The sequence below is a fragment of the Colossoma macropomum genome, unplaced genomic scaffold, assembly GCF_904425465.1.
Source record: "Colossoma macropomum unplaced genomic scaffold, Colossoma_macropomum, whole genome shotgun sequence".
In the NCBI taxonomy this organism is placed as follows: Eukaryota; Metazoa; Chordata; class Actinopteri; order Characiformes; family Serrasalmidae; genus Colossoma; species Colossoma macropomum.
This window is the reverse complement of record NW_023494791.1, coordinates 46407600-46524308: the sequence shown is the minus strand read 5'-3', so window position 1 is coordinate 46524308 and position 116709 is coordinate 46407600. Positions and strand designations below refer to the sequence as shown.

The following is a 116709-nucleotide window of genomic DNA, read 5'->3' as shown; positions in this document are numbered from 1 at the left end:
AAGAACCAAGTTCAAAATAGTGTACCTGAATTTGTAATTGTACTTTAAAAGTACAACCTACTTCCTTTCTTTGCAATGCCAAGTCTCATGGCGTTCAGCTCACTTTCATTCTCCTTTTTAATCTGTTTACTCTTTTAAGTAATGTTTCCATTTTGTTGTCCTGTTTGAAAAAAACTATTTATGTTGTAATAAACTGTTAAACTCATGCTGGCCTTGATTCAGTACCTGACGGCACATGCACCTCCTGCGACTATTAAGGCAGTAAAACACTGCTCACACAAAATCAACCAGTTTACATTCTCATTTTCCACCAGTGAGCTCTGAAACAGCCTAATGGACACTACCATTCATGAAGCCAACAGGCTGAAATCTGTAGTCCAGCTTCACTGTAACAGTGAGTGTGTTTACATGCACTTATTAATCCAATAACTGTGGAAAAGCAGATTTTGTCAGTAATCCGATCAACGCATTTACATGCTCTTCAGTAATCAGATAATGGGAAACTCCAGGCCTACATGAATCAGGCAGTGATCAGATTTCTGCTTTGCAACCAGCCAATAAACGTACAGAAGAAGACGTGACATAAACGTAATGTAAAACTCAAAATCCATGCTGTGGTTTTTAAAAAACATCACGCCACTTTACCTGAAAATATGAACATACATCATCTAGAAGATGAGGAATATTTAAATCCTTCATTTTGTCAAGCATGTAGTCGGTTTCAGCGTCGCTCCAAAAGTGTTTTACTGCGTCTAGTGGCGACACTGCTGGCTTATTTCTGGTACCACAGTCTGTTTTCACACATGCTCAGACTGAGAAATCCAAAAGAAATCAGAGTAAGAGTTTACATGCACTGAGAAATCTGATCACTGAGCTAAAATCCAGCCTCTTTATCAGATTTCTTCATCAGATTTCTAGACCTTACTCCGATCTAAGAAATCAGAGCATGCTGTTTACATAACCATTTGACTAATCAGATTACTGCAGAAATCCGATTATGATTGGATTACTGAGTGCATGTAAACGCACTCACTCACTGTAGTTACAGTCCCCAAACAACAGGGAAGCACCGATCCCACCTTTTCTCTCCCGACTCCGATACCTGGAGATAGCAGATAACTTGGTATCGGCCGATACGATACCAGTGCACTTTTTCATTCAAGCCAAAATCTGTATACCCCACTGCAGAGAACTGTTTAGGATCCTACTTCTATATACAGTTGTGTGCAAAAGTTTTGGCACCCAGCCAAGCTATATAATGTGTTGATGTTAGAAGTGAAAAGAAGTGAACATAAGCAGCTATTTTTATGTTTTCTGTAAATGTTAATCCACATTTACTTTATATTTGATTAAAAATACATGAATAAAATGGGATTTGTGGCATGTGCAAAAGTTTGGAAACCCCCTTTGGTATATACTGCAGCTTGAAAGTGCTTTTTGCCAGCTAGAAGTCTTTCTGGTCTTGTTTTAGGAATTCTCACCCACACAGAATACTTCACAGAATACTTCCAGTGCTGCAGCATTCCTGGGCAGTCTTGCATGCACGGCATGTTTAGGATCGACCTACAGATTTTTAATGATGTTTAAGTCATGGGACTGTAGCGGCATTCCAGAAGCTTCAGCTTCTGTTTCATAAGGTAATTCATGGTGCATTTTGAGGTGCTTTGGATCGCTCTCTTGTCGTGCAAGCTTTTCAGCTTCAGTTTCTTGACTGGCTTTGTCACATTTGCCTCCAGAATTTGCTGATATTTATGTGTAATCCATTCTTCTATCTACCTGTGCAATGTTTCCTGCCACTGGCTGCCACACAACCTCAAAGCTTTAAAGATTCAGCCCCATGCTTAACAGTTGGCAAGGTGTTCCTTTCTTCAAATGATTTTCATTTTTTTCCCTCCAAACGTACCTTTGGTCACTGTGGCATCGGTATTTTTACCTTCCTGCAGGTCCTTTGCTGTCATATGGGGGTTTTGCTTTGCCTTTCTAGCCAACTTACGAGCAGTTATATTAGGGAAGTTGTTATTCCAGATCTTACCTTGACTTCCACAGATCCCCTTCACTGCCATTTCAATTAATTTTACATAATTTGCTGTGGTTGTGTTTACTTCTTTTCACTCCAATAATGAACAAAATGTGAAATTTGACCAGGGGTACTCAAACATTAGCATTAGCATACAACTGTATAAGGTAACTCGTAGCTTTAACACATCGTTTCATTACAAAAGAGGAAAGTAGTCTTTAATATTAGCATATATATTTCGCTGTTGTCAGAAGACAGAAGAAAACCTTGCATCTCCAAAATGATGACTTTACGGGAGAAGGAAAAAAACTACTTTTCTTTTAATGTAAGTCAATAAAACCAGACATTTTTCCAAGGCTTTTTGGGACTTTTTTTTTGGTCCATTAATCATGAAATTTACACACAATGTTAAGGGCAACAGGCCTTTTCAAAATATGTCAAAAATACTTTTTTGTTTTCCTTTTATTTTTTTTTATTATTGAGTTTCACTGCTGGTCCCTGTTCTCTACTGCTTTTATTGTTGTTATTATTATTATAACCAATTTATTCTGTTGCTTTCTACTGTTATTTAGGGTGTTGGGTATACTTGGGGTGCACTGTTATGAGAACTGTGGGCTGATGCAGATATTTGGCATTTTACATATACATATCTGCTGATATATAAATATTCATAAAATGTACAAACTGGGACTAAATACACCTGGACTAGCAAAAACGTATTTGTAGAGGGTTACAAATGGAGTACAATGACTAAAATGCAGATACTTTTGTGCAGTAACACAGCACAGCACACCACCTAAACATTCTGTTCTTCTCGACTTCAATAAATACAAATCTAAACATCTGCTCATATTTTATAAGCAATAATCTGATTAGCTGACACTGATATATTTCTAATACCATCATACATCCCTGTTCGATACTGTGTAAACTGGTCTTGAGCTTCATGCTATGTAAAAGCATTCTTTTTATTATTTGCTACTATTTTTATTTATTTTTTATTGTTTTTTGGAAGGAGGGGTGGTGAAGAGATTCAGATTTTAGTACAACTAGTTCATTGGCTTCTACACCATCAGTCTAGGCTTGCTGACCTGCCGTTTCATTTCTTTCCATGGTAGCACAGCGCTGAGCTCCAGCTGTGATTTTGACCGCAAATGGCAGCGCATGGAAGTCGGTGGGTCAGTGGGTTACTGTAGGTCAGGATCAAATGTTATAGATGGCCGGCTAATTCCACAACAACAGGTGTTCCTCAGACTCTGCTCCTAGCCATGTCCGAGTGTGACCAGTCAAAACATACACATACATATACAAACACATTCATGCTCCACCCACCAACCCAGGCTTTACATAACTAACTGCATGTGTTGTTCTGCTCCTCTTTGATAACCCTGGGTGACGCACTTGTCTGAACACACAAACACCATCCTAACTAAACAGGACCTGCATCATGGAAACTCACATTCTCCTTGCTTTGTTATACGTTTACCTGTAATACGTAAAAGTTATTGAAGTCATCTTAAGTTCACATATACACTGATCAGGCATGACATTATGACCACCTCCTTGTTTCTACGCTCATTGTCCATTTTATCAGCTCCACTTACTATATAGGTGCACTTTGTAGTTCTACAGTTACAGACTGTAGTCCATCTGTTTCTCTGCATACTGTGTTAGCCCCCTTTTACCCTGTTCTCCAGTGGTCAGGACCCCGATGGACCCTCACGGAACAGGTACTGTTTGCGTGGTGGATCATTCTCAGCACTGCAGTAACACTGACTCACTGTCCACTCCATTAAACGCACCTGCGTTGTTGGTCCACCCTGCAGATGTAAAGCCAGAGAAGATAGCTTATCTCTTGCTGTACAGTATGAGCTAATCATCCTCTATTGGTGGTCACAGGACAAGTGGATTGGACACAGCAGTGCTGCTGGAGTTATTAAACACCTCAGTATCACTGCTGGACTGAGAATAGTCCACCAACCAAAAATATCCAGTCAACAGCGTCCTGTGGGCAGCGTCCTGTGACCACTGAGGAAGGACTAGACAATGATTAGCTCATACTGTACAGCAAGAAATGAGTCTCTGGCTTTACATTTACAGGGTGGACCAACAACGCAGGTGCGTCTAATAGAGTGGACAGTGAGTGGACACAGTGTTTAAAAACTCCAGCAGCACTGCTGTGTCTGATCCACTCAGACCAGCACAACACACACTATCACACCACCACCACGTCAGTGTTACTGCAGTGCTGAGAATGATCCACCACCCAAACAGTACCTGTTCTGTGAGGGTCCATGGGGGTCCTGACCACTGAAGAACAGGGTAAAAGGGGGCTAACAAAGTATACAGAGAAACAGATGGACTACAGTCTGTAACTGTAGAACTACAAAGTGCACCTATATAGTAAGTGGAGCTGATAAAATGGACAATGAGCGTAGAAACAAGGAGGTGGTCATAATATCATGCCTGATCGGTGTATATCCGTTTACTGAGCCTACAGCAGTTTGGCACCGCCCATTACTCTGAAGTTACAAGGACAAAAATTAAAATACAACAAGGATGTAGAATCTGGCCCCTTTAATACTATATTCACATTGCCTTGAGATGAATACAAAGAGCTTCTGTTAAATAATTCAGGTTAAAAATCACTTCTTAAAGGTCAGTTCTATTGGCACATTAGCTAAGCTATTAAATTAGTCAGGTACAAATATCAAGACAAGTCCATTTACCCCCCGTCCATTCCTTCACTATTGCTGTCTGTCCATCCATCTGAAATGAAGCGAGCGTGCAAATGTTCATGCATTGGCACGGCAAATGCATCTTCTTCCAAATGAATGATAACACTCTGGTAGACTGGACAGATCACAGTAGATGCTTAAGCTCATCCAGAGTCTGTAGAGATCAGTGCACCAAAGATAAAGAAACGCCCCCACCAGAGCCATCCTCGTACCAACGGAGGCAGGAAAAGGCTTAAAATAGTTGTACAGTCCTTCACACCTCCATGTGGTCCAGCATCATGGGGCTTTATACTGCCCAATCACAGAGCACAAGCCCAGGCCACAGAGGGGCCAACTATACTGTAGGAGACAGAGGCTGGATGATCTGCCTCACCGCTCATCATCCAGCATCTTCAGAGAGAGAGAGAGAGAGAGAGAGAGAGAGAGAGAGAGAGAGAAGAGAGAGAGAGAGAGAGAGAGAGAGAGAGAGAGAGAGAGAGAGGGAAGAGATTTATATAGAGAGATAGAGAGATGGATAGAGAGACAGAGAGAGTGAGACAGAGAGAAGAGAGAGCGTTTATCTTTCTGATGCCGTCTAGTGTCTGAAGAATTTGAGGTAGACCACAGCTCCCAGTATGGCTAACTCCATGATGATGATGACGCCCAGCAGCAGCTTATTAGTCATCAATCTGTCGTGACAGAGAAACAGTAAGTCACGTACACACAAGCGTAATACAGGATACCCTGGAATTGAGGTGTTGCTCAAAATAGTACATTTTACAATAAACATTAAAAACATACTGTCGCCATTGGAAACAAAACCTCCTAACTCCAACAAGTTAACTTCACAGAAGAAGGAAAAAGTTCTTTTAGGGGAAGTTAATGGTCATTTTGGAGCATTTCTATTGGTGCATTCACCATAAAATTTTAACAGTGTAAAGGGCAGTGGGTGATTTCAAATGATGACAAAAATGAAAAGTGACGGGCTCCCAAGTGGCCCAACTACCTAAGTGTTGGCCCTGTCAATCAGGAGATCACAAGTTCAATGCTTGGTGATGCTACAGCCATCCGTGGCCGGGAGTCCAAGATAGCACAACTGGCCTCGCTCTCTGGTAGGGTGGCCCCCCGTCTCCCCCAATCAATATCGATTCTAAATAAATACGAATGATTTCTTGTATAACTATGTTTTATCACCTGTCTGTAAAGCACTTTGAGCGGCATGAAAAATGCTATATAAATAAAAAATATTAGCATTATTATTATTATTATTAATCACTCAGCACGATGCTAGTCAGCGCAGGCGTCTGTTAGCTGACGTAGCAGATCTGGCGGTTGGCGCTTTCCTCTGAGCGCGCTCAGATGCGGTGGCGCCTCACAGCTCTCAGAGGAAGCCTGTGTTTGCCTTCGTCCTCCTAGCGCTGGTGTTACTGTGTGATTGGGGGAGTCCTAATTAGTGGGTGTAGCTGGATACAACGAAATTAGGGAGAAAATGGAAGGAAAACAAAGAAAAATGACAAAAAAGGAGACCCGAGGTTTTGTACCAAGACCAACGATATGTATGGTACAGTGCAAAAGTCATTTTTTAAAACTTTCCATGCATATTTATCAATATTTATCCTCAACAACTACATATGATACCATTTATTTTTTAATTCGGCATTTAGTTATTCTGCTCTTTGCCTTTATTACAGCTTCCAATTTTAGCAGTACATATTAGTAATGAAACACAGATTCGTGACTGCACTGAGGAAATGAGAACTGGGTTAAAACAAAAATGTTTAAATAGAAAAAATTATAACGTCATCTCACTATCATACAGCACTCAAATTATATGAATATTATATGAATATTTTTATTGCGTGATGATTGCGTTTATCTGCGTGATGATTATGACATCCAAATATTTGTGGACAAGGTCTGAGGTGATTCCCTGAGAATGACCGAGGTATACGCTATAATTTCATCCAATACAATTAAAGCACCGTTTTATGATACTCAGCCTGACAGAGGACACAAAATGAGCAGACTGGTGTTTTTCCACACGCGCAGCGGTTGACGTGTTAGTGATTATTGAGCGTCTCACCGTCGGGACATGGCTCTCAGGATCTTCCTGCTGCGGCTCAGGTTCTCTCCTGTGTTTACCAGCTGAGAGAGCAGAGAGAGAAAGCAGATTAATGATGCCTCTTCCTGTCTGTCCCGGGACACGGTCAACACAAATCTCAGATTAACTCATGTCTCACACCCTCTGCTACTCCAACAGCTCTTTCTTCTGCTTTACAGCTACGTCTACCCACCTGTCTGTCAATCAAATACTACCTCCAAAATAATAAATAAGCAATTATTTATGTCCCAAAAAATGTAACTAATCCTTCTTATCAGAAGCCCCCCTCTCATCTCTGCAGCTGTACCACCTGCTAGCTAACATTAGTTACGCTGAAATGTGGCCAGTTAAGTGCAGACCTAACATTTTTGTAATTGAACAACGCAAATACAGCCACATATAGCTACAAATGCATGAATGCCACAGTATATCCTTCGTATCACCCCTTCACTTAGCTTTAGTTATTACAACATATGTGGAACCATTTTCGTATAAATAATGATATTATAAGCCTGCTGCAGATGAACTACTGCTGCTACTGTCCTTCTTGTTACTTCATTCACTCTCACTTTCAATTTTGATTTTGAACCACGTATAATAATGTAATAATCAATGATCAGTTATTTCAGTCCATTAATGATGGTAATGTTGTTCAAGTCAACATGTGTGAGACTGTTCAAATATCCGCCAGCATTTGTGCTGCTCTCTAAAGTTTCCTAAAGTGTGCACTGATGATAAGGTACACACGCACACACACACACACACACACACACACACGCACACACACACACACTAAACAGCCACCTTTTTCTCACACACATTTACTCAGCTAAACTTGCCAACAGATCCATTTGATTGATGACATGACTGGACCTTTTTCATCTTGTTTTACAGTGAAAAGAATGAGTAAGAAAAGTGACAGCAACAAGTATGTGAACAGGCTAGCCTGCTAACCAGCTTTTCGTCTCACCTATGTCTAAAAAAAAAACGTTAAAATCACACTTTCAACAAACAAAAAAAATCACGTAATAGAATCTACAGAAAACACATAATCAAACTGCTGCAATAACATTTTATTTTTAGTTTTTTGTCTTTTCTCTAAAATAAAAGGCTTCTGTCAGGTTTCTGCACAACACAACACATGTTTGAAGCGAGGACACGTGTCTCTCCCACACTGCTTACTAGCAAATGCTAGCTAGTCTGAAATGTGGCAGGCTTCACTCAACAAAGTGGCCTCGGTCAGTCAGTCAGTCAGTCAGTCAGTGAGCAGAAATGTCTGTTCTAGTGGGTCAGCAAAACTATTATTATTATTATTAGTAGCAGCAGCAGTAGTCATCTCTCACCCTGTCCCTGGTTCGGTCCAGCTGCTCTCTCTGCTCGCCCAGCTCCTCGATGATGTCTGTGCCGATCTGGTCGGTTTCGGCTGCGATGCGGTGGCTGCGCTCGATGCTCTGTGAGGCGTTATTCAGAGACTCCGTGCCCTGGATCAGTAAAGCTCGCTGGGCCTGCAGCTGAGTCTGCACACACACAAAGGCAGCTGTGAGGGAGAGTCTCCACGCTGAAGACAACAGTGTTCAGTGAATTGTCTCCTCTCTCACACATTCTTGCCTTTCATCACTTCAGTTTGATCATATTCAGTTTCCAGCCACTGTTAAACCTCTTCACATTTGGTACTGCAGTCACACAGTGAAGGATACACCTGCCCTACAGGACTGTGTACACTACTAGTCAAAGGATTACAGGAGAAAACAACCTTGAAAGCAGGATTTGATGATTAGCTCTACTTTAAACCATTTGAACAGGTGTGTAACCACTTAATTTTACAGTATGATCTCATGATACAGCATGGTGTTGAACATCTGCCACTCAGACTGTTCAAAATATGCTTAGTTTTTAATAAAAACAGAAATTTTGTACATTTTAGTGAAATCACTACCCAAAGCAGGGGGACCCTAATGTGAAAAGGCTGCAGAAACACAGGCAGCGACTTTTAACCTATACCCACCGCTATACTGAAGAATCTCAGATTTCAAATTTTACTATTTCTTAAACATCACTTTGCAAATATATGATAATGAAAATGAAAATATACATGAAATTCCAGTAACTGTACAACACTCGTCTTACTGTAAATTACACCAGTTGTTGAATTATTGCGTCACTTCTACCAGTTAAAGTTTCCCAGTGTGAGTAACGGTGCTGTGGTGGTGCCACTGCACAATCTCTGGATGTCCTGTAATTAACTGTGAGTAACAGCACTGCGTCCACTGTTTTCTGAGTCACTGCAGAACCAAAACAAATCTATATGTCAGCATTTCCTTGTAAGAGGCCAAAAAACTGAAACTTAAGCTAAATGACCAGTAAACCTCACCCAACTGACCCACTGGAAATGAAGCAACATCTGAAACAGATGCACAACAACGAAAAATATCCTGTTCAACTTCATCATTTTTTAAAGCACTGCGGTCAGTAACAGGCGTAACTACACAGGATATGCTGAGGACAGGTCCTTACAACAAAATAGCCAGTTCTGCCCCCCCTTACATACACTTTTTAAAATGTCTGATTCTGTCCCCTCCACTTTTCAACAATGTCCAAGCTTGTCCCCATCACTTTTCCAAAAATGTCCAAGCTTGTCCCCACCACTTTCCAAAAATGTCCAAGCTTGTCCCCACCACTTTCCAAAAATGTCCAAGCTTGTCCCCACCACTTTCCAAAAATGTCCAAGCTTGTCCCCACCACTTTCCAAAAATGTCCAAGTTTGTCCCCACCACTTTCCAAAAAGTCCAGTGCCCCCCTTTCAAAAATGTCCAAGCTTGTCCCCACCACTTTTCAAAAATGTCCAAGCTTGTCCCCACCACTTTCCAAAAATGTCCAAGTTTGTCCCCACCACTTTCCAAAAATGTCCAAGCTTGTCCCCACCACTTTTCAAAAATGTCCAAGCTTGTCCCCACCACTTTTTAAATGCCCAGTTTTGTCCTCACTACTTTTAAAATGCCAGATTTTGTCCCAACCACATTTTTAAATCCCCAATTTTGTCCCCACTACCATTTCAAATGCTCAGTTTTGTACCCCCACTTTTTCAAAATGCCCAAGTTTGTCCCCCACCACTTTTAAAATGCCCAAGTTTGTCCCCACCACTTTTAAAATGCCCAGGTTTGTCCTCACTGCTTTTTAAAAATGTCTAAATTTGTCTCCACTTTTTAAAATGCCCAAGTTTGTCCGCCCCCAACTTTGTAAATGCTCAGTTCTGTCCCTATTACTTTTAAAAAAGCCAGATTTTGTCCCAACCATTTTTCAAAAAGCTTAATTATGTCCCCACCAATTTTTCAAACACCTGCTTTTGCCCCTACTACTATTTCATATGCCCAATTTTGTCCCCCCACACTTTTTAAACTACCAAAGTTTGTCCCCACCACTTTTTAGAATGCCCATTTGTGTCCCCATCACTATTAAAACGCCCAATTTTGTCCCCACCACATTTTGAAATCCCCAATTTTGTCCCCACCACTTTTTGAAATGCCCACTATTGCCCCAAAACAATTTTTGAAATGCCCAATCTATCTTCACCACTTAAAATAAGAAAAAATACTGCTGTCTGACACCAGTTTGCACTGTATTGTTAACAACTTATCTTGCACAACATTAAGCGCTATAGTGAGTAATAGTGCAGTAATATCCAATCTTGAAGCTGCATGGAACCAAACCTGATTTATCCAGCCAGACAGAAACAACATCTCTCTTCTCAGAAATGGCTCAGACATGCTGTGTGTTGTAACCTGACATGAGCTAATCCTGATAGCACCCATCATGCTGGTTAAAGCTTAAGATGGTTTCAATCAGCCAAGACATGTTTGGTGTCTGAAGTTTGCTTCTTTAGTTCTGTACTGGAGCTACAAGGCTCATGCACCTCACAAAAACTGGGAGATTTATGCCTCAACAATTAGCGCTGTGCTAACTGTGTGCTTAAAGGTGCAGTGTGTAAGATTTACTGGCATTTTGCAACCACCTGATTCCTCCTCCATCACTTGTCCCTTTCCAAGTGTGTAGTAGAACGTACGATGGCTGTCAGGTTTTCTGTCGCTGTCTGTCCTGATTTAGTTTTTCTTCTTGATGTTTTGCTTTTTTGGCGTCGAGGATTCACCCTCTCTTTCTTTCTCTCGTGCTAAATAATAAGTTTGATCCTTCATTTGTGAAAATCTGGGTTCTCAAACTTCCCACAACACAAAATAGCAACCAGTGATTCTTCTTCTTTCTATGTCTTGCAACCTGAGCTACAGAACCACCAAATTCGAGCTGCCACTTCAAGCGTAAAAACGTGAAAGCCGCCCCCTAGAGGCAGTGTTTGGTTTGTCCAATCTGGGCTACTGTAGAAACATGGCGGCCTCTATGTTGATATGAAGAGCTCATTCTAAGATAACAAGATCACAATGAGTCATAGTTATAGGTGATTATACACTAAAGAAAACATGGTTTTGTACGCTGTATTCAATTTCTGCTAATAGATCCCCCTAAATCTCACACACTGCTTTAACCTCTTATGCTCGTAGGTGTATTTCGGTTTTTCCATCTGAATTTACATGCCCGAATCGTAAGGCAAATTATTCAGTAACTGCATGAAACAAATGTAAATTTGGGGTTTTTTTGTAACTGTTCCCCTTAAATGAACAGAAAAAGTGTTTTATGATCATAAACATATGGCTATATGCTTCAAATTTACTGCTGAAAGCCAAAAATCTTAAAAAGTCTTTGTATTTTTTAATAAAAATAACTTTTACAGAGCAGATCACTGAAGAGACGCCATCTGAGATCCAGTTTGTAGCTCAGATTTGTGGAAAAATTGTTCAACTTTCAGTAGAAAAAAAAATTGTGAGCTCAGCTTTTATTATAAAGTTTTAAAATGACTGAATCTATTTGACTGGAAAGAAGACAGTTACAGCTCTCATATGACCCCCACATTTTGAATGAAGCTTATGAAATATGAAAGTTATTAAAATAAAGAATATGACGAAGTGCATTTTGAAACCACCGGATTCCCAAGGAGTTAAATCATTGCATAATTGGTGGCGCAGAAGCTTCCATTACGTCTTAGCTACATTAGCCTCGCAGATCCAGCGCAAAACTAAAGAAGCAGACTTCAAACACCAAACATGCCAAAGTATCACCTAAAACAGACAGAAAGCAAAGACACAGAATGTATTTGCCTGATAGGAATCGCGAGAATCCAGTCCAACACTGTTCATCTGACTTTTAAGGAGGCTTGAACAGACACCCAAGTTCAGTAATGTGTACTCTAGTCTCACAAGCTTGACTTCTGCCCTGTCATCAGAGGGTTGAGCAGGTTTCATCGCTCAGTGTGGCCAAGAACCGCCTACTTTGACAGGACGGGGCAATATGACTGACAAACAAAACAACCAACTGCTGTTCTGTTGCTGGACCAAAGTGGTTTTCCTGAAAATACCTTGTTTTCTTGCTATTAAATGCTTCAGAAAAAAACCTCCCGAAATTCAGAATTTTTTTTAATCCAGCGAATATATAAAGTTTGGGCGCCTCTGGTCAATTGACATACTTTGTTGATTTTCAACAAAGTTAACACATCCTCTACAGCAGAGGTGTCAAACTCAACCAGTAAAAGGACCATATTAAGTCCACTGGCCAGAGAACACCTACGTTTTTATTTCATGTTTTAATTAATGTTGTGCTGTAGAACGAACTGGCACTTGTAGTAGACCTTGAAATATTACATGAATATTTAAAATATTCAAAATGTAAACGTCCCCAGGAGCTCAGTCTTTTAAACCTGCCTATCTGCTTGAACTCGACACCTGGCGTCCTTTCTTTGCTGCAGGTTCATTAAGACTTGGGCTCAGTTTCTGAGCTGACGTTAGGTGTCTACAGTGATTGAACTGCAGCTGAAATGCACCTGGTGTTTTTGGTGATATGACTGATGTGGAACTGTGTAGAATTGTGGTGTAACTACTGTCCCACAGACTGCTGGGGTAGGAGAGTCACGTTGCAGTGCATGCTGGGGACTGTAGTGCAGCGCATTGTGAAACAGGCTAATATTAATAGAAAATTAACCCTCTATTGCATGAATTATTACTTAAACATCATAAAAATGTTTTAATGTGTGTATTATTTAAAATTGCTTAAATAATGAAAATATATATAAAAAAAAACTATATATATTTTTTTTAAGCGGGGTACTTGGTAAAATGCAATCGTAGCACAGCACCAAAAAATCTAAAAAAAACAGGACCATTAAATCTAATTTTTCTCTAAAAACATCCTCTTATTGAAAACAAGACCAAACAAATCCAACTTATACTTAGTAAAATGTATGACCCAATATTTACAAAAATTGGAAACTAATACAATTTCAATTGGAATTTGAAATGTATGGTAATAACAACATCATAAGAATTCCTGGTCATCTGATGTCAAAGTATTTGCCCTTTTTCCACAATTAAATAGGAAAGCACAGATGTAATATTACTGCCTTTTAGTAAACTTAAGATAAAGTCATTGTTGCTATAAGGCACCACCATGCAACAGAGGGTTAAAATAGTCTTTGTGGGCTGGATAGGATCGTGTCACAGGCCGGATCTGGCCCACATGTTTGACACATGGGCTCTACAGAGAACACATCCACGTTTTAATTCAGAATCACTGTTTATTTGCTGAGTTTAACATGTTGGAGAAAAAATAACACACAAAATGTAACCTGTGCAAAAATTATAGCCCTTCTTTTGTTTTTGTTTTTTCCCCCAATATATTAAGTCAACAAATAAAGAGAAATTATGAGCTAAACTTTGGCAGAAAAACGTCATATTCAAGCTTGTGTGTGATGCGTTCACTTAATTTCACTTAGAAAATCAACAAAGCACAATTTGACTGGGTGTTGAAACTTCTGCAGTTGTTGAACTGGTATAAACTGGTGTATGGACACGCAGATAGCCAACCCCAATGTCACTGACAAAATCCTCATCAGTAATTATCAGACGGTCTGTGTTCCTCTGTGGGCGGAGCCTCTGAGGCTGAGACTAGTTATACTCACACTGTGCTCATTCTGTGCCCCATAAACGCTGTGTCTGCCGTCTCCCGGCCGGCCGGAGAAGCCCAGGCCTGTGTCCGAGCGCAGGTCTCGCTGCAGTTTGGCCAGATCTCTGCGGTACAGCCTGATTTTAGTGGACATGGGGTTCCTAAAGGAGGCCGGAGCGCCGAACAGCTCCTGCTCCATCCCCTGCAGCTGAGAGAGGAGTCAACAAAACAGAGAGTCTGAAGAAGCACTCGATAGATACTCCCACCATCAGAACATCCAACTGATCCAACATGAGCTTATCATAAGCGGATGCGCTAATGCTTTGAGCATGTTTATCTTCAAAACTCAGCTTCATGTTCATCAAAGCACTTTTGGTATGAAGACCAGCTTTTGCCTGAACCATGTTTTGAACGTTTTCTTTTCCAAAACTACTGTTAAAGGATAACTCCACCAAACAATTCCTGCATAATTCAGTGTTTAAGATGTAAACAGAGTCATTCAGAGAGGTTTGGTGTGAAACGCTCTGTTCTAGAGAAACTTACTGAGCCAGTGATGTTCACAGTGGTGGTGATAGGAACCAGACATCCGAAGCGTTTAATGCTTCTAAACGTCTGAGACGCTGTTTTATGATAATTTTGAGAAGGTTTTGGCCTAAAATGTATTTTTAAAATCCAGTCATGTAACAGGGGTACATGTAGAACGTCAGTAAAATAGCCCCCAAATAAAACATTTTTTTTTAGATTTTCCACTTTTTTGCCATCATCAACAACATATATAATAAGTCAGAAGACGTGTAGATTCACTGGTGGTTTTGGATAATAAATAAAATGGCTATATTTGTGTTTGTGAGCTGGTAAGTTTCTCTATCATGACCCATTTCACATCAAACCACTCTGAATATCTTTGTCATCTTCATGGCTGAATTACTAAGATTTTTTTTTAAAAATTGGCATAATTTACTTTTGTTAAACGCCCAGGTGGTTAAAACAAGGAGATGTAAGTTGTGGCCTCTGGCTTTTCTCCCAAAGCCTTTCGTCAGTTCTTCCTTCATTTTTGCAATTTTAGATAAACAGCAAAATCTGAACTGTTGTCTATGTAATATGTGAAGTTATAGCAATTCAACATGATCAATTACTTTAAAATTTTGAAAAGCAAAGTGTTGCAGAAAACGTTTAATATACAATCAACTCTGGTTCAGTGTAGTTACTCTGAAAACCTCCACTATAACTGCGACTCTTCCTTCTAAATCATTTAAAACAGCAGTGGATTATATAACCGTCTAAAAACAGAGATAACAGGGCCATGTAGCTTTCAATTAAAGAGCTCTGAGTGCAGCTTAATGGGTTTATGAACCTTTAGTGCCCCCTGGTGGTTAGAGAGGGATTTTCACGGGATTTCAAAAAATTTCAAGAAGTTAGATCTTTTACAATAAACAATAAACTCAAACAACCACTAGAGGTTGTTACCAATCTGTTTTTACACTGCAATACAGAGATGCACTTATATATGAATTACCATGACGATATCTGTGGATATCAAAACATAAACATTCATAAAATGTAGAAACTAACAATTAACATTTATAGAAAAATAAAACTTTCAATCTTACAAATGCAGTAAAATAAATAAAATTAATAAAGTGTAGATATTTTAGTGGAGTCACCTAAATGCTCTGCTCTCCTCTGCTCTTCTGGAGAAATAAATATATGATTCTGATATCATTGTGCATCTTTACTGTAAGATTTAAATGCACTGCAATGGCAGAAATAAACCAGTGCAGTTCATTTCTGACCTAACTGAGTTTTCACTATGGGCTACACAGCTACTAGATAAATAAATTAAAAATTACATTTTGTATGCATAATGTCTAAATCTTAGGAGGCTGGAAATCAGTTAAAGGGTCTGTATGATGAACAAAAACAAATTTTCTTCACTTTTTTTTTTTTAAATAAAAGAGGTTAATTTAGTTGATGCAGTATGTTTAAGCAGTAGAACACAGAGGGAGTGTGTTATCATGAAATAACATCACAGCTGTGATTTGGTCACCGTAGATCATCACAGCCGTGATGTTATTGGCGATAACGCACTCCTCGAGTGTTCTATTGCTTTAATACAACAGTTAAATAAATAAAGTAATAAATTAATAAACTGGGCCGTGAACGCGGCGTTTAATATGTTTTAATGTTCGCAGTTCCTTCACCAAATTATAGTTCCTTAACAAGCAGCTTGTTGCTACGTCAGAGTAACGAGCTCCGCCCACTCGCTGCACAGTCTGCTGTAAGCCCCGCCTTTTGAAGTGCAGACTGAGTCATAAAACTGCCACAATATCAGGTTTAGCTCAGTTTTGTCAATTTTTGCCAGATCAGTATTAATGTTGTTTTGTTCCAGCCAGTCTGTAAAGCATCTCACAGCCCATTTAGTTTGGTGAATGGTATTGGGTTCATTTCTGGCTGATTCCAGATGTTTAGCTGTTCTCCTGTCACAGCTGCCGACTGAAAAGCTGCTCAGTGGTGATGACAGTTTGGGAATTTAGTGTAGTCTCATCTTCAGAGTCTGACCAAATCGGCTGTCGGTCAAATGTGATCTTAAAAGTGTCCGTTTTCTGTTTGTGGCAAAGTAAGAAGTAAAAACGTTCAAATGTCTTGAGCGTCTCCTACAGCTGTCAAAGTCGTCTCAGTGGAGCGATACAGTGTTTGTGAAAAACCTGTGATGTTGTGGCGGAATAACAGCACAGTTAGAAAGCTTCTCAACCCCTTTAGCTTGCGTGGCCGGAACTAACCGTTGTATAAAATGCAGTATAGTATGACCACTGGACAGAATGACCATTCACTCCCCATTACATACAGTCCATATCTGGAAACTATGCTGCAAAACAGACCACTATGTGATGTCATTAAAACCAGCTCAGCTTAAGGAGTGTTTCAGTCCAAACTGCTTTTAGAATGAAAGCTCAATTTAGTGCAGCCAATAAGAACAGAGGTCATTTACATGTAACAGCCTTAAAGGCACAGTCACAAACAAACTGTGTCATGCTAAGGGATAAAGAGAGGATGGAAATTGTCATGTAAAAATTCATTTTCACTGTTTTTGATACATTAAACCTGTGGGCAACACATAAAATGCAAGACGAATGTCCGATATGGCCTCTTTAACGTAATGGTATCATGACAAGCCAGTAAAATAACAAAACAATATAAATAACTACTCAATCTTCTGTAAATGTAGCTGACTTACTACTTCCTCTGCCTCTCCAAGCCGTTCATCAAACACTCTCACCAGCTTCTTCTTCTCCTCTAAGGAAAAAAACATTATATACTTTAATAATCCAAACAAACTCTGTTTTACACCATGAAAACATTACAATCTATAGAATAAAACATAAAAACAAACTACGGCTGTGAGTAAAATACAGATTGTTCTAGACTAAATTAAAAGCATGTTTGATGAAATAAATAAAACCTGTTCAGCAGACTAAAGGTTTAGAACGGCACTATGGTTCAGTCTCCTACATTACTGAGCTGAGGTGGTTAAAGTAGTCTAAATCCAAAGAGAGCTGCTACTTCAAAGAAAAAGGCTCAAACTGGTCTTCTCAGTACATCCAGCATCTACCAGCATTAAAACTGGAGTTTGTTAGACTCTGTTATTCTCTTTTTTGGATCCTTTTGGCCTAAAATAAAATGTTACATCCTGTAGGACACTGTAGCTGCTGTGTGAATTTACTACAGCATTCCTTAAAAAACAGTGCAGGAATTTCTGCAGCATCACTACAGATCTTTTTTTGTTTAATCAACAGAACAGACAGACATTCAACCCAACAAAGCAATTAGAAATTAAATTTGGACGAATATGAACATGAAGAAAACCTACACCGATCAGGCATGACATTCTGACCACCTCCTTGTTTCTACGCTCATTGTCCATTTTATCAGCTCCACTTACTATATAGGTGCACTTTGTAGTTCTACAGTTACAGACTGTAGTCCATCTGTTTCTCTGCATACTTTGTTAGCCCCCTTTTACCCTGTTCTTCAGTGGTCAGGACCCCCATGGACCCTCACAGAGCAGGTACTATTTGGGTGGTGGATCATTCTCAGCACTGCCGTAACACTGATGTGGTGGTGGTGTGTTAGTGTGTGTCGTGCTGGTCTGAGTGGATCAGACACAGCAGTGCTGCTGGAGTTTTTAAACACCTCAGTGTCACTGCTGGACTGAGAATAGTCCACCAACCAAAAATATCCAGCCAACACCGTCCAGTGGGCAGCGTCCTGTGACCACTGATGAAGGACTAGAGGATGACCAACACAAACTGTGCAGCAGCAGATGAGCTATCGTCTCTGACTTTACATCTACATGGTGGACTGACAAGGTAGGAGTGTCTGATAGAGTGGACAGTGAGTGGACACGGTGTTTAAAAACTCCAGCAACACTGCTGTGTCTGATCCACTCGTACCAGCATAACAAACACTAACATACTATACTATAGCAACAAAAAAGGTTGTTCTATAACCATTTTTGGTGCTATATAGAACCATTTTCTAACCAAGGTTCTATATAGAACCATATCAAAACATTTTTCGTCAATCTGAAGAACATTTCACCATGCAAAGAACTATTTAAGCATTTAAATTGTTCTATATGGAACCCAAGGCTTTAAACGGAATCACTGCCTTTACTAAAGAACTCTTGAAGAACCATCATTTTCAAGCATGTGGTCTTGAAGACGAGCTCAAACTCTTCTAAATGATTTTAAAGGAGCTGCTTCCCACACATCATCTATAGTGGTGGGATTCTTCTCCACACATTTTCCACCACAGCCTCACACGATGATCCCAACGGGTTTGGAACAGCGAAGGAATTTTATTTAATGAACTGTCTGGAATACTGTGATTGCGATTTTCCTCCTTTATGTAAACAGACAGGATAAACAGATCAAACACACTGATAAAGAAATGAACAAGAAATAAATGCATGTGAGCAAATCTTTGTGACTGCCAGGTGACATATTATTAGGCATGGTCACAAATTAATATATTGAGGCCACGAGTTACTATCCCGAGGCTACGAATTACTATACTGAGTACACAAATTACTATATTGTGACCATGAACTGACCTATTGAGTACACGAATTACGATTCACGCCACAATTTATTATATTGTGGCCACGAATTTATATACTGAGCACACGAATTACTATCTTGAGGCCACGAATTAATATACTGAAGTCAACTCGTGACCTCGCCCTATTAAAAATAATCACCATATCGCCTGAGGGGCTCTGTACACCCCTGTTAACCACCGTGCACTGTTTATGAGTGATTAAACGCTGATTAAGTGCGTATCTGATATCACCTCCATGACATCGAGTCACCCGATCAGGAATCAGTTTCAGTTCGTCGTATATTGATTTGAACATCTCGTGAAGTTTCTCAAACTCCTCCGACGACATTCTGTCGGTTTTCCTGATCGACAGTTACTTTCGCCGAGAAACGCGACCCAGAATGAAGATTTAAAACGGCCAGAAAGGATATTTTTCAGATAAAAACACAAAATAATGATCAGATTCCGATTCTGCTGCGACAGTAACGATAACAACAAAACCCTTCTTCCTTCATTGGACCTCGTGATTGTAGGTGGCCAAAATTCAAGCCATGAAAAATAAACATCTTGCATCATTCGCACGACGCGTTATACATCATTTTGGTATTTTAAAAAATATATATAATGCTTTACAACGCTTCTTTAAATTTGTAGATACGCTAAAGCACTCGATTTAAGCAGAGCCGTGCAGACATAAGCTCTCAGGCAACGCTCGGCGTCCTTTAGCACGCAATGCATTATGGTTTATGTAGTTTTACACGCGACAAAGTCAAACAGACGTTTGTGATGATTGCAAGTGTGGAAAAACTGCTTGCGTTCGGCTGGAAAGTTGTTGAAAATATGGCCACGTTGTTCTAATTAACTAATGCCCAAAATTAATACTTTCATTTCTGTACTAATTTGCCCTGTGGGCAAAAAAAAAAAAACTTGAACATGTATTTATTATTATTATTATATTTTTTTGTTACATTTCAAAATCAGTTTTCATTCCAAAATGTATTCCAGAATCTAAATTACAGAAAAAAATCCATACATTTTGCTAAACACATTTCGCATACATTAACTTTCCATATGGGTGAAAATGCAAGTAGGCAAGTTTATTTATACAGCACCTTTTCATACACCGCGGTCAGTCGAAGCGCTTTATGTATCAGAAAATACAAAGACAATTCAACATGATTAAAACGTGATAATAAACAACAGTTTATAAATCAAATGTACGGAGCCCCGCTGGTGACATCCTGTATAAATAAAAATAATGCGTGGCCACACCTTAGTAAGACGTGGGAATGAGATTAAGTCATGGCCACGACTTAGTAAAGCGTGGGAACGACATCCTAATGTGTGGCCTTACTAAGTCATGGCCACACATTAGGATCTCGTTCCCACGCGTTAATAAGGCGTGGCCACGCATTATTTTTATTTACACAGGATGTCATCATCAGGACTCCCTACGGAGCCCCGCTGGTGACATCCTGTATAAATAAAATTAATGCGTGGCCACGACTTAGTAAGACGTGGGAATGAGATGATTAAGTCGTGGCCACGACTTAGTAAAGCATGGGAACGAGATCCTAATGAATGGCCACGGCTTAGTAAGCCGTGATCTCCTTACTAAGTCGTGGCCACGACTTAATCATCTCATTCCCTCGCCTTACTAAGTCGTGGCCATGCGTTAGGATCTCGTTCCCACGCGTTAATAAGGCGTGGCCACGCATTATGTTTATTTACACAGGATGTCATCATCAGGGCTCCATACAAACGCATAAAACTGAATGGAGTTTTTTTTGTAGGCGCTAATTAAACAGCCACAGCACTGTGGATGAACAAAAACTACAATCCCATGATTCACAGCGTGTTGTCATGTAGCGAGAGAGAGAGTGGGAGTTACCAAAGCTAAAGCGCTCCATATATTCACCTCAGCAGCAGCCACACGGTTTCAGACAGCCTTGGTTTACATTGACCTGAAATATTTTCTGTTTTTTATTTTTTCTGATGATGATGACGATGCTCGCTGTGGTGGTGGCACTGTTTGGAGTCGTGGCTCTAATACTAAGACTGCTGTCCTCCCACATCAGGTAGGCACTGTGTGTGTAAGCTGAAGTCCGCTTCTTAGTCGAATTTTCCCGTTCCACCTTAAATTGTGCAGCAGTTACATTCTGGTGCCTCCATTTAAGGTGGAACGGGACATTTCGAACAAGAAGCTGGTGAATGGGAAGCCAACTTCAGCCTCGTCATGACTTCTGAGGTGGATAATGTTTTAAAGCAGGATTAATCATAGATTTGTGGTGTTTACGCCAGTAATGGTGAAACTAATGGCGAGAAAATAGCTTCTAATCACTGATGTGCAGTGCAGTCAGTGGAGCATAGACAGGCATATTGACATGGACCTCGATTAAACGTGGTTATTAGGCAGATTAATAAAACTATAACTATTAATCCAACAGATTACAGTACCTTATTGTGTTTTTACGTTTATTTCACGCTCTGCTTTGTGTTCAGTGAGGTGATTTAGATAAGCTCATACAGCTGAATGGTGCATGTCCACTATTAGTAACCGCCTCCGCTGAATATGATCAGTTTAGAGAAGCGACCAATAGGATCTACCCGAGGGCGGGGTTAATTACGCATGCACGGTGTAGGCGCAGCCTCATTGGTTGCAAGAGGTTGCGTATGGTAATTACACGCGGGTCGTACCATCTGGAGGCAGATGGTGTTCAGAGGCGGGAGGCAAAAGACTTTGGATCTTCGAAAATTTTGACTTAGTATCTCGAAATAATTACTTAATACATGTAATTATTGACTTACCTCAAAATCTCAAAATAATGACTGACTGTAGATTTTGAGTTATTAAGACAAAATTCTGACATATGTCAATATTTTTGTGTCCTCTACACTCAAAATTGTTCTTCTAGGGTTCTTTGATAAAGGAATGGTTCTATTTAGAACCATGAGATCTACACAGAACCATTTCATGCTTAGATGGTTCTTTGCATGGTGAAATTGTTCGTCAGACTGATGGAGAATGTGTTGTATTAAGGTTCTATATATGTAAAATTAATAATTTAGAATGAAATAAATGAATAATAAATGAATGAGTAGCAATAGCTTCACTGCTCAACAAAAGTCTGGGGCCACCAATAGGCCTGGGCAGCAGCTTAAAATAATGAGTTTGATATTTTCTTGTCAACAAATCAGAATTATTGATTATTGTACCCCACAGTCTGCTGCAGCCTTAATCTACTTTTCTATTCTATGTGCTTTTTTAAACTATTAGCTAAATTAATGGAAACATTTACTTTAACCGCATATTAAATAATATAACTCAACATCTTTTGATAAAAATAACTTTCACCTCAGTTTTGAAAGTGAGCTTGTGAGCTCCTGCTGGTGTGGGTTCATGACTGTTTCTTCTCTTTAAAATGAGCCACACCACAGAGAGTTGAGTGCTAATAACTCCCCCTTGTGGAGAAACTTCAGACTGCTAAACATGAGCAAGTGACTTCCATGAATGATTATGGTATGAATGAAATGAGGGGTCCAAGCACTGAAACTTGTTTGTTATTATGAGAGAATGCTTAATAAGAAAGGAATAATGAAACAATATTTTGTTCTAAATATCTGTGTGTATCTGTAGGAAATATGCGGCAGGAGGAGTGTGTCTTTGCACAGCGCGTTTGGATGGGAAGACAGCGCTGATCACAGGGGCGAACTGTGGGATTGGTAAAGAGACGGCCCTGGACCTGGCCTCGCGGGGTGAGAGAGAGCTTCAGACGAACACTCCACTCTAGATAAAGACTTTAGTTTAAGCAAAATAGTTCATTTATCTAAACGTAACGTGTCCATGTGTATATATTATTATTAGAAAGGGTTCTCACTGCAGTTTTCTGCCTTCAGAAGTGCACTGCACCGTCTTTTTTTACCTTGGTAGTTCAAATTGTGTTCTTAATGCTGCTATAGGTTCTGCATCACCCTGTTACCAAGCAACAGTACCGTCTTAACTGGTCAATAAGCTGTTCTAGCTAGCTAATGTTTTGATACATATAAGGAGAAAGTTCACTCACCCCACTATTAAGTTGGAACCTGCTTTTTGTTTATGTCGTGATTGTTTTTAACCCATGAAATCATGGGGTTGAAGGCCCACCTCCCTTTTGATCTGATGGGTCAGCACAGTTGAGGGAGCCTGGTGTGCTCCACACAAAAACACATCTCTCTATTGAAAACAACACATAAAAGGCACCATAGTTCTCAAAAAAAAGGCAGCAGAAAGAAGCTAATCTAAAAAAAAAGCTGCTTTTTGATTACATCATAAGTGAAAGGATTGCAATCACTAATCCTTCCTCTGTTACAGCTATCACTGAAAGCCCGCCTTACCTTTGATCTGATTGGTCAGCATAGAAAGATGCTCATGATCAACTCTGGGCGCCTGGAGCGCCGCACAAAATGCGTCTCTCCCATCAAAAAACAATACAAAAAAGTCGCCTCGGTCTACAAAAATAACACGTCTTGTGAACCCCGTCCCTAAACTGCGTATTCTATTAGCGTTCATCATAAAACTCTAGCTGGTGTAAACAGAGACAGAGATGAGTGCTGGAGACTGTTGAGGTGTAGATGCAGTGTGTGTGTTTCTGTGCAGGTGCGCGGGTCATCCTGGCCTGTCGGGACATAGAGAAAGGTGAGGAAACAGCAGCGGAGATACGCAGGCGGGTGGGCGGGGCACAGGTGGAGGTTCGGGAGCTGGACCTGGCCGACACCTGCTCCATCCGAGCCTTCGCTCAGAGATTCCTCAGAGGTACTCAGACATCAGCATTCACTGACCAGAAACCTGCTTAATCATTTAGAATTCATCCCTAATTGAAAAAAACAGCACTTCAGTGTAGAAGCACCTGTTCAACAGCAGTAGCTACACTGCCCAACAAAAGGCTGGGGACACCCAAAGGCCTGGGCGATAACTTAAGATAATTAACAAGATATTTACTTGTTAACAAATCCGAATTTGCCTGCTGTAGCTTAGACTTACTTTTCCATTCTATGTTCAGCTTATTTGTTTTTTAAATTACAAACTACATTGATGAAAACATTTAATGAAGTCACATATTAAATAATATAATTCAACATCTTTTGGTAAAAATAAGTTTCACCTCTCATTTGTATGAGTGCAGCTTGTGAGCTCCTGCTGGTGTGGGCTCATGACTGTTTCTTCTGTTTAAATGATACATATCAAAGAGATTTGATGCTGATAGCTCCCCCTTGTGGAAACACACACTCACACACACACACACACACACACGCAGTATATATATATTAGTCAGTTTGCTGTAACAGTTTGCTATAGAAGTTGGTTAGAGCCATTTGTCTTTGAGAATAAAGCCAAATTGCAGGTGTTTAAACCACCTTTGGGCCAAAAGAGTTTCAATATGAGCTTTTAACAACAGTTTGGAAAAGAAAACTGTCAAACTGTTACCTATAAACCTGCTCTTCATACCAGTGTTGATGTTCTAATTAATTGAACAGTAACAGTGGGAATATTCACATTTCAAAAGAAGGCAGTGGGTATAAGATGAGTGTATCCACTTCATTCTTCAGTACTGACTGCAGCTCTTTAACTGGTCTTTATTTCAGTCGGCCCCAGATCTCGCACTAATCTCTGGACTCATTTGTATTGGCCGTTTATAATCCCCTCTCTCACTATCTCTCTTTCACACAGAGGTCAATCACCTCCACATCCTGATTAATAACGCAGGAGTGATGATGTGTCCTTACATGAAAACAGCAGACGGCTTTGAGATGCATCTGGGCGTCAATCACCTTGGTAAGCTCAGGGTTGGCTTTGGCTGTGAAATTTCAGAGACTGTTTTTCAGTCTTTGGAAATTGTGCCTCTTTTTGCCTCTTTGTCCTTTAAAGTTGTTAGAGGAATTAAATTAAAAGGTTCATATAAAGGAAAACAAATCTTGCTTTTTTTTTAAATGAGTCTGAGTACTGTTTACAAAACATATTTAGAATAAAAAAAAATGAATAAAAATGGTCACGTAAAAATGAATTATATAAGCCCACACAAATGTTACTAGCATGCTTTAGGTTGGGGAAAAAATATTAGAAAAAATTACAGGAAATTTTTAAAAATATGAACCTTTACTTATCCTGTTTCTACTGAAATCTTCCATTTTCCAAACTCCCTGATTAAGTCCTAACTCATCATTGCAAACTTCCCTGCTCCATCTAAGGTCACTTCCTGCTGACCTACCTGCTGATTGGTCTGCTGAAGCGCAGCGCGCCGGCGCGGGTGGTGGTGGTTTCTTCTTTGGCGCATTACTTCGGCTGGATCCGCTTCCATGACCTGCACAGCCAGGGCAGCTACAACAGTGGGCTGGCCTACTGCCAGAGCAAACTAGCCAATGTCCTCTTCACCAGGGAACTGTCTCACAGGCTAACAGGTGCAGAAATGACCTCTAACTACAATCCAGCTCCACATGCCTAATAGGTCCACTGCATAGGTGTACAATCACTGTCTGTAGCCCATCTGCTGATGGATTTATCAGCTTCCCTTGACACCCTTCATCAGTGGTCAGTTTCTGATGTATCACCAGCACTGACACTTGTTGAAGGGCATGAGGATCGCTAACAAGGTGTACATCAACAGATGAGCTACAGTCTGTAACTGTACACCAGCAAGGTGGAGCTACAAGGGAGGAGTTTCTGATAATGAATATTAAATATTTAACAACGTGCATTTTGTTTGTATTGAACATTGCTGCACTTATGTAATAGATGAATGACCTCATATTGATTTATTTAAAATAGTAAAGAACCCAATGTGAGTAACCCCATCAAATCAGTTCTATGTAGCCTCAATGTTAAGCATCGCCGTGCTGTCTTCACTTTCTGTCACTAACCTCAATTACTGAGACCTTTTGATCCCTGTCAGGTTCGAATGTGACCGTGAACTCTCTGCACCCGGGGACAGTGAGGTCCGAGCTGGTTCGTCACTCCACAGTGATGTCCCTGCTGTTCACACTCTTCTCCATGTTCCTGAAAACGCCGCGGGAGGGAGCGCAGACCTCCATCTACTGCGCCGTGGCCGAGGAGCTGCACTCCATCTCAGGCAAACACTTCAGGTTGGACAGGCCTTTTTTTCCATTTTTATTACCAATTTAAATTGATTGTTATTGCACAAAAAGAAATTACCAAAATAAATAAAACTGAATTATTTCAAATATTAATCTCACTGCTGTACAATAAATATTTTTATCGTTATTGTGATATAAGGTTCTGCAGAAGTAACTTATATATGCAGTTAAACAGCCAATTACAAAACATACACACACAGATCAAAAATTTATCCAAGCCTGAAAAAATGTTCACTCGCTCATGTTTAGCAGAGTGTAGATTCTCCACAAGGGGGCACCATTAGCAGTCAACTAGCTTTTTATGCTTCCTAAGAGCAGGGCTTCACATTAGTGACAGTGTGTACTTATTTAGCAGCTACAAAAATGTGCTTGCAGTTCTGATCTAAATAGCTGAAATAGTGTTTCATTATTTTTATATTGCTCAATAGTGATGCTTTGCTATTTGCTTAAAGGCGAGGTTTCTGTTCACGCTTCCATCCAGTCAGAGGCTTCTCAAATAATGTTCATCACCATTTTATGTCCATAACTGCCCTAAGCAAAATAGTTTTTGTTTTCCCCGGTTACATAGATTAGATTTTTTTTTTACCAAACCATTTTTTGGTGGCGATTTTTTTCTCTCTCTTTTGCAAAATTCTCTTTCTCTCTCTCTCTCTCTCTCAGTGACTGTGCTCCAGCCTCCGTCGCTCCTCAGGGCCGCTGTGACGAAACTGCTCGGAAACTGTGGGACGTCAGCTGCGAACTGCTGGGCATTGAATGGGACTGAAATCGCCCCTCCCCCCCTCACACATCTTTCCCTTGCTCTGTCTGAGCCACATCAACACACATGTACCTCATTTTATCAGGCACATTTGTTAAAACTCCCACCTTCATAATCTCATCTAAAGCCCTGTTGGAGCTGGATTAGTTTCCCCAGAGGGGTTTATGTAATATAAACTGTCAGGATTTGACTGGCTGATTGGTTCGAGATTAAGTATCTGTGCTGTTTCCCCAAATTACCAGTGGGTGCACCTGAAAGGAGCAGGACTTATTTGAAGGGCTGTCTACATACTTTTGGATGGAAGCTAAACTGCAAAAAACAATATTCAGATGACATCACATCCATGAACACATTCACATATGACCACCTGTTTCCATAAAAGTGCTAAGGAGTGTCGTTACTGAAGACAGTCACTGGAATGAAAGATGTGGGAAAAACGATTAAGGCCCAGTCCCATTTCTTATTTTGAACCCTACCCCTTGTTTTCGAGTGTCACCTTGCCCCTTGGAACTGAGTTACAAGGGGTAGTGGTTGAAATCGTCCCTACGAAATGGGACAAACCTCAAATAAAGAGCATTACTTCATTAACAGCTACTAGCACTGCTCTGTAGGCGACCCTGCCAGTCTGCAGTGACAGCAGAGGAGGGTAAAGTTCAGCTCCTCACTGCTGGGCTTTAGTTACATTTAGGGCATCATATTCCTTCATAGAGGGAGGGATGAGAATTATTTATTATCACCCACCCCTAATTCTTCTGCTGCACCATTTAAGGTGGAACACGGGAATTTAGCTAGCTAGCTAGCTACCTAGATGTCAGCATACTACTAGTGATTTTTTAAGCTTGTTATAAATAAAAGGACTGTAATACACTGAAACGACATTAAACTAAGATAATACAATGGTTATCATGATTTTTTTAACGGAGAAAATTCTCACATTTGTGGGTTTCTTTGGTCGCTTGCGCAGCCATCTTGCCGGTTTTTCTTTTTTTTTATCATAACACTCCATTTGGAGTCTCTGAAAAGCCTCCCTTTGGAGGGCCATGGAGCCGTAACACTTCACCCTACCCCTCAACAAAAATCTGGACACCCCACGCCCAGTCGTGAAGGTGCAAAACGGAGGGGTCAGGGGTGAAATGGGATTGGGCCTAAATGTACTTCCCTAAGTGAGACTAATCCAGCTCGAATAGGACTTTAGACTACACTGTCACACTCACTCACCCATCCTGTTCTACCATTTGCCAAATGCCTCCTTGTGTCTGTGAACCTGCTGCCGAGCACTGCCCGCCACTTTGAGGCTGAACAGAGTTCAGAAACTACACTCAGGGCTCCTGGCTTTGTCCGGTTTGTGGACCACTGAATTTCGAGTTATATTTATTTCACACTATCATTTCGTTTGTCCATCTGGAGTTTGAATGTGGCTTTGAGTTGTTCCCATTTCATCACCTCCACACTGCAGCTGCCTAGAACTGTGCTGAGGTTTTTATACAGTGAACATGCCTTTTTACTCTTGTTACATTCATGACCAGAGAGACCAATATTTGAATATATATATATATTGTGCGAAAAATGTTGTGATTGCAGAGTTTTTATACTTCATTCATACAAAAAGGAGACACGGTGAAAACAGGTAAAGCTATGCTTGAGCAGACTTGCAGAACAGCAAAAACACTCTTTAGTTCTGCACTGTAAGGCTAACGTAGCTAACAAGTAATGGAAGCTTATATGTAGCAAAACTAAGCTAGCATGTAAACAGCATGGCTAAAAACAGTAGTGGCCGCCACCCTGAAGCCTTTGTCTGTAGTTTTTGTCCATTTTTATAGATAACTTTAGGTTACAGTATCAGAAACCACACAGTTTGAGCACCATGCATCAAGCTAACTGACGTACTGCTAACTGCTAACATGGCTATGGTCTGTAAGACTTACTGAACAACTCCACATGGTTTGAAGCAAGAGTGTGGAGATTTAGGCTAACTGGTGGGACATAAGCTTTCATTACTGTTCATTACATTAGCCTTGTAGCTCCAGGGCAGAACTATAGAAGGGTCATTCTACAGAAATGTAAACTTTTCTATCTGTCCATAGGAGTCACTGGTGTCACTGATCCTCATTGGTGTTACACATAATAAAGGTAACACCAGAGACATTTTTAATGAAAAATGTGTTTTACAAAGTGGCTGCTACAGAGCATCAAACCACATGTCAGTCATGGAATATCCACTAAAATATGGAATTTAATCCATTTGTATTCTATTTTTTCTCAATTACCTCAATAAAGTCGGTCACACCAGTGACTTCAGCTAAAAGCTTCATATGAAATCATGAGCTAAATGAGAAAATCTCTGATAACTGAAAGACTCAGTGGACTCACCATGTGCTTTTCTTCATAGATCCTCAGAAAACAGGTAAAATGAAGTCGAGTGATGTCATCAGTGTGACTTTTATTTCAAAATAAGAGATCTTTTGTTACGCAGTAACACGAGTGACACGACTCCTGGGGACCACAACTTTCATTATATATTTTATAATATTTATTTGGCATTTGTTTCCTTTATGTCATTTAATTATATATTCTATAGTCATGTATAGATTATTGTAGTTAAAATTGCAGAAAAAAATGTTTTTTTCTTCAAAATATGGCCTCAGCCTTCACACATGACTGTGGGGACGAGCTCTTCTGTGGTGCTCGGAATTCTAGATAATTGATTTAAAAACCAATATTGCTGAATTGAGGCTCAAGAAGGTGTAATTGTTGAATGTCTACTGTTTTATTTTACAATATAAATGAATTGTAACCCTAACGTTTTTTTTCAAGTATTACATATCTGTAAATGCTAGGGACACAAAAATGGACGTTTCTGTGGAATGACTCAGAAGCAAACTTCAGACCCCAAACATGTAATAGTTGATTGACTACATTTGGAGTAAGGTGGAGAAAATGGGTCTTTTTTTTAAATACTGTTGTAAAATGGACAACCTATCCCAGGGTTAATGGCAGAAGCAGAAACATAACTACAAAACCAAGGAAACGGTAAACTTAATAATGCATATTGTTTTTTTCCTGATGAAAAAAAACATGACTTTATTGATTGGTCAGATGCATTTAGTGAAACTGTGTAACAGTCTTATTAAATTTAATTTCATTCTGAGTGCATAGACAGTGTAAACAGGTTTACTGTAACGTAATTCTCTATTACCATCATCAGACGTCACAAATGATGTCCCTTTACGAGTTTATTTGTCCCATTCTCCAGTTGATTAAGTGATTAAAGGCAAGCTTGTGAATAGAAAACCCTCAAACATTAAGTGCCAGTTTTACAGATTAAGCTACGAGTGCAGGGTAAAGTCCAGCGTCTTTCAACTAATCTCTATCTGCAGCATCCGTAGTTGGTATATTCAAATAGTCAAGAACGTTTAAATGGTCACTCTTTTTAAATGTAAATTAGCTTCTCTCTAACGTTATACATTCTCATGGTTCATACATATGAGATGTCTGAACTCCACCAACAGCCTGTTTCTTTCCATTTTGGTCAAAATTTCTAATCTGTTTATCTCACAAAAAGAAACATAAAAAATTACCGCAGCGGGCTAAAGGCTACTGCACACCAGGAGAGAAGCTTCTGTTCGGGTGTGCAGTAGCCTTCAGCCAGATGCAGTATTCTTTATACATAACGCTGCTGTCGGAACAAAACCTTGTATTTTTGGCCTTTTTCAGTTTTTGACATAATTTGAAAATACCTGTTGCCTTTTATGTTGTTTGTAAATTTCATAATGAATGGACCAAAAGAAACGGTGCAAAATTACTTGGAAAAAAATATGGTTACACTGACTTACATTAAAAGTCAAGTATGTTTTTTCCTTTTCCTGTAAAGTTATCATTTTGGACGTACAAGGTTTTGTTTCGACAGCAGCGATAAGCAGGTTTATAGTGAATTAGTAAGCTGAGACAGAACATAATAAATCAAAAAGTTTTATTATATCAAATCTATATGAGTGAAGTTAAAAATCAGCTCGAGCTCAAGTGCCATAGCTGCGCTTTGTACTATCTGCAACCCGACGCCAAACCTTCTCTTCTGGTGTGCAGTAGCCCTTAGCCAGCTGCAGTAATCTTTTGTGCTTCTTACTTTATTGTTAGATATTCTCATATTTATGAACCATGAGATGTCAGAACTCCACCAAGAGCCTGTGTTTTCTATTTTGGTCAGAGTTTCTAATCTGTTTATCTCAAAGAAAGCAGCAAAGGATTACTGCAGCTGGCTAAAGGCTACTGCACATCAGAAGAGAAGCTCTGGCGCCAGGTTGCTGATAGTACAAAGCGCAGCTATAGCACATTAAAATCGAGCTCATTTTTAACTTTACTAATATAGTTTTGATGTAATAAAACTTTTTTTTTTTTTAATTATGTTTGATATCAGCTAAATAACTCATCATAAGCTTCCTTATGTAGAAAGATTACTGGAGCTGACTAAAGGCTACTGCACACTAAAAGAGAAGCTCTGGCGCCACCGCCGGGTTACAAAGCGCAGCTACAGCACATTAAAATCGAGTTCATTTTTAACTTCACTCATATAGATTTGATGTAATAGAACTTTTTCATTTGTTATGTTCGGTATCAGCTAATGAACCCTAGCTTTGCTGTTTTCCAGCTTAATCATATAGTGAAAAACAGTGTGGCTAATGGCGTCTGTTTATCTGAAAAACATGTTTCTTAGGGTAGATCTCAAACCACAGGTCATCTGCTGTGTACTTGTGGTCTGGGTTTAATTAATACAGCAATACTAAGTTGCTCAGTGATGTCACTGTCTCTGGTGGTGTTCGTCTGATGTGTGCGGTCACGGGTGGTATTATTCAAATATTTTGTGAATTATTCCCTACAAATTTGAATAGCAAAGTAGACTGAAATGCACATCTAGTCCACAGCCAACTGTCCATCTAACTTCCCTGTAGCCAGCAGACTTTCCGTCCTTATTGAAGTTCAGGGAAATGTGTTGAAATGATTACCATAGTAACCAGCCACTACTGACGCGACAAACAGAGATTAAGTTGAAAAATGCTGGAATACGCCTTTAATGTGGATTCTCTGCTGAACAAAGACTGGCCTAGGAGAATTACAGGAAAGAGTCAGACAGTAAACATCACATTACACACAAAAACACATTCATAACCACTATCTTTATACAAATAGAGCAGAGAAAATACATGAAATAAAGTGACATTTTCAGACACGTACACATACATACACATACACACCTGACAGAACTGGAATCTGACATCCAAAGGCAGTGCACATAATTTCAGAGAAGGTAAAGATTTAGGACTGTCAATATTGCTGAAAGAAATAATGAACATTACATAATTTTAATATATTAAAGGATGCTATAATATTAGTTCACTATTAGACCATCTTCAGGTGTGCTATTCAATATCCCTGTGACGTCCACAGGCTCCCTTATCACGTCTTATTTTGATCGCATTCATTCTTCTTACTAATGCCCTCATCCCCAAAGCGTCAAGTAGCATCCAGTTCCCTTTCATACTGTGGGGACTGTAGGTGAAGTGTTCACTGCCGACTGTCTAAAATAAGCGCATATCATCATTTCATAACAGTATTAAGGCTTTTGTCATTAGTTAAAGGATTACTTCACTGATTTTATCATTATTTCTGCATAATTAATAGCTATGATATGAACAGTCATTTAGAGTGGTTTGGTGTGAGATGCTCCATTCAAGAGAAACTTACTGAGTCAGATTTGTTCACAGTGGTGGTAATATGAACCAGACGTCTGAAGGATTTAATACGCTGCCTGATGCCTTGTTTTGCTATAGTTTTTGAGAGAAGTGATCACTTGTTAGCCCAAAATGTATTGTTTTAATCCATTCATAACAGACAGGTATATGTACCGTGAAATAGTAATAAAAGAAAACACAGGTTTTGGATTTATCATTATTTAACATGACCAGCATTACATATAAAAACTTCACTGATCCTTTTGGATAGTAAATAAAATGCCTATATTTGTGCTGTAGTCATGGTAACCCCTGGTTCTTATCACCACCACTGGAAAGAAATCTGAGTCTCTACAATCAACCATTTCACACCAAACCACTCTGAATGGCTTTGTTCACAACATCAACCATTGAAATAAGCAGAGATTTTGAAAAATTGGTGGAATTCCCCTTTTAAAAGAATGCCCCGATATATTTTAAACAGATCTCAATCTGCCATAACTGTAACGCAAAATGCACTCATAATAGAAGCTAATGGGCACCTGCTTCAGCATCTGCCCACTGGCGTCTATTCTCACCGTGTTTAAAGTCAGTTTTTTGTTCCTTTCAATGTAAAGAGTCAGAACTATCATCTGTGGTCACTTTGCTACAAAAGAAGCAGACAGAAATTAGGTTTTAAAAAATCTAGAGTATTCTTTTAAATAGAGGCATCTAATGTAATGATGCTGGAGCAGGATAATATTTATAATAATATAATCTTAATTAGGCTAATACATCATATTATAGATTGGGGGGATCTAATACTGAATCCTCTGTTCTGAGCCATTTGACACATATGGGCCAAAAATAGTGATAGGTCACTTACAGAGTCCTGCTGAAGCAAAGTGCTCTAAAGATCAGTGGGAATGCTAAAGAAGAACCCCCTTCACCTGAGGTAGGCTATTCAAATTGAGACTAATACTGGAAAAAGTGACATTTGTAAAACTTACAAAGGAATATTCCAGCATTCTTTCTACTTAATCTCTATCTACCACATCTGTAGCATGTGGTTGATTATCGTGTACAATGCACATGCAAAACTTATGCCAGTCTCATCTTGGCACGTATAATGTAACGTATTTTGGAATTTATGTTATGAAGCCTTCATTAAGTACTTCGAGCATTCATTCACAGGATGCAGCAACTGCCCAATGAGTGTGTTTACATGCACTCGATAATCTGATCATAATCAGATTTCTGCAGTTTTTATTATTCAATAAACAGCACACTCCGATTTTTTAGGTCGGAGTAAGGTCTAGAAATCCGCTAAAGGAATCTGATAAAGAGGCTGGATTTTAGCTCAGTACTCACATTTCTCAGTGCATGTAAACTCTTACTCTGATTTCTTTCTGAGTTCTCAGTCTGCACATGTGCAGTACTGGAAATAAGCAAGCAGCATTGCTGTGAGATTGCAGCAAAACACTTGTGGAGCGACGCTGAAACTGACTACATGCTTGAAATGAAGGATTTAAATATTCTTCATCTTCTAGGTGACGTATGTACATATTTTTAGGTAAAGTGGTGCAATGTATTTAAAAAAAAAAAGCTGCGGCATGAAGTTTACATCACGTCTTCTTCTGTAAGTTTACTGGCCGGCTGCAAAACAGAAATCCAATTGTCTGAGTCATATAGACCTGGAGTTTCCCATTATCTGATTACTCAACTGCATGTAAACACGATCAGATTACTGACAAAAAACTGATTTTCTGCAGTTATCAGATTTCTAAGTGCACGTAAACGCACTCATTGGCTTCTATTATATGTCAGCTTTCAGTTATTTTTTTAAGTATGTCTCTAAATGACTATCTGTGGTCATCAACGGTACAATACAAACACAGCAGACAGAGATTAGAAAAACGCTGGGATGTTCCTATTCTAGTCTTAGACCAGCAGTTTGAATGGGGATTCTTCAACACTGTTTATTCCAGGACTGAATGTAATAGAGTCCAATAAGGGTCCAAATTTAGCCCTCAAAAGCTTGTTTAACTGTTGCATGTGGATTTGAAATGAGTTGTTTCCTGCAAATTCCATCTGCATGACAGAGAGAATCTGACCACACATTCCAATTTGGCTAATGCAGAGTGAACACTGGTAGCCCTTGCTCTGAATTATGTAAAATACATCAAGGAGCCCCCAAATTTCACTTAGCATTAGCCAAACAAATTTGATCTTGGTTGGATTTAACTGTTAATGATGCCACTTTCGCTGTGATAGTGATCTGTTTTGTCTAGCACCCGCAGAGGCCACCTGCTCTCATAAAGTTCTGCAAGACTGGTTTGAGTAATGTAGCAGAAATCGCTGAATTAGCGACGTGCTGAGTCCCAGTTTGTACTTTCAGAAGTGCTAGTGATGGAAAGCTTGACCATGGATTTGGCCCTAAAGTCACGTGACCCGAACGCGTGACAGAGATGGCACATTGGTGATTCACTTTGAGTGAAATAAACGAGCAGCATCTATACAAACCCACACCAACCAAATCAGAGCAAAGCTCTGAACTCCAGTGGGCTTGTGTGAGTTCGAGTCTATTGGCAGTCGTCGCCTTTGGCTACCTGTTGTTGCTGTGACGTTGCCGTGAAGCCTGGTGTTCAGAGAGCCACTGACGGCAGATTTCCTGCATGACAGAGTCGCCAGAGCTTTCAGCAGCCCGAAGGACGTCCTGCACCAGCGGCCCCGCTTTGGCCACGTCCAGCTTCACGGCCAAGAGGTATGCCGCCCTCAGCTTACTGCACTGCAGATACGCCTTTATCTACACACACAAACACCCGCCATGTTGAATGGTATAAACTTTCACTATGACGTGACGAACATGATCAGAACGGACTTAAACTTTCCGATAGGGAATGTAATCAGATACAGGCGTTTACACGGATATTATGCTTCTGTTTAACAGATTATTTACAGGATTACCCACCTCGATCAGTCAGATAGAAACTATTCAGAATGGCCTCAATCAGACTGACTGAGGTGCTTACATGGACGTGTTCTATTCCGATTGAGCTGTTAGTTGGATTATTAATGGATCATTAGGCTGCATGTAAACGTGGCTAATGAGAGCAGTCATGAAGTAACAAAGCAGCAGATGAACAACTTACCTTATTCTCTGGTGTCTTACACTCTAAAATCAAAGACTCCAACTCTTTGGCCTGGACAGAGAACAGAGATCTGGTAAATTACATACAGCCTCAGGACACACAACACTTTTACTAAATGGCTACTCTTCATATGTGAGTAGACACTTCTGTGATGCTACAGCTTCCATAAGAACTAAGCATCACAAAAGAAGAGTCCTGGCCTGTAATTAGCTGCTCAAAATCCATAATCATATTCTGTGAGATACAGAAGATAAAAGGCATTTTCCTTCAAAACTATAATTCTAAACTGTATGACGCTCACGAACACGAATCGTAAGACATTTTGGCAATGCTTTAATTAAAGGCCTCGATTTCATAAAACACTTAGGTAAGAATATTTAATACTTTAAATATTACTTTAAGTAAGGGCTTTCTAGTCTTGCTGATGCCTATTATTTTTGGTTCATAGGACAAGCTGCCTATGGCTGTCAACATGCAAAAACTATAACCACTTATATCAGCTTTATAGAATATCAAAAGACAAACATTTACATTTCAAAATTATTTTTTTGTAAAATTATTATAAGTTTTCTTCTTAAATGATAGTTAAGCCAAAAAAATCTACTTTCAAAAAAATCAAACACCATTTTCCTATAAAATTGTCAGATGTACATACAAGAGTCAGCCTTCAAGGTGGCAGCTACAATAGTTTTTATCTACACACCTAAAAATGATGGTTCTTTAAGGGTTCTTTGGTAGAGAAAATGGTTCTTTGCATCATGAAATGGTTCTTCAGATTGATGGAGAATGTGTTGTATATGGTTCTATATAGAACTTTCTGAAAAGCGTTGTATACAGCACCAAAAAGGGTTCTTCTATTATTGCAAGCTTGACATGGTAACAATAAAAGAACCATTTTTGGTGCTATATATTCTATATAGAACCATCTACAACACATTCCCCATCAATCTGAAAAACTCTTTCATGATGCAGAGAACACTTAAATCATGGAAAGGGTTATCTGAGTGTACGTTTGGTTTTTTTGGCTGAACTACCACTGGCCTGAGGTCAGCATGACCTTGCTCTTTTTAGAGGAGATGGACTCACATCAGCTGGGTTTCTCTCTGCGACTGATACACAGCTGAGGACAATGGTGTCGCAGTCGCCTTTAGTGGCCGTGCCTGACTCGCCCACACACTTCAGCAGCTGCCGGACCGCCTGGTACTGCCGCTGCCTCACCAACCGCTGACCAACTCGCACATACACCGCTATCGCCTCCAACTGGAAATCCTGCCAAGAGAGAGACAGAGAGAAAAAATATGAATGAAAATATAGGCACAGAAAAGCACAGCAGAGGAGTGGAAAAATCTGACACATTAGTAAGAAATATACAGTTTTCTGCAAAAGTGCTAGGTACCTGAGAAAATCAACTGAACATAACTGAAATTAATTAAATTCAAAAATGTGAAAACGTCTAATTTTTAAGTTTGAGCTCATAGAATGGTATAATTGATGCCACAATAATGTAGGGTGAGAATTTTCCTAAAACACTGGCTGCTTTGGTTATATTATTGTGATACAAGAGACTTCTACACCAATAGATAAGCTGTTTTAGTATCATTTTAGTAGTTATTTGTGGTTAATAACTGGTATAAAGCAAATGTCATATATCTGTAAAAGCACTGTTAATAGTCTCTGTGTAAGCTCATATCAGGCTCAGTACTAGTGTCGAACTTGCATGCCTAAAGATAAAACATTTGTTGCACCCCCAAGTACAAAACTCAAACTCTGCCTATGCTTCTTCAGCACAGGCAATCAAATTTGATTATAATCTAATTCAGATGGAAAGTAGATCACTAGAATGCAGTATCTTCAGCATCATTTCCTCTTACCTGTATGACACGATAAGCAATGCCAAATCCCTCCTCAATGTTCTTGCCCCCCAGCATCACCTGCAGATAAAGAAAACAGACGCATTTATGTACGATTTAGGTCCAAAACTGGGCTTGCGTCCGCTCAGCTGTGTTATCTCCACTCTAGAGAAGGCAAAAGCTCATAATGTTATTTATGAAACGTGTAGTTCTGGTTCTAAGATCTGACTGGCTGAGCCACATTTGATGACACAACTGTTTAAAATCAGTTCATTTAATAATCTTTTACGATTAAGTGCTTAAGTTTCTGTAGTGTAGCAGCCCCCGGTTCTGCTTGCAGCCGCTCCCTGCGTGTCGCTTGTCCTGCTACTGTCGTGTCTTTTGGAGCAGTTGTGAGCTGGACGTTAGGGAACCAGCCTTGTGACCGAAGGTCGTCGGTTCAATCCCCTGAGCCGATGGTACATGACTGAAGCGCCCTTGAGCAAAGCACCTAACCCCCAGCTGCTCCCCGGGCGCCATAGATAGGGCCGCCCACTGCTCCGGGCAAGTGTGCTCACTGCCCCCTAGTGTGTGTGTTCACTAGTGTGTATGTGGTGTTTCACTGCACGGATGAGTTAGATTGCGGAGATGAAATTTCCCCATTGTTGGACTAATAAGGGTCATTTAATCTTAATCTAATCTTAGGAACCATAGCCTATGAACTACGCTGCTTGGCAGGAGAGCTGTTTGTTGCAATTAATATTAATAACAAATTTAAATATTAATTGAACAGATGAGTATTGCATTTTGGCTCTGATCTTGGTTGTGCCTTAATCATAGTAAAATCAGCATGATGCACAGCCTCTCTTGATTTATTCATTTATGATGCATAAATAATGCACTCAGTGAGGATTTAATTAGTGCTGCACCTTCAATAATAAATAAACAATTGTTAGTAAGACACCTCCATTGTTCAGTATCTCAACCCGTGTGCGTTTTTCCAGTTTACCTTGCAGGCTACGTCCACCTTCGTGGCGCTCCCTCCAAAGAGGGTGGGCGGGGCACTGTTCCCCGATGGGGCAGGACTTATAGTGGATTTGGAGGGGGAGGAGCTTTCACAGCGATGCAGGAAACGAGTCACTTCCAGCTGCAGCTCAATGGTGTTCATGTGTCTGACCGAATAAAACAGACATTACATAACAGGCCTTGTTACCATGGTAACTAGGATATGGCAGGAAAGATACATCAAAGCCTGTATGTAAACTCTCCATCCATTCTATTAGAACCGTCCTCAGCACAGCAGTGACATCGACATGGTAGTATATGTAGTGCTGTTTTTTTTTTTTTAATTTCTGCATAATTCAATAATTAAGATGTAAACAAAGTCATTCAGGTGTTTGATGTGAGATGATCCATTCCAGTCAGAATTGTTCAAAGTGGTGGTGAAGGGAACCAGACGTCTGCCTCTAAAAGCTCCCTTGAAGAAAGTTATTACGCTAAATGGTAATAAATACACTGCCTGATGCCTGATACACTGCTTTATGATCTATAAGACAGTTCTGAAACAAGGTTTGGCATAAAAGGTAGTTTTTATAATAAACAAGTACCAAGTACATGCAGGGTGTTGAGAGGCAAAATAGTTCCTTATTTTTTCAGATTTACTGCTATTTTACTATCATAAACATAAAATCGTTTAGGTTGACTGACTGTTTTGCATACTAAATAAAATGGCTACATTTGTGGCTTCATCGCGACCCCTGGTTTCTATCACCACCACCGTAAAGACATTTGAGTCTGTAAGCTTCTCTGCACTCTCAGAAATAAAGGTACTAAACTGTCACTGGGGCAGTGCCCCTCTTGCCACTGGGGTGGTTCCCTCTAGGGTTCATCTCAATTTAGTCAGGGAACATAACTGTACCATAATCCATTGAAATGATGTGTTCTAAGTTGTATTAACTCCACACACTCCGTCTCGTCTCCAGGCTTTTTTTTCTTTTTTTTTTCAATTTTTACCCAGTTTTCTCCCAATTTAGTCGTCTCCAATTCCACCCGCTAGTTAGGACTCCCCCAATCACACACGACGCTATCAACGCTAGGAGGGCGAGGCTAACACACGCTTCCTCCGAGACCTGTGAAACCAGCCACCGCATCTTTTCGAGCTGCCGTTCACGCAACGTCATTGGACAGCTGAAAGCGCTCGGAGGAAAGCACCAACCGCCAGATCTGTTACGTCAGCTAACAGACGCCTGACTAGCATTGCGCTTGGTGAGTGATGGGGGGAGAAGGAGGGGCCATCCTACCCACCCAGAGAGAGCGAGGCCAATTGTGCTCTCTTGGACTCCCGGCTACGGACGGCTGTAGCATCACCAGGGATCGAACTCGCGATCTCCTGATGATACGGCCAACGCATAGATGGTTGCGCCACTTGGGAGCCGTCTCCAGGCTTGTTATGTTCAATTTTAAAACATTTAACGTTTTTAAAATGTTATGAAAAGGTACAAATTCATACTTTTCACCTGGAAAAAAAATATTTCAGGGGCACATATGGACCTTAAAACCACTGTTGTTCATTTAAGGGTACATATACATTGTTTGTACCTTGATAAACAGAACCTTTATTTCGAACAGTGTACAATGAACCATTTCACATTAAACCATTCTGAATGACTTTGTTTACATTTGGGGTAAACCTAGGATAGTCTTTCTCAGCCCTGGTTCTGGAGGCCCTCTGCTTTTAAGTGTTCTCCTTGCTTCTATATGCCCACTTCAACTCAGTAAGGGCTTTTTAAAGGGCTGCTTAGCTGGAGTGTGTTGGGAGAAGGGAAAACATTAAAATGTGCAGAGCAGTGGGCCTCCAGGACCAGGGTTGAGAAACAAGCTTTATCCTGGTTGCTATGCGGCTCTGTGAAGTCACAAGATTTCTACCAACATGAACATGAAGCAAGAATGTGATGAATGCTGGCTGACCTGGAGACATCACTGGAACTCATCTTCTTCCTAAAGGAGGAGGAGGAAGAGTGTTTCCTGCGGTTCTGCTGCTCCTGCAGGTACGTCCTCAGGTGCTCTTTGGCCCGAACTAGCCAGCGCTGCTGCTCGCCCAGCTGCAGGTAGGAGTGAGCGCCGTGCGTGAAGAAACGAATACACGTCATAGCAGCCCGAACATGATCCTGAATAAAAAACACACGCACCAATCACAAACAGCATTGAATACAATCAGTGGAGTTTTCTACCACAGAGGAATGTCTTAACCCTCTTTGCCCCCCCTCCCTTTATTGACACTCTTTGAAATGCCTTAAAAGTGGAGAAATTGAGTGGAAGGTGCAGATTCTAACCTTTCAATCTATAACTGTGTTTATGTGTTTGTAAGTAGAAGAGAAGATATTTTATTGTGATTTGGATGTGTGCGTTTGTGTACCATCATAAACTGCTGAAGCTGGTAGAGTGTGTGGTAATGGCCTTTGCGCTGGAGGAGCTGGCAGGCTGATATGAGGTATCGCCCCCAGCTCTCTAATGAGGGGTCCAGAGTCTCTAGCTGTGCCTGGAGAACCCCCAAGCGCCCCCGCTCCAAACAGGGCTGCAAGACACCCTCCAGAAACACCTCCTCTGGACACTCCTATGAGGGAGAGACAGAGAAACCCCGAGAAGGACCCAAGTTAATAACACAAATTTTCCGGTTTTAGTCCCATGTAGTCGATCAGCGAAGACACGTTTGCTTCTTTAGTTTTGGAAGCTTATATCCCACCAATTAGCATCAATAATTGCACATCTGCTTAAAAAAAAACAGAAAATACAGGCTTCAAGACCCCTGCTGCTACTGTTTTTAGCTATGCAACACACTTTTATCCATGTTTTTAACAGTATGTCAAACAGTGTCAGAAACTGTATTTTTTTTTTTTAATTAGTATTCTGAAGCATTTAATCAGCGAAGGCCATTAGACAGAACAGGTATTGTTAATAGATGAAAAATAAGTTACAAATAAGTAAACTAAAGCTGGTTTTTGTTGAACACACCGCCAAAATCCACACCACCTCACCTCAGAGCACAACAAACTACACTGCTTTCCAGCAAAGATGCCTCAGAAATCATGTGTGGGAGCACTTTAAACTACCAGACAATAAGAAAAATGTACATTGCAAATTTCCTTTCTAATTAAACCGGTTTAAACAGTTAAACTGTTTGAAACAGTTTCAGCAGGTCTAAAACTTAAGAACACAAACAGCAGATGTGTTTATCAAAAGTGTTTATTAGAAATGACAAGTTTTATCCCTGTATCAGAGAAGAGTCTCCTCCACACAGTGTAAGCGCTGCTCTGACACTACCACACCAAGAAGATCATCATGTTTTAGTAAACTTTTAAATATAGGTTAGAGGGCTATAGAACGTGGGAATGTGTGATTTAACTGGATCTGTACTGAGACTCGTGTGTGTGTACCTTGCTGAGCAGGTGTGTTACAGCCTCCCTGAGGCAGTCGTGGCGCAGGTAGAAGCTGATGAGGCTAAGATGAGTGCCATAGGTCAGCAGATAGTACAGGCACTCCTGATAGTGACCACAGTGCTGTGCCCGCACCTCCATCCGATCCACAGGAGCCAGCTCACGCAGAGCCTCCTCCAACTCCGCCAGAGACGCCAGGATATCCTCATCTACTGACTGAACGCAAACGCAAATAACATCAGCTTAAAAGCATTAAACAGCTACGTGCTCATGCTATTTATCTTCAGCTCTCAGCTTCGACTCTTCCATTTACTTGTTTGGTGTCCAGATTTTGCTCCTATAGTTTTATACTGGAGCAGTTAGGTTGTCGTTTTCTTTTCTCAGATGGCCTTTTGCACAGTGCTGTATATGCTTTACGTTTCAGTGAGCTAGCTCAGCTCTCGATTTGCCCGCAGGCTCTATTTGGACATACCACGCTGAGTGTGGGCCGGACGGTGGAGTCCAGGTGCTGGACGATCTCCTGCAGCAGCCTGGGGCCCAGGGTCAGCTGGTTTCTGTCCACAGGAGCTTTCAGACAGCGAGAGAACTTCTCCCGAGCTCCGGTCAGACAGCCAGCCTTCAGACACGCCATCCCCCAAGCATGCCACACACCGCTCGGGTCCAGGCCACTTTTAGTGGACACCTGTTAGAGATCCGAAAAATCAGTTCATTACCTTCTTGAAAAAATTCTCTCTTTACACCAAAAAACAAAAGGTATTTTCACACTTTCACAGTGTTGCTGACATTCTCAGAAATATTACGGCCTAATAATGTAGCAGCCTACGCCACAGGCTGCAGTAGTAGGTTATTCTAAGACGTCTGCTGACAACACTTTCCATCACCATATATACCAGCATTAGAGCAAAAAACAGGAAGAACGACTGTATAACGCTTCATGCCTTATCAATAAAATCCAGATACTTGGTGAGAACGACCAAGACAGACAAATGGTAAGCTTGAACGATAATGTAAATTTAGACTGACAATTATTGTCTGCAGAACTACCATGAAAAATGAAATCAATGTGATCCAAATTTTATTATGAAGCACCTCAGAGTTTCTAGCTTGCACTTTCCCTGAGGGCAATATAATTAGCATATAATTATCATCTGGATTAGCTCCTAATACTACTTAATAATTTATAAATATAGCTATATTCTGCACAGTTTGCATTCAACACCGATAACAGAGGCCCTCTTTGGTATATTGGAAACCAAAATACTGTAATATCGTAATATATTGTAATATATTGCCAATTGTCAATAATCTTCTAGATAAGCTTGTCCATTTTTCTTTTGAGTAGATCTCATGTACTTTTAGTTTCTTTTTGCGTAGTCCCCAGCATTCTTTACCAGCAAATGTACCTCATAATCTTTCCAAGTGGCATTTGAAGTATATATGTGTGTTTATGTGTGTAGTTAGTTAGTTGTTGACAGAGAAAGAACAATGTGCATAATAACAGCACTTAAATTATTGGTGTAATCAATAATATCAACTATCAGCTCAAGGCTAACAACTATAGACAGACATCTGCTATGAAAGTTCTAATTATTGGAATTAGGGGGTGTAAATACTCTAAAAGGTCTTTGGGAGTGAACTGCACAGGTCTGGAGCTCCTCACCTCCACAGCTAGCTGATAGTACTCAGCTTCCAGCAGCTGGTTCCTCAGTCGAGTTACTGCCGCCGTCTCCAGAATGTCGTCCAGTGATGGGATGTACTTATAGTTGGCACTGACCAAGATCTTCAGTACGTCCACCTTACTGATGTAGCTGTAGAGAGGGAGGAGTAGAGAGAGTAGAAAAGGCAAATGGACAGTCAGTCTCTCTGCACCCACTCATTCATTACCTACTGATCATATACCTGTGTATATCATTTGAAACTACCAGCTGTGTTTACACTGTATAAAAATTTCGTGATGGACTATAGAAATGTCTCAAATTTACCTGGAAAAAAATCTTGTGACATAAATCAAGTTTAAGATAAGGACATTTTGTCTTCTCCCGTAGTGAACTTACTTTTGTTTGGTTTTGTTTAGGCAGTGAAGATACATTTACTTTTCATGTATTTGAAGTAAGTAACTTAAAAAAATTAAATAAACTGTGTGTTACATTGCAATTAGTGTGTAATACTACGTCTGGACACTAGCAGCTCACATTAGGCAAAATATACGTATATAGAAATATTTAGGACAGAAAGATAAATATGTACAGATATCATTCAGCGGCCAGCGTGTTCGATCACACACCACAAAAACACAAAGATAAATAACTAAATCACTCAAATGTTACGGATGCGAATCACCTCTTACAAGTAAAATGTAAATGAAAAGGCACAAAACACTGAAGTAAACTGTTTTTTTAACCCCGGCAGTGGGCAGTGAGAGTGGTCAGAGTGTGTAACCTGTCGCAGAGGGCCAGGTCCTGACTGCGTCCGGCTCTAACGAACATCAGCTTGGCGCTGAACATCAGCTGTTGCATCACGTCCGTCAGGAGGCGTGCGTCCACCTCAGGATTGGTCAGTTTACGGGAGATTGAGCGGCAATGATCGATTAGCTGGTGGCCACAGGCGGCATGGTCACTGTGAAAAGTGAGGATGGCCACACACAGGGAAGCGCTGGGGGCCTGACAGAAAAACACAAAGTTTGATCTCAAATCTCAAAAGTTTGTAATCACTCATTTTATTACATTACATACAATAATTTAAACATTTTTCAAGTTGAGATTTGATTTGACCACTTTTGAAATCTGTCTGGATTTTAATTTTCTTCTTGACGTTATACAATCTTCTTCTATATTTATAGTGTTTTTAAACACTGTGTCCACTCACTGTCCACTCTATTAGGCACTCCTACCTTGTCAGTCCACCTTGTAGATGTAAAGTCAGAGACAATAGCTCACCTGCTGCTGCACAGTTTGTGTTGGTCATCCTCTGGTCTTTCATCTGTGGTCAGAGGATGCTGCCCACAGGACGTTGTTGGCTGGATATTCTTGGTTGGTGGACTATTCTCAGTCCAGGAGTGACACTGAGGTGTTCCACTCAGACCAGCGCAACACACAGTAACACACCACGACCATATCAGTGTCACTGCAGTGCTGAGAATGATCCACCACCCAAATAATGCCTGTTCTGTGGGGGTCCTGACCACTGAAGAACAGTGTAACAAAGTATGCAGAGAAACAGATGGACTACAGTCTGTAACTGTAGAACCATAAAGTGCTCCTATATGGTCAGTGGAGCTGATAAAATGGACAGTGAGTGTAGATATATAGAGGTGGACTTAATGGAGTGGCCAGTCAGTGTATATGTATACAGACACATATATGCAGAAGCGAACCTGCTCATAGTAGAACTCGCTGCGTATCTGCTGGTTCTCGGCTGGGTTTGGGCTGAGCCTGTACTGCTTCTGAGGAATCTCAGGAAGACTGAGGACACCGTCCAGAACCCCGTCAGAAGACAGGGGACTGCCAGCTACTGGGGAGACAGAAGTCATTAGTGTTTTATCACAAGATACAACAAGATGCACACAGATATGCCGATTATACGGAGTGAAGGGGAAGTGATGAGAGTTATACCTTCTGCCTGCTCCAACTCTTCATCTGAGCTGCAACAGCAAAACATAAACAAACAAATTAAAGAAGATCATCATACAAATTTACCAATTTGCTCTGGCAAAACCACATATTGAAAACTTCATACAAAAAAATATCCCACTAGGTTGTTCAGAAGCAGATTATTGCTTACTTTTTATTTAATGGTAACTATTAAAATAAATTAATAATACATAAATAGGACTATAACGATAGTTAATTAACTACAAAAAACTCATAACATATGAATAACTTGCTCATAAGTCCTATGAATGGTTATGCCTAGACTGCCTGTGAATCTTAGCATTCAAAAATGTCAATAATGTCTATAAAACACTCAAGCTATAATGAAATGTGATATACAAATGTAGGCTGGTAGTCATAAATGTATATATATGTATATATGTATATATATATATATATATATATATATATATATATATATATATATATATCACTTACAACAAACTTAATGTACTATAAATGTTTTTGTTACTTTAAGAGCAAGTGAAAGTATTATGTTGTTCCCACACAGTGCTGATGAAGTGTTATCTCTTCTTAGGGCTAATTCACTATACTTTTACATGTGTTTGTGTTAGTACTTACTCTGGGTGGAAGAAGTTGTAGCACTGGTCACACACTCTCACAGGCTCCTCATGGCCCTCGACCACCATCTTCCGGCTGGAGCACGCCTGACACACCAGTCTTCCACAGCGCCTGCAGTGGTGCCGCCGGTTAAACTGGGGCATAAAGAGAGAGAAAGAACAAGAAAATCTGGATTTACCATAAGAGCACAGGCACCAACCGGACTGCCATCTGCTGACCAAAAGGAGCAGGCAGAGGAGGCTCAACTTGGCAAGAAATTATGGAAAAATAACTAAGAAGATACCATATTAGACCTTTTTTTCATCCTGTACTCACTACTAGATGAATAAAAAATTTTGTTTAACACATAAAGCCAGGGGTCAGTGGCTCTTTTACTGCCCTGTTGTGGCTCCACAGCAGAATCAGATTTAGCTTCTCGTCTGCCAGCTTCTTGTTCGAATTCTCTTGTTCCACCTTAAATGGTGCAGCAGTTCCATTCTGGCACCTCAGGCACCATTTAAGGTTGAATAGGAAAATTCGAACAAGAAGCTGGCGAATGAGAAGCTGACTTCAGCCTTGTAAAAAGCTGAACGTTGAGTGACATTCTGCAAGAAACTTTTCTACTTTTGCAGAAAGGTTTCCTGCCAGAGATGTGAGAAAAGCAGCTACAGCTGAGCTAAAGCATAAAGCAGAGCAAAGTAAGTCTGCGTTTTTCTTTATATTTTTAGCCTATACTGGTATATCAGCACATACTGAGACATATTTACAGCCAAGATGGTAAAATGGACATAAATGTTGTGGCTCCCAAGGTGGTTTGATTTTTGTTGAAAGAATAAAATGGCTCTTCTTAACATTTGGGTTGCGACTGTTTCCTCCTGCTTTATTAAGATCAGACTTTGCAAGTGTGATAATAATAGCGGATCCTGTAAATGAATTCTTCCTGATTGTGCCTGAATAGTGTCTTAACTTTCATCTTTTTTGTGTGATGGCTCAGTCCTGCAGTTTGCACAATGCTATTCAGTAGAGTATAAGATTCCATTAGCTGTTAGCTACATTAGCTCCAGTGCAAAATTAAAGTCACCAAACATGACTTTATTTGCCAAACCATCGGTTTAATCCAGCCTATGAATGAGGTGAAATGCTCTCAATGCACATTCTGACGTGTAAAACGTATGTCTCACCATAGTGAACCGCTCTCTCTGGCAGACCATACAGATATGCTTCTTGTGGTCAGGTATCCAGTCTTTGCGCTCTGGTGTTTTATCCGGGGGCGTGAAGAGGGTCGCAGAGGAGCGGGACCTTCTCCTTGTGGAGCCCCTCTCCCGATCGTGGGCGGAGCTAGACGGGGTGTGGATAGGAGTACCTCCTGCACAGGGGACAGAAAAACTGAGCTTAGGTACAAATTATGTTTAGCAGTTTAAAAATGGCAGTTAAATGAGACTAGACTTCTAGTAAGAAATTTAGTCAAAGCATTACTTAGCAAAGATGTCCTTTATATGCTTTAGAATGGTGGAACTATTGCCAAACACACGTACTGGACTGTATTTCTAAGAAAAAGCATTTACTTCTTACTTTGAAACCATTTGGCTACATTATAAAGAGGATGTAGATTTAGGTCAAAAGTCAAAACAGCATCTGTTTACTTCATTACAAGCAAGTGAAGATGAGATTATATCTGTGAAAAATTGCAGTAAACTGCAGGAATGGCTTTGATTGTTTATTTACACCACAAAAGACGAAACATTTTGTCACACAAAGAGACCTCTGTCGTCCTTCTTTAGCTGGAGTCATGCCCAATCAAGGAACTTTGAGTCTGAGATGTTTTTTTTTCTGGGAAAAATGAATGTAATTTTCGAAAAAATTGCTACTATCACACCCTGTGGTAAACAAAAAATGCTCAAAACCAAATATGTTTTGTCCTGTGTAAGTATTGCACCTGAATGTCACAGGATCCTTTGAATTACGAAGTAATTAAGGAGTCAAATTACAAACAATTTTATATGCAAGCTAACACTGCTGCTCACTGAACTGACCTCATAAGACAGCCACACTCATTAAAATACCCCACACGAACCAGCAACCTTGGTCAAATACGGTTACACTCCTTTGGCAGTTTTAGGCTGCTGTTTGAGCAGCTCATGTTCAAGTTTAATAGGAGACTTATCATGCAACGTCATTTCAATGCACAGGAGTATTAGCGTGTTTGTAGTGTGTGTGTAGCATTATTCGGATTTTGACTACTTAATAACCTTGTTTTTTAAGATTAAGATTAAGTGACCCTTATTAGTCCCACAATGGGGAAATTTCACCTCCGCATTTAACCCATCTGTGCAGTGAAACACCACATACACACTAGTGAACACACACACTAGGGGGCAGTGAGCACACTTGCCCGGAGCGGTAAGCAGCCCTATCCACAACGCCCGGGGAGCAGTTGGGGGTTAGGCGCCTTGCTCTGGGGCACCTCAGTCATTTACTGTTGGCTCAGGGGATCAAACCAGCGACCTTCCGGTCGCAGGGCTGGTTCCCTGACCTCCAGCCCACGACTGCCCCCATCCACGACTGGCCCTTTGTCATTCAAAGGATGCAAAGATTACTGGGGAAAATGTATCTAAGACAGTATGTATCAGATCTGGAACATTTACGTTTGCCAGAGTGCAAAAGCGGCGATTGTGAAAAAAAACAAACTGCTACGACCTGAAGCTCCTCACATTGGCAAGACGGTAACTACAAAATGTCGCATGACGTCTGTGGAATAGTGGTGTTGTAACAGGCCAAAGTGAGAGAAAAAAAAAGCAGAAAGCATAATGTGTTTAAATTAATCAAATAATAGTAGATGGACTAATCGATCATGGTGGTAACTGTTCGTTGTAGCCCTACATTCTTAATTCTCAAAGCAGATGCAGTCTGGCTGCTGTGGCTGACCTGCAGAGGGAGGTGGCGTGTGGCTGGGGGAGGACGGAGAGCTGTCCTGAGCTGGACACTGCAGAGAAACGTCCTGCAGACTGATCACCGAGTCTGGAAACACAAACATTACATGTGTTTGTGTGAGTGGTCACATTATTAATGTAATATCCATAATGCCTCATGTTTGAGAAGTGTTAAGGCAGAAAAGGCAGGTAACACAACTTATTATTATAATTACGGTATATTATTATTTACTATTGATTGTTCCCTAAACTGTTAATAAAGGAATACAACATATAATTATATAAATTATATCCAGTTTATAATGCTTACTTATAAGCTATTATATACAAAATATTTATTAATATGACAATGATTTAAAACTTTTCAATGGTCGTATACAGTAGTATGCAAAAGTTTGGACACCCAAAAACACGGAATTTGACCAGGGTTGCATCATTCCTGGCTGTCTCTACACAGGTCCACGAACTGCACCTACCGCTGCGCGACCACTCTCGGGGGGCGTAGGGGAAGTCGAGGGCTTTGCGGCCGTACTCAGCCAGCAGTGCGTCGATGTGCTGGTTGGTGATGCCGGCCTCCTGCGCTGGTAGAAGGTTGTGGAGGGTGGAGACGGCAGTGGAGGCCCAGTCTACCTTCAGGTTCATCAGCAGCTGCTCCAGCATGAGCAGAGGATCCGCCAGCAGCTGGAAATAGTCCTGCCGAGAAGCTTCCGGAAGCGTCAGCAGCACCTGAGGAGGCCACAATGCAGTGTTCAGGATGAGTATTGAGAACATGTTCTGTCTTCACACTTCTCACAGGGGACACACTAGCTGGACATAATAGTTTGGCCCAGTCCCATTTCTTATTTTCACCCCTACCCCTTGTTTTCGAGTGTCTCCTTGCCCCTTGGAACTGAGTTACAAAGGTAGTGTCTTCCCTACAAAATGGGACCCTCAAATAACCCTCAAATAAAAAGGAGCATTACTTCATTAACAGCTACTAGCACTGCTCTGTAGGCGACCCTGCCAGTCTGCAGTGACAGCAGAGGAGGGTAAAGTTCAGCTCCTCACTGCTGGGCTTTAGTTACATTTAGGGCATCATATGCTTTCAAAGGGGGGGGGCAATTATTTGTTATTGCCACCCCCTAATAGCTGAAGTCAGCTATTCGTTAGCATGTTGTTCGAATTTCCCTGTTCCATCTCAAATGGTGCAGCAGTTACATTCTGGCACCTCAGGCATCAGAACCGCTGCACCATTTAAGGTGGAACGGGAAATTTAGCTAGCTAGCTACCGAGACATTGGCGTACTAGCAATTTAGGCTTGTTATGAAAAACAGGATCATAATACATTGAAACGACATTAAACTAAGATAATACAACGGTTATGAGAATCTTTAACATAGAAAATTCTCACATTTGTGGGTTTCTTTGGTCTCTTGTGCTGCCATCTTGCCGGGTTTTCTTTTTTTCCCTCATAACACTCTGTTTGGAGTCTCTAAAAAACCTTCGTTTGAAGGGCCACGTAGCCCTAACACTTTGCCCTACCCCTCTATTTCTGAGTGGTAGTGGCGAGGAGTGAAACGGGATTGGGCCTTAGTCTCTAGAGCTGCAATGATTAGTCAAAAAAGCTGATTAGTCAGCGACTAATGGGTTGCTGCAGGAAACGAGCACACAGTCCCCCACCTTAGAGCCCAGGTGCAGGGCGTGTATGTGGCGTCTTCGAGCCGGGGTCATTTGACTCTGAAAGTGCAGTGTGAGGTAATCAGACAGGAAGTGGCAGGCAGCCAATCCGGGCCTCCGATCCAGAGCACGCTCGCTGACCTCCAGAGCCAGCGATTCAGAGAGGCTCTCCAGGAGCTGCCGCAGGAGAACAGCGAGACAGATGGAGTAAGAACAGAATAGAAATAAGCAAAAAAGATAAAAAGCAATGTCACTTCTTAAATACGACTATTACAATTCCCATCCCTGGAGGGTCATTTACTTATATCTACGAGTCCACTCCTTATGTTTCATGGACACAAACACTCATCATAATAACATTTTTTATTTATTCTAAAGCAGCTTATTTGGTGTAGAATAATATAAAATGAACACCAGAAAGCATTTCATTCAGTATTTCAAGGTTTTTTGGGGGCGGTGGGACAACAAGATGCTCGTAAAAGTTTACATCCTACATTTTTTATCCACTTATCACATCTGTGTGGGTTTATGCACCAAATATAGTCATAATTCATTTCTAATTCATTCAATACAGGACCATTTCCAACCTATCTTTATCCCTTAGAATTAAACAGCCTGCTTTTGTCACTCAAGTGCAAGTTCAATGTAGCTGTACTGGCATGACTGTAAGGTCCAGTATTGCCAAAGCACTGCAACAGTGACAACAATGCCAATAACAACATTTACATATAATGACAATATATCAATTAATAACAACAACAACAACCTATTTGACTATATTAAAATAACCAAATGTCTAACTAGTTGTATAATTATTAATGATACAAATTTGGAACCTATTTCTACATATGTGTAGTGTTGGGGGTATGTGGGGTAGGGATTAGTAGGGGCGGGATATGGAGAGTGGAGGTCAATAAGGTTGAGGTATGGAGGTGTTGCCCACTGTCTCTTGTTACACTCTCTTTAAGAGTGATATATGTAAATTAGCTCTGTTCTGATTGGCTGTTCTGTAATGTGTCTTGCTCAAAACGCAGCCGGGGCTGAAACACTCCTTATAATCAGTGCCAAACCGCTGTAGGCTGAACAGCTGGAAATGCTCTGTTTTTGGTGACGTCACAAAAAATGAATTTAAAATTGGCTGCTTCAAGAGTTTCTTGAAGCTAATGTTTTTGTAACAAGCTGCATTAACAAGCCTTCTAATGCTAACAGCTGTTTAATGACTACTCAAACCACCAGTTATTCCTCTATAGCTTGCTGTTATAGTGATCTACAGAGCTAGATTTATTCTCTCCTTGCTTGATCTTTCCTGCTATGACAGGATGAGTGTGACGCCAAGTAGGCTATAATTAAAATGGCTACTTAAACATCAAATTTCAATGGCTTAACATACACACAACAGATAAAAACTTACTTAAATAGATAGTAAGGAATCAGATAGAAAGCCAGGTGACAGATACATAGATGTAGAGGAAAAAAAGAACTTGAAAAATGACAATGACACTTGAAAAATATACAAAGATGATAAAAGTGCTGCAAATATATAAATTACACCTCACAGATGACTTTATATAGAGAACTCTATACACAGAAAAATACAAGCTGCAAATTTGGCTAACTAGTGGAGTAACTGAACGCTCCTACCTGGAAGGCCTCCTCTGTGCGGCCCTTCTCCAGCAGATGAAGCAGGTGTTCAGTCTGGAGCTGCAGTTTAGACTGCTCTGAGACAGGATACAGCTGCACCCACTGAGCACACAGCTCAAACTCCTGAGAACACAAACACACAAAGCAAGCTTTATCTTGAGCACATCACTTTAGAGGGCTGTGCTCAACATGCTTCAAGAGCACCATCTAAACCCTGGAAAGACAACCTGGTAAATCTGACTCTATAATAAAGCCTTGCAATACAGAATTTTAAGAGTATTTAGTTTCAATTAAGCTCTAATGATTCGTACAGCCTTTCTGATAGACTGCAATACAATACAGGAAGTGTAGAGGGCGATACAGCTTCTATTGGGAGAATGAGGGGAGTGAGGGGAAATGGTAGAAAGTATAATGGTTCTACTCGTCGACAAGGCAAATAACAGGGCAAAGATTAATCGATTGCAGAAATAATTATTTGCAGTCAAAGTCACAATAATTAAAATATCTACAATAGCAACAAAAAAGCACTGTTTGCTGCAAAGGAGACTGACCTGCGTCTGCAGAAGGAGGGACAGCATGGACTCAGGATTCTTCCTGGACTCCTCCTTTAGCTCCTGCCACGTTCGCCATTCCAATGGCGGCTGCAGGTTCAGCATCTACAAAAACACACGAAAACACAAAATAAAGAAATGCTAGGAGTAAGTCACTGTAAATTATACCTAATAAATAAAAGCAACCGCATTACTGATTGTTTCATCAATATCACCATGCACATCATCCCGTGTTGCTGCAATCACTTACACACACACACACACACACACACACACACACATACATACATACATATATATATATATATATATATATATATATATATATATATAAAACGCTGCTGTCAGAAAAAAATCTTGTATCTTATTTTTTGTCGTGCTTCAGTTTTTGACCTAATTTGAAAATGCTTGTTGCCCTTTATATTGTGTGTAAATTTTATGATGAATGGACCAAAAGAAACGGCCCAAAATGACTTGGAAAAAAGTCTGGTTCCATTGACTTACATTAAAAGTAAAGAAGGTTTGTTCCTTCTCCTGTAAAATTACCATTTTGGAGAGGTTTTGTTCCGACAACAGCAATATACACACACACACACACTATAATGGATATAGGGGCAATATGGCTTTGCCCTTACAGAAGGCAATTAACCGAATGACAATCGACAGACTAATCAATTACGGACAACAATAATTGGTAACTGGAGCACAACTACTGCGTATAAACTAAAACTAAGGCGCAAGGCTCAGGGAGGCTGACCTTGTGGTACATGTCGAGCTCGTTTTTTTTCTTTCGGAGCTGCAGTGTCAGCGGCTCGTCTGGACTGGAATCACTGAGGCAGTATTGCAGCAGCTCCAGGCAGCTGTCCAGAGGCCAGCGCTCCAAACCCTGCAGACTCACACGGCCGCGAAGCTGCCAGTCCTTCACTCGAAACAACTGCTCTGTCCCATGGTCTCCTGCACAAATACAAGGAAGGAAACTCCTTCACTTTTTCACATGACTTCATTTCTCAGATTTGGAAATTTGCTGTGTACCATAAAGAGAAAAAAAAGTCAAGAAAAACTTCATATTTTTAGTACCTGCTAAATACGCACGCTGTGTTTGAAATAGACCCCTAATCACTATTATGTAACACTAATATAGGGAACAGAAATGGTCCTCTAATCACTATTACCTATTACCTACACTGGGGTGCTATATAGATAACATCTGTATGTTAGGGACCCTAATCACTATTTCATTAAAAGAGACCAGGTGCATCTAATAAACTGGCGACTCAGCCTATGATGTAACTCTTACCTTCCAGTGCAGTGTATGCAAGCAACCTGTCCTTCAGTGCCTCCTGTTGGCCGCTCTGCGCATACAGTTCCAATAGGGCCAGTGCTCGGTCAAGTTCTCCACCATTCAGAGCCTGCTGGAAAGCTTCGGCCGCCAGCGCCTGCCCCGTCCCGCCCTGCGGCCCACAAAACAGCATCCCTACTGTGGCTTTCCCACACAAAGCCGCCCCCAGTCCTTCTGAGCCTCCCCCTGTGCCGAGCACTGGCTGGGCCACATCCCGCAGGAAAGCCCTGAGCACGGGGAACTCGCGCAACAGCGCCTCAGCCTCTTTGGAGATCTGCTCTGCGTCCAGCGGCGCCTCTTTGCGCCCGGCACTCCGGAAATACGAGGGCAGCCCGGGCCACCCTGAAGAGTGACCGGCCCGAGCCACCTCGCCGCTCCGGCTGGCACTCAGGCACGCCAGGGAGGCCACGAGTGGAGAGCGAGACTTAAGGAAGGACAGAGCCGACGGTGTGAGGAGGAAGGCTGACAACGAAGACGACAATGAAGATGGGGAGGGAGGGGAGGTAGAAGGGTTTGTTTCTACAGAAACATCGGATTCAGAGCTGGGCTCAGAGGCCGGGGCAGGGTCAGAGAGCTCAGAGAGGTGAGAAAGGTCAAGGAGGGCCAGTGCACGGTCCTGTGCATGCTGCTGGATTAGAGAGGAGATGCTGGCTGGACAGAAGGCACCTCCGGTGACACCGGCGACCTTCGGGGCACGAGGATCCAACAGAGGGAGGGGTTCACAGCAGCGCTGCACTATGACCTGCTGGACACTCACACGCAGGCCTTCCTGACGCAGCAGAGACAACACCCTGTACACATATACAGACAAGGGACCACTATTAGTCTTCTAGCGCAGCACTCCACACAATTTATATACATATAAATTTATCTTATGAATGTTTTTGCTGTAAATGAAGTTGTACTAAAGTTGGGGCAGGAGCATGTCACTGTGTTTCACCACCTTTTCTTTTATCAAAACTGAAAACTGTGATATTTTATGTTTCACAATGTGCCTTATCAGTCAGTCTAGCACTCTCTGATCATGCAGTCATGCTGTTGTAACGTGTGAAAAATGTGGTTTGGCACCGTCACACTGAGATAAGCATGAAAAAGAGCATTAATGGTGTCTTCACATATCGCTGTTGTCAGAAGAAAACCTTGTGTCTCCAAAATGATAACTTTATAGGAGAAGGCAAAAACCTACTTTACTTTTAATGCAAGTCAATGGAACCAGACTTTTTTCCAATAATCTGTGTGGTCCTCTTCTTCCTTGGAGAACTTGATGTCCATTATTTCCATAAACAATCAGAAACGACAATACACGGTACCACTGTGCATCAGTTCATCTCAGATGAGTTGAGTCAGTGGCATTTCTGGATATTGTTGATATACGGTTTTCACTGTGCATAGAACAGTCTTAACTGTGCAAACCTCATCTGCATGAACTGACCCTCCTGATGCTGCTGCTGCACAGACTCGAATTATTTAATCAGAGCCATTGCTTCTCCTGCTTTTTTGCCTTTTTTGTATCTTATACTAATAGTCAAAAGTTATTCTCTGCCCTATATTGCTCTTGTGTTATTGGTTTGCTATCCGGTGTGGACCAGAGGAGGATGGGTTCCCCTTCTGAGTTTTGGTTCCTCTCAAGGTTTCCTCCTCTTGCTCATTGAGTCTCGGACTTGGATTTTCCTGTAAAGCCACGTTGTGACAACGCCTTTTGTAAAAAGCGCTATATAAATAAACTTTGACTTGACTTGACTTGCATTTGTGGATGTCATGATGAACGGTGTTTATTGACAATGGGTTTTTGAGTATTCTGGAGCCCATCTGGCGATACTCATCACAGAGGCATGTCGATTTTTAATGCAGTGCCGTCTGAGGGACAGAAGGTCATTCAGTTGTGGTTTTCAGACTTGACCTTTTCAGAATCTTTTGACGATGATAGGCGCCGTCAAGTGTGCAAATTTTAAATAATTGTTTTTAAACTGTTGGATTATTCGCCGACACAATTTTTGGCAAAGGTTTCTAATCTTAAATTGCTTTTGTCTCAACTTTTTTGGAATGTGTTGCAAGCATCAGTTTTGGAAAAAGAATACATTTACAAAAAACAATAATGTTGATAAGGTGAAACATCAAATATCTTATCTTGGTACTCTTTCTTTGAAATGCAGGTAAAAGTGGATTTACAAATGTGTTTATTTTGAGGTTTGATGTTTACAGGTGCAACATAAACCTCACTCCTCTGGTGAACAAAGAAGTTTTTTATTTGTCTTTAATAGCCAATAATCTATTAGTTCTATCTGACGTTTGTAGTGCGCTGCCATGAGAATTCCCTACCCTCTCCGAAATAAAGGTGCTAAACTGTCACTGGGTCAGTTCCCCTCTTGTCACTGGGGTGCGACCCTCAAAGGGTACATCTCAGTACCTTTAGTCAGGGAACATAACTGAACCATAATCCACTGAAATGATATGTTCTAAGCTGTACTGACTCCACACACCCCGTCTCGTCTCCAGGCTTTTATTTTACTGTTCTGTTTTAAAACATTCGGTTATGAAAAGGTACAAATTCGAACTTTTCACCTGGAAAAACTTATTTAAGCCTCACTATTCGACCTTAAAACCACTGTTGTACCTTTGAGGGAACAGTTACATTGTTTGTACCTTGATGAACGAAAAACGTACCTGCACAGAACCTTTATTTCTAACAGTGTTGACATGGCAAATCTAGTGTGGGTTTCATCATTTCTTTTTATTTGCAATAGTAAATTAATATTTGTTCTATTTAATGAACATTCAATTTAATATACATTTATAAACAATTTTAGATCAAATTTCACTAGACTAACAAGCATATATTGTGGACAATGAAATGGTTGCATGCACGAACTTGTGGACCACCACTTCAGCTGGGCGTGTACTTTAACAGGAAGGCTACGAAAAAACACACAAGTAAACTAATATCGTCAAAATCATTAAAAAAAAATAAATAAATAAATAAATAAATAAATTCACCAAATGCTCCATATGTACAAACCCCCTGCGGATTTATACCTGTCCTGTCACAGACAAGTCAATAAAATAAAACTAGTCCATACGATGTACCTGTCAGGTGTCACCTGCCTGTCGAAGAGCAGGTGTGAGAGCAGCTGGGTGGGGGACTGCAGCAGGACGAGGAGAGGATTTCCCAGCTTCACCTCCAAACTCTGATCTGAACAAACACAGCAAGTGGGGAAAAATGTTATTTTTCAAATAACTCCCTCAGGATCTCTGTTTTATTCTACAAATAGATAAACCAAAATGTTGCTTATCTACCAAGAAAATCTAACAGCGTAAAATAAAGAGTTGACGCTTTTCAAAATGAACAAACCAACTCCATGTGTGTCTGTTTATAGTTTCACCCTAGACCAACTGCAGAATTATGAGAAAAATACAAAAAAATACTAAACACTGGATGCTGAAAGAGAATCATCATCTTCTCATATCTTTTTCTCTTCAGCGGACAATGAGCCAATATGTTTCTCAGGGAAATATATTTCAAACGTTGGACACGAGCCTAGCCTGTTTAGCGATAAAGGCTTTGCTATCTCGGCCATCTCGGTCACGTTCTTGGTGGCGTGCCCATGTTCAGGCACTCACGTTTTCAAGTAGGAAAATGTTACAAAATATATTTACAAATACGAGCAAAACCTTTATATATTACATTAAATACTTTTTATATTATTGTGTAAAATGTACTTTCACTTCTCTTAAAACATAAAAATTGGAGTTTTACTGAATTATTAGCCTGTTTATTTTCTCTGTCTTCCTGTGATCAAATGTAAATACTCAAATTGTGATTTCAGTATTCAAATCCTGGCCCTTCAACCAGTTAATCAATTGCTCGAGTACCTGCATACATCCCTACTATCTAGCTAGCTAATATTTCTACTATGCTATTGGTATCTTAGCTACTATTAGCTGTGGGCAGTGTCTTTCCAGGTATATCCCAATCATGATAACATCACAGTTGACTAGTGGCCATAAAAACTCTTAAGTGGAATGAATGGCATTGCTCTTTAAACTGTTGGGGAACACATGCTGACAATCTTCACTGTTCTGGAACAGCAGATTTTAGAAGAAGTACACTAGGTGTTCACCTAGGGGTGAAAATATTGCAGTAGCTCAGTCTTTTACTCCATTGCGGCTCAATCACTGAGCTAGCTGTCAATCTTAATAATACACATTAAAAATATCTCCAGCTCTTGCCTTCAGAGCCAAGGCTGCGGACCAGCACCGACGCCAGCATGTTGATGTAATCCAGGAAGCTGCGCATGTAGTCCGGCCTGCAGGTGGCGTTGTCCAGTTCAAACGGGCACAGCTGGTCCAGCGAGCGCAGTAGCTGTTTCATGGCTGAGCGTATGGGGTGAGAGTCGAGTTCTGATGGCCTCAGCCCCACCTGCTCCAGCAGAGACGCCAGCACATGGCTACAAGACAGACACTCACCTGCAGCACAAAACACAGTCAGACACAGGAAAACTAACAGCGGTGCTTAACATAATGCATAAGTTTGAACACCCGTGGTCAAATAACATTTTGTTGACTTTCGAAGTGAAAACAGGTTAACACATTCCCTACAGGGAACACATTACATATGACATTTTTCTACAAATTTCAGTAGAAAATATCTATTTTATTAAAACATACATTATAAAGTGCCATCACATAAATACAGTACTTGTGCATTAAAATGTGCAGAGGTGTGTTCTCTGTAGAGGATGTGTTAACTTACTTTCACTTAGAAAATCAACAAAACATGTAACTTGACCTGCCCTGCAATGGACTGGCGGACTGTTCAGGCTGTATCCTGCCCAATCACTGCTGGGATAGGCTCCAGCACCCCCCGCAACCCAGAAGGATAAGCGGTTTGGAAGATGTGTGTGTGTGTGTGTGCGTGATTTGACCAGGGGCACACAAACTTTTGCATACAAAATGCCTTAATACAGCTTGTGTGACACCTTAGAATGATGTACTTTCACAAAACATAGTCGTGGGTGTAAACCTATGACTGCATAACAATTCAATTCTATTGTGATCCGTTTACAAACAATTCTATACATCATAAAATCTCAACTTTCAACAAAGTGACAATTATTCTAGTTTGTCTCAGAACAATTTTTAAAAATACAGTGAGTAAACAACTGGAAAACTGTGGAATATACAGTATAGCAGAGGAAAACAGACAATAAAAACAATATAACTTGCTATTTTAGGGGGTTTTTTACAATAAAAATTGCCAGAGATTTATTATTTTAGTCAAAAACTGAGCAGCGATATTTTACTGTATATTAGTAACTTCCCAAAATGGAAATTGTCACTTTCAGACAGACGTGCTATGATGCATTTTTACACATTTTACATAAAAACACTGCTGTAAAGTGCAGATGAAGAAGCTTACTGCACTGAGATCAGGAGCAGGTTCTGAGCTCTTACCAGCCAGTTCTGTGGCAGAGGTCAGGGTCTGAAGAATGACCTCTAGGCGCTGGACAAGCATGAGACGGGCAGCAATGCCTTCCTCGGTTAACGACGGATAACAACAGAGCAGCACCTCCTGAGCACTGCAGCCAAAAGGGGTCAAAACCACACCATCCTCTCCGTTACAGTCTAGAGAGATGGGAAGGATATAGGGAGAGTATATTAGCACCACGACTGTAAATGTTTGACTTACATTTGATTACAGTTCTTTAGGAATCCATTCAGTCCACCACGAAATCTCAAATTTCACCACAATTCAATTATTTTTAAAAATACTCAAAGTGAACTATAATATTTACACAGCAGTGGAATACAGAAAGTACATGAATACATACAGTACCGTGCAAATGTTTTAATCATCTAAGAAAATAAGATTTAAAAAGCTGTCATGTCAGTTTGTGTATTTGCTCAGAAAAAATCATTCGAATAATTACAAATAACATTAACATAATAATAAAAATAATAAAAAGAAGAAGAGGAAGAAGAAATAAAAACCTAATGTACTGTAAGAATTTAACAAATCATTCTAATGGCTTTGCTCTTCAAACAAGCTCACAAGACAACAACTTTTTGGAAAATAAGAAATTCTGTATTTTTGTTTAAATGCCCTTATTCTACATGGCTTACATGGATACATGGTATCTTTAAGAGCACAAATGCACCCGCCTCCAATATACATTATTTTAAATTATGTATATAGGTCCCTACAACGTTTGCACAGTATTGTAGGTATTGTAAGTTTGGAGACGAGTGCATAATTTACTGAACATTATTCAGACCGATTATAATCAACAATAACACTCAAAAATCAAAATCACTGCAGGTGAATCATCACCTTCAGCATGCATTTCACACCCCTTATTAAGACAGCATGTGTGTGTTGTGCATGAAAGAGAACAGCTTGTTTACCTGATTTAGGAGGACCTTTTCCGACTGACGTCCTGCTGAGAATTTTGCTCATCTGCTGCAGAACAGAAGGAAAGCCGCGGATTCCTTCACAGTGAAGAAGCTTTGGATCCACTCTCACACCTGGTGGTGAAATACAGCTTTATGATATGACAATATTCAAGTTACAATCTTGCCATAACATTTCAATTTCTCATACATTAGAGTCCACTGGTCTATTACTAGTCAACGATCAGGTAACCATACATTTATTTAATCTGACGTATATTAACAATATTAGTGTCTGTCTATTTAGTGTCAACAGTCTTTTCCCCCAGCTGTGGTGTTCTTGTACATAAGCACCATAAACTGACATGAACCCAAACCAGCAGGATCTCATGAATGCATGCATTTTTCACCCTTCCAAATTAACACACCAAAATGTTAATTACCCACAAGGAGTTGCACTGTACAAAGTACAATGTTATATTGTTGAGAGTGCCACCAATTTCTCAAAATGTCTGCATAATTAAACCGTTAAGCTGCAAGCAAAGACATTCAGAAAGACATTTGAGTCAGAACTCTTCCCAGTGGTGTTAACAGTAGATTATTAACATCAGAAATACTGAATTTTGCAGACATTTTTAAAAATGGGACTACACCTTTAATGTTATTTAGTATGGCAACATTCTTCTTACAGCCATTCTCACTCCAGCTTTGTTCAGGGTTTGACTGTTGGGGTTTTAAATTGGAGCGTTTTGGGGGAACGTGCTTTGAAGTGAACACACCTCTGTGCTCCAGTGAGGCATGCAGTCTCCTCTCGGCCGTCTCCAGCAGTTGCCGTGAGGTCTTCCACAGCTGGCACTGGCAACAGGCCAGGTCAAAGGCGGCCATGCCTGCGGGACTCAGCTCCTCCAACAGGGGGCGTAAATGATCGGAGGAGTCCGAGAGAGGGCGAGAGACCCAGTAACTCTCCTCAAGACAGGGCAGCGGGCGAGCTGCCGTGCTGAGCAGCCGGTCAGCCACATCAGAGATGGAGTAAAACGCCATGCCTGCAGACGAGGGAAAAGAGCAGAGCTTGATCTACAGCTGATGAGCAAATCTGTGAAGAATTTCACTGTAATATAGTGACTAATATAAAGATATTTGAACTTGGGGACGTAGGTAAAAAAAAAAAAACATCATGGTAAAAGCAACTGAATGATTTGCACATCAAAAAAAGGCCAAATACACCACAAGAGTAGTTGTAGTAATTATTAATAGTTTTTTTTTTATAACAGAATATTATATTGGTTTATTTTTTGTGGCAATGGAAAATATCATGATTTATGTTTGAGTTAATATTGCCCTGCATCGTCTGAACTCCCTCTATTATGCAAAATGATGAACATTACAATGCTTTTGCTCAGCTCAGTTCAGCAGCCTGTCACACCCAAATTTGAAAGGAGTGAAAAAGATAATACAGTGATGCGTAAGTTGTGCGTCAGTCATTGCACTGTGTGTTTTCTCATGTGTACCTGCTGCAGCTGCGTTGCCGATACTCTGCAAGGTGGATCTGCTGCTGCTGCCCAGTCGGCTCCGCCCAGGCCCTGTGACCCCCACTGACCCCAGGGCCTCTGAGGATGATGAAGATGAAGAAAGTGACTGACTCTCAATCTTCTGCTCCACTTGAGCCAGCTCAGCCAGAACCTCGCGGTATCGCTCCATGAAGAAAAGCTCCCCAGAACACGAAGCGTTCTCCAGCCCAAACATCAGCATCACCTACACAACACGCACACATTTATATTATACCTTGTCAGGGGGTCATACATTCATACATTCATACATATATATAGTTACATATATGTAAAATGAATTTGTAGTTCTACAGTTACAGACTGTAGTCCATCTGTTTCTCTGCAGACTTTGTTAGCCCCCTTTTACCCTGTTCTTCAGTGGTCAGGAACCCCATGGACCCTCACAGAGCAGGTACTATTTGGGTGGTGGATCATTCTCAGCACTGCAGTAACACTGACGTGGTGGTGGTGTGTTAGTGTGTGTTGTGCTGGTCTGAGTGGATCAGACTCAGCAGTGCTGCTGGAGTTTTTAAACACTGTGTCCACTCACTGTCCACTCTATTAGACACTCCTACCTTGTCAGTCCACCTTGTAGATGTAAAGTCAGAGACGATAGCTCATCTGCTGCTGCACAGTTTGTTTTGGTCATCCTCTAGTCCTTCCTCAGTGGTCACAGGACGCTGCCCACAGGACGCTGTTGGCTGGATGTTTTTGGTTGGTGGACTATTCTCAGTCCAGCAGTGACACTGAGGTGTTTAAAAACTCCAGCAGCACTGCTGTGTCTGATCCACTCATACCAGCACAACACACACTAACACACCACCACCACGTCAGTGTTACTGCAGTGCTGAGAATGATCCACCACCCAAATAATACCTGTTCTGTCAGGGTCCATGGGGGTCCTGACCACTGAAGAACAGGGTAAAAGGGGGCTAACAAAGTATCAGAGAAACAGATGGACTACAGTCTGTAACTGTAGAACTACAAAGTGCACCTATATAGTAAGTAGAGCTGATAAAATGGACAATGAGCATAGAAACAAGGAGGTGGTCAGAATGTTATGCCTGATCAGTCTATATACACATACTGCTGCTGTTGGAACAAAACCTTGTATCTTCAAAATGATAAAACAGTTCACTGTTAATGTAAATCATTGTAATCAGACTTTTTTGAAAGTAATTTTGGGCCATTTCTTTTGGTCCATTCATCATAAAATTCACACACAATGTAAAGGACAACAGGCATTTTCAAATTATGTCAAAAACTGAAAAACGACAAAAATGGAGATGCAAGGTTTCGTTCTGACAGCAGCGATACATTATATATACATATATATAATATGTAATAATACATATTTTAAAAGACTTTTTGAAGTTGAAGCCTAAACCTGAGAACCCACCCACTCATATAATATAATGTGTAAAAATGTACACATACAACACATTTGGTCACTAGGCCTGAAAGATCTTCCTCACCTGGTGGGCCTCCACGTAGTTGCCCTTGCGGATACAAGAGATGAGTAAAGACTCAGGTGGGGAGAGCATGGCGGGGACCAGCCAGCTGTGAGGGCTTCCGCACCCACACCCGTCCTGCTCCAAAGACACCGCCACAGCACTGCCACCATCTGCACACACAGCATTCATCAGAAAACTGACCATTTATTCAGCTACACAAAACCATTCTCAGCCTAAACTGTTTTTCAGGAAAATTAATACAGTAATAATGATAAAAATATAATTTATCATGCAGCCCTATTGTGTATTCGTACACACTCACCTGAAGTGCTGGTGCTGACCTCTCCATTCTGTCGTTCAGAAGAGATATGTCGTTCGGAGCGATGATGATGCCGTCGCTTCTTCCTTCTAATACTAGAAACCCCACTGCTGTTGCTGCGTCTCAGAGACAGAGCCGAACGCACTCCCGGGGAGGGCAAAACCGACCCACCTACAAACACAAAGACATACAAATGTATTACAAAATTTGTGAACACTAAAATCATAAGGGCTCATATTCTACAGTTTCTTGTATCCCCCCTCCCCACCACAGTCCATTTACAACAACATTTGTGTGGTTTTATATACACTAATGGTTTTTGTTACTGCCCCTTTAAGACTGATTTATGTAAATGAGCTCTGTTGCAATTGGATGCCCTGTATTGTGCCTCGTTTAAAGAGCAGTGCAGACTAAAATATGGAACAAACTCTTAAATTAAGCCCTTTAATTAAATCTGTTTAACCCTATTTGGCAAAACTCACCCATCCCGTTGCCCTGGTTACTGGTGATGATCTGCAGCCTCCAACTCGCTTCAGCCGTTCGTTTGGACAGCCTCTGTAAGCGGGCGCTTAACGTATCCACGGTAACAGAGCAGCCGAGGCTCTCCGCCAGCTCCGCCTCAGCGCCCAGCGCTCTGCCGTCCACCTGCCCGAGCGCACACACCCCCTCCAACCCCTCCCTCAGGAGGCGCAGGATGCCCTCCATCCCACACACGTCCAGCAGAAAGCCCCGGCAGCCAGAAATCAGGTGGCTCAGCTCAGGGAGCGCATTCTTTGTTTCTGGCTCTCCATCACTTTTTCTCTCATCCTTCAGCCCTGCTGACCTGTCCTCCTTTTCTGCTTTTGAACTGCTGTCCTCCTTGAGCTTCTCATCGCTGGTGCTCTGTTGCTCAGTCTCTGCAAAGGCACTGTTTTGGGTCACTGTGCAGGTACCACACGGCTCTGGGTGGTGACTGAAGTCGGCGTCAGACAGAAAGAGGAGAGAAAAGATGTTCTCCATGAGCTCCAAACGGAACATTGCAGGAACTGCTTCAAGGTAGAGTTGGCACTCTGAAAGGTAATGCTGGAACAGTGAGGAGTGTCCTAGAAAGAGAGGAGAGAAGTTAAAGTAAATTTTATTTTTAAAACAAATACTGTATACTTTATTTATGATGTTTGTGTAGGTCTATATACCAAAAACAGTCATGTTTCATATTTACATGACCATTTTTTAACCTCTCTTTCCCCATAATAACTAATTTAACAATCTGTTTTCATTAGCGTGTCTTTAAAAAATGTTTTAGTAAATTACCTCTTTTCTGATTGGCTACATAGTGTTTCCATGTTAATATGAATGGGCGGGGCCAAACTGCTGTAGGCTAAATAGGTGGATATATGTAAATGTGATGGTTTGGGTGACATCACCAAAATTTAAAACAGGCTGCTTTTGCAGCTTCGTCTCCATATGTAAACAGACTGTATGGACTGGAAAGTGAACCGTATGTTTTGATACATAAGACATCAAACTCTTCTTTAAACACAAGTGAGGAAAATTTAATTTTTCATGATAAGGGCCCTCCAATGAGACATGCTGGCAAATTTTTCAAGGCACAATTTTGTCACTAGTTTTGACCAAAAAGAGAAATCAATTAATTAATTAAGAAAAGCAAAAAACAGAGGGTGCGAATTGATTACACAAGCAGAACGTCATCCTTTTGTTGTCTTTGTTGTAGTAGTATATCTAGATGATCTTTATTGTATACTGTAACACATACTGTAAACATATAAAACTGCTGTTAACACAGAGTTCACAGCTGGCTTAATTTAAAGTAATAACTTAATAAAAATGTATAGATTTCTACCATTAAAAATGTGCATCAATTAGCTAAACACAGTAGTAACAGCTCTCTTGATGCCTGAATTTTGTAAGCAGGTCTAGAAGACTTGCTAAACAACTCCACATGGTTTGAAGCAAGTGTGTGGTGATTCAGGCTGACTGATGGGATATAAGCTTCCATTACTCGCTAGCTACAGTAGCCTTGTATCTCTAGCGCTAAACTAAAGAAGCAAACTTTAGACACCGAATATGTCTTGGCTGATTGACTCCATCTGAAACTGTGTAAACTTTATTTCTGGCTAAACTTTCGCTTTAACATGTCCTAGAAATTCTCCCAAATTAACGTGGACATCTCCATTAATGTGCATTTATAAGAAAATACATTTCCATTTTCTAAAAATAACCTCTCTCAGCACTGAGTGCACAGACCTTCAGCTGCCTGGGCCTCCTGAGCTTGTTCCTTCTGCTGTGCACGCAGTGAACCGCAGTCTGAGCAGCTGGCGTGCGAGTGTGCGTTCACACACACGGCACTGACGGCATACTTCATGGCACAGAAACCTCTGAAGAGGGTGACGTTCCGCTGTACAGAGCTGTTTTGAATGTCCTCCAGCGAAGGGTCTCCTGCAAAACAATCGAAAAAGCGTCTTTAAAGTATGGCCATATGAACATGTATTAGTAATATTTTTACTGCTTTGTTTTACCTCTATTTAACATAACAATATAAATATTCTGGGAGGCTAGGCAATGCTAGGAAAGCACTGGAGTAAACACTGTGACATAAATGCCTCTACTTTAAGGTACAACCAGAGGAACTACAGGACCAACGAAATGGTTTCCATATTTTATTTTAAAATAACCGAAATGAAAAAACTTCTTTGTTGTCCCTAAAGTTATATATGCATACATATAATATATGGACAGAAGTACTGGGAGACACCTCTTCGTCATTAAAATCAGGTTTCATTCAGTCTCATTGCCACAAGTGTACTAAATCAAGCACCTAGCCATGCAGCCTGCCTTTACACACATTTGTGAAAGAATGGGTCGTTCTAAAGAGATCACTGAATGAAAGCGTGGTGCTGTAAAGCCACTTTGCAAAATTTCTTCTTCGGTGATCTTCCACAATCAACTGTGAGTGGTATTTTTGAAAAGTGGAAGCGTTTATTAACCACAGCAGCTCACCCACAAAGTGTCAGACCACATAAAGTTACAGAGCAGGTCGCCGAATGCTGTGGAGCATAGAGCATAAAAGTCACCAACGCTCTGCTGATCAATAACCGCAGAGTTCAAACCTCCTCTGGCATCAACATCAGCACAAACACTGTGAGCCAGACCCTCATGCAACATCAGTGTCTGACCTCACAAATGCTCTTCTGGATGAACGAGCAAAAAAAAGCTTCCCAGAAGAACAGAAGCTGTTATAGTATATGTATATATGCGTATACACACATATATATATTTACATACATATACTGCAGAACAGTGCAGTACACTGTAAATGGTTTAATTGAGCATAAAGTTTATTATGTAATTTTACAAGTGCTCAATATGAACCTCCTCCAGCTGTACAGACAACATCAACGCCATAGTCAAATTCATCCCATACTCGATTTTCATCAGAAACACAAGGTCGCCCTGTGCTCTTCTCTATACATAAACAACATTTTTCTTGGAACTGTTGTACCACACAACACTCTGAGCTGTTGGAGCTTCACTGCCCACGAAAATCACGTTGTACAGTTATGACGGATTCACTTTTCTGTAAAGTGGACATACGCAGAACAGCTTTCTGCTCAGGGGTCTCATCTACTCTCAGACTGAAGTGGGCCTCTTCCACTGACAGTCAGAAACTCTATGACCCCCCCTTTGAATTGGATGTGATTGTTCCTAGGACCTCACGTGTAAAAATATGGCGCATATATATGTATACACACACACACACACACACACACACAGGGTGTTTCAAGATTCATCTGATTTCAATGCGCCATATTTTTACAACCGTGAGGCTCCTAGGAACCAATCACAATCCAATTCAAAGGGGGGGGTCATAGAGTTTCTGACTGTCAGTGGCACAAACACACACACACACATATATAGCTACCCTTTACACTGCGTCGCTCTTTCATGAGTAATGGACAAATAGAGATGGTCCAAAATTACTTGGAAAAAATCTAGCTCGATTGACCTCCATTAAAAATTAACAATGTTTTTTCTTTCTGTGAAGTTGCCATTTAGATTTACGGTTCGGTCCTGACAGGGACAATATACTTATAATACATACAGGACATACTACACGTTGGTAATTACACATATGTAATGCATATGGGACATACTATTACATGTAGGTCATTACATGCATATATGTATATGTACGTAATTCATGATTAAACTGGCTTTTATGTGGAAACAAATACAGCATATAAAATGCATGCGGTACCTGCAGCTTGCAGTAGCTCCAGCACTCTCCGCTCTTCATACTGGGCCAAAGGAGTGAGAGAATGCAGCACGTAGAGAGCAGAGTGGTGATCCAGAGCATGCAACTGAGACAGCAAGGCCTCATGGGATATCCCTCTGTTCATACAAACAGATACACAATTGAAGTATTTCTACATATAATTGTTAAAGCAAATCATTTCAATGCGCTTGGAGGAGAACACTAATCACTCGCAAGACCCTGCAGCCATGTGACCGTTAACTGAGTGGTATAATGCACAGTAAGGAGTGACCCTGCCAGCACTGCAGAGATTACACTATGAACCCAGGCCTGAAGCCTGAGGATTTGGAAATGAGACCAGTCAGCAAAACACTAGCTGAAGCTGGACATGTGGAAGAGTAAGTACAGGAGTGCAGGGCACAAACTAATGCAGGGCGGAATCTAACAGACGTTAATGTAGTGAAACAGGTTCAAGTAGAATGTGCTTTTGCTTTTCTGCAAATATTTCCAACAATCTGAAAGATATTTCTCAAGATTCAACTTAAAAAATGTTTATTATATGTGTCTTTGATTACCGAATTGTGTACAGAAGTCACAGAAATAACTCTTATTCACTCCTAAACTGTTTTAACTCACAGCGTAAGCTAGCCAGGCTAAAGTACAGCCTCCATAAGGCAGGGTTAATTTACACACTGTTACAACTAGGCCCCATGAGTCAAACATAAGGCCCGTGGCACAATCCTATTCAGCGCGCAAAATTAATTTAATATTCTATTATAACAAGCCCGTTTCACCCTGAGCTGCACTACAGTCCCCAGCATGCACTGCATCATAATGTGCACTCTGAGTCCCTTCCTCCAATAACAGTCTAAGGGCCAGCAGTGACACAAAAAGAAAAGATAATAGGCAAATGGGCAGTTTTTGAAAAGCTCCCTTCTGGGGACACTTAAAGAGGTTTAGCAGTTATCTGTAGCTAATGTACCCCATTGTTTCATATAAACAATTTGTTTTTATTTTAAATTAATTTCTGAATATATTAAGTATTCAGTGCCTATTTTGCTGTTTTGACATATTTTGAATATGGCCAGTTGGGCTCATAGCAAAATGTTAAGTAAAAATAAAATAAAAACACAGCTCACCCAGAGATTTGTTGAGGTTTTTTAATATGGCCTTTTTTAGTGGTTGAGTTTGAACTAAACCATGCACAGTAAATAAAGAGAGTGGTTAATACTACCCTCATGCCAATTAAAAATAGTGACTTTATTTAAACATTTTACTCACATATTCTTTAGAAACATAATATACAGGTCAATAAATAAAATATATTTAAATTCTAACAGGCTACTACAGTCGTATACAAGTGTTTTAAACAACATGGATCAATGAACATGTTTTCTTGATTTTCTAAGTGAAAATAAGTTTAGATAACACATCTAAAGGAAATACACTTAAATATGACATATTTCTGTAAATGCAAAATCTCTATTTATTTGCTGGGTTTAACATATTGGAAAAAAAATAGCAAACAAATTATGACAGTAAGAAACTGAAATACAATGTGTAAACTGAATAGAGCACTAGTTTTAAATAATACTGTAAGAAGACCATTTAAACCCACACAGTAGAGCCCATGTAACAAACACAAGGCGCGCAGGCCAAATCAGGCCCATGGCACAATCCTTTTCGGCCCGCGAAATTATTTCAATTTTCTATTAATATTAGTCCGTTTCACCATTAACTGCACTACAATTCCCAGCATGCACTGCAACATAATGTGCGCACTGACCAGCAGTAACACAAAAATAAAAGATGCCTGGTGTCTTGTTCAAGCAAATAGGCGGTTTAAAAAAACTACCTCCTGGGGACACTTAAAGAGGTTTAACAGTTATCTGCAGATAATCCAGCCTATTGTTTTATATTAAACAATATATACATTTGTTTTAAAATCTGTATATATAATTTGTTTTTATTTAAAATTATCAGTGTTCATTATTTCAGAGTTCATTTGCTGTTGCTGTTTTTGTATATTTTACACACTGGCCAGTTGGGGTCATAGCAAAATGTTAAGTAAAAATGAAATTAAAACCACAGCTGGCCCACAGATTTGTTGAGATTTTTTAATATGGCCCCTTCAGTGATTGAGCTTGACACCCCTGCAGTAGAGGCACTGCGGATCTCCCTTCAGTATGACTGAGTGTGTATGTGTTGTACTCACGGGTTGTTTTGGACACACCACTCCAGGACCCCTAACTGAGAAGAGAAAATATTTGCAAACTCGCTAAGTACCGTATCATTAGCCTGGGCCTGCAGAGAGAGAGAGAGAGAGAGAGAGAGAGAGAGAGAGAGAGAGAGAGGGAGGAAGAGAGAGGGGGGTGAGAGAGACACAGAGAGAGAGAGGGAGGTGGGGAGGGATCAGATCAGGCCAGTCAACGACAGCGTGACAGAATCACTGTCCAGAGTTTACGAAGAACCTGTATTAAACTAGATTTCTATCTCAGCCATTCATGACGATTTATCGCCAAACAGCAGCTGAACTAGGCTGTATTTTAAACAGGTAAACTGTAGGCTGTGGATCAGAAGAGAGAGCTGCTTTAAAGTGGCTTCGTCTAGGAGCAGTTACGTAAGACTGCAATTCTCACACAAACCTTCCTGGAGATTATTTTTTCAAAGCACACAGTTTCTCAAGTTTTGGAAATATTGATTTAAGTATTTCAGCTGTCTGAACAAAATAGAGCACTGTATCCACTTTCCACTTGAAGGCGCTCAAATGTAAATACAGTTCAGCAAATCTGGTTTTACCCAAATCAGAAATGAGTCTGACAAAAAAGCACTTACAGCTCGCAAATTCTGTCTCACAAGGTTGACAAATACAAACTGGAAACTGGAAATGATAAAGTGTGATATACACTTATTTTTTTTTACTGAGCAGTTCAGATTTAAAGTTATCTCATGGTTCATGCAGCCATCAGGGGCAAGTTATAACACTTAATAACTGTCTTATAACAACCATTCTGACATATTTCTCTGACCTGCTGTTTGTGCAGAGTGCTGAGGAGCATCTGGGCGGAGTCGAGGCTCTGGCAGTGCTTCCAACCCAGCAAGAGCAAGAGGCGGGACAGTGGCTGAAACTCCGCCTTCAGTAATGCCTCCAGCTTAGAAAACTCCTCCCTCTTGATGAGGTCAAGCCCAGTTACCTACAAACAAAGCAAGACCTTATTACAATATAGACACAAAAAAAATAAAACAGGCAGAAAAAGATGACCAAAGAAACTGTGAAAAAAGGACAAAACAAATTATTTTGCACTTTTTTCTTATTATTGTTTTTATTACCATTAAATTGGCCTCTGTCTTATAACGACTTACAAATCAGCAAAAATAACTGAATATTATTTTTATTATTATGTTATTTTATTTATTATGGTATAGAACATTTCTATATGATATGTAAATTATATACACTGAAGATCAAAAGTTTGGAATTACTTCAAACACATTATTCAATAACAACATATACAGTGTTAATCAAAATACTATACGAGACACCAGACAATAAGTTTATTGGGAATACAGTTATTCACTAACAAATAATATGTAACAATTATCTATTTATAGTAAGTTATTGATAAATTACTTGCCTTGTGCCAACAGTGCCAACAGTGACGCATTCAAGATGCTAATTTTATATTACCTTAAATCTCAGCGCACTACAGCTGTCACAGTCACTACAGACTCATCTACTGTCCTGTTCATCGTTCTGGACACACAGTGTCCTACTAATGAAACTGAAGTTGAGGAATACTAATATCATATAATCATAATGTACATGCATCTTCAACAACTGGGTTTATGTTCCCCACTACCTGTGAACCTATGACATTTGCTACGTTCACATTACCAGGCTGAAGTGGCACAAATCTGATTTTTTGCCCTAATGTGACTCAGATCTGATGATTTCAGGGCTGTGTGGACACAAATCTGATCTTTTCAAATCCGACCTGAGTCACTTTCATATGTGGTCCTAGATCGGATCCGATTTGTGGCCGTGCAACCTTAATGTGACGCTCAGATCGGACTTCATGTGCTTTTTTTCTACTGCGCGTGACCATCACTCAGCGTTACCATGGCAGCAGCGTCGAACAGACATTAAAGCCTGTGAACGGTGGAAAAGCAGCTCATCTCACCTTTTTCTCCTTCGTCTCGCTCTAATAATGAAGCTGAGAGCTGATCAGAGTTAATTATCTTCTCAGTGAAGCTCGTTCTGCTCGTTAGTTTGTGCTGATGATGCACGTGATTCATTAACGTGACGTTACGGAGTAGGATGTGCGCATGTGGGTCATTTCAGGACGCTGCTTCGTTCACATTAGTGACAAATTTGAACCACTGACCTAAACGAGTGAGAACCATCATGTCAGATGGTTCACACTCAGTTAGATTTGAGCAAAAAACTGTATTTGAGCAATGAGACTTGTAATGTGAACGCAGCCATTGTGTGAAACGGTTTTTTAATAGTTTTTCCCTCCATCCTAGATTTCATCAAATCAGTTTACTTATGTAGTTTTGGAACAAGGTGACAAGGGGGGTTATTTTTTGTGTCAAACTGTCTGTGTCTGCTTTTGCTTGACACTTGAAAACCAATAAAAAAATAAAGCGAAGAATTAAATGCTGAAAGGTCGCAAAAACGAAACAGGCAATAGAACCAACTTCACTTTAGTTAGTAGGGTACTAGCACTGAGACTGATCTGGGGATTCCCCCAAAGAGAAGTGAAAGACGGCCAGTTAAATGGAGAAGGGGGTACTAGTGTCAGTGTAGTGTACATTATACAAAGAGATACTGCCTGTTCTATTGGGTGCACTTACCAGCACCTGCTCCAGAAAGTGCTTTCCACTGCTCAGACACTCAAAGTACATGGCTTTCCAAACTGCCGGCCGGTCACTCTGGCAGCACATGCCAAGCATGAGCCTCTCCGCTTCAGGCAAATTGGCTTGAAGGATTCACATGCAAACAAACACGTTGTTAGATAAGTATCAGGGCAGCACAATATATCATTTGTTAAAGGAGAATTCCACAGATTTTTGTGTAATTCAGTCCTTAAAATGTAAAGAAAATGATACAGAGTGGTTTGATGCGAAATGCGTCTAGAGACACTTACAGACTTGGATTTTACAGTGCTGGTGACTGGAACCAGAATTAGCGATGTCTACAACACACACATTGCCTTTTTTACTTGTTTGTATTCAGCTGAAGAAGCAAGTTTTCTTTGGGTACTGCTTCGCCTTAAAATGCTTCACCATGAAAGTGTTATAAGAAATACATTCGACTTCTTTCTTTATAACTTCATAACTTTCTGTGAAGGATCTTTTAGAGGTGGAAGTCAGGGGTCAGATTCACGAAAACCTTCTAAGGAATAAACCTGTAATGGTTCTTAAGACAAACACTAAGAAGCCCATAAGATATTCTGAAATTCAATTCTCAAAAAAATTCAACTCAAATATTCTCTTAAGATAATCTTAATCATTTTATTGTTATTGTTAATTTTCATTGTTTTCTTTCGTAGGCTACAGTGCATTTTTCCACATAAATGACATGAGATACATTTTAAATTTGTATTAACTGTTATTTACGTTATTCAGTTTAATCAAATCAAAGGAGCCAAATGGGGGAAAACATCAAACCAAGTGTTTAATAAAATGAGCAAACAAGAACTAGAGGTTGTGGTGGAAGAAACAGCCAACGGGAAAAAAATCTTGGAAAATACAATAATTGTGGGGAGACAGTGGAAAGTGAGAGATGAGGATGGGCAGGAGTAGATAAATTGATAAATATAGATGTTTGTCAAGTCTTACAGCCTAAGACGCCTGCGAGTCTGTCGTAAGGTTAGGAAAATATTCAAGAGCATAATATTTTTAAGAATAACACTTGGTCTTGATTATGCTTAATAGTTAAGAAAAGAAAATAAGATACTTCTTAAGGAGTTATTTAAAGAATGAAGTTAAGAAAAAACACATTTAAGCTTCATGAAAGCTTTCTTAAGAAAAAACTTAGGGAGATTCTTAAGACAAACACTAAGTTCACAAGAATATTCTTTAATGCAATTCTCAAAAAAAATATTTTCTTGAGAAAATGTTTTGTTTTCTTGGGTCGGCTGCATTTTACAGCTTACCATAAACGCCATGAGACACATTTCTAATTTGTATTAACTGTTATTTCCCTTATTTAAACCTCTCAAAGGAGCAAAATGGAGGAAATACATCAAAAAAGGTTTAGCAATCAAAAACTAGAGGTGATGGCGGATACAACAGCCAAAAGGGAAAAAAATCCTACTAAAAAAATACGATAACTGCGGGGTGACGGCGGAAAGCGAGAGACGAGGAAGGGTAGGAGCAGCAGAAGCAGCGTCCATGTTTGGCAAATTTAAGTGGAAGTACAAGGAAGGTGTTTCTGATACAGTGACCAGTTAGTGGAAGTACAAGGTAGGTGTTTCTAATAAAGTGGCCAGTGAGTGGAAGTACAAGGGAGGTGTTTCTAATAAAGTGGCCAGTTAGTGGAAGTACAAGGAAGTTGTTTCTGATAAAGTGGCCAGTTAGTGGAAGTACAAGGTAGGTGTTTCTAATAAAGCGGCCAGTGAGTGGAAGCACAAGGTAGGCGTTTGTAATAAAGTGGCCGGCTAAAGCAAAGTTAAGAACACATTTAAGAACATAATATTTTCAAGAATAACACTTGTTCTTAGAAGTATTCTTCAGAAGATGGTTAAAAAAAAGAGAATTCTTACAAACAAAGTTTTTTGTAGAATCGCAATTTTTCATAACTTTCTTCTTAAGAATGATGTTAAGAAAAAAAACATTTAAGAAGATTTTCTTTTTTAAGACACGTTTGTGAATCCAGCCCATGGTTTCTATAATCACTACTGTGAACAATCCTGATTCTGTAAGATCAATATCACAGAAAGGTGTAATATGCAAATGAGCCTCAAACAAATGATTACAATTTCTTATTGTGCACTATGAGCATCCTGGACCAATCTAAGACATTCCAAACGTGTTTCTGTGGGTGATTAAACAAAGTTTCCACATGATCCAGCAAATAATACATTTTCAATTCTCTCACATCACCAGTGAGGATTTTATATACTGCAATATGGAGCAACGTAATCACAATAATACATTTTGTGCCCTAATGAGCACAAAGAGTGCAGTGGCACCCGAATACCGGAACAAATGTACAGAGTCTCTGCGAGTCAGCAGTGACCACATGAACAGAAGTGTGATGTGCAGACAATGTGCAGCTTACAAAATTATCTCCAGCAGCTCCTCTCACTTCCCCAAAACATCAAACACAAGCAAACCAAACAAAAGAGGCTAGCAACCAAAAAAAATAGATCAATCTGATTATGCCAACTATTACAATCTTCTTCTTATTATTATTATTATTATTATTATTATTTACATACTACATTATTTAAAATTTTCTAACCAAAAAAAAAAATTTGTAACATAGAAATACTCAAACTCTGATCTGATGCACTAGTGGAGTATCAGTACACACCATTTTACAATGAAACTCCATAACAGCTGCACAATATTTTGCCTAAAAATTATTATCACGTCAATATGCAAATGAGTCCTCTAACCACTATTAACCAAGTCTTTCTGTGGTTGTTTTAACTATTCAAGGTATTCCAAGTAATCCAGCACATCAAATCATTTTGGGACTACTAATGTAGTCTGATGTCACATTATTAATTCAATACTGACTTTAATAAACTCGTCTCATGATTTTGAACTTCAGTGACACATTTTTTTGTTGCTTCTTTTGAGTCGGGGTTTATCCAGCATCTGAACTTTAGACCTTTCACTCATGTCCCACACAAGTCCCTGTTACATTATTAAAGACATTGTTTTACAATAGCTTTGAGATAAGCTTTTGGCCTAAAGCAGTTTTTTATGGCACAGAGATGCAGTTGTCTTCAAAAGTTTGGGCAAAATTACATGATTTTCTGAGTGTAAATAAGTTCATCTGTCCTCTACACAGAACTTAACCCCTGTGTGGTGTTCAGGTCTGTGGGGTCCATTTTCAGTGTTAACCAAAAGAAAAAATGATGCGATTTATTATTGTTTCAACCTCAGATTCTTGCCCTTTGCTCATTTTCTGTGAAGAACATATAAAATAACCCATTTTCAGTGTCTTCACTCTGTTCACCCCCCACACATTTATATTACACATGTGGTGTGGGGTGAACCTGCGGGGAGTAAAAGTGTGGAGCTGCTGTGTCCTTCACTCTGTTCTCCTCCTACATGGCCTGCTGTTAGTGTGTGTGCGTGCCTGTGTGTGTGTGTGTGTGTGTGTGTGTGTGTGTGTGTGTGTGTGTGTGTGTGTGTGAGGGTGGACAACATGGACAGGTTGCTGACTGGCTACTGCTGCTAAAGGAGAACCCTACGCTGGACACTTATGTTATTTTAAACATCTGGTATTTTTACATAAATTATTACGGCTGTATTGATTTATAAAGACAATAAATGCGGTGGGTCCACCAGAGTGACAAAGACATCAACAGCACACAAGGGTTAAATATGGCATTTCTGTTTATCTGAAAAAAAAAACCATGAAATATAAAATGCTGTGATATCAACTTTTACAGAGGCCACATTTTATGTTTCTATTTGTTTTCCCAATATGTTAAATTCAGCAAACAGTACTTATGCATTACTTTCGCACACCAAACTTTCACAAACACGCAGGGTGTTGTAAAGCTGTGGTCACACCAAGCGCATGTAAAATCACCCTTGCAAAAAAGCCATCTCACTTGAATGCGAAAGAATGTGGGGACGTAAGAAAACAAACTGTTTCCTCTAGCGGTTCCTGACCTCGCATTGAGCCAGGGCCATCCAGGTGAAATTTAACCCTGTGAATTTGCAAACCTTGGAAGCGTGAGCTGACAGAACACTAGACTTAAAATTTCTCATTGGTTAACAGTGTTTATTACACCTGCTTTCTTTTAAGAAAGCCTATTGATGCTGTTTTTAACGTTCTATAAGGCAGGCAGGGTTGCCAGGTCCAGACAAAATCTCCAGTCCAAAGTTTGCTTACAAGCCTCCAAAAACCAGAAGATGAATTTGATAGGAAAACCATCTTCCTGGCAACCCTGATGGTGGGGTACTGTACTGAACACTCCAAATCAGAAAACCAATGAAAAGTGAAAGTGTGCAATTATACATAACCACCTCTTCCGCTAGTGCACAAGTGCCATGATCTTAACTTGTTTGTTTGACATGAAAAACCTGCATAGTGTGTAAATCACACATTTGGATGTAAGGAAATGATTGATAACAGATCACTGATCACATTCATCAAAATGGGATGGAAAGGGGCTGTTTTTCTCCATTTTTTTTGACCGGGAGGATGGCATCCCTTCGCACTCCCCCTCAAACTGAGCACTGGCTATACTTGTGTTGTATTGTTGGTACGTTTCCCTACAATGAACCACATCACATCAAACCACTCTGAATGACTATTTATATTTCAACTATGAATTATGCAGAAATTTTGAGAAATCCGAGGAACTCCATAAAAACTAACCCTTACCTGTATCTCTACTATGTGTAATCACTAACCTGTGTACCCCTCACCTTGTGTGTGTGTGGTCCCTCGGAGCAGCCCGTCCCGGAGCAGTCGTAGCGATGTGGAGCAGTACAGCATGAGCAGTGTTTGGCTGTGTGGCCGCAGGAGGCACCCCAGCACCCTCTGCTCGCTCAGCGGACCCTCACGGGCCCCCCACAGCCCCTCCCACAGGGGCTCCAACTGGGCTCCGGAGCCACCAGCTCCACAGGGCAACAGAGCCAGCATGGCGCACACCTCCTCCGCCCATATCTCGCTCGTCTGCTCCACCGTCACGTGCTTTAGAAGCTGCTGCAGGAAAACGTCCTCCAGCCCACGACCCCTCAGGAAGCCCAGCAGAGCGTGAGCCAGCCGCGGCCTGCCCCGGGACAGCAGGGAGCCGATACAGGACAGAGCAGCATCACTCAGCCGGGGCGCAGCTGAGCGGGGGTCCTTCTGATCAAACTCGGAGTCCAGGAAGGCCTGATGCAGCTCCTGAGGGAAGAGGAACGGAGAAAGACGTACCCGAGTTAGCGCTGTCACTACTGATTACATTAGCAATCGGTTAATCTACTGATTATTTCGAGTTTTTAGAAAAGAACAAACAATAAAAAAATTATTTTACTGAACAATAATAAATCATACAGAGTTAGTGATAAGTTTTTAGAGATAACAAAAAGTTTTTAAATAATCTTGAGCAAAAATATATGAAAAACACACCATGTGACAAAAAATTTAAAATATACATTATCATCAGGCAAACTGACATCTAATCACCACAGATTATCTGAGAAGGTTAATTTTAATAGATTATTTTATAATTGAGTTTTCATCAAGTAATCAATGTCAGCCCTATACTGAGTGCCATGTATGACAGGACAGTGAGCGAGCACAACACATACATGCCATCTGTATACTCATATATGTGTGAGATAAAATTCTTTTTGTTATTGATCTGTTTTCCTTTTTATTGAAACTAAAATAATTACTTAATTATTGGAAGGTCAGCCTTTCCAATAGGAGTTACTGAGATGCCAAAGACTGAGCCAATGGTTAAAACGGTGTTAACCAATTGTTTTAACCAATGGTTAAAACGGTAAAACGGTATTTCTAAATTTCGTTATCACTCAAATTATTTGTAAAGTATTATATTTTGACACACTTTTAGGCCGATTCAATTTCTATTTGCTAATTTTAGGCGTATTTAATTCCCTAATAATTTTATTTAAAAGTCCATTTGTTTTCTATTTAAAAATGGAAACTTTTGGCAAGTTTTAACCCTTTCAAGCAGTTTTAGTCTTTCAGATGAAAACCCCATTTTTCCATCATCAGAAAAGTCCAGATGGTATTTACAGTAGAGAAGTGAGACCCACCTTCAGCACAGTCAGAGGAACCTCCTCCCCAAGATCTTCTAACAGCAGCAGAAAGGCCAGTTCTCTCCTCACTGATACAGACACCTGTACAGAGAGAGAGAGAGAGAGAGAGAGAGAGAGAGAGAGAGAGAGGGAGAGGGAGAGGGAGAGAGAGAGAGAGAGAGAGAGAGAGAGAGAGAGAGAGGGAGGGAGAGAGGGAGAGAGAGAGAGAGATATAGAGGGGTGAGAGATAAGGATAATAAAAGCGAGATAAGAGAAAAGGGAGAGCGAAAAAGCGAGAGAGAGAAGAGAGAGATAAGGATAATAGAGAGAGAGAGAAAAAAGAGAAAGAGAGAGAGAGAAAAAAAAGAAAGAGCAAGAGAAGCATAATAGTGAAAGAAAGAAAAGTGAAAGAGAGAGAAGCATAGCAGACAGAGAGAAAAATGAAAGAGAGAGAAAAAGGGTAATAGTGAGACAGAGAAAAGCAAGGGAAAGATAGAAAGGGTGGAGAGAGATATGGAGAGAGGAGAGAGAAGGACAGAAGAGAGAAGGAAGTGAATGGGAGAGAGAGAGAGAGAGACAGAGTGAGAGATAGAGATAACAGACAGAGAGAGGAGAAAAGGGAAAGACAGTGAGAGAAGGAAAACAGTGAGAAAGAAGAGAGAGAAGAGAGAGAAGGGAAGAGAGAAAGAGAGAGAAGGATAATTGAAAGAGAAAGAAGAAAAAGTGAAAGAGGGAGAGAAGGACGACAGACAGAGAGAGAGAGAAAGAAAAGAGAAGAGAGAGAGAGAGAGAGAGAGAGAGAAAGAAGGGTAATAGTGTGAAAGAGAAGTGAAAGGGAAAGAGAAACAGAGTCGAGATAGAAACAGACGGAGGAGAGAAGGACAGCAGAGAGAAAAAGAGAAGAGAGAGAAAGGGACAGAGAAAGAGAGAGGAGGGGATACAGGATGGTAACCATGCTAACAGTTGAGCACAGTGTACTTTACTTTGTCTTTCGAGTGTCTCTCGAGGACCTGCAGCCAGAACCAGGCCAGTCTGTGAGGGCTTCCCACTGTTTCCCACCTACAAAGACAAAACACCACCAGTTTAACTCACTCCATTAAAAGATAAGATAAACACAGCCAGTTTGACCAGCAGCACTTCTGTTTACTGAACTCTTGATGGACAAACTCCACTAACTCAGCACTGCTGTACTTCTGTTCTCATTAGCACCAACTCATATTAATGCTGAGCTGTGTGCAAAAGGTTTAATGCATGTTAACTTTCAACACTGATAATTACTTTAAATAGACTTACATTTCTAAAACCAACAAGTGAAGCGTTTTATTCAGTGACGCCTGTGACTTCATGCGCCGGGTGACAACTGACACAATATATAAATAACTTTTATTTGTTTTTCTAACAGAGTGTGATGAATTTGGCACTGTACTGCTTTCGTTCATCTCGCTTTGTTCGTTGCCCTTTCAGGATGTGGTGAATAAGGCCATGTTTGTTGATTTGAAGACTGCATTGCCAAACAAAACACTGAATTAGCTGTAATAATGTTAATATTCTGCTGTGTCCATTCGAATAATCATTGAGGTAACTAAAGTATATTATTTATCAGTTAATAACATGTTCACAGAATTTTAGAAATATTAATTAAAATGTATGAAATACCTTTTGATGAATGGTTGGTTGTATTTAACTCTACAATGTAACTTCTACACAAAATAACAAAAAACGGTAAGAACATTTGAACGTTAGTGTATAAAGGCAGCATATATATTATTTGGCAACATATAGGAAAATGCCCGATATTGAGGCCGAAAAGTTAACACTATTTTTAGATACAAAGCACCTCACGGTTACTACCTGTCTAACTCACTAACTAGCTCATGTTTAGCAGGCTAAAGATTTTCCACAAGGGGTCGCTATTAGCACCAAAACAGCTTTTGGTGCTCGGCATGAACGACAGTCAGTGTGTCCCTATTCAGGGGCTGGATCCTTCGAAGGACGTGGTCTATGAAGGTTGAACCGAAATGAGACGGGCTGCTCTACGGCGGATTTCCTGTTTGCGTCACAGCACTGCTGTTCACCTTTGCGCCACGAAACGCTGCTCCTGTCAAGTTCTTTTAAAGTTCTTTAAAGATGGAGCCAGAAACTTTGATTTTAGATGTTTATTTTTTTCATTTATTAGAGCTGGAGATGCTTCACTGCCGGCTCCTTCGTTGCCATGGAAAAGGAGGACACATTTCTCGGCCGCATATGAAGGAGACTTCGAAATGGGACAGTCTAGTCACGCCGCTGTGACGCAATCAGCCTTCAAATGCAGCCTCTGAAGGACGCAGCCCCTGAATTAGGACACACTGCCTGTGTATCCTAGTTTAGCTTGTACATTTACTCACTTATGAATGGGCATTTCTGTATTAAGAGTATTTGCTAAATGAGGCAAAATATTTACATAAAATAAGAAACCTTTACAATAAACAGTTATGACTGATTTAGGTACGTCATATCTATGAACACTGGATTAATGAACCATCTTCGATCCGTATCTATGCACTTCATATATGGATTATAGTGCAAACTTGTTCTAAACTGGAACAAGAATTAGTATCAGCCACAATAAGATGTTAATTATTGATTTATTGATCTCAGCTCAGAAATTGCTTATCGGTTATTCATGCGTCACAACCAAGTATCAAAATTTAAGACAGCCCAACACGTCCTACGTACGTGAGCGGGTAAGGGTGTGTGATGATGGCTTTGATGATGTCACTAGGGTCCTGAGGGACGACTCCGGCAGCCTGGCCGAGCTGCTGGACGCACGCGGCCGCCAGCTCCCATTCTCCATGCTGTAAACACTGCGTGAAGAAGCCGAAGAGGTCCTGTCTGGAGCTCTCCTCCTCACGGCCAAACGGGTGCATGACGGCACACTCGGCGGTCAGGCCTCAGACTGCTCAGATTACCGTCAACGCTAATAAGAGCACCTCATCTGTAGTAAAACGAAATGGAAAGACAGAGTGAAGAAGTAGGTAACTCTGAGGTTCAGCTGTTACAGATGTTGAAATACACAAACCTCATGCAACAACATTAAAGGGCCCGTGTCACATAAAACTGCGCTTCCCATGCCATTTTAAAATATATAAGTGTTTTATACAGCACATAAATATTGTTACAAAACGTGCCGTTCACTCATCACTCTATACTGTCCATATATGGAAACTAAGATTGCTAAAACAGCTCATTTTGAAGTCACAGATTTTGTGAATGTCACGAAAAGCAACACATTTCCATCTATCCGCTGATTCAGTCTACAGCAGTTTGGCCCCGCCCACTCAGGCTGAAGTTACAAGGAGTGTTTCAGCCTGTTCTGCTTTCGGAACAAGGCACAATGCAGGGCAACCAATCAGAAAAGAGCTTATTTCCATATATCAGTCCAAAAGGAACAGCACCAAAAAAGCCAGATTAGTTCTGAGGGATAAAGAGAGGTTGGAAAATGGTTTAAAAGGAATTATAACTGTGCATAAAACCACACAAATATTAGAAGTTGACCTCATAAACATAAAATACAAGAAAAATGCAGGTTATGGTCCCTTTAATACGAGTTATATTATATAAGTTCATTTTTATTTTACATTGACTTGAAGCGGTTTCAGATGTTTTGCCTGTACACTTAAAAAGGATTCTTCTTCAAGCATTCTTTAATAAAGGGGATGGTTCTGTTTAGAACCATGAGTTCTATATAGAACCAGTCGCATGCTTAAATGGTTCTCTGCATGGGGGAATCATTCTTCAAATTGATGGAGAATGTGTTGTATACGGTTCTAAACAGAACCTTTTTGAAAATGGTTCTACATAGCACCAAAAAGGGTTCTTCTATTGGTACAAGCTTGACACTGCAACAACAGCAGGACCGTTTTTTGTGCTATACAGAACCAATTTCAAAAAAAGTCCTATACTGAATCATATACAACATATTCTCCATCAATCTGAAGAATCATACCACCATGCAAAGAACCAGTTAAGCATGAAGGATAGCATAAGCATAAGCATTCAAGGGTTCTTTAGTAAAGAAAATGGTTCTAAACAGAACCATGAACACTCAAAGAACCCTTTGCATGATTAAAGGGCTCGTTGCACCCTGAAAGGTTCTTCAGATTGATTGAGAATGTGTTGTATTTGGTTCTACACGCTACCTTTTTGAAAAGGGCTCTATATAGTACCAAAAAAAGGGGTTTTCTATTGCTGCAATGTCAAGCCTGTCACAGTAGAAGAACACTTTTTGGTGCTATATAGAACCCTTTTCGAAAAGGTTCTATACAGAACCATCTACAACACATTCTATAACAATCTGAAGATCCCCTTCACCCTGCAAAGATCCCTTTAATCATGCAAAGGGTTCTTTAAGTGTTCATGGTTCTACATAAAACAATTTTAATTACCGTGGAAGAATCATCTTTTTAAGTGTGTGTATATATAGAGCGTGTATATATATATATATATATGGTTCTAAATAAAACCATTCCTTTTACTAAAGAACACTTCTTAAAAGAGTGTATATCATGCCTATGTGTCCACCATTTGACGCTTACATATATGAACATAACATATATGTACACATAGTTTACGATATAAGCCTTAGCCTTTATGATATTTGTCCATATATGCGCATATATCAGATTTCCATATAGCTGATTTCAGATTTTAGCCATATAGCCCAGCCCTACCTGACAGGCAGCTGACTTGTCATGACTTTATGGCGGTGTAAAGCATGACATGACAGAGAGACCAGAGGAAAAACAGAGGAAACGTCAAAAAACGTACTGAAAAAAAACAGTCTAATCTTCCAGCAATCTTTGCAATGTGACTGCCTCGTTTTATGCATAAACCCTAAACTTCTCGAGCATGTTCGGGAGGTTGGGGGGCGATTTAGCTCACAAACCAGGTTAAATGACACAGCAGGTTTTCTTGAACGACTTTCACTGTAACTGCAAACATAACCGGCTTCCTAATCAACTCGGCTCGACTAAAATCCCATCACTCGTCCACAAGAATACGAAGAGTACGAAGCCGAAATTGGCTTCATTATCGAATTTTCCGTTCCACCTTAAATGCTGAAGGCTTTCCGTTCGGGCGCCTGCGCCGCTAGAATGTAAATGCCGCACCATTTAAGGTGGAACGGCAAAAGGAAAAAGAAACTGGCGAAAATGAAGTCAAGCTCACATATTAAGCCATTACAAGCACTAACCACGACACAGAGCCCGACAGCAGAGCAATAACACGCGAAAACGTGGCGAAAGTGTGGAGATAAAGTCGACAGCGGAGATAGAATTGATTTAAAGCCTAATTTTAGCAGTTTTGTAGCCTCTGTGAAACTGACGAGCCTTTTTACAGAACGTTTGTTCGCTTTAAATACGAAGCTGAAGTCAGCGTTTCATTCGCCAGCTTGTTTTTCGAACTTCCCGTTCCACCTTAAATGGTGCAGCAGTTACATTCTAGCGCCGGAGGCGCCAGAATGTAACTGCTGCACTATTTAAGGTGGAACGGAAAGTTCGAAAAACAAGCTGGGGAATAGGAAGCCTGGTTCTTATAAATGTTATAAAAGGTCTCAAAGTGCTTCTGAAAGGTGTGTTTAAAAAGCTTCACTTACAGCCTGTCTTGGTTTTGTGAGCCGCTTTCGTGAATGTGTTAAATGTTTACGTCCTCAGCGTCAGCAGCGCAGCCATGAGCGCCGTGACGCACGGTCATGTGACCTCATCAGCTGAAAATGGGTCACGTGATGATGCTGTCAAAATAAAAGCAGGAGGGTCAGCTCAAGTAAAGCTTCTCTGACTTTACATCTCTGACTTTATATCTATCTACAAGATGGACCAACGAGGTAGGAGTGTCTAATAGAGTGGACAGTGAGTGGACACAGTGTTTAAAAACTCCTGTGTCTGATCCACTCGTACCAGCACAGCACACACTAACTCACCACCACCACGTCAGTGTTACTGCAGTGCTGAGAATGATCCACCTCCCAAATAGTACCTGCTCTGTGAGGGTGTAGGCAATGTATGCAGAGAAACAGATGGACTACAGTCTGTAACTGGAACTGCAAAGTGCTCCTAGACGGCCAGTGGAGCTGATAAAATGGTCAGTGAGTGTAGAAACAAGGAGGTGGTTTTAATATTATGGCTAATCGGTGTATAATGTAAATACATGTATCCCCTCTTTTTTCCTCTGTTTTCTTTCTGTATCTGCTTTGAAAATGATTTGGACACCTCATCTTTCACCTTTAAAGACAGTTGGAGAGATAAAGTGGGAAAAGCTGCTTGCATGTTAGAAACGGATTATCAATGTACCGTTACCACAAGCCAATAAAATATCACACACATCAATATCTACTCACTTCAAAGCCAAAGAATAGGCAATCATATAGTTCTTTACAAAACAACACCTTTAACATGTTAGAATAAGAATTTTTAGGTAGGTAGGTAGTTAGATAGACAGATCAATAGATAGATAGACAGACAGACAGATAGATAGATAGATAGATGATAGATAGATAGATAGATAGAACTTCATGATCCTGGCAGGTAATTGCAGTGTTACAGTAGCATGATATTTAATTGCACATTAACAAAGGTTTTGTTCCAACAGCAGTGATATACTAGGCAGAAATAAAAATAGACATGAATTAGAGTAAAATATGCTTTTTTGTGTACTTTTTGGTTCTTTAAGTGCAGCAAAAATCCATAATGATGGTGGTACATCAATCAAAAAAATGTTCCTGTTCAGAAACATACAGTAAAATCTTAATTATGCATATTCAGCACACATAGTGTTACTGCATGCCACTTTATCTGAACTCAAGTGAAGCTTCTAAATTTAGAGACTCAAATTAATAAAGAGATAAAGCAAATAAAGCAATGTATTAAAAGGGTCTCCTAAGGTCCACTTATGACATTTGTATGGGTTTATTTATAAAAAAAAACTGTTTTTGCAGCTTAGTTTTCATAAATTGACTGTATTGACTGGGGAGTGAATGGGACATTTTGAAATTTCATCACTGTTTACATAGATTATAGTACATTTCAAAAAGTGAGGAAAAGGTTTCCATGATAGAGGCCCTTTACGCAGCACTGACAGACAGGAAAACTGCTCAATTTTCAAATTTTGGGTGAGCAGGCTGTACCGAGACATTACTATGCAGCACTGTATTAGTGCATCTTTAAGCAGGACGTGAAAGTTTGGGAAAAGTTGTTTTTGTACCATTGAGAGCAAATCTCAGACAATAAGTAAACAAAAGAGGATTTATGATATTTTCAAAGTGTTTCTGGAAAATACTTTTACAATTTTCTCTCTTTTTTGTTGTTAATATATGTGTATATGCAGTTGTCTGTTTTCAGATTTAAGAATGAGCTCCACTTTTATTCTAACAGAATCTGTTTGACTGCTGGCCCGTGCCGACAGACACACGCATGCTGTTCAAGGGTCAAATTCTTTTCTCCCCTGTCCTGGTTTTTGATTGATCCTGTAGTTACTCGAAAACAACAACATGGTGGCCTTAAAACCTGTTATCTGTGACTGCAAAAATCTTAGAAGGACGAAATCCGTCTGATCTAAACACTCTGCATTGATTACTGAGGGTCTTCCAGCCTTTGTCTTCTGCAGTCCTGATAATTTGCTGGGAAGCTGAATCAGCGTAGGAGAGCTGGGGTTACACAAATGAAAGAGGAAATTAAGTGCCCTGTCAAATTCAACCCTTAAGGGGATATTCCACCAATTTTTCAAAATTTGGGCGTCATTCAGAGTAGTTTGGTGTGAAATGGTTGATTGTAGAGACTCAGATCTCTTTACAGTGGTGGTGATAGGAACCAGGGGTCACCATGACTACAACACAAATATAGACATTTTATTTACTTTTCAAAACCACCGGTGAACCTACACGAGTCTTCCGAGGTTACATATGAAATGTTGATGATGGAAAAACCGTGGAAAAGTTTTCTTTGGGGACTATTTTACCTCATGTCCTGCATGTACCCCTCCACCATGAATGGAATAAAATACATCTTAGCACAAAACTGTCATTAAACAATGTCTCAGACATTAGACAGCACATATCTAACCATTTCATGTACTGTTTCAATGTTCCCTGAGGGAGCTTTTAGAGGTGGATGTCTGGTTCCTATCACCACCACTGTAAACTATTCAGACTCTGTAAGTTTCTCTAGAACAGAGCGTTTCACACCAAACCACTCTGAATGACTTAGTTTAGATCTCAACCATCTAATTATGTATTTTTGAAAAAATTTTGAAAAATTGGTAGAGTTTCCCTTTAAGTGATGCTGTACCTGTATTACATGTTGAACCAGTCTCGGTCACCATATGGAACATTAAACCTGTGGAGGATATTAATTGTGCTCCCTGTGGCTGTAGTGTTTTCCTGTAACTGTTAGTGGCTGCAGCACAGTGTGTCCCACATGTAACTCACAATCTCAATAACATTATTAATAAAAATAATAAAAATAATCATAATAAGAAGAAGAAAATGTGTTATTGTTGCAGTATTGTTATCATGTGATAACAAAAACAGGCATCATAATATTATTATTATTTTTATTTATTTATTTATTGAGTACTGCATTGATTGCTTGATTCATTCATTCACACACCCATAGCTGTGAATTTCTGACACATGTCCATATGGGACTGCTGCGAAGGTATCAGTCAATTATAGCAGAACAACTGATAATAATAATAATAATAATAATAATAATAATAATAATCAGAAGAAGAAGAATTTCCTCTACTACTAATTAATTTTCATTATCAATTCATGAAACCCATAGAGGCCTAAAACTTGATGAAATTAGCATTTTTATATTGTTTTCATGTTGTTGTTAGTCAGTATTCTTGCACTACAATACCCAGCATGCATTAGGCAGAGACCAATCCAGACTAGCCTAGCCGCTGAGCTATAGGCTAATAAATACAACCAAGTTAGCGTTGGTTTAACTTTAGTTGAAGAAAAGGTTCTGTATTTATTCACGTTGCTCGGTCTGCTCTCTGTAGCTTTATTTCTTTAATAACTCATCGTGCTAATTAGCCGTCCGGACCAGCAGAAAGTATTGAGCTTGCACCTGACGTTAAAAACCGCGTTTAGCGCGAGCTCCGGTAGAAACATCAGCAAATCCATCAATGTGTGAATCACTTCTAATCTTAATACACAAAAAAATAAAATAAACCCCCCAAAACACAGTAAGAAGGACGAAGCTAAAACTGGCTTCCTTTTCGTCGGCTTCTTCTTCGAGTTTTCCCGGTCCACCTTAAATGGTGCAGCAGTCACTTTCTGGTGCCTGAAGCTGCACCATTTAAGGTGGAACAGGTGTTACGGTAGATTCGAACAAGAAGCTGGCTGATGCACCATTTAAGGTGGAACGGGAAAATTCAAACATGATGCTGGCTGATGCACCATTTAAGGTGGAACGGGAAAATTCAAACAAGATGCTGGCCGATGCATCATTTAAGGTGGAAATTCGAACAAGAAGCTGGCAAATAAGAAGCTGGCTTCAGCTTCGTGTAAGAATTTCTACACGGTTTTAAGGAATGCTATAATTTACCTAGCTACAAAGCCATGACCATCATTGTAAATAAATAACTGCTACATAAGTTAAGATCGCCTGAAAAGACTATAGTCATAACATCACACAAACAATACGCATCACACAAACATGAGTGTGGATCACTGCGTTCCCTCCGTTATATAATCCTGTCCCGCTTTCTGAGAGTAATATTCTTTAAACAGTGTAATTTCGGACAGTATCTTTCTTAAACTGCCGCTCTGTAATGGTACTGAATGCAGTCCAGCAGTGATGTTGACCGCCCTAAAATGGCGGTGCCGTTGACGTGCCTGGCTGGACCCAACGCGGCATCTCGGCGTGTATATCTATGGTTCTAACCGTGCTGTTATTTCACCATAACGTCACGGCTTTTTCACAAACACTGTATCACTCCGCTGAGACGCTGTTGCTAGGCAACGACTTTGACAGCTGTAGGAGACGCTCAAGACATTTGAACGTTTTTACTTCTTACTTTGCCACAAACAGAAAACGGACACTTTTAAGATCACATTTGACCGACAGCCGATTTGGTCAGACTCTGAAGATGAGACGACACTAAATTCCCAAACTGTCATCACCACTGAGCAGCTTTTCAGGCGGCAGCTGTGACAGAAGAACAGCTAAACAACCTGGAATCAGCCAGAAATGAACCCAACACCATTCGCCAAACTAAATGGGCTGTAAGATGCTTTACAGACTGGCTGGAACAAAACAACATTGATACTGATCTGGCAAAAACTGACAAAACTGAGCTGAACTTGATATTGCGGCAGTTTTATGGCTCAGTCTGTACTTCAAAAGGCGGGGCTTACAGCAGACTGAGCAGCGAGTGGGCGGAGCTCGTTACTCTGACGTAGCAACAAGCTGCTTGTTAAGGAACTATAATTTGGCGGAAGGAACTGCGAACATTAAAACATATTAAACGCCGCGTTCACGGCCAGTTTATTAATTTATTACTTTATTTATTTAACTGTTGTATTAAAGCAATAGAACACTGGAGGAGTGTATTATCGCGAATAACATCACGGCTGTGATGATCTACGGCGACCAAATCACAGCCGTGATGTTATTCCGCGATAACGCACTCCCTCTCGGGTTCTACTGCTTAAACAACATATGACTACAGTGAGTGGGCTTCATAACTGTATCGTTAACTCTTTATCTCCCCTCTCAATTCAACAGCTTTATAAAAATACATTTCAAAACATCCCACCCTGAAAGCATCATCAAAGGGAGTTTTCTAGAATTTAAAATAGAAAATCTCACTCTAGGAAACGCTGCTGAGTAAGCAAGTTTAGACACAGACACAGGTTAAAGGGGAACTCCAGCGATTTTTCAAAAAATTCTACAGGGACACACTGTGCTGCAGTCGCGAACAGTTACAGGAAACATTCCAGCTGCAGGGAGCACAATTAATATCCTCCACAGGTTTAATGCTCCACATGGTGACCGAGACTGGTTCAACATGTAGTACAGGTACAGCATCACTTAAAGGGAAACTCCACCGATTTTTATAAAAATTCTACATAATTTAATGGTTGAGGCGTAGAGTCATTCAGAGTGGTTTGGTGTGAAATGCTCAATTCTAGAGAAACTTACCGAATCAGAATTGTTCACAGTGGTGGTGATAAGAACCAGACGTCCACCTCTAAAAGCTCCCTCACAGAAAGGTATTACATGAAATGGTCATTAATACACTGCCAGATGTCTGAGACACAGTTTTATGAGAGTTCTGTGAAAGGTTTGGCTTAAAATGTATTTTAATCCATTTATGGCAGAGGGGTACATGCGGGGCGTTGTGAGGTAAAATAGTCCCCAAAGAAAGCTTTTTTTTTTCAGATTATTTTTCCATCATTAACATCACATATAAAGCTCAGAAGACTCGTATAGGTTTACTGGTGGTTTTGGAGAGTAAATAAAATGCCTATATCTGTATTCTAGTCATGGCGACGCCTGGTTCCTATCACCACCACTGTAAAGACATCTGAGTCTGTAAGTAGCTCTACAGTGAATCATTTCACACCAAACCACTCTGAATGACTCTGTTTACATCTCAAGGTCTGAATTATTCAGACATTTTGAAAATTTGGTGGAATCCCCCTTTAACTAGCCTATTGGTTTTTCATTTTGGCTGGACTGTCCCTTTACTTTAATACAAGCCTAACGGCAGTTTCCCTCGTTTTTGTGCCGAAAAATCACATATGTACGTCCCCACCTTTCAACACAAAGCAGGAATTTGTCGTCTTTTGTAAAAAGATGAGCTGAATTGTGCCAAACGCGCAGGAGGCGGAGTTTGTCGGAATACGGGTGGGGAAAAAAACAGCGTGAGGCGGTTTCCTAGGAGACGCAGAGGCGCGAGCCGGCCAAGGCGGGGCTCTCGGCTCGCGCTGCGATCATAAAGTGGTGACAGCTATTGTCGTATTAATCCAGATTTAGATTTATTTTAGGATAGTAATGAATAATCCCGCGGAGCAAAACATGACAGACGCGGATAAAACACGGCAGGTGAGTAAGAGGCTCGCGCTTTTTCTGTGCTTATATTATCAAAAGTGCTCATATATTTTTAATCAGAGAAATGCATGCATTCATCAGTTTCTGCCATGCAGCCTACAGTGCATGATTGCATCAGGATGGAGTGCGATATGCTTTTTATCACTATCAGTAAAACCACCGCGTGCATCATCATCCTGGTTAAAATGGCATTGCATTGCACTCTCTTTTGCATGACATTGAGAAACATTGCAACCCTATAGATGTTTATTTCAGGCACGGTGGAAAGCTGTGATGGTGCAAGTTCCTTTGTTACTCTGCCTTCTAAGAATGATGCTGATATTTCAGCTCTGAAGGCTGTGGAATTGGCAGCTAATGAAAAAAGCAGGCTGCACTGCATGCATTGCTGTGGTGCAGTGTCTTCAGCTGGGCTTTGCCTTTGTCTGCAGGAGGAGGATTATGTTGGGGAGATCAAAGGGGGCCTGCGTCCGTCTATGAGACTGGTAGTGATGGGCATTGTTCACAAACAGCCTAAGAGGTAACGTACCAAACACAAAAACACCCCACTCTCTGTCTCACGTTACTCCCTAAAGCGATATAGTGCACTACGTAGGTCATGAGCTGATGGCTTGTCCAGCCAGTTCTGTGCAAAAGTCAGAGACCTCACTTTTTTATTGAATGTCCGGTCAAAACGACTGTTATTCTTCAGTGTCAGAGGAAAAATAGCAGAAAACATATTTAACAATAAAAAAAAACGCAACAGCTAAATGTAATATCAGGTTTGTATCATTATTTATTGTGTCCAGTCTTTACCTTTATTCCAGCTTCCATTCTTTTCAGGAGACTCACTTTCAGATCCTCAAAGAATCTGCAGACACACCTCCAAAGTTCAGTCTTAGAAGCTGGTTGATCATTTTCTGAAGTAATCAAACACATTCAGGTTGAGGTCTGGACTCTGGTCAGTCCATCGTTCAGCTTCTTTGTTTGATGTGTCCGTCTCCTTTTCTCAGTGAGGTTCTTCTAGATAGCCGTCTTCTCACAGTTGAAGGATGGACAGAAACACCTGTGGATGTTTTCAGATCTGAAGCAGCTTGATTTTCTCCTCTCTCTCAGAGATGAAAGCTTTAAGTGCTGTTTATCTGATGGGGGCAGTTTTGGTGTCTACCAGGTCTTCCAGGTGGTTGTAAGGAGGCACATTTTCTCTGTAGCTTTTAATCATTTTTTGAACTCCAGTTTCACTTATTTTGCTTTAACATTCTCCTTATTTATACAAGTGGATTATATCTAATCTCCTCAGAAATACTGGAAATGTAAACAACTTGTACTTAATGGCTCTTTTGTCTGGAAATTACAAATGAAGGGTGGTCTCTGAGTTTTGCACACTACTGTATATCCTATAGGTAATAAGCTGAGTATGCATTACAATTGCTTTATATAGCCAATAGCGAGCCATCTGATATTCAACCATCGGCTGAATAGATTTCATGATTTAGGGCACTAGGGAATAGGCAGTAAGCAGCCATCAGTGCACTCTGTGTCCAATAGGGAGCCATTATAGGGTTGAATATGTCCAAGAGGGACCCCTGTAAGCTGAATATGCCCAAGTCTTTTTTTCCAATACAGAGCCGTCTGGGTTTCAACCACCAGCTGAATAGCCGAATATGCCTAAAAGGGTCCCTATTGGACATATAATGCCCTATTTAGGTGTACAATCAACACTTGCGTGGGGTGCACTGGGGAGGAAGGAGTAGGAACTAGGGAACAATTTAACACTAAGGCCCAATCCCAATTTTTATTTTTACCCCTACTCCTTGTTTTCGAGTGTCTTCTTGCCCCTTGGAACTGAGTTATAAGGGGTTGTGGTTGAAATCTTCCTCTGTGAAATGGGACCCTCAAAAGGCTACTTCACTAACAGGCTTGACACTGTAACAATAGAAGAACCCTTTTTGGTGCTTATAGAACCTATTTCAAAAGGTTCTAGATAGAACCAAGTATAAAAGATTCTCCATCAGTCTGAAGAACTCTTCCACGATGCAAAGAACCCTTTAATCATGCAAAGGGTTCTTTGAGTGTTTATGGTTCTACACAGAACCATTTTCTTTAGTAAAGAACCCTTGAGGAACCATCTTTTTTAAGAGTGGGATGATCTCTTTAATGCTTGTAGTTGTACAGGACTTGTGACTATTGCATGAGGTGAAGACACAACAACATTACCAGAAATGTAACATTGTAGAAGTAATCAAAAACCTATTACACTGAAACTTTAGAGTCAGTGTGAATGAGAAATTAGCTCATTGGAGTATTTGAGGGGCTATTCAGCCAAGATAACTTATGTTGCATTTAAGCAATAGAACAGGAGAGGGAGTGTGTTATCGCGAAATAACATCACAGCTGTGATTTGGTCACTGTAGATCATCACAGCCAGGAAGTTATTTGTGATCACACAACCTCCAGTGTTCTATTGCTTTAATACAACAGTTAAATAAATAAAGTAATAAATTAATAAACTGGCCGTGAACGCGGCGTTTAATATGTTTTAATGTTCGCAGTTCCTTCACCAAATTATAGTTCCTTAACAAGCAGCTTGTTGCTACGTCAGAGTAACGAGCTCCGCCCACTCGCTGCTCAGTCTGCTGTAAGCCTCGCCTTTTGAAGTACAGACTGAGCTATAAAACTGCCACAATATCAAGTTTAGCTCAGTTTTGTCAGTTTTTGCCAGATCAGTATTAATGTTGTTTTGTTCCAGCCAGTCTGTAAAGCATCTTACAGCCCGTTTAGTTTGGCGAATGGTATTGGGTTCATTTCTGGCTGATTCCAGGTTGTTTAGCTGTTCTTCTGTCTCAGCTGCCGACTGAAAAGCTGCTCAGTGGTGATGACAGTTTGGGAATTTAGTGTCGTCTCATCTTCAGAGTCTGACCAAATCGGCTGTCGGTCAAATGTGATCTTAAAAGTGTCCGTTTTCTGTTTGTGGCAAAGTAAGAAGTAAAAACGTTCAAATGTCTTGAGCGTCTCCTACAGCTGTCAAAGTCGTTGCCTAGCAACAGCGTCTCAGTGGAGTGATACAGTGTTTGTGAAAAAGCCGTGATGTTATGGTGAAATAACAGCACGGTTAGAACGCTTCTCAACCAATCAGCTTGCGTGGCCGGAACTAACTGTTGTATTATCATGTGCTAGTGACTGGTTTGTTTTCCGTCTGACACTGTCTGTGTTTACATGCAAAGATTTTTGCCAATCAGATTGAATAAATTCCGATTATAGATGAAGGCTGAGGTGTTTATATCTCACTCTTCGCAATAATCTGATGGAAAATTTCTACACGCTCACTACAAGTAATCTGATCCAAAATTACGCGCATGCATGGGGTACCACTTAGTGTAGATGTTACCATGACAACCAGCATCACATGAGTCCAGTCAGAGTGAGATGAGCAGCAGTGAGCAGTGCTTGTGTTTTTAACTGCTTTAAAATGATGTCAGACTCAGGAAAACGTCCTTCACACGTCCTCATTAAAGAAGGCCGAGAGGAAGATGTCATGTTCTGAGACACATAAACTGGACGTCCGTCCCACCGCCGTCTTTTAAAGATCAGAGCAGAAACTTCGTCTCCTCTGCAGACCAGTTTCTGCTCCCGCCATGTTGAACAGTATAAACTCTCACTATGACGTGACGAACATGATCAGAACGGACTTAAACTTTCCGATAGGGAATGTAATCAGATACAGGCGTTTACACGGATATAATTCTTCTATTCAATGGATTATTTACAGGATTATCTGCCTCGTTCAGTCCAATAGAAATTGTATTCCGATTCAGGTGTATACATGGACGTATTCTATTCCGATTGAGCTATTAGTTGGATTATTAATGTATTATTAGGCTGCCTGTAAACATGGCTGATGTTGATGAGCGCACCATCACCCGCTACCTGGAACTCCGCCCTCACAGTTTGATGGCTTGGGTTAGAAATTTCATCGCCTTAATAAGTCTATGTTCTCACACACATTTAGCTCAGAATTCCTCATGGTGGTCTCTAGACGCCACGTCCGGCCCCACGAGACTACATACCAGCATGGCATTCACTCACACAGCTTGCATGGCAACTCAGTGCTGTGTGTTTAAAGTAAAGCCTGAACTGGAGTTTTGGATAACGGATCTGCGCACACAGTTAATATGCATTAAAAAAAGATAAATTCTACATATCCGGGTTCATGGCTGTTATTGATAATGATTGATTGATAAGTGGTCCCAACCCTACTTTGTAATTGCTGTTGTGTGTAATTATGAGCGCTGTGGACCTTCACAAGTGGGCGGTACCAACTGTGCTCCTTTACAAACCACCGGCTGTGTTCTAATTCACTTGGGTGGCTATTGAACATGGTGTAAGTGCAGACAAACAACAGAAATATTGAAAGATAATAAAATAATTTACAGAAAAAGGCAGAACATACCAGGGCAGTCTCAGAGATGTGAGAGGTTCACTCTAGAGCACTATTTGCAGCAATCATTGCCAGCGTGGGAAAAGAGCAAATCCCATGAAGACTTGGTTGGCTAGAGGCTGTAAGAGATGCCAGGCCTAAAGTTTAGTCCTTATTTGGGAAATAAAAGGAATGCTTGTTTCTTTGAAGTGGTGAACTGAGGAACATGGACAACTAATTAACTGCAGTCTATTTATATAACATTAACATAACATATAAAAGTTCTCCCATCCCTCTACCTCTACTGTGAAAGTCAGCACATTTTGCATTAGTACTGCATTATTCATAGTTCATGCTGTGGACCAGACATGCTAAATGGAACAAAGCTAGGAAAATGTAGTAAATGCTCATGTCATGTTCAGTTACATGCAGTCATGAACACCCCCAGATTGGATGTTTTGTTGATTTTATAAATGTTGATTTTCACAATGACGTGCATAAACCGGGTCTTTTTTAATCTTATTCTCCAGGGTATATTTCGGTTTTTCCATCTGAATTTAAATGTCCAAATCGTAAGGCAAATTATTCAGTAACTGCACGAAATAACTGTAAATTTTTTATTTTATTTTTTCTTTTTTAAAAGATTCACCTCAAATTAACAGAACATGTGTTTTATGATCATACATATTGCTATATGCTTATAATTTACTGCTGAAAGCCAAAAATCTTAGACGCTCTTTGTATTATTTTATAAAAATAATGTTTACAGAGCAGATCACTGAAGAGTCGCCATCTGTTTATAGTTTATAGTCCAGATTTGTGGAAAAATGGGTCGACTTTCAGCAGAAAAAAAAAAATTGTGAGTTCAGCTGCTTTTATTATGAGAGTTTAAAATTACATCACCCATCTATTTGACTGGAAAGAAGACAGTTACAGCTCTCATACGACCCCCACCTTTAGAATGTAGCTTATGAAATATGAAAGTTATGAAGAATATGACGAAGGCGTTTTGGAACCACCGGTGGTCCCAAGGAGTTGAAAAGTTTAATAGCGGTGAATGCTACAATATAAAGAATAAACAGACCATATTATATGCTTTTTCCCAACAATATGTTAAGTTTAGCAAATAAACGTAAATACAGTTTACAGAAGTGTATTATCTGTAAAGTATCTGTTAATTTCACCTCGAAAATCAACAAAACATCTAATTTGACCAGGGGCACCCAAACTTTTGATTGCATTGTTGCGTCTGCATAGAGCAGGAGGGTCAAACCCAACCACTAAAACGGCCATATTAAAAAATCATTAAAAAATGTTTTACCATGACCCCAGCTGGCCATTGTTAATTAAATATGGCAAACTACAACGGCAAAAATAGGCACTGAATATTTGAATCATTCAAAAATAATTTTAAATAAAAGCAAATTGTTTCATATAAAACAATAGACTACATTAGCTGCAGACAACTTAAACCTCTTTAAATGTCCCCAGTGTACAGTGGGCTTTTTAAAACTGCCCATTCACTTAAACTGGACACCTGGCATCTTTTTTTTCTTCTTCTTCTTGGTGCTGTCCAATAGATCATTGTTAGGGGTGGGAGCACACATTACATTGCAGTGCATGCTGGGAACTGTAGTGCAGCTCCTGGTGAAATGGGCTAATATTAATAGGCTGAATAGGATTGTGCCACGGGCCTGACTCGGCCCGCAGGCCTTGTGTTTGACACATGGGGCTTAGAGTAAGACACAGAGGAGAGTCTGGTTCTACCACGAGAAGTGCACTTTATTAAAAGGAAGGCTAATACAGTGTACTGAACTCACGGAGAAGGTCACCACTAACCACAGGCTTCATGCTACCAGTGACCCCCCCTCACACTCAAAACACACCCAAACAACCCACATCCCCTGACACAGATTAACACAATAAACACATACACATCTTAGACCAATAAACAACAACATTAACAACAACAGTAAGCCCTTTTCAGGAGGGCGGGCACCTACCATGATCAGCATGGCCATGCCTCACAAACAGGCCAGCAGTAGCCAGTAGCACATCGCTACAGTATATCTGTCTTAAAGGCACAGTAATAAAAACAGCTTGTTTGATTCTAAAATGCTTATGTAAACATTAATTATGACTGCTTTTGGTACATAAAACCCCATAAACTTCATAATACACTAAACACGTAGGATATGGGCTTCTTTAACTGTATTCATTATTGCAACCACCAACAGAGGGCAGTGCTGCATGTTTGTGAATTGCTGTGAATCTTCCACGTCCTTATTTGGCCTCTAGATAAACATCTGGATATTTTCAGGGGTATTTTCCCATGTATAGTGACAATGGCATTTCTGTCTGTTCCTGCAGCATGGTGGTCTCATTGTCCTGCCCGTCTCACGGGAAGGGTGAGGAGGAAGAGGAAGGGGACGTGGGGCTGCAGCTAACGGTGAACTTTGCAGAAAAGGCCGTGCGCCGCAACTCCCGAATGGCTGGAAAGTGGGGAACCCCTGAAAGCGCTTTGTCTTTCTTCCCATTCGCTGCTGGGGAGTCTTTTAAGGTAATGAAATAAGTTCTATTGAGCTGTATCATTGTGTGTCATAGAGGTGCCATAAGGGGACATTATGCACAACCTGCCTGTTTTCAGAAGTTAAAGGTGAACTTCACCAATTTTTCAAAATTGCTGCGTAATTCAATCATTGAGATGTAAACAAAGTCTTTAGTTCGATGTGAAATTATTAATTGTAGAGAAACTTACTGACTCAGATTTCTTTACAGTGGTGGTGATAGGAACCAGGGGTCACCATGGGTACAACACAAATATAGACACTTTATTTACTGTCCAAAACCACCAGTGAACCTACACGAGCTTTTATGTGTAATGTTGATGATGGTAAAATAGTGGTAAATCTAAAAAAACTAGTTTTCTCCGGGTACTATTTTGCCTTACAACACCCTGCATGTACCTTTCCACCAATGAATGTGTTTTTAAAAGTACGTTTTCAGGCTGAAGATTTCTTGAAACTATCATAACACTTTGTCTCAGACATCAGGCAGTGTATTCATAACCCTAATAACATTCTGTGAGGGAGCTTTTAGAGGTCGACGTCTGGTTCCTATCACCACCGCTGTGAACAATTCAGACTCAGTAAGTTTTTCTAGAACATAGCATTTCACACCAAACCACTCTGAATGACTTTTTTATTATCTGAAACATTTAATTATGTAGAAACTTTTGAAAAATCAGTGGAATTCCCCTGTAGGAAAACTGTCTGTGTCATTGTGGAACGACGGTGGAATGTGATGATATCCACAGTATCTCTCTGTCTCTCTCTCTCTCTCTCTCAGATGGAGATTGTATGTGAACACCAGCAGTTCCGTGTGATGGTAGACGGTCAGCCGTTGTGTGGATTCACTCACAGAGTGACCCAGCTAGCTTCCCTCACTTCCCTCCGCGTGGTCGGGGACCTGCAACTCACCAAGGTTGCTTAATGGGCAATCATCGCCATGGCAACACAGAGACGCTCTCATTTCTCTAACAAACTCATCCTTTTGTGTTTTACCATCTTTTTTTACATCAACAATGTTTCCATATATATGTTACTACATGGCTGGCATGAGTACCTATACATACAGCTGTGCGCCCACAGCCATCTGGAGCTTCGGGTGATCAAACAGTTCCACATCTAATGATGAAATTTCCTCTGTTTCTGTGTACCCTCCACACAACCCTGCTGGAAAACAGCACAGACCAGCATACATTCCTTGCTGGTCTAAGCTGGTTTATGCTGGTCTGGTGCTGGTTTAGCTGGTCACCCAGCATTGTCATGCTGGTTGACCAGCATACCAGCATCCAAAACACAATATACGCAGGTTTTGGTGATTATCAGCATAATCATTTTGATTTGCTGCAAACCAGCACACCAGCATCCAAAACACAACAGATGCTGGTTTTGTTGGTGACCAGCTATGCAGGTTTTTGTAGCTATCCCCTTCAAAGAAAAGTAAAAAAAAAAAAAATTCACTTAAAGGGACATTCCGGCCAAAAAATAGGTTTTAATAGTGGGAAAACCCCTCCTGATGACATATACTTGAAGGTGAAAGTCATTTTTGAATGACTACTTTGTCTGTTTAAGGTTTATTAGCTAGTTGGCTCACTAGCTAATGCCATTGGGCTAACGCAGAAGGAAACAGATAGCTAACTTTAATGCTGAATATTTTAATGACACAGTAACGTCTTAAAACTTAAAACTTATACCTTCAAATCACCATTTCAGTGGAGAGTATGGACGACCTGAGCAACGGAATGATTCTTAAGATAAGAAGGAGTCACACTTACTAATTCCTTTTTTGTATTTAATTTCATTGTGTGTTTATTGGTGACAACATCTGTACTGCTTTGTGATTGGTCATATCATTTAGTCCAAAAGAAACCCAAAAAGAGAAAAATAGGGCCTAATAAACAGTTTCTATGCTGATAGATGCTGGATGAACTGAGAAGTTCTGCTGCAGTTCCATAAGTTATTTAGTAGTTGTTTTTGTTCGGAAGGTGCTTTTACTTTCACTTGAGTCATTATTTTACCCAAGAATTAATACTTTTACTTGAACCTGGGTGTCTTCTACTCTACCCCAGACAGCAAGCATGTATTGGTCCTTTGTGACTGTTTGCCACTGCCGGTCCACTCTCAGACCACCCAAATTATTGTCCTGCATACAAGCTCTAACTAGTTTTTAATCTCCCCAAACAGATTTTAAATGCACAGAGACTTTTATTTTAGAAAATAAACAAATGTGTTACTTGGCCTGATATAAAATGATTTATAGAAAATGTTGCTGACACTGCGCTAGATTAAAATTATTTACCAAACTAATTTGCAAAATAACGAAAGGTAGGAAGGAAAATTGGACTGTGAGTGGACAATGAGTGATGATAAGTGGAATTTTGTCTAACACTCTGCTTAACCACGGGTGGGCCGCCTAGTAAAACGCTGTACAAAATGCCAGTGGACCGCCAGCTTTGCCATCAGTGGGCCAACAGTGGTCCACCATCCTCTTGCTATCAGGGACCCACCTTTGTTTACTAGCCTGTAGCTTATTGGGTAGAAACCGGGGTTGCAGTAAAAATTTCCTAATGTTTGTGTGATGTATTTGCCTAATGCATGCTGGGTATTGTAGTGAAAGAACACTGATGGATGAAAAATGTGAATACTATCAAAAGCTAAGACTGAGAGATTCAGTGCTCGGCTGCAAAATACTTCACACCACGACAAACAGCATTTTCACTGCTAATTTTACGCCGGGATGCTCCTTTAAGTTGAGTTTTTAAATGCAAATATTTTTGAGCTAAATTTTTTCACTGTTTAGGACATTTTTTTTTTCTCGACACCAGCAATTATTAAATACAAAAGTAAAACATATTTTGATACAGTGAATGTTCTGTAGAGACCAGGAACCTCGCCCCCCCCCCCACCACAATAATGTTTAGATTTCATACTGTTTAGAATAATACTATAACTATTTTTTATCCTTACCGTCCACTTTATCAGAAACACTTGTAGCTCCACCTGCACCTCTGTTAGCCATCCCTTAGTCTTTCCTCAGTGGTCAGTTTTTGACCAAAGGGCCCCTCTTGGCTGGATATTTTTTAAGTAATGTGTGTAAAAACTGGTACCAGTGTATCCGACACTGCTGTGTCGGATACACTGGTACCAGCACCGCACACACTACCATACCAGTGTCACTGCTGTGCTGAGAATGGACCACCGCCCAAAAATATGTGGACAGCCACAACCCAGAAACTGATCAGTGATGAATTAGAGAACAGTCTGTAACTGTGCACCTGTATGGTGGCGCTATAAGGTAGGCCTGGGGGTTTCTAATAAAGTGGACAGTCTGCATATTCTTTCATTTGTATAACCCTTTGAAATTTTTTTCTCCATTTCATCTTTACAAATGTCAACTTGAAGGAGGCGACTCTAAAAGAGAACCTCCTCGAATGTGTGCTACTACCTGCCGCTGCCTTGGCATAACAACGCAAGTGCCTTCACGAGTGTGTGCGGCTGCGCTGTTCTGACGGAGGAAGCAGAATCAGAATGACTGAGTGATCTGAAAAACATCTGAATGGTTTTAGAGGGCAGGTCCTGCCTCTCTCTTCGAGAGACTGCGGTAACAATAGCTTGCATGGTACTATTTAAGTTAACAGGGTGGTGCGTATGTGTTGTAGACACACCTCTGCTATCTACAGGTGCTGTAGTTGCACTGATATATGCTGCATTAGACTTAGATTTTTTTTACATTGGTTCTAGTACAATGAATGCACAGCCCATGGATCTGAATGCTTGATAGAAAAGCAAAAAAAAATCTCTTTAGACGTTTGATTCAACATCGTTTCTCTGTATATTTGCAATATTAAAAGAATAACAGTATAAGAACATTTTTGTAAATTATTCATCTCTGCAAACCGCATCTCACACAAGACAGCAAAGCACACACCATCTACAGAGTAATGCTTTGTGGGACAATGCATATGTAGCTATTACTGGATTCTAATATTGCGTAAAATAATATTTTTTATATTATAATGTTCTAAAAAGGAATGAGGCTCACTGCTGATATATTTTACATACTAAAATAAACCTTTATTTTACATGGCTCAAAAATACAAAGACTGAAATGATTGAACAGTAAATACATGTTATTGTGCTGCAATTTGCAACACAAAAGTCATTAAAAGATAAATAATAAACATTTTATTTGAAGGCTGGCTACAAAAGCATTTCACAATACGTGCATACACACTGAATAATGTACTTTAAAAGCAAGACTGTGTTATCTATGAAAATTTTTATCATTATTTACAAGATGACGTAAGTCGTTTAATGAAGTAAATGATATTGAACTGACATAAAGGCCCTTGATTGGCATTTGTTCCATTTATAACACTGTTATGAATGATTGCTCCCGTGCCAGATATGTAGTTAAGAACACCATACACTATATGGCCAAAAGTGTGTGGACATTAAGCGTTCCTCTTCACTTTTACCACAAATCAGTGAAATTTCCACCCTGCTAGATCTGCCCTAGACAACTGTAAGTGCTCTTATTGTGAAATGGAAGTGTCTAGGTGCAACAACAGCTCAGCCACAAAGCAGTAGACCATGCAAACTCACAGAGCAGGGCTGCTGAGTGCTGGAGCATAGCGCCTAAAATGGTTTATCTTCTGTTGCAGCGCTCACTGTAGTTCCAAACTGCCTCTGGAAGCAACATTAGCACAAGAACTGAGCACCAGGAGCTTCATGAAATGGGTTTCCATGGCTGAGCAGCTGCACACAAGCCTAAGATCACTATGTGCAATGCCAAGCGTCGGCTGGAGGAGTGTAAGGCATGCTGCCACTGGACTCTGGAGCAGGGAACTCGTGTTCTCTGGATTGATGTATCATTCTTTACTAGCTTTTAAGCACTGGGTTTGGCGGACACTGGGAAATAACTACTGGAATGTGTAGTGCCAACAGTAAATTTTGGTGGAGGAGGGATAATAGTCTGGAGCTGTTTTGATGTCCACATACTTTTGGCCATATAGTGTATCTCATGTCTGTAAAGCTAAAATGATCATTTTCTTACATAACTAACATATGATTGATGTAATTGTCTATAAATTATTTATAAATAATGTATAACGATATATGGCATTCCTACTGTAAGATGATGCTTCATGACAGTATCATAAACAGAACAAATGTCTGCCTCTTTAGTATAAGGTACCCTACGTCCACACAATGTCAATTATTTCATAAAACATCTCATGTCCTCTCGCAAAATCTGACATAAGCTGTATATAAATACAAAGGTGAAGCTTTTTAACTATGTTATACAATGTTTATACATGTGTCATAAAACCCCTATATAGGTAGCCATCAAATAAAGTGCTACCTAATAAACACTTTTAGCGGTTTAGCTTTGCATAAAACTTGAAATGTTTTAAATATAGTACATAAGCAGAGAGTTTAGATAACACAAGAAAGTGCTTACAGTGAGAATCAGTAAAAATCAGTAAACAACATTTGATTATAATTCAGTCAACAGTGATTAAGGGACTGTACATTTATCAAAGAAGCTTTTGCCTCGGCCACCACCTTCACTTCACCGTTGTTTTCAAACTAATGTTGCCAATAATAAATAAAAAATAAAGAAAACGGCAACTAGCTTTCATTCACTCACTGTTGGCCACATTTACAAGTTTGGTCAAGTGATTCCTTTGAAAGGGAGGAGACCCGTGTTTCCATGTCTTGCCTAATTGCAGCCTTACGTGAGCTGCTTAATGGCCTCGATCCACTCCATCTTCTCCTGTCGTGTGGGTGCCTGGATGAAGTAATGTCTGTCTGTCTGGGTGATGATTTTAAACAGGTTCCCCTGGACTTTGCCTTTCACACCTACACAAGGCAAGAAACAGTAGCGTTATCATTTACCTGTGAACACTCAGCGCACACTCATCCTGCTACCGTGGAAATCGCTGACTCAGGACTGTTCAGACGTATTATCACAGTCCTAAAGGTTTTACAGCTCCACAGAAACAACAATAAATTCTTCCTTCCTTTTTTATCCTCAACCCCATAAACTGCAAGGACCTGTACTGCCCACACTTCACTTCCTCACCGTCATAACCACACTCTTAAAAGAGATGGTTCTTCAAGGGTTCTTTAGTTCAGAAAATGGTTCTATGTAGAACCATGACCACTCAAAGAACGCTTTGCATGATTAAAGCGTTCTTTTCATGGTGAAATTGTTCTTCAGATGGAATGAAACTAGTGTGCTGTAGGTTGTTTTATATAGACCCTTTTTGAAAAGGGTTCTGTATAGCACCAAAAAGGGCCACAGTGTGAGTGGGCGGGGCTAAACTGCTGTAGGCTGAATAGGTGGATATGAGTAATAAGTGTTGTTTTTCATGACATCACAAAAATAATAACCAACCCATTAGCTTAGAGTTTGAAGGAATGCTCCAACATTCTTAATCCTTCAACCATTTTAATATGTTTGTAACACATCTGTGCTACACTACCACAGACAATTCCACAGTAGAACTACTGACTCAATGCACATTTATAATAGAAAACAATGGGCAGGACTACCCAGGAGAATAAGCGGAATGAATGATGTTGTATCACACACACACACACACACACACACACACACACACACACACACACATTTATACACACCCTTACCCACACTAGTGTGTCTGTGGTGTGTGTGGTCTATGTTGTGCTCCACCTTTTGGAGAAAAGAGCTTTTCTCTCTCGAAGAACATAAACACGTTTCCATGCTTTCATGCTTTCATCATCCTGGGGGATGTGGTTCACACTAACAACTAATAATACACACCTGAGGGAATGCCGTTGTCGTCCAGGGAGGAAACCAAACAGCCGCGTAAAGAGAAGCCGCCTGCTGGATTGATGTCATCCTGAGGAGTGATGTCATCACAGGAAGCAGACAAGTCAGTACACATTGCAGCATCGTAAAAAAATGCTTGAAGTATAGCACAGGCAAAATCAGTCTATGAGATCCACTCCTTAAATCTAATCAAGTGTTTATTTGTGTTGGATTTGTGTTCAAGTGTGCTGTACGGCTGGGCGATACAGGCCAAAATCATGATATAAATATGTCCATATCATTCGATATTGATGATTATCGTTATAAGTTGTTATAAGTTGAAATAGCATTTTGGAAAATATGGAATAGTATATAGAACCTTTTTGAATATGGTTCTATATAGCACCAAAAAGGGTTCTTCTATTATTACAAGCTTGACATCGTAACCCTTTTTGGTGCTATATAGGACTGTATTTAGAACCATCTCACCATGCAATGAACCATTTAACCCCTTAAAATCTCAGGCTTATTACATACTAAGGCTTGTTATTCAGTAACTACAGGGACTTCAGTGCAAACTGGCTGAGCTATTTCAGATTGAGGAAACATACTGGTAATATTACATGCATTATCAATATCCACAACTATTTGATTGATCAGTTTATAGATCCTAGTGTGCGATGATGTTTGCAGAGTGATATAATCTCTCACCTTGCTGGGGTCGTAGTAGTGCAAGAAGCCAGGTTCCGCCCTCAGCACGAACAGCCGCACCTTCCAGTTCTTAACCTTGTGTCCCTGAGAGACACACACACACACACACACACACAAACACACAAACACCACACACACACACACACAAACACACAAACACCACACACACACACACAAACACACAAACACCACACATGTAGGGGTGATCAGATTTAACATTTTGTTTTGGCTTGTTTTATTCATGTTAAGTACAGCCAGCAAATTTGGAAACACCTTAACTTATTTCTGGTCTGAAAGATAAATAAGACCTATGATCTGGACAACTCGGTGACAACACTATATTACCAAAAATATAACATGGGGGGTCATTAATGCTTAATCCTTTATTTATCTATATCATCACTCATTTATGATTAATCATTAATCATTAAAAAAGCATGAACCCCTTTGAAAGCCTGAGGGCCCACATTCCTCACTCTCTTACCTACAGAACTTACATTGAGTAGTTTTATGACTGTTGTTCTATTATAAGCATGTGTCCTCACCTGTTTGAGCAGGTATCCTCTCTTCTTCACTCTTCCACTCAGCTCCACTGCAGACACAGACTTCTCCGCCTTTACACTCCCTCGCTTCTTAAAGCTGTCAGCCTGAGACACGCACACACACACACACACACACACACAGTCAGAAAACAGAGCTGCTGTCAGTTCAGCACATTTTTAATGAGAGAAGAGAATAGAAGAAAAGAGAGGAGAAAAAAGAAGAGAAGAGAAAAAGAGAAGTGAGAAGAGAAGAGAAGAGAAGAGAAGTGAAGTGGACATACAAAGCTGTAGAGAGCGGTGGAATCGTCCAGGAACTGTTCCCCCAGAGCAGCGTTACGGATGGCCTCCACACTCTTGATGCCCACAGCCCTCACACTGCCTTCGTCCAGCAGCGCCGACGCCAGCGTCACAGCCTCCACCCGCGTCAGAGCCAACTGCATAAACACCAGCCAGTCCACCACCGCTGAGCCTGCACTCACATCAGTCACAACCTTCATTACTAAAGGGCCCATGTCACACATTTAGTGCTATTTATTTCCTCCACTTACAACCTTTGTGTGGTTTTATGTCCCAAACTTTCCCTATTTTCCAGCCTCTCTTTATCCCTATTGGTTTGTGTCCACTGCAGATACATTCTTTGTCCAGAATTTTGCTATCTATCTATCGATCTATCTATCTATCTATCTATCTATCTATCTATCTACCAGATCACTCAGAGGAACCTGCCATCACTAGCCAGAGTGAGAGAAACCAGCTCTAACATCCCACAACCCAGAAATACAGCACAAACACACAGCCGGATCACTGTAAAACCTGCTATTAGCTCTCTGTTTTAGCCTTCATGTGGCAACAAAAGGGTTAAACATTACTGCGCCTTTAAGACTGATATATATCATCGACTTCTGTTCTGATTGGCTGCCTGATTGAGCCTCACGGGCTGAAATTTACGGAACAAATTGTCTAGCTTCTTTATCCGGTTCTTTCAGATGTGTGGATCCTTTGGAAAACTGCAGGGATCCATTTGCTTCCTGGCAGCCAGGAACAGCACAGCGTTTAATCGTTTTCCCACATCTTCCACTCCAATAACTCACAGACTATCTCAACACTCTGTATCACTTCATCAGGTGTGGGTGGGGCTAAACTACTCTACTGCTGCTGAATGGGCAATAATATGGAAACATGGTTATGACGTCAGGTTTTGCAGCTTAGCTTCCAAAATTGAGGAAAAATTGGTTTTCAATGAAATCGACCCTTTAACATTCCCGGCTGACCGTGCTTACAGACACTGACCTGAGAAGCAGTTGATGTAGGTGCTGCCCTGCTCCACGTGGCTGCTCATCTTGATGCCACTGTGTACGTCGTACATGGAGTCCACCACCTGACTGATACACAGAGACACTCACTTTAGGACATAGTGTGGGTCAGTGAGAGTGACCCTCCACCCAATACCATCCACACAAAGCAACTCTGTGGTCAGAAATGGACCACTGATGAAGGTCTAACACAAGCTGTGCATCAACAGATGAGCTACTGTCTCTAACTGCACACCAGCAAGGTGGAGCTACAAGAGAGGCGTTTCCAATAATGTGGCTGGGGAGTGTAGACTCAATTGTTTGTTACACCAACAGTGTGAACATCCTTGAATCACTTGCTGTTTTAATAATTATTTTAATCAATAATAACAGTGCAGATTAAAATATATTATTAATTAGACACCAAAAGATTTTTTTCAATATTTCAAGATTTTTGGATATGAATCACTAATTCATATCATGAAACATATTTATATCAATTTATAGTAATTTCTTGTCAGGTTATCAGCCTTGAGATTTGATTGGACATTGAGTTTTATTAGAACTTTATTCTGGATATGAATTTAATTAGAGCTTCATTTTGGATATTAAATTCATTCTGGATGTTATTATAAACTTATTCTGAATATTAATTGTATTTTAAATTCCTTCTGGATATTAATTTTACTATAAATTTATTTTGGATATTAGTTTTATTATTACTCAATTCTAATAATAATTTAATCAAAACTTAATTCTGGATATTACTTTTATTAACAATTCTGGACTCATTCAATAAAATCATTCTGTATTCATTCAGGATGTCAATTTTATTAGACCTTAATTTGTATTATTTCTGTTATAAATTCATTCTGGATAATTAATTTATTAGAACCTCATTCAGGATTTCTTCACTTTCTTCTTGACGTGTTGTTTAAGAGCTGTGAAGTTGTGAAGTACAGTCAACATTTTAGACTCATATCTGTTTTATATGATTGACAGCATTTTCAGTGGTACTGCAGGTTCTGCTGGACTGTGAAGAGGATCTCCATCCTGACGGTTCCTCACCTGAGGTTGATGTTGTGAAGCTGCAGTGATTTGGAGCCTTTGCGTGTGGGTGCAGGTGGGGTGTTGGTGCCCCCTGGGTGGAGTTTCTGTACTGCAGCTCTGATCTCTGTAGCCCACTCGTCTCGCTCCTCCCTCGAACACGCCTCCAGGAAAAACTCCTCCGAGGACCTGGTCTTCAGCCTCAGCACCAACTGTGGGAGGGAAACAAAGTGGTTACTATGACAACAACCTCAGCAATGCTCTCTCTCTCTCTCTCTCTCTCTCTCTCTCTCATGCTATCTCTCTCTCTCTCTCTCTCTCTCTCTCTCTCACACACATACACACACCTGCTCTCTCTCTCTCTCTCTCTTTCTCACCCGCTATCTCTCTCTTTCTCTCCCCCTTACCTCTCTATATCTTATTTCTCTATATCTTTCCTTCCGTGTCTTTCTTACTTTCTCTTTCATTCTCTCCCTCTGTCTCACTCTCTCTCTCCCTCTCTCTCTCTCTTTCTCTTTCTCTCTTTTCTCTCTTTGTATCTGTCTTTCTATTTTCTTTCTTTCTTTCTTTCTTTCTTTCTTTTCTGTCTCTATCCCTTTACCCCATTTCACTCTTTCTTTCCATCTCTCACTCTATATCTCTTTTCTTTTTCTGTGTATCTCTTTCCCTCTTTCTCTTTCTCTCTCTCTCTCTCTCTCTCTCTCTCTCTCGCTCTCTCTCTTTTCTCCAGATTAGACCTGCACTCATCAGTGCTTGCCCTCATATCAGGACAACACTCACTATTTAACACCCCTATTTAACTATGAACCGCTGTACGGAGGAGATACGGCTCATTTTGCACCAAACACACAGCTTCTGCATGTCCAGACGCAAAGTTTTATTATGATTATTACTATGATATAAAGCTTATGTTGTGTAATGGTCCAAAAACACGCTGCAGCAGGTTCAGATCCCAAAGAATCCAGTGACTCTATCTGTAATAAATCTAACAAGCCAGAACATGAGAGTCCTGCACTAGACTTCAAATATGCAAGGAGCTCCAGAGACCTGCAGCTGTGAGTTAGAACACAATCAGAGCGACACACCCAGCAGCACCGCTCAGGTCATATCAGGTCAGACTAAAGCTCTACGGCTGGTCATTAGGAGGTGGAGCTGTGATATTATAATAATAAAGAACTTCTGAATGTCCGATGAACCCACTGACTGTGGCACCAGGTGAACAGATGATCATAGCGTGAAGTGAACAGACTTTCTGCTTCTCACGAGTCTCAACAACTAAATATAATATGACATCAGCATTTACTGTTTTCACTCTTCACCTTCATTACAGCTTCCATTCTTTCCAGGAGACTCACTTTCAGTTCCTCAAAGAATCTGCAGACACACCTCCAAAGTTCAGTCTTAGAAGCTGGTTGATCATTTTCTGAAGTAGTCAAACACATTCAGTGGTGTTGAGGTCTGGACTCTGGGGTGGTCAGTCCATCGTTCAGCTTCTTTGTTTGATGTGTCCGTCTCCTTTTCTCAGTGAGGTTCTTCTTGATCAGCTACACATCCTTTCACAGCGCTGAGTCGTCTTCTCACAGTGGAAGGATGGACAGAAACACCTGTGGATGTTTTCAGATCTGAAGCAGCTTGATTTTCTCCTCTCTCTCAGAGATGAAAGCTTTAAGTGCTGTTTATCTGATGGGGGCAGTTTTGGTGTCTACCAGGTCTTCCAGGTGGCTGTTAGGAGTCAAATTATCTTGTTTAGCTTTTAATCACCTTCTGAACTCCAGCTTCAGAAAGTCCTGTTTTTTCTTTATGCAAGTGGATTATTTTATATCTAATCTCCTCAGAAATACCTCCTAAAAGTGAATAACTTGTACTTAATGGCCATTTTGGTTGAACTCTAGCTTTAACTATTATGTCGTGCCCTCTGAGTGACCGACAGAGTGTTATCTTACCGGTCTGTTTTCGAATTCCAGGTAAGGGCAGGTAATCTCACAGCCGGTTAAAGGGATGGTCCCTTTGTGGCGGGAGTCCCTCTTGCCCCCTTCATATTTGTAATACAGCAGCTTATCCGCTTTCAGGACGAACCACCGGACCTTCCAGTTGAGAACCACGTGACCCTGAGGAGGGGAGCGAAGACAAGATGTTAGAAAATGACAATATAACGAGGCCTACATTACTTACAGTAGCCTGAGGAGGTTCACCTACTGCTGACACAGGCTACTCCACTCACACTGAAGTTATAAGGAGTGTTCACAGCAGCCCAGACTGCTTTATGAAGAAGACAGAATACAGAGCAGCCAATCACAGCAGATCTTATTTACACATATCAGCCTTGAAGGCACACTAACAAAAACAGCCTGTTTGATTCTGAGGGATAAAGAGATGAATTATGACTGTTTTGACCCATAAAAGCAAAAAAAACGCTGTTTTGAAACATACCATTCAGTCCTTACAGGCCACATGTGAAAAGTAAGCTAGTTTTGGATTTACTTCACAAACTCATTTATAAATATCACTGCTGTCAGAAGAAAACCTCATATCTGCTTTTTTGATGTTTACAGTTTTTGACATAATTCAAAAATGCCTGTTGCTCTTTACATTGTCTGTAAATTTGATGAAGAATGGACCAAAGGAAACGGCCCAAAAATACTTGGAAAAATGTCTGGTTCCATTGACTTACAATAGAAGTAAAGTATGTTTTTTCCTTCTCCTGTAAAGTTACCATTTTGGAGATACGAGGTTTTCCCCTGACAACAGCAATATACACCTATTCAACCTAATTAAGTTTAGCCCCGCCCACACACAGACATTATAAGTATTATCCTTTCAGCCTAGACCACTTTTTCAATGAGCCAGAATACAAGACAGCCAACCACAACAGAGCTTTTTTACATATATCAGTCTTAAAGGCACAATAACAAAAACTGCCTGTTTAATTCTAGAGAGGTTGTAAAAGGCTCTTGTAAAAATGATGAATAACACATGTTTTTGGTAAATAAAATCATACAAATGTTATAAGCTGATCTCAGGGGTGGGAAATAAAATACAGGAAAAATGCAAGATATGGGCCCTTTATAATTAATATGATTAATAACTGAGTAATAAAGAGTTCTTTAAAATGTTCAGGAGAGTCAGAGCTTCTATCAGATGCTCTCTTATATGCTCTGTAGTCAGTGTAGTTACTGAATAATAAGCCTCAAGATGTAATAAGACTAAACTTTAAGGGGCTAAGACAGTTTAACAAAACCCACAACTCAAAAAAACAGAACTCAAAAATGTGTCTTACCCTCTTCACCAAAAATCCATCTTTAAGAACAGAGCTGTCCTGCACGTTGTTGTCCATGGCTAATTCTGAATGTTGTGAGTGCGGTCAGCTCTGGAGGTGTTTTATAGCCCTAGCAGAATTCCCTTGCTCTTGCGTCATCGCACGCACCACACCCTGCTCACCTCGGAGCCTCGGGGCGCAAAAAAGCCAGCAGGAACCTGACAGGTAAGTAGGAAGAACAGTAATAAAACAGGGGACGCGAAACAACGTGCCCCGAGTCAGGGCAGACCCTTTAAAACACTACACTGAACAGAACTGAAGAAAGTGAAGATTAAAGCTGAGGAGCTGGAACCAGACCGAGCTTGAACCTTCTCAGGCTGGATGGAGGCTCAGGTAGCTGCTCATGAGTCACTTCCAAAAGTGTTGAGTCACAGGCGGCGGGCAGTGGTGTTGAAATCAACAGGTCACCATGGTTACACAGTGATTTTACTTCAAAGAGCCAGAGATGAATCTTCAGCATTACTCAGCTCCTCAGAGCTTAGTCTGAAAACAGAAGAGCTATGGTTACCAAATAGAGTATTAAACCAAATAAAAAAAGCAAATATATATATATATATATATATATATATATATATATATATATATATATACGCTGATCAGGCATAACATTATGACCACCTCCTTGTTTCTACGCTCATTGTCCATTTTATCAGCTCCACTTACTATATAGGTGCACTTTGTAGTTCTGCAGTTACAGACTGTAGTCCATCTGTTTCTCTGCATACCTTGTTAGCCCCGTTTTACCCTGTTTTTCAGTGGTCAGGACCCCCACGGACCCTCACAGAGCAGGTACTATTTGGGTGGTGGATCATTCTCAGCGCTGCAGTAACACTGACGTGGTGGTGGTGTGTTAGTGTGTGTTGCGCTGGTCTGAGTGGATCAGACACAGCAGTGCTGCTGGAGTTTTTAAACACCTCAGTGTCACTGCTGGACTGAGAATAGTCCACCAACCAAAAATATCCAGCCAACAGCGTCCTGTGGGCAGCGTCCTGTGACCACTGATGAAGGACTAGAGGATGATCAACACAAACTGTGCAGCAGCAGTCAAGGTGGACTGACAAGATAGGAGCGTCTAATAGAGTGGACAGTGAGTGGACACAGTGTTTAAAAACTCCAGCAGCACTGCTGTGTCCGATCCATTCATATATATATGTATATATATATATATACATATGTGCTTTTTTAATTTGGCTTAGGAAATGTTTTATATACATATATATATATATATATATATATATATATATATATATATATATATATAACATTTCCTAAGTTTGGGTTTAACTGTCATTAATTTGTTACTATTAATAAATAAAATTATTGTCATATGCATATACTTTTCCTAATTTTGGGTTCAGTTGTCATAGTAATTATTTCAGTTATTTCATATACAATAACAACGTACAGAATTTAACATCCGTCCTAGCCCAAAAGGATGGCCTGCCCACTCCAGGTTAGGGGAAAGGACCTGCCCCAGGTGGAGGACTGTAAGTATCTTGGGGTTTTGTTCACGAGTGATGGGAAGAGGGATGGTGAGATCGGCCGCACGCTAGGACAGGCAGCAGTAGCAATGCGGTCTGTTTACCAGTCGGTCTACATCCTGACCCTCACCTGTGGTCACCAACTAATCAGCACTCAGTAGCAGTAATGTGTCCTTCTGCCCAAAACCCGTTTACTGTAGAAAAAAAGGAAACATACAGGTGAGTTTTCTTTGCTTTTTAGTGAAATCCATCCTTCTACTTTCTGAAATTAAAGGAAAGTTCTGGTTCAGTGATTAGAAACTATTTTAACTTTGTTTTTAGCTGTTGAGCTCCATTTTCTCCCATTCATAGAGGACTTGCTCATGGGTGCCCTCTGCTGGTTTGCAGTCCTGTCTTTGATATAAGGGAGAGCAATGGGAAGAGGCCAGACTCCTCATAAACCGGCTCTGATACTGTCTCCAGTGCGGTCACCATGGATAGGCCTGTTGATTTAATGACTGTATAAGAGGAGAGGAAATGCCTGTAGAAGGGAGGCTTCCATCTCTGCTCCTCTTGCTCCCAGGTTTCTGTTTAGCCAGTGTAGGTTTGTTGTTTTTTAATTGATATATTTTTATTAACTTTAGTCACAGAATTTTCTTGAGCTCTTATATTTTGTCTTTTTTTTCTACTTTTTTAATTGACTCTTTTGTTTTCTGATTCACCTATAACTCTTCACAGTAAATCACCACAGTGTAAACTCACTCCTGCTGCCTTTTTCCCTGCCGGGATTTTGATGTGCCCTCCATTCAGTTGGTGGGGAGCAGATAATAACTCTGTATCTCCCATATATATTCAAAACGTTTTGTTTTTGCCAGGTTTTTAATGCACAAATGAATCAAATATGCACTACAGATGTCATTTTAATAGCAAATCTAAGATATAACTATGTACAGTAGTATTTATATGTAAAAATCCACTATATGATATATGTAACATATTTATATATGAGAAATCCGAGATCTGAGAAAAAATCTAAGAAAAAGAACTTCTGAGTAAAGATTTCAATCAACTTTACTGGAATTACATAGTGAGCAGTTGAATCCTGCACACTTTACAGTGTTACAGTCTGTCAGCGGCTCATTTACTGAAGCATCACTTGCTGAGTCTGAAGAGGAATGAGCTGAAAAAACAGCAGTGGATTCACCAGCACCTTCATCACAACCACTAGAGGGCGCTAAAGCTCTGCTGTTAAATACATGAACATATGAAAGAAGAACCATCACTCGAGCAGACTACGACCACACTCAGAAAGAAGAGAATGTAGTGGTCAAATATCAAGATGATGGGAAAAAAAAGTGAAATTACTAGAAGTGAAGTTACCCTGACAAAAGGAATCTTCATATCTTTGTATCAAAAACATTCTAATCAAATAATTATATGTAGGTTTTTTTTTCAATTTCTCTTCTGAAAATGTGCAAAAACAAACACACAAACCAGGATTTGAATTGTGGGGATTCCCCTGGAAGGTTTTAAGGGGTCTACTGACTATGAGACGGCTCAAATATTGATAAATAATTTTTTGATAAATATTTTTGTGAGGTTCACCTGTGCAGGATTTCTATAAGCATTATTAGGCAGTTCAGTTTTGTCTCTCTATGGGAAGTACAGGACCTTCTCAGCCCCCCTCAATTCGAACTCTGCACACAGCCTTGAGTTACTATTCATTCGTTTCTATAGGAGGGGTGCCAAAACTTTTTGTCTTAGGGGGTCAAAGTGTGTTGTTTGTAATGGGCTGAGGGTCAAAAAGACAACACAATATACAAATTGAGAAGGCAGGCAAAAGCAGTTTTCATATACAGCTTTAAAAATGGATTTAACAACATTACACTATTAGGATGGGTCAAACCAAATGTCCTCACAGGCCACACTTTGGGCTGCTCTACAGCAGTGTTTCTGAGCCCTGGTCCCGGAGGCCCACCGTCCTGCACTTTTTAGAGCTTTCCTCCTTTAACACACCCACTTTATCTCAATAATGGGCTGATTAGTTGGATCAGGTGTGTTCGGAGCAGGAAAACAGTAAAAGGCGCAGGGCAGTGGGCCTCCAGGACCAGAGCTGAGACACACTGCTCTACGGTGTCTGTAATGTAATTCGTATTAGGCTGGAATTCACATCCTGGAGATGAAGTGCTGACCAGGACACGACGCTGATCCTCTTTTAATTAAAAGGCCTCCAGGAGACACACAAACACACAGTGGTCACAACTGTGTTACTGTTTGCACGGCTGTGTATGTATGTGTGTGTGTGTGTGTGTGTGTGTGTGTGTGTGTGTGTGTGTGTGTGCATTCAAAAGAGAGACAAGTCACTAGTGCAGAAACATCTCGCATAGCTCTAAAACCCCCCGGCTGCTGTGATCCTCATCACTCGTCAACACACTGAGACATACATGCACATGTACCAAGCTTATTGCATATTGCATATCTATCTATCTATCTATCTATCTATCTATCTATCTATCTATCTATCTATCTATCTATCTATCCATTCTGTCTGATGGATCTATCTATCTATCCATTCTGTCTGATGGATCTATCTATCTATCTATCTATCTATCTATCTATCTATCTATCTATCTATCTATCTATCTATCTATCTATCTATCTATCTATCTATCCTGTCTGATGGACTATCTATCTATCTATCTATCTATCTATCTATCTATCTATCTATCTATCTATCTATCTATCTATCTATCTATCCTGTCTGATGGACTGACTATCTATCTATCTATCTATCTATCTATCTATCTATCTATCTATCTATCTATCTATCTATCTATCTATCTATCCATTCTGTCTGATGGATCTATCTATCTATCTATCTATCTATCTATCTATCTATCTGACATGGTAGTTTAAAGCTATAATAGGACAGTGAGCCACTGTTGGCCCACTGAACGTAAAGCTGGTGGCCAACTGGTCTTTTGCTCAGCGTTTTCAGGCCGGCCCACTGGTGGTTAAACAGAGTATTAGACAAAATTCCACTTTACAATGCTAATTTTGCCCTTACAGTCCAATTAACTGATTTTTCCTTCATTTCTTTCTTTCATTATTCTTTGTAAATTAGTTAGTGAATCATTTTAATGTAGCGCAGCTTCAGCAACATTTTCAACTGCATCATTTATATTAGGCCTAGCTATTTTTTCTCTCTTTTAGTATTTATTTAAAATTCGTATTATTTAGTTCATTTCCCAAAATAAAAGACTGTATAAT

General features: G+C 40.3%; 5 protein-coding genes across 6 annotated transcripts; 2 read left to right on the top strand and 3 right to left on the bottom strand.

Moving 5' to 3' along the window:
- Window positions 1-4579: 4579 nt before the first annotated feature.
- vti1b (vesicle transport through interaction with t-SNAREs 1B) lies at window positions 4580-19499 on the bottom strand. The gene is made up of 6 exons (XM_036575193.1): window positions 19229-19499; window positions 17112-17170; window positions 13893-14084; window positions 8179-8352; window positions 6818-6879; window positions 4580-5423 (listed from the first exon to the last, which is right to left on the bottom strand). The coding sequence occupies exons 1-6, from the start codon at window positions 19323-19325 to the stop codon at window positions 5330-5332; spliced, it is 678 nt and encodes a 225-aa protein (XP_036431086.1). The 5' UTR covers window positions 19326-19499; the 3' UTR covers window positions 4580-5329.
- Window positions 19500-20862: 1363 nt separating this feature from the next.
- rdh12 (retinol dehydrogenase 12) lies at window positions 20863-27420 on the top strand. Its single transcript, XM_036575192.1, has 7 exons — window positions 20863-21054; window positions 22614-22732; window positions 23613-23768; window positions 24684-24788; window positions 25202-25411; window positions 25903-26092; window positions 26765-27420. Exons 1-7 carry the CDS (start codon window positions 20972-20974, stop codon window positions 26865-26867), a joined length of 966 nt encoding a protein of 321 aa, XP_036431085.1. The 5' UTR covers window positions 20863-20971; the 3' UTR covers window positions 26868-27420.
- Window positions 27421-29901: 2481 nt separating this feature from the next.
- zfyve26 (zinc finger, FYVE domain containing 26) lies at window positions 29902-84952 on the bottom strand. Of its 2 annotated transcripts, none has more exons than XM_036575190.1 (41): window positions 84847-84952; window positions 81930-82188; window positions 80198-80273; window positions 79233-79316; window positions 77892-78354; window positions 73125-73249; window positions 71297-71461; window positions 70483-70571; window positions 68271-68404; window positions 66260-66451; window positions 64498-65097; window positions 64019-64186; window positions 63718-63866; window positions 62204-62447; window positions 61475-61738; window positions 60711-60830; window positions 59760-59930; window positions 58536-58772; window positions 57393-57498; window positions 54267-55099; window positions 53727-53923; window positions 52970-53074; window positions 52419-52541; window positions 50781-50954; window positions 49598-49847; window positions 49117-49209; window positions 47373-47557; window positions 46213-46346; window positions 45592-45620; window positions 45354-45490; window positions 44420-44640; window positions 43641-43788; window positions 42453-42662; window positions 41981-42196; window positions 40963-41160; window positions 40515-40714; window positions 38557-38719; window positions 37590-37649; window positions 36805-36987; window positions 35719-35769; window positions 29902-35372 (listed from the first exon to the last, which is right to left on the bottom strand). In XM_036575190.1, the coding sequence occupies exons 2-41, from the start codon at window positions 82118-82120 to the stop codon at window positions 35172-35174; spliced, it is 7689 nt and encodes a 2562-aa protein (XP_036431083.1). In that variant the 5' UTR covers window positions 82121-82188; window positions 84847-84952; the 3' UTR covers window positions 29902-35171. The 2 variants fall into 2 exon arrangements, with proteins under 2 accessions (XP_036431083.1, XP_036431084.1); XM_036575191.1 differs by having other exon boundaries at window positions 45354-45487.
- Window positions 84953-91178: 6226 nt separating this feature from the next.
- Window positions 91179-99715, top strand: si:ch211-10a23.2 (uncharacterized protein LOC567812 homolog). The gene is made up of 4 exons (XM_036573527.1): window positions 91179-91306; window positions 91741-91829; window positions 98076-98265; window positions 99054-99715. The coding sequence occupies exons 1-4, from the start codon at window positions 91256-91258 to the stop codon at window positions 99195-99197; spliced, it is 474 nt and encodes a 157-aa protein (XP_036429420.1). The 5' UTR covers window positions 91179-91255; the 3' UTR covers window positions 99198-99715.
- A 3542-nt stretch (window positions 99716-103257) lies between these two features.
- plek2 (pleckstrin 2) lies at window positions 103258-112049 on the bottom strand. Its single transcript, XM_036575189.1, has 9 exons — window positions 111941-112049; window positions 110607-110771; window positions 108685-108875; window positions 107615-107706; window positions 106606-106793; window positions 106328-106429; window positions 105783-105866; window positions 105084-105162; window positions 103258-104134 (listed from the first exon to the last, which is right to left on the bottom strand). The coding sequence occupies exons 1-9, from the start codon at window positions 111995-111997 to the stop codon at window positions 104007-104009; spliced, it is 1086 nt and encodes a 361-aa protein (XP_036431082.1). The 5' UTR covers window positions 111998-112049; the 3' UTR covers window positions 103258-104006.
- Between the last annotated feature and the right edge of the window lie 4660 nt (window positions 112050-116709).

Bases quoted from the DNA above. Each gene is read 5' to 3' on its own strand.
- rdh12 (XM_036575192.1), top strand. From the start codon at position 20,972: ATGATGATGACGATGCTCGCTGTGGTGGTGGCACTGTTTGGAGTCGTG. The intron at 21,055-22,613 runs GTAGGCACTGTG...GTGTATCTGTAG, and splicing joins CTGCTGTCCTCCCACATCAG to GAAATATGCGGCAGGAGGAG. The intron at 23,769-24,683 runs GTACTCAGACAT...TCTTTCACACAG, and splicing joins CGCTCAGAGATTCCTCAGAG to AGGTCAATCACCTCCACATC.
- vti1b (XM_036575193.1), bottom strand. From the start codon at position 19,325: ATGTCGTCGGAGGAGTTTGAGAAACTTCACGAGATGTTCAAATCAATA. The intron at 14,085-17,111 runs GTAAGTCAGCTA...CTCCTCTCTCAG, and splicing joins TTGGAGAGGCAGAGGAAGTA to CTGCAGGGGATGGAGCAGGA. The intron at 8,353-13,892 runs GTGAGTATAACT...GTGTGTGTGCAG, and splicing joins GGGCACAGAATGAGCACAGT to ACTCAGCTGCAGGCCCAGCG.
- zfyve26 (XM_036575190.1), bottom strand. From the start codon at position 82,120: ATGCACCCGTTTGGCCGTGAGGAGGAGAGCTCCAGACAGGACCTCTTC. The intron at 64,187-64,497 runs GTGAGTTTTGCC...TTGTGTTTGTAG, and splicing joins TAACCAGGGCAACGGGATGG to GTGGGTCGGTTTTGCCCTCC. The intron at 63,867-64,018 runs GTGAGTGTGTAC...CTGTGTGTGCAG, and splicing joins GGTCAGCACCAGCACTTCAG to ATGGTGGCAGTGCTGTGGCG.
- plek2 (XM_036575189.1), bottom strand. From the start codon at position 111,997: ATGGACAACAACGTGCAGGACAGCTCTGTTCTTAAAGATGGATTTTTG. The intron at 107,707-108,684 runs GTGAGGAACCGT...TCTGTGTATCAG, and splicing joins CTTCACAACATCAACCTCAG to TCAGGTGGTGGACTCCATGT. The intron at 106,430-106,605 runs GTATGTCCACTT...TGCGTGTCTCAG, and splicing joins CCACCGCTCTCTACAGCTTT to GCTGACAGCTTTAAGAAGCG.
- si:ch211-10a23.2 (XM_036573527.1), top strand. From the start codon at position 91,256: ATGAATAATCCCGCGGAGCAAAACATGACAGACGCGGATAAAACACGG. The intron at 91,830-98,075 runs GTAACGTACCAA...CTGTTCCTGCAG, and splicing joins GTTCACAAACAGCCTAAGAG to CATGGTGGTCTCATTGTCCT. The intron at 98,266-99,053 runs GTAATGAAATAA...TCTCTCTCTCAG, and splicing joins CTGCTGGGGAGTCTTTTAAG to ATGGAGATTGTATGTGAACA.